Source organism: Equus przewalskii, chromosome 23 (genome assembly GCF_037783145.1).
Source record: "Equus przewalskii isolate Varuska chromosome 23, EquPr2, whole genome shotgun sequence".
Lineage (NCBI taxonomy): Eukaryota > Metazoa > Chordata > Mammalia > Perissodactyla > Equidae > Equus > Equus przewalskii.
Genome location: NC_091853.1, coordinates 4965220 through 5109398, shown reverse-complemented (window position 1 = coordinate 5109398; position 144179 = coordinate 4965220). Strand labels below are relative to the sequence as shown.

At 40.3% G+C, this 144179-nt stretch overlaps 2 protein-coding genes and 1 long non-coding RNA gene across 9 annotated transcripts; 2 read left to right on the top strand and 1 right to left on the bottom strand.

Annotated features, from left to right (window-relative positions):
- Positions 1-11868: 11868 nt before the first annotated feature.
- Positions 11869-58467, top strand: SELP (selectin P). 7 transcript variants are annotated; one of them, XM_008525544.2, is made up of 17 exons: positions 11912-12218; positions 28686-28776; positions 30727-31113; positions 34531-34638; positions 35102-35287; positions 35810-35995; positions 36579-36764; positions 38303-38488; positions 40784-40966; positions 44448-44633; positions 50261-50446; positions 51299-51508; positions 52529-52714; positions 53553-53672; positions 56031-56061; positions 57113-57168; positions 57755-58467. In XM_008525544.2, the coding sequence occupies exons 1-16, from the start codon at positions 12216-12218 to the stop codon at positions 57165-57167; spliced, it is 2490 nt and encodes an 829-aa protein (XP_008523766.2). In that variant the 5' UTR covers positions 11912-12215; the 3' UTR covers position 57168; positions 57755-58467. The 7 variants fall into 7 exon arrangements, with proteins under 7 accessions (XP_070447500.1, XP_008523766.2, XP_070447504.1 ...); XM_070591399.1 differs by lacking the exon at positions 52529-52714 and having other exon boundaries at positions 11869-12218; XM_070591398.1 differs by lacking the exon at positions 38303-38488 and having other exon boundaries at positions 11992-12218.
- LOC139078957 (uncharacterized) lies at positions 28594-29432 on the bottom strand. The gene is made up of 2 exons (XR_011532179.1): positions 29286-29432; positions 28594-28901 (listed from the first exon to the last, which is right to left on the bottom strand). It is a non-coding gene; the product is annotated as an uncharacterized lncRNA (long non-coding RNA).
- A 1701-nt stretch (positions 58468-60168) lies between the features above and the next one.
- On the top strand, positions 60169-136037 carry F5 (coagulation factor V). The gene is made up of 25 exons (XM_008525550.2): positions 60169-60586; positions 65138-65229; positions 72103-72225; positions 80272-80484; positions 83530-83673; positions 86317-86538; positions 87826-87991; positions 96685-96862; positions 98362-98461; positions 99850-100061; positions 101167-101317; positions 103209-103421; positions 104865-107742; positions 110528-110693; positions 117677-117913; positions 119052-119262; positions 121803-121982; positions 123833-123949; positions 124821-124892; positions 125843-125946; positions 126405-126560; positions 128828-128972; positions 130969-131120; positions 133850-134032; positions 135743-136037. Exons 1-25 carry the CDS (start codon positions 60429-60431, stop codon positions 135887-135889), a joined length of 6720 nt encoding a protein of 2239 aa, XP_008523772.2. The 5' UTR covers positions 60169-60428; the 3' UTR covers positions 135890-136037.
- The last annotated feature ends 8142 nt before the right edge of the window (positions 136038-144179 follow it).

The window sequence follows — 144179 nt, the reverse complement described above, 5'->3', positions numbered from 1 at the left end:
ATGATAATATTGTAACGTCTACCTCTCCCGGGAAGGTTGGCATTTTAACAGAGAATCCTGAGTGCCTAAATCCAAGAATTAAATGTTATTAATCTTCCTTTTACCCTCATTTTATGAATGAAGCGTAGAGTTCTAGTAAATTTCTCAAGGTCATACAGCTGGTAAGTGGCAGAATGGTAATTCAGTTAGAGCCAAATCCGTCTGACTCAAGAGCCAAGTTCTCAGTTATCACAACACAGAGACTCTCTTTTGTGTGGTGCATTTACTTTTCTACAGTAACAATTCTGCTTTTTACCGCTTACAGTCATCGTTTTCTTTGCTGTATCACATATTTTATCGAGATTGTTGTTTCTCATACCTGTCCCTCATGCCACATCCTCTTTCATCTCACTGAGCATAGCAAACAGCTAGTTGTGTAAAATAGTTTTTGGATTTTTCAGATTCATGAGGTAAAACACTTTCTGGAGAAAGACTTTTCTCAGCTCATGGTTTGGTTCCTCTTTATTATGAGGCTTTTTTTCCCCTTAGTATTTAGTCTTCATGATTTTGACTTTTTGATGCTCATTGTCATTCACAAATCTGAAAAGATGGTTTTAAGCCCCTGAGTTAAATTACTTACTGAAGCTGACAAGGACAAGGTAGCAGGCCATATGGAGTGGCAGCCTGGACTCTCGCCAGGTGGGCCGCCAGGGTTTCATTAGGTAGGACGAAGCATCGAGGTCTCCGGTCCCATTTCTGAGGTATGGATGTGCATAGGTGTTCCCTCCACAGTGCACCTGGTTACCAAGGTTAGGAACTCAGACGAGAAAGCCAGACAAAGTCTTACTCAGTTGTGGATGGGGTAGAGCCTTTTTGTCATTATTATTGTAGTTACTGAAAAAAAAAATAGTAATGGCATTGGAGACATGGAGGTTGCTGACATTTTCGCTTATTCCACAGTCTTCCCAGAAATCCTGCAGCCTGAATCTTCAATTAAGGAATTTTTTGGAAACTGAGACAGCCCAGGGAAGAGAGCTTCTAGAGGAGAAGCATCCCTGAAATCACATCTCAGCTGCTGCCGACTTTGCCTCAACACAGAGCCCAGTGGTGCCGGCATCCATGAACACCCAGCATGCACTTCACTGCTGCTGCAGCTCTCGACTGGTGCAGATTTTTGTCCGTATAGACTTTGTGGGTGTTTCAGAAGCATTTGTGGCTCCACAGAGGTACCCAGAGGAGCCTGTGCACACAGAGGTACACAGGCTAAGCTTTGTTCAAATGGGGCCTTGGAAACCTGCCTGGTGACATGGGAAGAACACAGGCTTTGAAGTCAGACTTTGCAGACTTGGATTTAAGAAGTGGCTCTTGTATTTACTATCTCTGTAGTCCTGGACAAGGCAACTAACTTATTTAAACTTCAGTTTTATCACTTGTAAAATGTCAGTCACACAGCCTATAATCAATGTGTCATACTAGTAGTAACTGATTTTGTCAGTTTCTCTCACAAGAGTAAGGTCCCTAAGGGTTAGAACTTCAGGTCTTGCTCATTGCTCTACCCTATCACGCCTAGTGTGGTGGGTGTCTGGCTAGGACAGGGTGCTCAACAGACACTTATTAAGTTAATAAGAAGGTCTATTATAATCAAAAAAACCTACTGAGATTTTTATTAGAATTGCATTAAATCTACAGAAAATTTTAGTATATACATTTTTATGATTCATAAATATATCTTTATGTTTTCTGCAATGTTTTCTATAAAGTTTCATACTTTTTTGCTGTAAAAGCATTGCACATCTTTTGTTAGATTTTTCCCCCAGTATCTGAAATTTTTATAATATTATAAAAGCCTTTTTATAAAAATATCACATTTTCTAATTTTTTGTGTAGATGCTTAGAATTGCAACTTAACTTTGTATATTTTTTCTTTATTGAGTCACATTTTTAAGTTTTATATCAGTTCTAATAGTTTATCTGTAGATTCACTGAGGTTTTCTACTCTGACAATCATATTGTTTGCAAATAATTTTATTTCTTACTGTCCAATCTTTTTTTTGTTTTATTCCTTACTGCCTTGTCTAAGAAGACCCCTAGTAGAGTGTTGAACAGAAGTAGAAATAGTGAGCCCCTGTCTTGTTATTGATCTTAAAGGGAGTGTTTACAGTATGTCACCATTAAGTATAATGCTTATTATGGATTTTCTTTCTAGACACCATTTACGATGTCATGGAAATTCCCTAACATTCTAATTTTTTTAAATGAATGGATGTTGAATTTATTTGAACATTTTTTTTGTGTATTGAGATTACATTTTTTTCTTCTTTAATCTGTTAATATGGAGAATTATACAACTGATTTTCTAATGTCAAACCAAGTTTGAATTCCTGGGATAAATCCCAATTGGTCATGGTTCATTATGCAACTTTTTCACTGTTTATATAGGTTACACAGGGAAAATTAAACTCAGAGAAGTTGAGCCACTTGCCCAAGGCCACACAGCACAAGCACTTGAAAAAGCAGATTATTGAAACCATGAAGTTCAGACTAGAAAAAATGGATTCAGCCTAAAAAGTGTTTAGAGATTACCAGCAGACCACTTCATTCAGAAAGAACCTTCTGCCCCTTGGGTAACACCTAGAACTAAACTCACCTTGCAACACTGCTCCCTGGGACCCCAAGGTTCCGTTTAGGTCATGCGGGGTCCCCACTGCCTCTGCAGTAAAACCTCGGGGGGCTATTAAACTTCTGGGGAAGACAGTTCCCTCTCATCAAGAGCCAGCATCATGGAATTACCTGAGGATCGAAAAAGTCAGACCCGACTACTTCCGGCTAAATGACTTCATGAAGCTGCTGTTTTTCCATTTCTTTATTATATTATATCCTATTGTTCACTATCACAGTTGGAGTATAAATGTACTTCATTCAATGACCCAATTTGATAACCAAAATATTTGGACGCTGAGTGTTGTTGCAAAGTACAGACGGAGTTTTCTACTACTCAGGCTCATGTGTTTACCAGAATTCCCTTCTTTGAATTTCACGGGTTTTTAGCAATGTGGTCTCAGTGCACAGAGTAATAAACAACCTAACTTTCTAAAAAAAATGCTGACTGACCAACCCTGCTGAAGGCAGGCGAGCAGAAGCCGAATGACTGCAGAGGCAGCAGCCACAAAACAGAGGAGCAGTCCCCGTCCGGGTCTCAGACACCCAGCTTTTCACTGATTTTTCACCTCTGTTGAGCCTGCCACCTTTCATGCCTCACTGCTAGTCACCACACAAAGTCCTCAAGCTCGTGAAGTGGCCGGAGGTGATATCTAAGACATCTTTATGCAGCGTCCTCGTTTTCTGTGTTACCTCTCAAAACATTACACGTTGGGTAAGCTCCATAGTAGTTGACATCATAAAAATGAGAAAAATGAGATTTTTGTTATTGTTGTCTCCCCGTTTGGCCAAGTTTCTTAAAGTTGACAAAGCTGAGTGTTGGAGCAGGAGCTGGGGAATGGCACTCTCATACGCTATAGGTGAGAGTGCAAATTTATAGTTTGATCCGGAGGATAATGAAGGAATATCTGTCTGTATTTTAAGTGCACACACACTTTGGCCTAATAAATCCACTTCTAGTAATTTTCCCAGAGAAATTATAGGACAAATATAGGCATAGATGAACATCCTACAATGTTTTATAGTGTTCTTTGTGATAGCAAGAAATTATGAATAGCAAGGTTGTCACCAATATGGGATATTTGAAGTAGTTAAGAAGCGTTATACATGGAATACCTTACAGCAGTTATAAAGGCTGATGTCACCTGTATTTATTAATACGAAAAAATGTCCTTAATATATGGTTTAGTTTTAAAAACTAAAATACAAAAATAAAACTTGAATCTATTTTTGTTGAAAATTTATTTGTGAATACACGAATTAAAAAATCCTGAAAGCCTACCAGGTTAACAGGGGGCGCCTTTGGGTGGGGTGATACGATGGATGACTTTCACTTCTTCTTTTTGCCTTTCATTCTGTATGGTACGGATCTTTTAAAAGAGAATGTATTTCTCACATTTTCATTTTAGCAAAAGACTACTTTTTTGTGGAAATTTGTTTTTATTAATTACATTGACAGATGAGCTACACAATTTTAGTTTTACTATAATAACAAAGAGCGAAAAAACAAACACTTGCTACAGAAAGAGAAGAACAGTTCAACAGTGTAACGGTCTAAGTACAAACAAGTCACCTGAATTAAAATCTCAAATGACGCGTTTGCCCGTTTCTTCATTGTTAAAAGGAAGGCGAATGCCCAAGAGGCTATTCTATTTGTTGCTAAGACAATTCCCTTTTATCAGGAGCCAGGATCACAGAATTATTTGAGGATTAAAACTTTGGACTTGATTTGATTACTTCCAGCTAAGCGACTTTATGCAGCTCCTACTTTTCCGATTCTTTATTTTATTATAACCTACTGTTTAACGCCACAGCTGGAGTTTATGCGTATTTCAATAAACCACTCATTTTGATAACCAAGATATTTATAAGAAAAGAAAGCAATTTTTAAGCATAAATGTCAATTTGGAAACATAGTTCAAAATGACCTGTCCACTTGTAGGACTCACTCAGGGGCCCTCAGACCAGTGGGAGGTGCGATTAAAGTTGTCCTTGTTCCATTCATGCCCGGGAATCTGCATTCTCTGTGTAAGACCCCACTTGGTCAGACTGCAGGTGAGCTCTTCTTAGTCCCAACTTCAGGCTGAGATACTGCACAGAAAGCCATTTCAAAAATTACCTCTCCAAATCTATCTGAAAAAAATCTAGTATTTCCTCAATTCTGTCATATTTTTGTTCAAATGACAAGTTATGTACTGGGTAAGCGTGTGGTGGGAGAGGACATGGGTTCATGCCTCTGAATGCAAGGAGCTATGGGCTAACAGGACGGTGGAGACGGTGCCAGCCCTGCTAGGGCTGTGGAGAAGCAGTGATTGTTATAGATAGAGAAAACAGCCCTGCTCTGGATGGATGGCTTACTGAGAGAGAAAATGTCTCAGATGCAGGGAATCTGATGTGACTTGAATTGATTTTTAGAGGGTATACCAAGATGCAGAGGATATAAACATGACTAAGACCTGTTCCTGCGTTGGAGAAACTGACAGTCCACTGAGTGAGGTAGGGGCCCAGGCCCAACCAGCAGAGACAATGGTTATGGGCACACAGGGTGCTTGGCGACCAGAGGGAAGGCCACAGCCTTGCTCTCCTAACAGGCCCTGTAACTGCCTACACACGCCTTTGCCCATGTGCCCGTCTCATGGAGGCCATTTTGAGCTGCCCACAAAATACAGTTCCTCTTTCACATAGCAGTCTTTCAAGTACTTGAAGAGCAACTCCCCCCGCCCCCCCGCCACCACCCCAACCCTCAATCCTTGGCTAAGTTTTCCTTTCCGAATGAAGTAGATGATGTTTGCCTTTTCTGGCATTCATCCAGCCCCTCCTGGACTGTAAGCCAGGTTGTCCAAGAAAGATGATGGGCTCCTTTCTCGCATTCCAGCCCATCCACCCACTGTCCCTTGGCCTCCTCTCCCTTTCAAAGCCTCTCCTTTGGCCTTGATGTTATCTGTGGCCTCTGGGTTTTGACTCTCAGACATCCTTAAGGATTTGGGTTTGGACCCGCCCATCTGACTCTTTACTCCCAGGGCCTCCCTCATTCAGTTCCTATGGACTCAACTCTAAGCTTAAACTGGCTCAGCCCCCACCCTTTAATAGGATTCAGACCCTTCCCACCAGTACAAGGCAAGGGTCTCAAAGGAGGTCATACATTTTTGAGTCTGAGTTTAGGAACCTATATTAGGGGCAAATATTAAAGAAAAAGGAAAACTTTCTATATTTACCAGACTCATAAGAGATTCATTACTCTTAAAATAGTACTCTTTTATTTTTATTTTTTTAAAGGTATGTGCAATGTATGTGTGTGTGTGTGTGTGTGTATGGGGAGGAAATGTAGGATGCATTTGTCCCCTGGAATTCCTCTCTGCTTAATCTTAATTGAAGTTGTTCAATTTCTAAAACCCAATAAATATTAGCATTCTAAGAAATAATTGCATTGGCTGTCTGAGAACATTCACAGCTGTATGGGAAGCCAATAGAGGCTGATCTCCCCTAGACCTGTGGTGTTGGAGCAGAAAGCACAAGATGTATGTCCCGCCCTGCATCCTTGGTGCTTGACTAGCTCGATGTCTCCGTGAATGCTGGTCACCCTCACTATCTGTACGAGCACGCACCATCTCCTCTGGTTAGTTCCCCTTTCTTTGCAGCTGGCCTATATCTTCAGCTACATTGAGAGCTCTTAGAGGCAGCTTTCAATGGAGACTCAGTAAACTGAGTTGCATATCTTTGTGAAGTCCCAAGTCCTAGAACATTGGCCTCCCTATAACAGACGCTGGCCTGAGAGGTCTTATTGCATCAATTGCTTAATTCTCAATTAAAAAAGAAGTTTAATTAACTAGAGAAGCACTTTTCTGAACCACAGGAGGTGTCTCTAAATGCTGAGTTAGTATTTTAAATTCTATATCTGGCTGTCTTGCCTCAAGAACACCGTAAGGGAAACAAACCTAGAGAACGTGTCAGGTTTTTATTGGTCTCAAATGATAGTAATAGTTTGGATCATCAAATGAGCTCTACTGGATAAAATATTTTAATGAAAAAAATGTTACGTATGTTTCTATAAGTTCTATATCTATTTGCAAATTGTCCCTAAAGAAATGAGTGGCTGCAGAGAGCAGCCCCAATTGCCATTAGAAGTAACATCCCCTTGCACATATCAAAAGAAAATAAATTGTGTTCTGCCAATATTAGCAGCAGAACAAGTCAACTAGGAAGGTTGCAGGAAAATTTTATAGGAACTCTGAACTACATGATCTTAGTCTGGATGATGGATGAGGACTCAGAAATCAGCCTTTAATACTTCCCACTCAACCTTGTCTTTTTTCCTCTGAATTGGGCATTTTCATATTTGCCTCACATTTCAAGACAAAACATACATTCCCCAGCAAACTGACCAAAACTTCCCTTAGTGAACAAGGCAATTTTAACGCAAACAGACTCAATAAAAGAGCACCTGAGATGTGACAGCCACGTCCTGACATGGATATGAGAAGTAGGTTGAGTTAGTTTCCCTGTTGATTCGACTTTAATTACCAGAGCTTTTGAGCATAGAATACCCACCAGAAAACCAAGAGAACGGGGTCAGAAGGACCTCTTCTTCTCTTTCCAGAAAGGATTTTTTAATGAAAAAACCCAGATTTTAGTGTAACGTTGTTTCAGCTGGACTTGAATTTGAATCCCATTTTTTCCATAATCAGCTCTGTCATCTTAAGCAGGGCGTTTAACCCTCCAAGCCTCAATTTCCTTTTCAATAAAATGTATAATAAACTCTGAGTAGATGGATGAGCCGGGCAGATAGAGTCTACCTCATAAAGCTGCTGCAAGAATTAAATGAGACATAGCTGTTAAAATGCTTAGCATATGGTCTGGCCCAAGAGTAAGTGCTTAGTAACGGTAGCTCATAGACATCGTATCTCTGCTTCACTTCCTCATTGCCTTTGAAAAAGTCTACTCATGGTATTCATTTATAGACAGATCACCCATTTAACTGTGTTTATAGTGTTCCAGTGTAGGTCATAACCCTTCTGTGGTTATCACAGCCTTCTGATAATCAAGAGGCCCCAGACACAATATGCTTTTGGAAGGGTAAAAATACTTATAATGTGAAAAACCACTTCCTAATTCATCTGCTGAGTTTAGACTATTTTCTGTGTGTGCATGTCCAACCGCTGAGCTTGCACAAAAGAATCTGACTTATCCACTGAGCTGAAGGGTTATCTCCTCTCAGCACCCTTTCCGACCACCTCTCCACTGCCACCATCAGACTGAGTTAGCTGTCCTCTTGTGGGGCCCGCACAAGAATGTGTGTATATGCTCCTCCTCCATATTGTTCATAACTATCTGTTTCTCTGCCCATCTCTCCACTAATCTTTGAGCTTCTTCAGGACAGGGACTGTGTTTTATTCATCTCTGTGTCTGCAGAGCATAGCTTAGATCTTAGCACAGAGCAGGCCCTCACAAAAATGTGAAGGATGAATAAATGAACTCCTGGATGGGGCTAAGAGGGCATAAATATGGTGATGTGGAGCTTCTCCTGAGAATCCGATCTCTATTTAAGGTTGTTTGAGTGGATGGTTTTGTGAAAGTTCATGTTTGCTGCTTGAGATCTTTGCCAAGATGATTCATTTCTTTGCCTTTCCTTCCCTTTCAAAAACTGGAGAGCAAAGATAGAGAAAAGAAGTACTGAGCAGAATACCACAGACCATTTAAATAGAATTGCAGCAGAAGTGTTAGAAGTTCATGAACCTTGTGTAAGATATCTTCCTAAAGCTGCATGGGGAGAGCTGACATCTTTGTCCATGATAGTGTCAGCCATCAGGGGAGGGACAGACACTCGGGAGTTTTTTTCATTGTAACTAGAGCAGAAATATATTTTAAAATATCAGAAAGGTTTATGATATATTATCAAATAAAAAGCATTGTACTAAATGTACCTGAATGTACAAATTGATCCCAGTTCTATTGGTGACAGTATTATGGGTGATTCTTTCACTTCTCCGTACTTACCTGAATTTTCTTTTATTTTTGCAATTAACATGTATTATAGTAATGATAAGAGAAAAAAAAGCTATATTTTCTCTTTTTTAAATTCTAACTTGTCAGCCTACAGCTTATTGTGTAGAAAGTTCCCTAATCTTCTCTGAGTAGAGGGACCAGCTGTGCAGGTGGGACTTCCCTGGGGAATTAACTGCCTCCTCTTTGACCCCATGACAGATGGTGTGCATGAAGATACATCCTCAACACGGCCTGTGAGACTTGGCGTGGCCTGGGTGCCCCCTACCTCTTCAGCCTCCTTTACCAGCCTCCAGCCACTGTGGAGGCTCCCATGCTACTCCGAGCCTTGACTGGCCTAGAATGGACTCCCTACCCAGTGTGGTCATGCTTATTCAATTTTTTTTTAATTGAAACATAGTTGACATACATACATATTAATTTCAGGTGTGCAACATAGTAATTCGACATTTATATACATTACAGAATGATCACCACAGCAAGTCTAGTAACAATCTGTCACCATGTGACGTTATTACGTATTATTGACTATATTCTCCTTTCTGTATATTACATCCTCGTGACTCACGTATTTCATAAGTGAAAGTTTGTACTCCTTATTCAAATTAAGACCTCGGCTCTAAAGTCACTCTCTCTGGGGAGCCTTCCTCAGGCCAAGTTCCATCAGACTCTCATTGCACCACATTTTTTTCCCCCTGCATTTATTTGTGTGATTTTTACTTAGTATCTCATGCCCCCCCACCACCCCAAAAGACAACAACCATGCGCTCCACAAGGGTTTTGTTCATCATTGACCCCTAGTGCTAGCGCACTGCCTGGAGCCTGGAAGGGACTTAACCTTTTCTTGTGTATGTGACTGCACCGCTGTAATAAGATAAATAGAATCCAGAGAGGACGATGGGAGGGAGAACTTTCGTTGTGTCTACCCAGAGTCATCAATCTAATTAACGAATCAACAAGTTTTTGTTGAGTGTCTATTTGCCTTCTGCTAGATACTCAAGGAGAAGCAAGACTAATGTAAGAAAGTGACAAATTGAAACGTCAAGCAATAGGATATATTGGAGTATATGAGGAAGCCATTTGGTGTCAACCTAATTCGGCCTGACTTTGTTTTTTCCAAAAGGGCCTGACTGTGGCTGTTGAGCACGCATTGTATATCTGCTTTAAGCATTTCCTATGGCAAGAACAAATGCCCTTAAGATAAAGGTGCAACTCCCCCCCCACATTGGCATTTCCTCAGGGATAGGCATCTTTCCTTAGGCTAGGAACTGATTGCTGCACTCACCTGTGACCACCCAGCTCACCTGTGACCACCCAGCTCGAGACAACAGACCTGCCACCCTGCTGTGTTCACCGAGACAGCAGAGCTACCTGCTGTGTCCATCAATCGCTGTGCCTGCAGAACAGTCTCGCGACTATTGTAAAAGGGACATTTCAATCATATGTGAAACACCCTGTTTGGGGGTATATAACCACTCTGTGCACCCCACTTCTTTGGTGTCCTTTCTTCCTTGGGGAAGAAAGTCCCCAGCCCATGGTCCTCAGATTTTAGCTCAGAATAAACTCACCCAAATTTTCATTTATAGATTGGTTATGGATTATTTTTGTCGACAAAAGGGTCCCTGCCCTCTGAGAATTTAGAGTATAATATGAAGAGATGAGAAAACGTATATGAGACAGATAAATAACACTACTAATTAAATTATACTGGAATTATATAATATTTTTGATGGCCACATAATTAGAAACAACACAAATGTTCTACATAGACTATATTCATGAGAGCAAGTGGTATTCAGCCTGAACAGCTTTGAAACAAAGTCAATTGATATTTTCCTCCCATTCCTATTCCTAGGACTCCTTTTCTCCTTCCCTCATACTCCCTTAAATTTAACATTATCCAGCTTACAACACATTATTAACAAGCACCTATAGTCTACATAGGACCTTCCCTCAGACCCATCCGAGAAATTAAAAAAAAAAAAATGAGGCAATGCCAAAAAGGGGCTGGAGAGTGAAATAAGATCAGAAGGCAGTGGAGGTAATTCTTATAAAAATAATAGCTAGCCTCTCAGCACACTTACAGGGTGCCAGCTATTGTTCTAAGCACTTCACATGTAAACCCGCTTAATGTCCTAACACTTCTATGCAGTGACAATTGGTGACTATCATCCTTACTTACTAATATGGCTGAGGGCACTAAGTCACAAGGAGGGTAGTCACTTGCCCAGGTCACACAGCCAGTAGGTGGTGGAGCCAGGCAGTCTGGCTCCAGGGCTGGGCTGAAACCGTGGCATCATGCTGCCTCCGAGCTCCCCATTCTTTCCTCTTTGTCAACATCTCTTGTTCCCTTCCTATTGTTCCCCTATGACCACCTCCTTCACCAGGCTTTCTATTTCTACTCTGTAATTAGCTGTTCCTCTTGGTCCTAAATCCCTAAGTGCAAATGCAGCCCCAAGCTCCTTAAATCATCTTTACCTTTAGACTTCCTTCCAGATCTTTCCAATTGATTAATTTTTAATCTATCCATGAGATGCCTACTTACAGGCTGTGACAATCATAGAGTGAACGAAGAATAGCACCCAGCACCACACAACGAGAATTCCAAGAGGATAAATTGGAGTTACGGTTTTCTTATGACACTACGTACTTGATTTACTGTCTGAAATCTGAAAAGTAACAACAGTAGCTTACATTTGTTGAGCGCCAGCTGTGCGCCAGATATGGTTCCAAGCACTCTCCACATACTAACTCCTTTGATCATACAACAACCCTGTAAGGTAGGTTCTGTTATTATCATTCTGTTTCACAGTTGAAAAAAACAGAGGCATAGAAAGTTCAAGTAACGTGCCTAATGGAAAGCCACACATGGAGCCAAGATGGGTCTCAGGTAGCTTAATCAGAGCTCGAGTCAGTGCCACACAGCCTTTGACTCCCACACACTAAGCCTTCCATCTTTATGATATGAGAAACAGAAGTTCTTTTCTAATTATGACCCATGTCTATTGTATATTTCATTTCAAAACTGTTTCCAACAATCACTCCCAATCGCCAGAAAACCCTCAGTGGCTTTTCCCTTTCCTACCTTATTATGTTTCATTACTATTTTTGCTCCTTTCCCTTAGAAGCCTGCTGGAATAGTAAATATTCACTGAGATTTTCCAATAACTGGAAAATTTACTATAGGATATTGTGATTAAGACAAAGTATGTTTTCTGAATACATGATGTTACATTGGGACTCACCTCATAATCAACGGAAACCTGACCCCTAGGGGTGTGGGGACTGTTCCTGCACTGCTCAGCCTGGACGTCCAGGAATGACTCATGCTTGCCCCTGCTCCAGCCATCTTCCATGGAAGTGGGTGACCCCTGTGCCCTCGGTGACTGGTGTTTCTAAGCTGCCAGCAGGGCTCCCGTCCTATCAACGTTCTAAGCTCGGGGGAAGGGCTGTGGTGAATTTCTGGAAAGCGAATAGGAAGTTGCTTTTCTAAACAGACTGACACTGAGGGGAGGCAGCAAAACTATAAGAAGTCTGTCTTGGACAGACGGCAGAAAGCCAACCGAGTTGCAAAGGAGATGGTAAGTTCATTTCTCTTTCTTATGGGAAGGGGATGAGCTGAAGTGATTTGGGGCTGAGATAGGCAGGCAAAGGTTCAGAAAGTGAGAAATAGCAGCAGCCATGGAGCTTTACGTTGACTAGCCCTTTGGAGTATACATTTCAAAACCTGCTGTCCACTTTGACCCTCCTCATATCCTTGTGAGTGGAGGTTGTAATTCCCATTTTACAGGTGAAGCTGCTGTGCCTTACAGAGGCTGGGTGCTTTACCGAAGGCCGCATTCAATGTTGTCTGCATCTGGACTCCTGTCCTCTGGCTCCACAGATGCTGTTTTTCCTATCAGGGCTTTTGGAGTAGATCTTGGTAAACCCTCCACACTCTTCTTCAGGACTGCTCTTCTCTCTGGGTTGAATGCAAGGCTGAGCAAATGCCCTGGGTCAAGCCTACGGTTGAATGGTTTCTCATCCCCAGCCCTGCTAACTCTGTCTCTGAGCCCTACAAGTCTGCTGAGACTGATGTGGAGCATCTACACGGTTCCCATTTCTGCCTTAAGTCTCAATCCTGTTAGTGACTCAGTTTCCTCATCTGTAAAATGGAGATAATAATAGTATTCTATTTTGTAGTGTCATTGTGAAGATTAAATAAGATTACACCAAAAGGTATTTAGATCTGAGGCTGGCACATAGTAACTGATTCATAAATGTTAGCTATTCTTGTTATGAGAAAGAGAAAATTCTTGGGCTTTAGTGGAGTTTGGGATCCGGGGAAGATCCAAGGAAAAAGGCATTCTTGAGCTCATTAGCATTATCCTAGATAAGACGTACATGGTTTTACCTCCAACTTACCAAGAGTATCTCACACAGTTCCAGGCTCCAAAATCCTGCAGTCTGTGGCTAGAGAAGAGCCAGACTGTCTCTGGTTTAGAGCCCCTTTCTGTGGGATTCCAGGAGAAAGTAGCACTTAAACTTGATTTATCCCACCTCTTTACTTTACTGTAGTCCACTTTTCAAACGCCATGAAGATGAGGTAAGGCCCAAACCACTTCAGCTCATCCACTATAATGAGGACATTCTGTGTTGGGGAGAAGAGAGCTGAGAGGACGATGAAGAGAAGAGGAAGGAGTCTGCGTCTGTCCTAAGTCTGAACCCCAATGACATAAGAATGTAGATGACTTTGTCTCCTGTTTTGCACATCATATTTCTTCTGAATTGCTCAACTTAAATGAATGAGCAGTTATTCTCCCTTCCTTCTATTCTCTTTGGGATCCTCCCTTATTTCAGAGGTCTGTCAACATATCGGATCATAGAGTTCTTTGAGATTCTGATGAAAGTTACAAGCTCTCTTCCTAGATGAAAACACAAACATCCACATAAACACCAAGCTTTGGGACAACTGCAGGGGTTCCCAGACCTCCACACGGGTCCCAGGTTAAGAACTCCACCCTATCACCTCCTATGCTTTATGCTTAGAAGCTCCTCAGTTGGCATCCTGAAATTAGACTGGAACTCTGCATTGAAGTGCTAAGAACTCCAGCCCTGAAATTGTTTTAAATATTCCAAAGACAAGATCTCCTCTTTTGCTCTTGAACACATTTAACCTTTGGGATTCAGGAATCTCAAACTCTGTATATAATTTGGCTTCAAGTTCAGAGAGTGGCTTCAATTAACCTCTAGGACCTGAGGGAAGAGGTTAAGGGTTATCTGGTGGGGTGTTTTCAATCAGATAGCTCTCAGACAAGGGCTCCAGGTTTGGGACTTAAAGTTAAATTATGCCAATATTCATCAGAGCTTTAGGGGGCTAAGGAGCAGGTCTGGATTCGCTTCCACTTATACCTTTTAACCATCGTAGGTCTGTGGCTTCTAGTTCTTACTCTTTCTTCCATTACCTGATTTTCAAAATGCAACTAAATGATTCCCACTCTCTTGGGCTGGCCACCAGCTCTTAGAATGTGCAGCTTCAGAATTCTGTAAATGGAAGCTTATTATTAATCAAGAACTCAAAAATCAAAATGACTTACCACAGAACAGATGGAACTGAAGAAAGACCCTGGACCTAACCCTAGAGAGTAGAAACGTGGTGGTTTCATAAATGACATTCATTATATTGTCTTCTAGGTGTCTAACTTCTCTGTTTGAAAAGCAAAACAGAAATTTTATAAAGTTAAACACAAAATTAACCCTTGATATTTGTAGGAATATAGCTCTGCCATTGTCCAAAAGACTAAAAATTTTAGGTATGCTACTTTATTTTTAATGCTAATATTTCACTCAAAATAATGGCAATCAGTAGTCTGCTTTACATATATGCTTTGATTCTTAGAGTTGATGTCCTGGGCTCCTACTTGCCTTTAGTTCTAATTTGCTTTTTGGATTAGAGACCTCGTTTTTCACTGTGTTTCACTTTCTACTTTTAAGTTGGAGCTACTAATATTTGTGCTATGCCACCACACAGAAACGTAAGGGAAATTGTCAGTTGTAATGCATTGTAAAATCCGGACTTTGCCACCAACAAGTTGTGTGGTTCGCTTCCTCAACGACCCTCACATCAACCTCCCTCCCTTGCCTTCTCATTGACCCCAGCCCAAGCCAAGCTCTCCTTAATTCCCACTGGGACTATCACAGTAGCCTCCTGCAGCTCAGCCACCCTGCTTCTAATTCATCCAAAAAACATTCTTAGATGCACCTGTTCAGGATGATTCTCTGTTCGGAACCCTGGAAATTGGATCCCTTCTACCGACTGTCGTTTCAGACCCACAAGATCTGGCCCCAACCTATCTTTTCAATTAAGCTCTAGGACCTCCCAATTTTCAACATCAATCAGACCACATCACTACCTCTCTTAAAAATTCCTCTGCCCTGCTCACTTAGAATAAAACCTCCTCCCCTTGTTTTCGCTTCCAAATCCCAGAGTGATCTGTCACCAGATCTTCATTTCATGCTCTTCTTCCCCTTGCTCATTCTATTCCAGCCATGCTGATGTCTTCATGTTCTCTGAACTCTCCACACTTCACTTCCACCTTAAAGACTTTGCATTAGCCTTTTCTTCTCTCTTTAACGCTCTTCCTCCTGCTTCTCATGATACGGTTTCTTCTCGTCATTCTGCTCTTAACTTCAATGTCACCTCTTTGAGAGATCTGCCCTGACCTCTCTGTCTTATATAACCAACCAGTCATTCTATCACATGACCCCATTGAATTCTCTACCTAGCATATATCGTTATCTTATATTTTTCACATTTACTTGTTCAGTGCTCTTGTGCGTTTATTGGTGGTTGTTTCATTGTTTGTCTCCCTCAGTAGAACGTCCATTCCATCAGGATGGGAATTATGTCTGTTTTTACCATTTTAATGTCAATGCATGCCTAGAACAGTGCCTGACACATTGTAGGCAATTAATATATCAATGGTTATGGAAATAATAACGGGAAAGTACACAGGCAATATAGAGGGAGCACATAACGTGGTGTGGGGTGGAGGAGATTGGTGACAGGAAAGGCTTCTCTGAGGGGGAGATTTTTGGACTTATAGAACTAGGCACACAAGAAGGAAAGGGTGCCCTGGGCAGAAGAAGAACATGGGGAACATACAGTACATTAAGGAAACTATAAGATGTCTGTTATAAATGTAGAATTTTGTTTGTGTGGGGGTAATTGAGGGGTAATGGCAAGAGACGAGACCAGACAAATAGGAGGAAGCCACATCTTGAAGGGTCTTGCATGTAGCATCTTGAAGAGATTACATGTCTTGTTCAGGGAGTAGGAACAGCTGATGGACTTTAAGTAGTGAAGCAATATTATCAGATTTTTGTGTTAGGAATATCGTTTGGACTGTATTAGAGGGAAAGAATTGAAGATGGGTAATCTTGAGGAAAAGAGACCAATTAGAAGATGATTGCCCTGGTCCAGGAAAGCAACAATGATATCTGAACTAGTGCTGTAGCAGTAAAGTGGAGATTTGGAGAACAACCAGGTATCTATCTTGTCAGAAGGTAAAGCCAACAGGATTTAGATGATGAGAGATTGATGTGAAGGGTTTGGACAAGGGAGAGATCCTTGGTCTTCCCTCCCTGGTCCCACTTGATGGAAGACTTTGCAGGTGGGTTATAGGGTCTATAGGTTATAGACCCACAGGTCAGTGATATTGTCTGTTAGTAAGAACATACATCCCTTATATGAGCCCCACTTGGTGCTAGAGGCTTTCAGAGAGTCACACCCACCCAGGAGGGTTAGATTGAAATTTGCTTTCTCCTCCCCCACTTCTAAGAGTTGCTGCTATTTGATGCCCTTTCAGGCTTTCCTGAGACAGACCACCTATGGTAACAGTCCTTGATTCCCTTACTTCTCCTCCACTTACCCCTATAGCCCACCTACATGGAGTTAAGAGAGTGAGTCCTGCTCAATTGTTCTCTCACGTGGGGTGTACAAGAGAGTGAGCCATCATGCCCCTTGTTTCTCTCACACTCAAACAGAATGATACAAAGTGCCAAGAGCATATTTTTTTGCACAGCCTTCTTGTGCTCTTCTACCTAATTGTAGTACACCTTTAAATTTGATGCAGTTGCTGCTGCAACCATATGTACTTAGTTATAACTATCACATATTTTCCCAACATTTTCCTATTCAGCACACGTGCATCTTACTTTTTGTCATTTTCCTGCCATTGTTCAATAATTTATTCATTCATCCATAAAATATTTATTAAGCATTAAGCATCCGCTCTCTACTATGGCTGGGATTCAGACCTGATGAGTCAAAGCCCTTGCCCTTGAGAAGCCTCTGCCAGCAGCTCCCTCCGGACACGTGCTCAGATATTTGCTTTGCATTTGGATTGTAGACCTCATGCTCCGGAGGGAAGTCAGGGATGGAGATGCTGACTGGGGGCCATTGGATGATGACCATGAGAAGACCCCAGGAAAGTAGCAGAGTGGAAAGAGAATAGGGTCATGGGGCAGGAACCCAGAGGAATCTCTGGTTCTGCAAGTGAAGGCAGAGGGTTTAGGTAAATTCAGAGGAAGACTCAGAAAAATTGCTCAAAGTGTCAGCAAAGAATCAAGACAATAATCAAGGGAAACATTTTAAGCAAAAGGAAGTGGTCAGTAGTATTTATTACTAAAGAAAGGTCAAGGAAGATGAGTGGAATTCTTCACTGGGTTTGGCAATTAGAATGACGGTGCTAAAGTTGGCAAGAGCAGTTTTGTATGCTGGTGGGGTAAGGAGCTGGAGAGTAAAGGGGAAGAAGTTACAAAAGCTGAACTGTAAGGGAAGGAGAGAAACTGGGCACTGAGAGGAAGACAAGTAGTCCAGGGAAGGATATTTTTCGATTCTGCTTCTAAAGTTGCACAGCTGTGGTCTACAGCATAGGAGGGCAGAATCTCTTTCCGTGGTACCATTCCTGCCAACTTTGTAAGCCACCTGGAACACTGGCAGCCATAGGACTCCCACTTTCATCTAGTACCTCTTTCTGTGCAAAGTGAGTTCAAGGGAAAAACGGTTACTTCCTTCCACTTTCTCTCTGCCCCCTCTTCATCCCTTAATCACTTTTAGTTCTTTGGAAAAATAAAGTTAAAGACAACCAAGGTGTGCAGCAGCCTTAAAGAAGTTTTACACAGGCGCAGGATGTTCTTCTATTGACAAAGTCTCAGACCTTCCCAGCAACTTCCAGTTAGAAGCAGGCTGCCAGAGAACATTAAAGCTTAGCAGAGCGTGGGGCTCCTTCTCCTAGAGAGATATTTCCTCTTGTTTCAATGCTTCACTTGCTTAGTAACACAAGGATAGAATCCTTAGCTCTTCAGCATCCTACATCCAGCACCGTCCTGAAGACCACAATGTAGAGCAGGAGTAGATATGCGAAGGCCTGCCCGCCCCGAAGAAGTCTCAGGAAAATTATTACTTGAAGGAAGATTTTTGTTTGTTTGTTTGGTTTTGGTTTTATTTATTTATTTGTTTGTTTTTTATTGAGGCAACATTTGGTTTATAACATTATATAAATTTCAGGTGTACATCATTATATTTCGATTCTGTGTAGATTACATCGTGTTCACAGGCCAAGGATTAATTACTATCCATCCCCTTACACGTGAGCCTAGTCATCCCTTTTGCCCCCCTGCTCCCTTTATCCCGTCTGGTAACCACCAATCTAATCTCTGTATCTGTGTGTTCGTTGTTGTTGTTGTTGTCTTTATCTTTCATTTACAAGTGAGATCATACAGTATTTGACTTTCTCCCTCTGACTTATTTTGCTTAGGATAATACCCTCAAAGTCCATCAGTGTTGTCACAAATATCAAGATTTCATCTTTTTTATGGCTGAATAGTATTCCATTGTGTAAATATACCACATCTTCTTTATCCATTTATCTGATCATGGGCACTTACCTTGTTTCTAAGTCTTGGCTATTGTGAATAATGCTGCAGTGAACATAGGGGTGCATGTATCTTTATGCATTCGTGTTTTCATGATTTTGGGGTGCATACACAGCAGTAGAATAGCTGGATCATATGGGTAGTTCCATTCTTAGTTTTTTGAGGAGTCTCCATACTGTTTTCCATAGTGGTTGCACCTGTTTGCACTCCCACCAGCAGTGCATGAGAGTTCCCTTTCTCCACAGTCTCTCCAACACTTGTTATTTCTTGTCTTGTTAATTATAGCCATTCTGATGGGTGTGAAGTGGTACCTTATTGTAGTTTTGACTTGCATTTTCCTAATAATTCGTGATGTTGAACAGTTTTTCATGTGCCTGTTGGTCATTTGTATATCTTCTTCAGAAAAATGCCTGTTCAGATCTTTCGCCCATTTTTAATTGGGTTGTTAGTTTTTCTTGTTGTTGAGATGTATGAGTTCTTTTTGTATTTTGGATATTAACCCCATATCAGACATATGGTTGGCAAATATCTTCTCCCAATTGTTAGGTTGTCTTTTCATTTTGCTGATGGTTTCCTTTGCTGTGCAGAAGCTTTTTAGTTTCATGTAGTCCCATTTGTTTATTTTTTTTCTTTTGTTTCCCTTGCTTGGTCAGACATCGTATTTGAAAATATGCTGCTAAGACTGATGTCAAAGAGCATACTGCCTATGTTTTCTTCTAGAAGTTTTATGGCTTCAGGTCTTACATTCAAGCCTTTAATCCATTTTGAGCTAATTTTTGTGTATGGTATAAGATAATAGTCTACTTTCTACTTTCATTCTTTTGCATGTGACTGTCCAGTCTTCCCATTTAATGAAGAAACTTTCCCTTCTCCATGGTATATTCTTGGCTCCCTTGTTGAAAATAGCCATCCATATATGTGTGGGTTTGTTTCTGGGTTCTCAGTTCTGTTCCATTGATTTGTGTGTCTGGTTTTGTGGAGTACTATGCTGTTTTGATTACTGAAGCTTTGTAGAATACTTTGAAATCAGGGAGTATAATACCTCCAGCTTTGTTTTTTTTCCTCAGGATTGCTTTGGCTATTCGGGGTCCTTTGTTGTTCCATATAAAGTTTAGGATTTTTTTGTTCTATTTCTGTGAAAAATGTCATTGGAACTTTGATGGAGATTGCATTGAATCTGTAGATTGCTTTAGGGAGTATGGACATTTTAACTATGCCAATTCTTCCAATCCAAGTGTACAGACTATCTTTCCATTTCTTTGTGTCTTCTTCCATTTCTTTCACAATGTTTTATACTTTTCAGCATACAGGTCTCTCATCTCTCTTGTTGTTTGTTCCTAGGTATTTTATTCTTTTGTTGCAATTGTAAATGGGACTGTATTCTTAATTTCTCTTTCTAGTACTTTGTTGTTAGTGTATAGAAACACAACTGATTTTTGTATGTTGATTTTATATCCTGCAACTTTACCATATTCATTTATTATTTCTAAAAGTTTTTTGGTGGATTCTTTAGGGTTTTCTAAATATAAAATCATATCATCTGCAAAGAGTGACAGTTTCACTTCTTCTTTTCCAATTTGGAACCCTTTTATTTCTTTGTTTTGCTGATTGCTCTGGCTAGGACTTCCAATACTATTTTAAATAAGAGTGGCAAAAGTGAGCATCTTTGTCTGGTTTCTGTTCTTAGAGGGATAGCTTTCAGTTTTTCTCCACTGAGAAGATATTAGCCATGGGTTTGTCATATATGGTCTTTATGATGTTATGTTTCCTTCTATATCCATTTTATTAAGCTTTTTTTATCATAAATGGATGCTGTATCTTGTCAAATGCTGTCTCTGCATCTATTGAGATGATCATGTGATATTTATTCCTTGTTTTGTTAATGTGATGTATCACATTGATTGATTGTGGATGTTGAACCATCCCTGCAACACCTGGAATAAATCTCACTTGTTCATGGTGTATGGTCTCTTTAAAGTATTGCATTCGATTTGCTAGTATTTTGTTGAGGATTCTTACATCAAAGTTCATCAGGATGTTGGCCTGTAATTTTCTTTTTTTCTGTTTTCCTTTTCTGATTTTGGTATCATGGTAATGTCGGCCTCTTAGAATGAGTTAGGAACCACCCTCTCCTCTTCAATTTTTTTGGAAGAGTTTGAGAAGGAAAGGTAATAAGTCTTATTTGAATCTTCAGTAGAATTCACCAGGGAAGCGATCTGGTCCTGGACTTTTATATTTTGGGAGGTTTTTGATTACTATTCAATCTCCTTACTGGTTATTGGTCTATTCAAATTCTCTATTTCTTCTTGATTTAGTTTTGGAAGGTTGTATGATTCTAATAATTTATCCAGTTCTTCTAGATTGTCCAATTTGTTGGCATAGTTTTTCATAGTATTCTCTTATTATATTTTGTATTTCTGAGGTTCCTGTCATAATTTCTCCTCTTTCATTTCTGATTTTATTTATTTGAGCCTTCTCTCTTTTTTCTTGGTGAGTCTAGCTAAGGGTTTGTGAATTTTGTTTATCTTTTCAGAGAACTAGCTCTTAGTTTCATTGATTTTTTCTTTTTTTTTTTAGTCTCTATTTCATTTATTTCTCCTCTGCTTTTTATAATTTCCTTCCTTCTACTGATTTTGGGCTTTGTTTGTTCTTCTTTTTCCAGTTCCTTGAGATGCACTGTTAGATTGTTTATTTGAGATTTTTCTTGTTTGTTGAGGTAGGCTTGTATTGTTATAAATGTCCCTCTTAGAACCACTTTGGCTGTATTCCATAAATTTTGGCATGTTGTATTTTCATTTGTCTCCACATATTTCTTTATTTTTCCTTTGATTTCTTCATTGACCTGATCGTTGTTCAGTAGCATGTTGTTTAAGCCCACATATTTGTGGCTTTTCCAATTTTCTTCCTGTAGTTGACTTCTAGTTTCTTACTGTTGTGGTCAGAAAAGATGCTTCATATTATTTCAGTCTTCTTAAATTTATTGAGACTTGTTTTGTGGACTAGTATGTGATCTATCCTGGAGAATATTCCACGTGACTTCAAAAAGCATCTGTATTCTGTGGTTCTGGGATGGGATGTTCTGTATATATCTACTAAGTCCATCTGATCTAATGTGTCATTTAAAGCCAATGTTCCCTTTTTGGTCTTCTGTTCGGATGATCTATCCATTGGTGTAAGTGGAGTGATAAAGTCCCCTACTATTGTTGTGTTAACTGTCTATTTCTCCTTTTTTTGTCATTAGTAATTGCTTTACATATTTAGATGCTCCTATGTTAGGTGCATAGATATTTACAAGTGTTATATCCTTTTGTTGGATTGTTCATTTTATCATTATGTAGTGCCCTTGTCTCTTGTTAGAATTTTTGTTTTAAAGTCTATTTTGTCTGATATAAGTATTACTATCCCAGCTTTCTTTTCATTGACATTTGCATGGAACATCTTTTTCCGTCCCTTCACTTTCAGTTTGTGAGGGTCTTTAGGACTGAAGTGTGTCTCTTGTATGAAGCATACATACGGGTCTTGTTTTTTTATCCAATCAGCCACCCTATGTCTTTTGATTGGAGCATTTAGTCCATTGAGATTTAAAGTAGCTATTGATAAGTATGTAGTTATTGCCATTTTATTACGTTTTTCTGGATGTTTTAGTAGTTCTTCTCTGTTCCTTTCTTCTCATGCTCTCTTCCTTTGTGCTTTGATGGCTTTGTTTAGTATTACATTTGGGTTCCTTTCTCTTAATTTTTTGTGTATTTATTATAGGTTTCTGGTCTGTGATTACCATGAGGATCATATATAATAACTCATGTAAACAGCAATATAGATTAAGTTGATGGTCTCTTCAGTTTGACCTCTTTCTAAAAGCTCTATTCTTTTACTCCCCTCCTCCCATGTTTTATGTTTTTGACATCATATTTAACCTCTTTCTTGTGCATGTGTATCTGTTACCTTCTTATCATGGAAGTAGATAATTTTAGTACTTTTGTCTTTTGATCTTCATATTAGCATCATAGATGGTTGATCTGCTACCTTTACTGTATATTTACCTTTACCAGGAATTTTTGGGGGGGTTTGGGGGTAATTTTCTTATTCCTATTTGTGGTCTTTTCTTTTCCACTTAAACAAGGCCCTTTAATGTTTCTTGTAAGGCTAGTTTATTGGTGATAAACTCTTTTAGTTTTTGCTTGTCTGGAAATCTCTTTATCTCTCCTTCCATTCTGAATGATAACTTTGCCAGGTAGAGGATTCTTGGCTGTAGGTTTTTTCCCTTTCTGCACTTTAAATATATCATGCCACTCTCTTCTAGCCTGTAAGGTTTCTGCTGAGAAATCAGCTCATAGCCTTATAGTGTTTCCTTTGTATGTAACTTGTTGCCTTTCTCTCGCAGCTTTTAGGATTCTCTCTTTATCTTTAATTCTTGACATTTTAATTTAAATGTGTCTTGGTGTGGGCTTCTTTGGGTTTATCTTGTTTGGTGCTGTCTGTGCTTTCTGTGTCTGGATGTCTGTTTCTTTCCTTAAGTTAAGAAAATTTATAGGTATTATTTCTTCAAATAGATTCTCTGCCCCTTTATCTCTCTCTTCTCCTTCTGGGACACCTATAATACAGATGCTAGTGTGCTTGATGTTGTCACAGGGGTCCCTTAGACTGTCCTCATTCTTTCTAATTCTTTTTTCTTTTATCTGTTCAGCATGGGTGATTTCCTCTAGTCTTTTGTCCAGCTTGCTGATCTGTTCTTCGTCTACTCTGCTGTTAATTCCCTCTAATGATTTTTTCCTTTCCATTATTGTATTCTTCATTTATTTTTTGTATTTTCCAATTCTTTGTTGAAGTTCTCACTAAATTCATTCATTCTTCTCCCAAGACCAGTGAGCATCTGTATAACTATTAGTTTGAACTCTTTATTGGGTAGATTTCTCATCTCTGTTTCATTTTGTTCTGTTTCTGAGGACTTGTCCCATTCCCTTATTTGGAACATATTCCTTTGCCTCTTCATTTTGCCTCTTTCTCTGTGCTTATATCTATGTATTGGGTAAATCAGGTACATCTCCCAGTCTTGTAGAGGTGGCCTTAAGAGGTGCCTTATGAGGCCCAGCAGTGTGCTTCCCTCTTGTCACCAGTTCCAAATGTTGCAGGAGTGACCCTTGTGTGGGCTATGTGTGTCCTTCTGTTGTGGCAGGGTTGCACTTGCTGCAGGTACATGAGGAGGCTAGGCTGTCCCCTGGGCTGCTGGTCGTAATGCTCAGCTGTGTGCAGCTGCCATGGTCCCTTCAGTCACTTTATTGGACATGGGGGGCCCCAGCACAGTTGGCTGCAAGGTCTAATAGTACATTCCTATTGCAATTTTTTGTTAAGTAAGAAGGGCCCTGGCATGGCTGGTTGCTAGGCTAAGGGGCTCACAATTGCTCTAGGCCTTCTGGCCTACAAGACTGTTGTCAGCTTTCAGTAGTGCAGCTGGGTGGGGCCAACCCCAAGCATGGCACTACACAATTGTTTCAGGTGCTGGAAGGTGGGGCCTATTCCCTATGTGGCTGTTTGAGAAGCACATGTCTGCTGCAGCTGAGAAGACCCACCACCCCCAGGTCCACACACCCTGTCAGCACATGCCTCATGCATGCACCCTGACCCCCTGAAGTGGACCCATTTGCCCCCATGCAGAGGCCCCACACACTGTCACGTGTGCCCTACCCAGCAGAGGCAGACCCACTCGCCTGCTGCAGATGTCCCATCCACCCCACCTATGCTGGCCCACAAGTTGCCTGAGGGCTTGCTGTTGGGTGGGGCTAGTCCCTAGGGTGGGCTGCCTGCCCTGGCTGAGCTGGATTAAATCAGTGCCCTAGTGGGTGTGGCAGACCCCTGGACTATCAGGCCAGGGGAAGAACTCCAATGGCATCTGCCAGCATCTGTATCAGCATGCCTGTACAAGGTCACAATAATGGCCACTGCCAATGTGTCAGTCCCTGGGGAGGTGGTCCCAGCCTGGGGAGGTCTCGCCTCTCGCTGAGATGCACCTAAAGCCTATCAAGTGAGTCTTTTTCACCAAAGGACTGTGTACTTTACTTTCTGGTGATTTTAGGTTGCTTTTCAGAACAGGTGGAATTGTGTGTGGGCCCTTTAAGAGCAGGCTTTTTCTTTCCCTTGTGTTCAATGGTGTTTCTGTGGGTATTCCCCATGGTTGTTAGTAGCTAGCAAAGCCACGTATTATGACTCTCATCTCGTACTGGGTCCAAAAGCTGCTTATAGAAGCAAAGGTCTCCTAGTCAGATCCCCTACTCCTCCAGGGAATGCTTCGCAACTTAAGATTGCTCCTGGCCATGAAGTACGGTGGCTAGAATGTGGCTTTTTCCTCTCCAGAAAGAAATTTCTGCCTCTTCCACCTCAGTCGGCACAGTTCGTTGTTGTGGGGGTTCTTTTTATCCAGTTTTCAGTTCTCTCTCAGGGGTAATTGTTCCAAGGATAGATGTTCAGAGTTCTCCTACACTGCCATCTTCCCAGCAATCTCCTCGAGAGAAGATCTTTAAGCATTGTGCATCCTCCATACCCACACACAAAACCCTTGTCAGTTGCCAGAGTCAAAGTGCTGCCTTAGAGTTAACAAAGAGATTTGAACTTTGGGTTCATTAAACGTGGATACACTTAGTGGGTCCATGAACCTTCTGAAATTGTCTAAAAAATTGCAAGTGCGCATTTTTTAAAGAATCTTGACTATGGCCTTTATCAGACTTTCAAAGGAGTTCATAAGCCCTGTGAGCATAACAATCACTGTGTTAACCTAACACACCCTCAGGTGAGCAAGCTTGGTCAAGTCCTCTAAACTCATGGGGTCTCGGTAATGGCAAGTGGTGGTGGCCCCATCTTGAGCATTCATGGGCCAAAAGACCTGCCACAGAATCCTGGAGGAATGCTGAACTGACTTGAATTAATCTTCACAGTCTCCTGCAGTTCTTAAATAATCTATGAGAGGTGATTCTAGGTATTTGGTGATTTAAAAAAAATGGGAAACTATGGTCTGTTGGAGCAGGGATGCACAATGACTTGCATTTTCCTATCTTGGATGTTGTGCCTCCAGCAGTATCACCTACCAGCCCTCTAAAACCTTAAATGTTTAAAACCAGCTCTCCCTCTCTCTCTCTCAGTTTTGTTTAAGCCAAACCATCTTTAAAAGTTTAAACAAATAAACAAGTTAAAATATGAAACAGCTCTGTTGGTATAGTGGGTGGAGTTGGGCATGGTGATAAGGGATCTGGAGCCTGACCCGGTCACCCTCCCCACACACTTCCTGAGCCGGCTCCAAAGCCAGAGAAACCCCTAGAAATACTCCATACAGGGAGAGAACCACTTCCTAAGGGCATAGGAAGAGCACCACTAAACTAAAATCACTGCATTCCTCCTCCAATCTACCTGAGAAGAAACCCAGCACAGGTTCAAAGACAAATATGGGGCTTCCCTTCATGAGGGTTACAACCCCATGCTCTTCAGTAGCAATATTTTTGCTTTTGTACCTCCAAAACAATGCCAGAAAACTATGTAACCTCGTGCACCTTTCTAAGTGGAGAGCTAAAATTTTCATCCTAAGTTTTAAAAGTAATAAAAGATGTGATTTCCAGTACATTGTAAAGATTGCCCTTTTACAATAAATACATTTTACATCATTTCTTAAAGTTTATCTAATGGAATTAAATACTGTAGTGATTTGAAAAAAAAATGCAAACAAGCTCCTAATAATAGGAGATTTTATATTATTCATTTTCTCTTCTTTAATCTCTATTTCTATTCTACATCCTCTACAAAATTTTAACCTAATAGAGTACATTTTTAAGCTTAAAGTATTTTTCTTAATCACTATATCATGCTTCTTCACAAAAATAAAAATATACAAAATTTAAATCGAAGTCTCTACATGATAAAAAAATCTTTCTTTTTGATTGAGTTAGCATGACAATTACTTTTAGTACACAATTAAATAAAGCAGCATAAATATACTACAAATGTTGATAAATAACTAACTTTTATATTTAAAATGCTATTGAAGATGCATCTCCAAATGAGAAGAGGGGCTTTTTCCTTATTTGTTCATGTAACCAACCATGAATACTAGTTATGGATACAACCAGAAAGTTTCAGCATCAATCCTATTCCTATATTTTGTTTTTGAGGATTCGAACATTGAGAAACCTTATTCACATGAATAAGTAAATGAAAATGGAAGTTTTATTATAGCAATCTCTCAATTCTTTGAACTCCTTCCAATTTATATGCCCAAAATTACATAGCGATTTATCATTAAAATCTAGTCGATGGTTTAGCATCTGACAACTTAATTGAGTTCAACCTCAAAGTAGATGAAAGCAGACAAATGAAAACCGCTGTATTTGAAAAGGATTTGTCACACTACCTTTTGAAGCATTCAAGTTCTCAATACCTACCCCAATATTTCGGATTGTCTCTGTCTGGTATATCAATGTTATTTGATGTGCCAAACACCAAGGGCAAGGCCCCATTCTAATTAAGAGTCAGATTAATTAAACACAGGCCCGCGTGATTTTCAGGAAAGGTGTGATTTCTTTTGTAAAGTGGGAGAAAGACATATTCTTAGGCAACTTGGTTTTAGGAAAGTACATGTGGAAGTTGGGAATCTGAACATAGATTTACTTATTCTCCTTGGTGGTGCATCCTTGAGAAGTCAGGCTCATCCTGACTTAAAGATTTCTGCTGTAGCACCTGGCATGGTACATTTTGAGTATTGCATAGAAAGGTGGTACTAATAATAGCTGGTGAGACAACACAATCCAGAAAGAACTCAGTGGGATCAAGTCCCCACTAAATGATTATCACCGTGCTTCCTGCGCAAATAAGCAGCATAACATTAGGATACTCTCAGTGTTTGATCATAGGCTCTGCAGAGGCCAATTGATTAGCTTCTTAGCTCATAAGAACACAAAATATGCCTATTTATCAAAGCCAATATTCAGAAACTCAGGCTGTATTCAATAGTGCATGTGCATGTCCACACACACCACCACCACCACTCCACCACCACTACCGCCACTAGAGTTTGTTCTGTGGCAATTCAGAATTTCTATATGGGGGGGTGGTTTATGCAACATTCTGGCTGGAAGAATGATAAAGCTTCGACTGCAAAGCAAGTGCACAGTTTTTGTGTTGGTGGTTATGCTGGGGTGGCTTTGGAAGGGTGCCGAGGCAGCAGCTAGGCTCTGTCCTGTCATGCACTCTGTCATCTACAACAACAATGCAGTATGGATTTAGAAGCGTGGAGGTTTATGAAGGTAAAATAGTAGAGAGGAAAAAGCTCTTGCTTCAAAGCCAGGCTCTGCTGCTGTCATTTTAAAGATATTATTTTAGACTCTCCAACCTTCAGTACTTTTATGAGCAACATGAGGGAATTGGACAAGATGAGCATTTCCGGGACTTACTTGTCTGAAAACATTTAAAAAATGTTAATAGATTTGATAAAATCCCAGCAGAAGGGAGCTCCTGAGAAATTATACTTGCTAGAGATCCAAGAGGAATAGGTTTGTTATATACATATTAATAAATATTAAATGCATATGTAGACACATATGTATATTAAACATTAAGTAGTACTGTAGATACACGCTGAAATGGTAAAGCAAGAAGACAAAACATAGACCAATAATACAGTATAGATGGCATAGCATAGCACAAGTAGTTGATGCTCTGTGCATCAAAGTATAGGTCAGACATTATCTGTATGCCTCAGGGAGTTTTCATGTGACTTCCTATTATTCTCAGTATGGCATACTAGTTCTTAAAGGCAGATTATTGCCTAATAATGATAGCATTTTTCTTACATGCATGTCTCAAAAGGTATCATAAAAGAAAAATATTAGTGGCACAAAGTAGTTACTCAATAAATATTTGTTGAATGAACGAGGAAATGAATTTTGTCTTCAGCCTTAGTATAGCATCCAAGTCGGGTAGGACTTGGAAGCAGGGCAGCGAGAAGCAAGAAGGGAGGAGAGGGCTTGTGCACCCCACCCCCGACAATGGAAACAGGCAGGATTATAACTCAATATAATGATTATTAACTAGAATTTTTTGGCCACGATGATTGTACATGGATACTAAAATGAAGTTTTCTTTTCTTGTTTCAGGCCAGCTGCCTAAAAGCCATCTGGAGCTGGAGATTTCACAGAGTGGTCTTCAGAAGTGCACAACTTCTTTTCTTCAGTGCCCTGATCTACGGTAACCTTCATACTAACACTTCACCTGGCCCTGAGTAATTAGGTGGAGTCCAGAGGCAAGTGGGAGAAGTTAAAGATGGTAGCCAGTTGTTGTGAGGCATGAGAAAACTGTCCAAGCCCAGATTCCTGGAAGAAAAATGCACCCAACACCATCATATTGGTAGAAAAGTCTTCAGGAAGAACTTAGATAAATCCAGGACAAGTTTATCCAACAGGCACAGGAGGCACAGGCCCGCGTGATTTTCAGGAACTCACAAAAATGTTTTAATTTCTTTAGAAATTATTTTCTTTTAACTCAAAGAAACTGTTTTAGTATATAATATTAATATATTCATCTTTATACCACTGCAACTATAAAATATAGTTTTTAGTATGTTATTATAAAGAAAGGGGCCTACCAAGGCAAAATTACCTCGAGTCCACAAAAGTCATAATGCAGCCCTGGCCATATCAGAATAAAGTCTTAAGGCAAAATATTGCAATAGAAGTGTCAGTGAGGGAGGGACTGACCTTCATGTGGGCAGCATGGTTGAATAGGAACAAGACTTTATAAACAGGAAAGGGAGCCATTTCCAGGCCTGATTGCTTGCAATGTAGACCTCTTCACATGGGCCTGGCCTCTTCTGGCCCAGGGGAGCTCCCACTGGCTAGAAGAACAATATCTGTCATCATAGTGCCCTTTATGCTGTTAAAGGGCACATTCTTCATCACAAACACTTGTAAAGAAGTGAGTAAGTATGAGGCCAGCCCAGTGGCACAGCAAGTTACTATTTTAAAAAATGGTTTCAAGGGGCTGGCCTGGTGGCACAGCGGTTAAGTTTGCACGTTCTGCTTCGGCAGCCCAGGGTTCACCAGTTTAGATCCTGGGCGAGGACCTATGCCCTGCTTGTCAAGCCATGCTGTGGCAGGCATCCCACGTATAAAGTAGAGGAAGATGGGCACGGATGTTAGCTCAGGGCCAGTCTTCCTCAGCAAAAAAGAGGAGGATTGGTGGCAGATGTTAGCTCAGGGCTAATCTTTCTCAAAAAAAAAAAAAAAAAAAGTGAGCAAGCAGAGATGAAGGAAGTAGAAGTAGAGTAATTTATCAAAGAGAAACAGCCAAGAGCAGTAGAATGAGTGTAAGATTGCGAACCAGGAGATCTGATTTCTAACCTGCCTCTGCCACAAACTCCTGTGTTTCACTCAAGTACTTATTGAAGACCTGTTAAGCGCCAAGCTCTACGCTCGATGTTAAGGATCCAGCTAAAAAGAGACCAGCATCAGGATTCACAATGCAGCAGGTGTGGACCATGTCATATAAACAGACATCACAATACATGGCCATGAGGGAGGCAGAGGCAGAGACAAGGTGCAGTGGGAGCCTGGAGGAAGAAACTCTAAGCCTACCTAGGAAGGTCTTGGAAAGTATGGGGAAGAAGTTTACCAGGCACAAGCCGGGTGGGCAGCCAGGACAGCAGGAAGAGCATGTGCAAACACACAGAAATAGTTCTGTTTTGCTAAGAAAGTAAATATGGCAGGTGATAAGGCTGGGCCAGCAAGTAGGCTCCAGATCATAAAGCATCTTATTTGCTATGTGAAACGGTAAAACCTGTAGATACAAGGCAGCCATCAAGACATTTTATGACATTTAATTTGGGCTTGGGCAAATTATCTAATATGCCTCCTTCATTGAGAAAAGGAGAAGATTAGATGACCTCTAATGTCTCTTCCAGCTCTGGTATCTTATGATTAATACCAAGGATCCTCAGAAGAAGACATTTTCCTATTCTGACTTCATGTATATTTTAAGTGAAAGATGGAAACCACTCTTTCCTTAAAACAACTACGTTAGTCATGTTTTGGGTATTCATCTCCTAGTCAGAGACTCATCTGACTTCAAAGAAGTGTACTTATGCTCACAGCCTCCTTCTGATTAGGGATGCTAACCCGGCACTCACTCTCCCTTACCCAGAACTAGTGAACCAGAGAGAAGTGGCAGCGTGGACTTACCATCACAGCAACAAAACATACTCATGGAACGATTCCCGGGAATTCTGCCAGAAGTACTACACAGATCTGGTGGCCATCCAGAATAAAAATGAAATTACTTACCTCAATGACGTCTTACCTCGCCATAGCTCTTACTACTGGATTGGGATCCGAAAGATCAATAATAATTGGACCTGGGTGGGAACCAAAAAGACGCTCACCAAAGAGGCCGAGAACTGGGCTGACAACGAGCCCAACAACAAGGGGAACAACCAGGACTGTGTGGAGATATACATCAAAAGCCCAAGAGCCCCCGGCAAGTGGAATGATGAGCCCTGCTGGAAAAGAAAGCGGGCTCTATGCTACACAGGTAGGGTCTTCTCTACTCTGAGGTCTCTCTGTTTAAAAAACACCCTCCCTGGTTGGTTAACATAATCAGTGAGTCGATAACATTGAAGTCACAAGGTCAGGGACATGAAAACAAAGAGTGAACTGTTAATCAATCAGCATTTTTGAGCACCTTGAAGAATATAAAATCAGGATCAGAGAAAACTGGCCTTTTGAAACTAGAAAGAAATTTTAATATCAACCAGCCCACCCTTCTCATTTTATAACTGATAAAATAGATGCTCAGGAAGTCTTAGTCTCTTAAAATTATTGTCCAGGGCTTTTTGGCAGCACTATGCCATAGTATAAGAGAGAGGATAGTTGAGCGGAGACTTAGCCCTGCCCCAAGGAGACACAGCTGTAACTAACACCTGTTGAACATCAATAGGCTTCGGGTATTGTTATTAGTTCACGTGCATTTAGTCCTCCTGAGAACCTCATCAATCAGATCTTCCTATTACTCTCATTTTGCTGATGAGGAAAAGGCTCAGAGCTGTTAAGGATCTGCCCAAGGTTCTAAGCTGTTTAATGATGGAGCCAGTTTCAAACTCATGTTGACTCTAGAGTTGGTGCTTTTTAGCCACCTATGCTGCCACGTTCTTTGCTCTACACTCTTATGAGACAGTTTCAGAACAGGACCAAGGGTCACAAACGCTTTACAGATTGCCTTCAACAATAACATATCTTCAGGTGTGTTGGACTTTGGTGGGGGGTTGGTGGGTGAGGAGAGGGAAGAGGTAACTGAGGTGAGACCCTGGGAGTGTGTTTGATTCTCCTCTCCCAGTTCCAGAGGAAGCAGACATGCTTGGAAGTTGGGACTTCCTGTAGTCAAGTGCCTAATGCCAGAGCTGACTCCATCTTTCTGACATGGCTTCGCATCTAGAGGAGCCCCTCCTGCCCCGTGTAGCACAGGAACACTGTGTCTAGGGAGAGTATTGACTGCCCTGGGCAAGAGAGTCCTGAGTACTCTGAAGCTTCTTCTTTAATAAATCACCTTACCGATGTCACACTCTGTTGTATATGTTCTAAATCCTTTAGATTACAAACACACCCCCCACCCCCACCAGAAGCCCTCAACAGTACAGAACAAAATACACAGTACGGAGTATTTCCTCTTCTTTCTCCTTCTCCTCATCCAAGCTTCTGGGCTGAGGGAAAATATATCCATAAAGGCATTGTCATGTAGTCAGATACCATTTTATAAACAATTTATTGTGAAATAAATAAATAAAATAACGACTTGTTCTTCCCAGACCAAGAGGGACATTAGCAGAATATTAGCTCATCCTACTGCTCTCCTGGCAGGCTGCCCATCCTTCCTGGGCACTGCATCCTAGAACTGTCCCTATCAGATCGTCTCGGCTGTCATGAGATGTTCCAGCACGCCACTGCTTCCCCTCCCCACCCAACCTTCAACACACGTTTCTGCAAGACGGTCTTCCCCAATAAAGCTTGCAAAACATTACAAGACAGAAACGAGATTGAGAATTGCTGGCGTGAATGATGCCACTCCTCTAACCTGCAACAATGGCAGCAGACATCACTAATTGGTACAATTTCGCCTGAATGCAGTTGGCTCCCATCTCCACTAACACAGCCACTCTCATTGATTTTGCCATCCAAGATGGAAAGGGTAGAGGGAATTATCGATTTTCTGTGGGAGATAGATGAGAAATAGATATGTATACTGCAACAAGACATTAAGTTGGAATAATTCTCTACTTGTCAGGATTTGTTAGACCTCAGAACAGGCTATCAAAAGAATATTTATTCATTAAATCATCATTATGTTCTTTCCTGGAGATCCAAAGGAATAAAAAGTTACTAAACTGCCTGAAGCCCTGAAATGGAGTTGAATACAGAACATTAGCTGTTTTTCCATTTCTAGAGTTCTGAGATCCTGAGGAAGCTACAATCAGAACCAAATTTGTATGCTCCAAGAGCATAGAGCAGGCAGATGTTGATACTATAAGGTACCACTGGGGTCAAGTTTAGAGGGCAAGGTGAATAGGATGGAAGATGAGGACCAAACTTCTATCTACCAGCTACTGCTGCCTCCTGCAACTTCTCTTTCTTGGAACCCCTCCCACTGCCTCAGGGCAGCTTCACCAAACTCAGGGCTGCCATGGAACTTCCTCCTGTAGAACCTTTTGCATGGCTTACAGAATTATAGCATCTCACAGTTGAGGGGGGACATAGAGATCATTAGTACAACTCTCTGTGTGACATATGGATTTCCTTCTGTAATAGATGCCAAAGTGGACCAATGTGTGTCCAGGGCTTAGTACAGAGGAAGCACTGCCAGCAAACAATCTAGCCACTAACCTTGCCCTTAGCTGTGACCTCATCAATAAAAACATTGGGGCTGGCCCTGTAGTGTAGTAGCTAAGTTCACGCACTCCACTTCAGTAGCCCAGGGTTCAGGTGTTCAGGTCCCAGGCACAGACCTACACTCCATTCATCAGGCCATGCTGTGGCAGTGCCCCACATACAAAATAGAGGAAAATTGCCACAGATGTTAGCTCAGGGACAATCTTCCTCAAGCAAAAGTAAAATAAAATAAAAACATCAATACTCAGTGCTTTCAGTGTATTGATTTTAATATTAACCCTCCACAAAGTGCATAGTGGATATACCTTCAAAGAGTATCTTGCAAGAAAGAAACCTTGACCCTTTTCTGTTCCGTCACCAAAGTGGTGCAGCCTGAGTGAGGGTCATGCTCTGCACCCTCTTAGCCTGGCACGTTTAGACCTGTGAAACATCTCCTCACAAGGTTGTTTGTCCTTTACCACATGCATGTCTAAAGCATCTCATTTGCCTCCTCTGTTCCTTTACCGTATGGTATTGGGCATAGATTTGAAATGAATGAAAGGTGGAAGGGTTTTGGCCCTAATGTTGGGTAAGTTGGGCTCAGAGAAGTAACTTGCCTGAGGTCACAAACTAGTAGGCAGCAGAACCAGGATTCTGATCACTTCAGCGTGACCCCCCACATCTGGTTCTTAACCTCCATGCTGTAATACCATCATAGGGGCTTCTGTGATAATACAACTCTATAAATATCTTGGTTAAAAAGCCACAACCTATTTTGTACCACACAGAGTATTTTCTCTGTCTACACATCTACGGTGGCTCCATTTGTCCCTCTGTGTCTACACATAGCAATTCCTCCTTAGGAAACACTAAGTGCAGCCTGATATGGAAGCCTTGCAACGCTCCAGCAGGTTCCTACAATGCCCATCACGGGGAACAGGCTAGCTGTCCAGAGGACACTGTGGTTTTCTGTTGTCTAGTAGCTCAGTCTCACCCAAAAGTGGCTGAGTCTATGGCTTGGAACAAGAATCCAGCTTTTCTTTCCACCTCTGGGAGTGCCCATGATTCTGACCCTTCTGTACCCATGCAGCCTCCTGTCAGGACACATCATGTAGCAAGCAAGGAGAGTGCATTGAGACCATTGGGAGCTACACCTGTTCTTGCTACCCCGGATTCTATGGACCAGAATGTGAATACGGTGAGGCCACTATTTTGTTGATATTATTGTGCTCATTGGTCTTGTGCTAGAGGTGATGCCAGGAAGCAAATCACGCACGGGACTCCCTGGTGAGCAAAGGCTAGTCCTGGGCCCTCTCTATCATCTGTCTCTCTGCCCCACTCAAATTTTCCTTAGACACACACTCTGAGTAAAACATTTTATTCTTAGAAAGAACATTTGCTCATAAAATCTGAAAAGGCAAAAGGGAAATGTAAAAGAAGCAAAACAAAGGCTAATTTTACTCATCTGAAATAAAAATCAGTGAAGGAAGAATTATTTCCCAAGATGGAGCCAATACAAAGGCACCAAGTAAAGATGCTCAGGTTGTATTAGGAGCCTAAAATGATGGGGTTAAGAGGATTATACAAATAGCTGCAGCTTTCAGCAAACCTGACATTGTCTCTAAGCCTGCAGTGAAAAAACCAGTCTTTTGTCCCTGCAGTCACGGAGTGTGGAGAATTTGACCTCCCTCAGCACGTGCTCATGAACTGCAGCCACCCTCTGGGAAACTTCTCTTTCAACTCAGAGTGCAGCTTCCGCTGTCCCGAAGGGTTCAAATTGAATGGACCCAGCAAGCTGGAATGTTTGGCTTCTGGAATGTGGACAAATTACCCTCCGCAGTGTGTAGGTATGTAGACCCTATTCTTTCCATCCTCACTGACGACTAGAATTTTAGAGGGGAAAATGAGCTTTCTCTATTAAAAACATCAGAAATAACAAGGGTCTACAGTAGCTGGGAAATTCTGGTTAATATATTAGCCCTCAACCAAAGTAACACTAATTTTGATTTTCGTGATATTTTGTGTCTGTAGAGTGAGGTAGTCAGTTTAATTCTTGATTCTCAGGCAAAAGCATTACAGAGGGACCCCTCTCCCTTTGTTAATTGTGAAGTGAACAGAGCACAGTAACGAGGACTTAGGGGTTGGGTGTTATAAATTTGATCATTTTACCTTGCTTCTTCAAAAAGTACATGAAAACTAAGAGTGCTTGGATCTTTCTAAACAGCTACTGAAAGGACCATTTAACCCACCAAGTTCATCATCTTGCCAGTCACTTGGGGAAGGTATAGATAGCTGCTGTGGAATCCTAAGGCTTCCAAGCTACTGACGTAATCCAAGGACTCATGCCACTGCTCTCTGGTTGTTTTCAGCTGTCCAGTGCCCACCCTTGAAGACTCCTGAGCGAGGAAACATGACCTGCGTGCATGCTGCAAAAGCATTCCAGCTCCCGTCCAGCTGCAGCTTCAGCTGTGAAGAGGGATTTGCATTAGTCGGGCCAGACGTGGTGCAGTGCACAGCCTCGGGGGTGTGGACAGCCTCAGCCCCAGTGTGTAAAGGTGAGTTTCAGGCAGTGGGTATGTATAATGTCCACTGCACCTAGTCCTTCCTGGGACTAGAGATGAAACTGGCCAGCTTCTCCATAAGAAGAATTGCCACCACTTAATTCTCCTTCTACCTACCCCTCAGCTAGATGGGTACATCTGGGATAGGAGAAGAGTGGCGGGCTCTAGAAAAACAGGAGGTTGATTTTACCACAAACTAAATTTAAAAATTCCCCCTTCCTCAAAACTCGGAGCCCTCAACCAGCTTCAGAATAACCTGATTGATCAGTTTCACACAAGCAGGGAAAGAGTGGCATGTACACCTGAAAGTAGACGCTAGAAAGCCTACCGGGACAGGTTTATAGAGCTAAAGGGAGTAGGGGACCTTAGAAAAACCTTGGAGGAGTCTGTGTTTTTAAGAGCTTTGGGTCACCCTGAAGACTATGCTCCCCGTCTGGACAAACATCACTAGGGTCTCCTGACCCTAGGTGCCTGGATGCCTAGCTCCATAGGCAGTTCCACCATTGCTCTCCAACTGTGGGCATGGCTTTTCTCCTTCCTCAGTACCTTTCTCTGTGTCCCTGGTTGTTCTTTCCAGCTGTGCAGTGTCAGCGCCTGGAAGCCCCCAGCCAAGGAACCATGGACTGTGTTCATCCCCTTGCTGCCTTTGCATATGGTTCCAGCTGCAAATTTGAGTGCGAAGCTGGTTATCGAGTGAGGGGCTGGGACACACTAAACTGTACTGGCCCTGGCCAGTGGACTGGACCCTTGCCAGCCTGTGAGGGTAAGATTTGCCTTTAGCAGCCCCCAGTCCACCCAGGAGAGAGTCCTGGTGGAAAGTCCATGCACGGTGGGAAGATCAAGGGCCGTTAATGTCAGGATGACCTCCTCAAGGCTTGACCTGGAGCAGGTGCTTCACCCTTCAGGAGGCGTGGTTTTCTCATCCATGAAATGAGCTGAGAATTAGAAGGTGCTTCTGTGAGCACCAAGTACATAAAAAGTATACAATTAAATAGCATGTTTAAATATGTAGCATTAGAGCTGGGCACTCAATCAACCTTAGTTTCTGCCTCTTTTTTTTCCCTTCCTGTCTCACTGCCATATACAAGCGGGGGACAATGTCCTATACTTCAGACAGTCAGAACAGTGGCTATTAGGATAAAGAGAGATTCCACATCGTAGCCTTTGGAGATGGCCTTTGATGAAGAAGCAAAGGGACACTGCATTGAAAAAGAGTCCGTGATGCAATCCTAGGCATCATGTTACACAATACCACAAAACTGAATTCTGTGAAATTGCTTCATACCTTCGGCTTATAAAACAGAAAGGCAGAACAGGGTAGCAGGAAATTGAAGGTTGGATTAGTGAATTCCCAGGAGACCTAGATTACAAGCCAAGTTCTGCTACTGTCTAGCTATGAGACCTTGGGGAAGTTACTCAAAATCTCTGAACCTCACTGTTCTCATCTGGAAAGTAAGAGAGAAGCATTAGAGGATCTTTGGTTCTTAAATGCCCCAATTCTATAAAAACCAGAAGTCTAAGGCCAGGGTGTATGTTGGTCTTTGCACTCTGAAAAACTCCAGGAACAGCCTGGAGATGAAATGCTTTGCCAAGAAAGAGCCTGAGGAAACCAGTCTTTATCAGAACTGAGGTTGCTTGACGCTTAATTGTGCTCAGGAACTCACTTTGGGCTGCACTCACTTGGCAACTGAAGTCTGATTAGAATGACATCCTGTGTTCCACCAGCAGAGCCCACTTGGCATTACTTTACAAGCATACTAAATAGAGTGTCAACAGTAAGCTACACTATTCCAGCTTTTTCCTTAAATGTCCAGCCCGTACTGTATCTACTCTTTCCAGATCCAATTCTACAAACAATGGCAATAAATATTTCGAGAGGACCTTCGACATACCAAACACTGCCCGACTCTGAGTACCACTAGGAATGACTGCCCCCCGCCTCCAGGGGACCGTGGTCTAAGGGGAAGAATTACAATAATGCGTGAACACACACTTAGCACAAGAACAGGGGCTGTGGGAGCACATTGGAGGAGTTCCTACCCTCGAGTTGGGGTGGGCAGGGAAAGCTTCTTAAGGAAAGTGAAGTCTAAGCTGAGACTTGAAGGGCAGGTGAGTGAGCCAGGCAAAGAGGGGCATGGGAAGGGGTTCTAGGAAGTTTCACTTTTGAAAACTGGAGGATTAAGGGTTCTGAACATACTGACAATGTGGGTATGAAAGATGTAGTATCTCTCAACAGGCTCTTCTGAGAAAGAACTGAGCCCTTCCATTACCCAGTTTCAGATGATAACTTCTTCCATTTAGCCATTGCGTGTGAGCCACTGGAGAGTCCTGTCCATGGAAGCATGGATTGCTCCCCATCCTTGATGGCATTTCAGTACAACACCACCTGTAGCTTCCATTGTGCTGAGGGTTTCGTGCTGAGAGGAGCTGATGTAGTTCAGTGTGCTGAATTGGGACAGTGGACAGCGCCAGCTCCGGTCTGTCAAGGTACTGTGATGTCATAAATTTCCTTCTGTGTCTCTCAGCTTATTAAAGCCTCAGCATCTACATTTAGCTCTGTCATTCATTTATTATTCAGATACTCACTAAGAACCTACTATGTGCCAGGTCCTTTGTGCTGGGCACTAGGGATGAAATGGTGAGCAAAGCCAGTCTTAAGCACAACACATTTATCACAGCATACTGTAACTAAAGGTGAGGGTTGCAATGATGGACGTGTACAGGGTGGGATATATTGGTATGAAGGAGATGGGGGTTGGGAGGAAGAAATGATGCATCAGGAACAGCATGGGACAGTGGAAGAGTAATGGACATGGCATCAACTCTAGTTCCGTCATTTCCTGGCATCAAGTTTTTGGTCTCTCTGAGGCTCGGTGTCTTCTGTAAAATCGGAGTACTGTTATCTGCCTTACCCCCTGCCTCTCTAGAGGCTGTGAAATAATGTGTGTAAAAGCAAGCTTAAAACTGCTATGAGCTTACAAATGTAGGGAAAATAACAGTAATAACTTTACCTTATTAATCATATGTCTGTCATCTGATTTTATAAAATGATCCTCTTACAGTAGCTCATATTTTTAATATTTTGCTTTTATGGGAGAACTAAGACCTAGGGAGGGCTTTAGGATTATTTTTTTTATAAGGGATACCCCCACAGAAGTCATGTCCCAGGAGTGAAATATTGGTATTTCATGTTGCCATTTACTGAGATCTCTGGGCAATTTATAGGCAATCCCCTGGATACAAAGAGAGATTTGTACACTCGTGTTGATAGCAGCATTATTTACAATAGTTAAAATGTGGAAGCAACTCAAGTGTCCATCAACAAATGAATGGATAAGCAAAATGAGGCATACACATACAATGGAATATTATTCAGCCTTAAATAGGAAGGAAATTCTGACATATGCTACAGCATGGATAAACCTCAAGGACATTAGGCTAAGTGAAAGATGCCGGTCACAAAAAGACAAATACTGTATGATTCCACTTATATGAGGTACATAGAGTAGTCAGAGTCATAGAGATAGAAAGTAAAATGGTGGTTGCCAGGGGCAGAGGAGGAGGAATGAGTAGTTGCCATTTAATGGATATGGAGTTTCAGTTTGAGATGATGAAAAATGTTCTGGAGGTGGATGGTGGTGATGGTTGCACGACAATCTGAATGTACTTAATAACTTCGACCTGTACACTTAAAAATGGTTAAGTGGTAAATGGTAAATTTTATGTGATGTATATTTTACCACAATTAAAAAAAAGAAAAACAAAAAAAAAATGAGGCAGTGGAGGCACAGATGACCAAGCACCATGATGGCATGGCTTAGTGAGATAACGGGATGTGCCGCGGATGCCTGAGAGACAAAGACACAAAGAGCCCCTTGACATGCATAAAAGGGAGGGATCCGAAGAGATCACTGGAGCCATTCTTGTCTCCTGGAGGTAAAGCTCTAATCATCTAAAAGAGGCTTGGATGCTCTCTTTAGCATCCAGAGATGTGGTCTCAATAACTCCCTCGATAGGTCTTCCTAGCATTTTCCCCCCTGACAGGCAGGGTCTGCATCTGATGCGTAGCTTTGATGATATTACTACTGTCTATTACTGCTGCTGCTGCTACAACTAGTAATAAGAGTGACAATATTTACTGAGAACTTTAGCTCCATGAGGTGGTTACAATTACTGTTCCCATTTTAAAGATGAGAAAAGACTTAGATTTCGAATGCATGTATTCTCTCTGTACACGTCCATCTATTTTAGATGATTGAGATCATGGTGTATATATAATTTTTATTCTGCTTTTTCACTTAACATCCTCCACTGAGACACCTCTCACATCTTTTCAAGGTGAAATATATAATTTTTAGTGGCTTCTAATATTCCTTTCATGGATCCATCATAATTTATTTTCAGCCTCTGATTAGTGGCATTTATGTTTGTTTTCAATATTTTGCTCTTATAAATATTGTCTTGATAAAAAAAATCTCTGAATTGATTTTTTGTTATGCATCTCGACTGCATACTTAGCATAGATTCTTGGATCCAAAAGTATATTTTAAAAATTATTGCTACGTATTGCCAAAATGCTTAACAACGGCTCAGCATAATCCTCATAAACTCCTTCATGTGCCCTTGTGATTAAATGACACTTTTCTCATCTTCCGGGTTAAACATGCCCAATTCAGAAATCCCTGTTCTGTGCACTGGAAAGGATAAAGGAGTTGAAATCAATGAGCATGCAAGCATTACTGTTCCCTCAATTCCTTACCTCCTCACCTCCTCTCCCCTCAGCTTTGCAGTGCCAGGATCTAGCTCCAAACAAGGCCCACGTGAACTGCTCCCACCCTTTTGGTGCCTTCAGGTACCAGTCAACCTGCAGCCTCACCTGTGACGAGGGCTTCCTCCTGGTGGGGGAGCACGAGCTGCAATGCTTGGATACTGGGCACTGGAGCGCCCCTCTTCCGGAATGCCGAGGTAAGAATTATTCTCTCCAGCGTTTTGGAAATAGTTGTAAGCTGTATTTTAAAAGGCTGCATTTTAGAGGTGGTAACTGTCTAGGGGCCAGAAACTTGAAATGGACTGGAAAATTAATAACCAGTTTTATTCATAACCCAGGGATCCCAAATGCAGATGCCTTTAGGGCTTAGTGACAGGATATTGGCCATAGAGATGGGGAATGGCCCCTGCCCACTCATCCCCAGGACATTTGCCAGGACCTGGGTATCCTATCATCAACCAGGTGAACTGTTCTCACTTGGCTCAAAATAGTAGCTGGGAAGATGGCCAGAATGAAAGAAAGCTTCAGGATGGTTGTCGCAGGGCTAACCCGGCACTTTCCTCCTAGGAATCATGGAATATGTATAATGGTGGGATGGGGGGCAATCCATAGGTATATGAGTGGAGTGGGAGGGGCAGAATTTACAGGTGCCCGGCTGCAAACATCCTCCAAGATGTGTGTAAGATTGGAGAAATATCCTTAGGATAAAGTGAAGAGTGATGAGAAGAGGAAGAATGGATCTATAAACAGCAGGTTACAGGATTCTCAGAAAAAAGAGACATGCGTAGTCAGCATGAGCATGTATGTCTGCATGGTACTTGATATAAAACAAAGCCCGTGGGCTCGGTCAATATTGTTTGAAATACAACTGGTTATAATCCCCATGTTTGGGAATTGAAGGACAGATGCATGCTTTTTATACTCCCTATTCCTTTTTCTACTCAATGTATCCAATTCTTTAGTTATATTTATGGCAAATACTGCTTTTAAAAAGCAGGATTTTTATTTATAAAATCTCCCTAAAAATAAGAAAATAAACAACAACAAAAAATCCTCTTAAATACCCCCACCCTAAAATAAGCACTTAGCATTCTTCTGTGAAGTCTTCCAATATTTTTCCCCCATCCACTTTTCCCTCCATACAAATAGCATTTTTATGATGCATATACAATTTTTGTTTTTTGAGGAAGATTAGCCCTGAGCTAACATCTGCTGCCAATTCTCCTCTTTTTGTTGAGGAAGACTGGCCCTGAGCTAACCTCCATGCCCATCTTCCTCTACTTTATATGTGGGGTGCTGCCACAGCATGGCTTGCTGAGCGGTGCATAGGTCCACATGTGGGATCCGACCCAGCAAACCCCGGGCCCTAAGCCAAACGTGTGAACTTAACTGCTGCACCACCGGGCCGGCCCCTGTGATGCATATATGATTTTAATAATAAAATTAAAGAAGTAAAATACTAGTTAATTCTGCAGTCTTTGCCTTTGCCTTTCACTTTTTACAAACTTTCAACCTCTGAGTGAAAGCAGGCAGAAGCGTGTTTTTAATGAAGAGGAAACCACTTGTTATTCAGGTCACACAAAAGCACACACACCCCTGTTAAATTATGTCAACAATAAATGAATGAATGAATGAACTCAGCAGAATTGGATGTCCTTCAGCCCCAGCCACCAGAGAGTATGGCAAGCCCCTGGAGCTGGGGTTGGGTACACTTTCTGAGCTGGGTCTGGAGAGACGAGGGTGACACTTGTGACCTTGCCCCCTCAGCAGTCCTCCTGGCTCACTGAAGCTGGGGAGATGACAAAGTGCACACAGCTTTGGGGAAGAGCTAGGAGTCCCTGAGGAAGGCATCACAGTGATCAGGACTCTTCTGGACGATCCTGGGCTGTGCAGGGCACGGATTACAGTTCTTTGCCGTGAACTGTCCTGCCCTTGGGTGTTTCACAGCAAGGAGGATGACACTCACAAGGCTTCCTGTGACCTCCCAGTTCCCTTCTGCTTTTAGTTGTTTACTCTGACTGAACTTTCTCCTCTTGCTCCTGGGTGAGAATCAAGTGAAATACCCACACGTGGGCTGGGTAGGAAGGCACGAGGCGTGCAATCCACTAGCTGTTGTAATACTTCTGAGAAAGTGTTATCAGACGATTTCCCTTCTCACTGCTCCCCCACCCCTGTACGCCCACCCGGCTCTCTGAAGGCAAGGCACAAAAGAGCTGGGAATGGATGCCATGGCATCAAGACCCTCCCAACCTGTCCTTCCAGTTTATAGGCTTCTCCACTTGTCTCCTCTCCCCTCCCCCACCACACACACACACACACACACACACACACACACACACTGAATTCAGAAGGAGTTTTCATGGGGTAGAAAATAATTAGGTCATTGGACAACTTTATCAGATTGGGAGGAAGGTAGCTAGAGAGGGGAAGGGATAAAAGGAAGTGAACAGCATAGAAAATGCTCTCGAAACCTCAAGCAGTTCAAGTCAGTGGCTGAAGAATGGCCCCAGGTTCAGCCATACTGCCGCGGTCTCTGGTCTAAAGCCATACGCTGGTCAATCAGGCCAAACACCCTAAACCGTGCATTCTGTCAGTCTTCAGTTTTTAATGCCAGCATGTTTATTCCAGGCTTTATTGTTTCATTAATTGACAGAGGAACACTTTGACAGTTATTAACATCTGCATACAGAATGTTTTCACTTTTGATCCTTGTAAAACTCCTGGGAGCTAAGTAATGCTGTTCTCCACATTTTAAAGGTGAACGTATCAAAGTTCAGAGAGGTTAAATGACTTGCCAAAAGTCACAGAGCATGATATCCAACCCAAACAAGTCCCCTAGCCCCTCAAACTCTACATGTTTAAGATCTCAAAGAGGCATTCACTTTTTTTGTAAGTGAGCAGCAGAGTCATTTGGGGCTGGCCACTGTAGGATGAGACTGGTAGGAAGAGAATTTGCAGATGGCTAATAACATTATGTGCCTACTTTGTGTCCATGACTTCTTAAATATATTTTTAGATGTAATTTTTATATATGATTTATTTAACTTACTATTTTGTACTATTTTTGAGGATCCCTGCAAGGCAAGGATTATTATTTTTCCCATTTCATAGATGCAGCAACTGAGGTTCAGAAAGCTTATTGTCCAGAGATACATTCCAATGAGTAACAGAGCCAGGATTTGGACCAGATTCTTTCCACCACTTGGTTGGGGAAAGGAAATTTTTGGAGGGAGAGAAAGTATTTTACTCTGTTTTTCTATTTCCAATCATTCGTCATTGTTTTCTGGCAAGGTCATCAGGTCTGTTTCTGAAGAAGGTGTCAAGGAAGCAGCCACTCCTACTCGTGTTCAGGGGCAGCTGAAATGAGCTGCATCACGCTCTTCCCTAACAAAGCACCAGCTCCCTTTAAGACCACATCTACGGCCCTTTGTGGGGAGCGTTTCAGGACGCCAATCAACCGTGCGCTGCTTCTAGTTTACACGTCCATGACCTCTAACCGGTGATAGAGCACCAGGAAATTCGATCTTTTCTAACCAAATGCTGCCCTTGGGTATTGAGGACCACGCTCCCCCGACACACACACACACGTATGCACACGCGTGCACACACACATGCTGATTTCAGGTTGCTGTGTTCTAAAACAGTCTCTTCTCTCCCCCTCTGCCATGCCCCTGACAGCCATTACCTGCACACCTCTGCCAAGCCCTCGGAATGGAACAATGACCTGTGTCCGACCTCTTGGAGATTCCAGTTATAAGTCCACATGCCAATTCACCTGTGATGAGGGATTCTCTTTATCTGGACCAGAAAGATTGGATTGCACTCCATCTGGACACTGGACAGGTTCCCCACCGATGTGTGAAGGTAGGATGCCCTGTCTGTCCTTTCTCTTGGCTTCTCAGGTAACACTACAGCATGGAGAATCGCCAGGGATTCACATAAAGCTGTTCTTAAGCTAAAAGAAACATACTCTCCACAAAGCATGGTAATGGGGACCAAAAGTTTTTCTCTCTCTCTCTGTGAATATTCTTATAAAAGTACCTTTAGTTAAAATTTCACAGTTTTATAGAGTGTTTTTGTGTCACCATGGCATTCGATGTCCACCACAATGCTGAAATAATGAGGAAAGGCGGTATCTTCTCCTTCTTAGAGCTGCGGGACAGAGGCTCAGGGAGATTAAGTAACTCGTCGAAATTCACGCTGTTAGTAAGTGATGAAGCCAGCAATGTCACTGGGACTTTCACTTCTTTATAAAGCATTTTTCTACTACACTCTTCATTCACTCATTTCTATATTGACCTTCATTGAGCACTACTAAGCCCCAGACACTGAGCTTTTGTGATTTCATCGCAGCCCCTCGAGGATCTCCCAGTCTAACTATTTGGGTCCTTCTCTCCTCCCTCCACATCTTTGTGGATTATGAGCTCCCTGAGGAGCTCCTTCATCTTTGTATCCCTTACAGCAACTAGACAGAGTAAAAGTGGGTGTGTGACAAATATCTGTTGAATTGGAGCTTATCATTTACTGGTTAAATTTACTCAAGCACAAGCCCTGTTGATGGCGAACTAGTGGATCCTGCAAGCAGGGGCCAGCTTTCACCTGTCTTTGATTCCCCAAAACATCCGGCTGACACAGTACCAGCATATAGTGTGCTCTAAAACGGAAGTTTACCAGATTAATTAATTCATAGCGCATGTTTACTTTCAAAAGACACATTGATCAAATTTATTGCTCAGTACTCAGTAACAATGAGACCAGTAATAATAGCTAATATTGATTGCTTGTGTAATAAGTACCAGCTATTTCATAGGCATTATCACATTCAATCCACACAGCAATCTTTAACATGATTATTATTATCCCCGTTTTAAAGATGGAGAAACAGAGGCTTGGAGAGGATAAATAGCTGGTAAAGGTTGAATAGCTAGGAAGTGTGGAGGTAGGATTCAAATCCAGGTCTAGCCTGATTACAGGGCTAGTGTGTTTAACCACTACACCACACTGCCTCCCAGTGGCGGGTTTCTAAATCCCGAGTCAGCCAGCAGTCAATTCACGCTTTTCCACCGCCCAGCTTGCAGCTATAACTGCTGAAATAAACTTCAGAAATGACAGTGCCTGGTGATCAGATGAGAGAATATGTTGACAGAAATCTGTTAGTTTATATAAAAAAAACTAAAATCTTATTTATTCCTTTTTGTGGAATGAGCACTGGATTAATAGCCAAAGACCTGTATTGCCCTTCCCCGAAGTCACGTGCCATTTAGAAGGTCATGTCACACCCTTGGGCTTCAGTTTTCTCGATTCCAAAAGAGGAGGAGTGGACAAGATCATCTTTGAGGTCTCTTCCCTGGTCAAGAATTTTCTAGGTTAAAGAACATAAAATGCTGCCATCTGCTGTCAGAAAGATAAAGTACAAGCCACGCAAGGGATCTAGAACACTGATGGTGACAGCATTAGGGCTTGCACTTCATCACTTATTTTTCACCCACTCATTCGTTCTTCCCATGACCTTTATCATGAGCTCTGTTTTCCCACAATGTGTTTTAAGGCTAAAGAATTAAAAAATCCCTAAGAATGGTCTTACTAAAGTTTTAAATCATGTGTGGAACCAACATCGTTGTTAAATCTGTAATCTCTGAAGCCCCTCTTCTTGCCAGCTTCCTTTCCTCCATGAGAGGAGGCGTTTACCCCCCCACCCTGTGGGCCCAGCCCCCCAGCATCTAGAACCAACCCCAACCACGGGGCAGCCCCTTTAGCGAACTGCGGGCCTCAGAATCGTCAACCTTGTCTGAGCCTCATCTTGAGCTCTGGGCTTTGTACCTGTGTTTCTACCTCATTCTCCAAATTTATTCCCTAGATTTAGGCAAATAGTTCCTCTTCTTTCCCATATGCCTGAGTCCATGAATTTTTAACTCTTCAGCAAGAGGGTTAAACCAGAACCCTGAGTTTTGTGTAGTGTTTGGCAGAGTCCGAAGCTCTATCAGAGGGGCGCGGGGCCACCACGTCGGCAGGGGCTGGGTGGCAGATGGAGAGCTCAGTCTCCTGCTTCAGAGTGCAATGGGAGAGTTCATTTTTTGAGGTATTTCCTTTTTAGTTAGAGCACCAGGCCCTGGTCCTCTGGACTTGGGCTCTCCTTTCCCTGAACCTAAGCGGCACTGAATTGCTTGTATCTCGTTGCTGTGTCCCGCATGTCCCCATGCTGGGCTGCTATCCTGACGCAGGCTGCTGCTGTCTCAATCACTTTGTCATTGTCCCTCTGGAGACCAGGCTTGCTGCTGGACCCGAGTCCTAATGACCAGCCTCACCGTGGTGGGGTGGGGAGGGTCCTGGTTCTGTGTCTCTGTGCTGGCTCTGCTCTCCTGTCCTGTTCCTGCTCGCAAGGCCTGAAATAGAGCAGGTTGGTGCCCTCTAAGCTCTGGCCTGGCTCACGCCTCTATTTTTTTGTCTCCACTCCTCCAACATTTCTCTGACTCCACGGGGGTTCCTAGTCTTTATGTTTAAAGTTTGAGTTGGGAACAACCAAGTCAGTTAAATTTATTTATACTGTTTCTAAAAAAATTCTTGACAGAACGATATCCAACTCAAGTAAAAATACACGATACAAAGAAACAGAGAAGAATTTACTAAATCTATTTGAAATAACATAAACCAGTATGTTGTAAGTTGATGATAGAGTGCCAGTGAACCTAATAATCCATGAATTCACATGTAATCATGACTTACTTCATGGATTACAAAAAAATCAGTGAAGACAGCACTGCCTTGGAAGTCCACGAAAACAGAGCATTAAGCCTGTGATAAAAGCAATGCTTATCTGTCTTCTGTCCTTCTTGCAATTACCCAGTCTTAGGTAAGGTTTTATGGTAGGCTCATGGATATGACTCCTTTTTAAAGGAGGCCACAGAGGCCTCTCTTTGGTAAAAATCTCTTCATCTACATCTGCACTAGGCCCCTCCACTCCAACAGCTTCCTTGGTAACTCCACAAATTTAATTCAGCCCATGTTTGCTGAGAGCCTACCACGTGCCAGATCGGGGGTAGGCCTCTGTGTGCCTCATCAAGGCTGCCCCTCAGACAGGAAGACATGCTTCCTTACAGGATTCAAAGGCAACTCCTTAAACTTATTTAGAGGCCTTTGATTGGACAAGGTCAATTTTTACATATGACAGTTCAGAGGCTTCGGTGGATACAAAAGGCTCTATCTATAATCTTGACAGAGTAAGACTGACAAAATTGGGACCAAGGCCACATCTCCCAGGTGGACCTAATGCTGTAGTAATTCTCCTTGTATGTTAGGGGTCACTTGAATCCTTTTTTTTTTTTTTTAAGATTAGCCCTGAGCTAACATCTGCCACCAATCCTCCTCTTTTTTGCTGAGGAAGACTGGCCCTCAGCTAACATCTGTGCCCATCTTCCTCTACTTCATACATGAGATGCCTGCCACAGCATGGCTTGACAAGCAGGGCATAGGTCTGCACCCAGGATCTGAATCGGTGAACCCCAGGATGCCGAAGCAGAATGTGCAAACTTAACCGCTGCACCATCAGGCCAGCCGCTTGAATTCATTTTTTAAAATAGTAACTCCTCTTGTTTCTTTTCAGACCAGGTAAAAACACTTGTTAGAATGCATCCAAATTAAACTGTGCTCACTAACTTATTTGTTCACTTGACAAATATTTTTAGAACCCCTACTATGTGCCAGACCCTATTCCCTGAGATACAGTGCTGAAGAGCTGACAAGGTCCCTGCTCTCATGCAGTTGACATTATGCATTTTGGGGGGCTTAAATACAAAGTCCTGGGAGATATGAAAAAGTTATTCTAGTGAAAATGTTCACAGATTACATAATCTCTATGACTTATACCAATAGATATATTTAATAAATGTTTGATAAATGGAATTGATCTTCCAGACACGGATTTATTCATTACTTGAAAATTTGAGAGTACTAAACTAAAATTCAGTATGTTACTTTGGCTGTTTGAATGGATTCATGCAATAAGGATCCACAATCCTTTGGTGAATAGCCTGTCACTGAAAAAATGTGGGCCAGTGTGTAAAAGCCAATACATGACTCGTCCATGAGGCATTAGGTAGGATTTCAAGAAGTTTTTTAAAAACGCAACATAGCTGAGCAAAATGAGCCTTACCTAACCAAGACATTACTTTCAGATGGCCTTGAATTTAGAGAAAGAATAGTCACTCAGTTTGTCAATAACCCAATATTTGTTGATTAATAATAGTTTTACGTCAGAGAATTTAATGGAGAGACAGACATGAAGCTAAGAGAAATATGTAAGTGCAATGATTTATAAGAACAATTTTTCAGGGAAATGGTTAGTGAATTAAAAATTCATTTACTCATCTACTTGACAAATGCTTGTTGAGTACCCCGTCTCGAGATCCTGCAGTGTGAACTGTGGGACACAAAGATTTATGGTTCTTGGGTCTTCAGAGCTTTCCATCTAGTAAAAGAGGAAAAATATGACATGTGATATGACAGCATGAGTTTAAACAAAAAGCTGATGCATTCAGAGAGGAAGGCTTCAGGCTCCAGTGATCAGCAGAGGCTTTGGAGAAGCTGTGTTCGGTTGGATCCTAGCGGATGGGTGGTATGTTAGTCAGTTAAAATAGAAATTCATGGGGGCTGGCCCCATGGCAGAGTGGTTGGGCCTGTGCGCTCCGCTGCAGGTGGCCCAGTGTTTCGTTGGTTCGAATCCTGGGCACGGACATGGCACTGCTCATCAAGCCACACTGAGGCGGTGTCCCACATGTTACAACTAGAAGGACCCACAACCAAGAATATACAACTATGTACTGGGGGTCTTTGGGGAGAAAAAGGAAAAAATAAAATCTTTAAAAAAAAATAGAAATTCATGGCCGTGGGAGCCAAGAACCAGGACGATCAGTTCAGGAAATGCCCAGGGACTAATCTGGCTTGACCAGGAGGTTTTGAGCTTTCCTGTGCTGTGGAACTGTGGTATAAAAAGGACAGCTTGGGGATCCAAATGGAGGAAATAGTTTAGGACAGAAGATGATTATTGCAGTTTTAGATGTGTTGAATTTGAGGATACAGCAGGATATCTAAGAGGAAGTAGTTTCCAGCAGGAGGAAGGGCAGAAGTGAAGTCCTGGACTGCACCCATATGGATAGGACAGTGAGAGCCAGGGGAGGCAATGAAGTCTCTGAAGAAGAAGGTGTAGAGAGAAGAGGATGAAATCGTGAGTTCTTGGGCATGACTGCTCTACTACTTGATTTCTTCATTTCTGTGACTTCTACCTATACTCCTCTCTGCAAGCCCACCGTCCCTCCCCTGCCCTCTGTAGTAAAGGACCTGCCATAGTTGTTGTGGAATGCCTGCTGCCTAGCAAAACACCTGACATAGTAGGTGCTCAATAAATATTTGTTGAATACGTGAATGAATTAATTTGATCCAGAACACAGCTTCTGAATAAACTTGAAGATTGTGAAATTCTTGATTTGATCCTCTAGCCATCAAGTGCCCAGAATTATTTGCCCCAGAGTGGGGAAGCTTGGATTGTTCTGACACTCATGGAGAATTCAATGTTGGCTCCACCTGCCATTTCTCCTGTAACAAGGGCTTCAGGCTGGAAGGGCCCAACAATGTTGAATGCACAGCTTCTGGAAGATGGACAGCACTTCCACCAACCTGCGAAGGTAAAATAGTATACACTCACTGAGATAGCTCTTCTTCTAGAAATTTCTTCAACAAAAATAACAAACACTTATATAAGTTCCTACTATGTGACAAGTACACATTATACTATTATTATTGTGAAAGCTCTACTTCTTGTTAAGAAATGGGTTATTTCTTGAAGTCTAGGAAACACAGCCTTTGGATTAAAAAATTATAAGGACTGAAAGGATTTCTAAAAATATTTGTGAATAAAAGATATATTGATTCTTAAGCAGACACTTTCTTTCATAATTTTGGATCCTTTTTCTCAAAGAGCTTTATTGAGTTTCTTGAATGGCCTCCATTGTCTCATTGCCAGGAGGAGTACAAGGAACAGAGGTGCAGAGATGTCAACCATCATCTTTCTGCCACATGGCAATTTGGTGACAAAGCCAGTGGCATCATTCATGCCTACATTTCATGCTGACCTTTGGCCAGAGGACAATCCTATCTCCCAATAAAGCAGCAATGGACAGGCAATTGGCCTATGCGTATTTCACTTTCTCCTGAATTTCTTATATTTCTGCACCAACTCCTCAAGGTTTTTTGTTTTGTTGATCCCGTTTGTTTTTTTCTTAATATCGGTAACGTTGAGCCCCCAGTTTCTTCTTCTGGCCAGAAGAATCATCTCTCCAATGACCCTTTTAAATAATTTTTCTCATCTGGTTTTCCACACCTGAGATAAATAGTTTTCCTTAACTTCCTTAAGGAGCTATTGCTAGAGTTACCCTTAGTATGAAAGGAGCAGACGGCAGTTATGCCGTGCTAATCTTAATTCTGTTCTGCTCCTTTTAATTGGGAGCTCTCTAAATTGAAACATTTTCTCACGACAGGTGAGAAATCAGTTCCTACTCCAGAGGTGCGATGCCCAGCTCTCATCACTCCAGAGCAGGGAACAATGTCCTGTAGGCACCATCTGGGAACCTTTGGTTTGAATACCACTTGTTACTTTGGATGCAAAGCTGGATTCACGCTCACAGGAGACAGTGCTGTCAGATGCAGGCCTTCAGGACAATGGACAGCAGTAGCTCCAGCGTGCAGAGGTAATGTGAAAAAGAACAAGTAGATCTGATAGTCTCTTCCAGCCAGCACTCAAGCCAGTCATTGGACCTACCTGTTGAAATCCCATCTAAACCCCACAACCACTTCAAGTGGCAACTTCTCCATGAAATTCACAGCAATCCCAACTAGACATAATGTGCGGCAGGCATATCACTTGTCCCCTGTCACAAGCTAATGCCTTGGCACTCAAAGACCTAAAGGAGGAAACATTTGTAAATGACCAAAATGTGTTAGAACAATAAATAAGCTAAACGTGAAACCACCTATATGAATTGTGAAATACAAGTTGCAATTCTATTGATTACGTGACAGTTTAAACATTGACATTTTCATAATTGGAATAAATAAAAAGATAAGCCATGGCTGATACCTCTTGAAGAGCCATCTTCTTATGCATAAAGCACTACGTCTCTTCCATCTCTATATTCCCCTTGAAGCATAGCACAGTGCTTTGTAAATGTCACTATTGCTCAATAATGCTTGAGTTATATTTAATCTCTTGAGCTTTAGTTTCCTATCCACAAAGTAGGGAGAATAAGCTGAAGTCCTCTGAAAAATAGCTTAAAGAGGGTGGCAGTCTCTAACTTCTTTCCTACTTTCAGAGGCCAACTATGTTGAACAGTTATTATGTATTTTAATAAACACATGCTGACGTGCCAGGTAATTGCCAATGGTGGTAATAACATTCAAAATGATATTTTTGAGAAGCAAGATTTTGTAAGTAGCATTTTTCTGGGTAAGATTGAGCAATCCATTAGCAGGTATTTATTGAATGCTGTTATGTGCCCATCCTAGTTCTTTGCTATCATTCTCTGAGTGCATATCTTAGTATGTGTGATGTGGGAAGAGCTAGTGCGAGTGTCAGAAGTGGCTCGTCTCCTTTCTGATCTATTATACTCTACCTCATCTACTGGCAATGCTAACCAGGTTACAAATGAAACCAGAATTTCTTTTATCTTCATTCTCTATGCCTGTTTTTCCTGCCTTCTTTTTTTCTGCAGCTGTCAAATGCTCTAAGCTGCACGCTATTGAGCCAGTAGCAATGAACTGCTCCAACCCCTGGGGAAATTTCAGCTATGAATCAACTTGCAGCTTCCATTGTCCAGATGGTCAGTTACTCAATGGCTCAGCAAGTACAGCATGCCAAGAGAGTGGCCAGTGGTCAGCTACCATGCCAAACTGCCAAGGTATGTTTTTCATATAGATGAGGAAATCACTTTGATACGGAAAATAATAAAACCAGAGTTTCTTCTCTGTAGATTACTAGCAGTGGTCTCACTTTCCATCACTGGGTTTCCCCTGCATTTAGTAGATGTTTCACAATGAATCAAGCAGTCTCCTTGCCTTCTACAGAGCAGCGGGAATTAAACTCAGCGACTCTGTGTAGACTCACCACTCCTTTTTCAGAGCTCAGATTTGTGAAATGAATCCTTTCAATTCTTTATGAACTGCACGTAATACACATCGAAGTTTCAAAATACTTCAAACTGGAGATTCTTTCACTTGGATTCCGAATTTGTTATCTCAGAAGACCTTTGTTTACATTCACCTCCAAAAATACCATAAGTCTTCCTTAAGTTCCATCTGTTTGTAAGGTTTATTTCATCCCCCTCCCATTTTTATTTTTTTCTCTAGCAGCTTGTCATAACTACTTTTTGATACCTAACTGAATCTTTGATTGCCCCCCCCCAAGAAAATTACCCACAGTTTATATTATTTACCCAAACTTCCATTTCTCGTGTTTACCATTTAATTGTTTAATTCCTTTTATTGGGCCCTTACCCTGACTCCTTGGAAATTGCATTTGATATTTAAGCAGTGGAATAAAAACTCAGGCCCTGCTTCCCAGTCTGCTGCAGTGGTTTTATGGATTCCAGATCTCGCACGCCGTGTTGTGAGCACCACCAGGACCTTTTATGATCCTACTTGATCGCACATCTTAGAGCTCTTGGCCCCTTCTGGGAGAATGAGGGTCTTCTGTACAATACACTTCTCATGTCTTGCATATGTGTGTTTGTTTTGCAGCAGGGCCGCTGACAATCCAGGAAGCCCTGACTTACATGGGTGGAGCAGTGGCTTCTGCAATAGGTTTGGTGATGGGTGGGACACTCCTGGTTCTGCTAAGAAAGCGTTTCAAACAAAAAGGTAAATAGGAAAGAGCGTTCTCTTTATTTTCTTCTTTCATGTGATTTGAGATGGGGCAGTGAAACCACAGTTTCCATGCTTGAGAACATTTGCGTTAAAAGAAAACAAGGCCAAGATAAGTGATCTTGATAACTGACAGCCCGTCGGAATTACCTTTATAAAAATACAGATCCTCACATAGGGAGATCTGGAGATGGGCCTGGAAATCTAAATTTTTCGAAAGCCTCTCCCCAAAATTCCGATGAGGCCAGTTTGCACACTGGCATTTGGGGGCCTCTGGTCTAGGTAACCTTAGTGTCACCAAAACCAATTGGAAAAATGTTTTGCTTCCCTCCTTCACTCATTCTTTCTTGCAACAGTCATTTACTGATGAACGGGTGTTAGGTAGGACCCAGCATGATGGTCCCTGATATTAAAGAATGTATAATCCAGTGGGCGAGATAGATAGGTGAAGTCAGTGCTAATACTGAAGTGTAGTAAGTGTTTTAGGACAAAAATACAACCCAAGTGTTACTGGAACAAAAAATAGAGGTGCCCCAACCAGACTGACAGGTCAGAAAAGTCTCTTTTAAGCTTGGAAGAATAAGAGGGATTTTTCTAAGGCAAAAAGATAGAAATAGAGTTCCAGCAGAAAGAATGGCCTGCGAAGAGCCCTGAAAGGGTGAAACAGCTGGAAAAGTGCTATGCTGAGCATCTTAGTGCATCTAAACCAAGAAAGGCTTGTGAAGGAAATGAAAAAGGAAGCTAGAGGTGTAAGGAGCTACTGCTTTGTTAATGACTTGGTATGATAAGCTAAGAGATACACACGTTCCTATGAAAACTTGTGGCACTAATGCAGGATTTAAGCAGGGAAATGAGCAAAATGGAAGACCCTCTATGAGGGAAACTGTATTTATCAAACTGTTCATCCAAAAAGAACTCTGGTCTAGGAATAAAAGAAGGGAACCATCCTTTAAGGGTTAAAACATCCTCTTTCTATCTGCCCCAGACACTTAGCCTGTCTATAAGTTTGGAAAACTTTTTTTATAAGCTAATGGAGTTCTGCTTCATCATTCCTCAGGGAAAGTAACTGGGGGCATCAGAGGGGTCAGGAATGTTCAAATCCAGGTAACTGAATGTGACTATGTTAAAAGTCCCTAACAGAGTGCTCATGGAACTCAGGAGTTTCAACACCTATTCTTGACGGCTCAGGGGCAGACCTTGCTCCCTACTCTTAGGCTTTCTTGATTCACAAAGCCACCATTGCATTGAGGCTGTTTTTCTAAAGTGTCTTCATATACTCTCCTGTGAGTGGATGACTAGGACAATAGACAAAGAGTAGCACTCTGCCTAAAGACCAGAACTACAACCAGTCCCTCCACGCAATATTTGTGCTCACTTAGCCAAATCCAGAAGGCAGAGGCAAGGGCTCCTAAGACCTGGATCCTCATCTCCAGAATTATGTAAGAATCACTATTCCTGCATTTTCTTTAGTTTTGAGACCTATCTAGGACACCCTTTGAACCATGGAGAGAGACCAGCAGCCATTAATCCTCCAATATCTTTAATAATAAATAAATTCACTTGCTGGGGATGGGGAGTTTTCCCTTGACCTGTCCTGATATGATTTCAAACTTCCTAGGATTTGATGACGAAATAATAGGAAAATTCTGCATACTATGTCTCCCTCTCCCGCAGAATCAAAATGCACGTTCATTATCACCTTGAAAGTTCAGTAATACCCTCTAATAAATATACTTGTTCATTGCCATTTGACCTAATGTTTTCTAAACTTATTTAGCCATAAGATGTTTTTCCCCTTTTATCTACCTATGGGATAGGTATGTTTTAAAGTTTCCACTATCAGAGTCCATTGTTTGGATTAAGACTGGAGGCCCCTGATTGCATATTACCAGGAGGGAAGACATCCACTGTTATGTTGCTATGGATTTGTTTGTGCTATCAGCTTGCCCAGCTGATGGCTGGGAGAGTGTGACACACGATGCCATGATAGGAGCCTCAAGTGCCAAAGAAATGGGTTTTGAGAACCGATGATCTCAACAACAACAACAACAACCAAAAATAGTCAAGAGGCTGAAGTCAGGGACCAGACATGAGGGGAAGTTTTTACTGAAAGAGAAGAGGAGGAAGGTGAGAGGACTCTGGAGTTAAGTATTGTCAACTGTTTATTTTAGCCTAAAACAGGTCCTCCGTCTCAGGGGCAGACTGTTCCCAATACACCCCTTATAATGAGCCATCTGAAAAATGAGTCACCGACTTTCCCCAATAATTGCTGTCACAGAAATGATGACCTTTATCCTTCATCTCATTTTTTTTTTTCTTTTAAACCAATCATTTGTGTCTTCTTGCTTATTTCAGATGATGGGAAAAGTCCCTTGACTGCTCAAAGGTAAGATGGAAATGTTTTATGATTGAGTACATTTTTCTAGTTTGACTTTTTAATTTACAACAATATGTCAGAATGATTACACACAACACCCCCTTTTTGCAACAAATCTTTTGCAATGCCCCCTTTACTATTGTGAGGTAAAATATACAGACAATATATCCTAACTGCACATGTTTTTAAAAAATCAATGAATGCCTCAATTATAACATAAGGGAGAAATAAAAGAGAAAGTGATTTCCAACAGAAATGACATGCTAAGCCTGGGATGCAACATCAGCAGAGCTGGCAGAGGCTTCACCTTTGGAGGGAATCTGAAGGCAACGGCCATAAAGGCCTACGGCTAGAATATGGCATTAGCGACTCAAACGGCATCAGAGGTGGTGCCAACACCAACCTGGTCTTTCATAATAAATGACTCTGGTGAAGAGTTGTAAAATTGGTTCTAATCTTCCCTCAATTCATATGGCAATTGCATTTTTAAAGATGCAAACAAATATTTAATATTTATATCTAAGCAGTTAAGTGCCAAGCTCAGAGATTTTTCACCTGCATGAATATTGAGTAGATATTCTAGAGTTGTGTGGGGTGTAGGACAATCCCTTGGTGTCCATGCCTCTCAGGATGTCCAGCACCCCTGGCTCCTACCCACTCAATGCGGTTAGAACTCTTGATCATTATGAAAAATTTTAAAAGCCTCTAGGGGGCAGTACTACCATTTTCTGAAAACTATTGCCAGATGACCAAATATCAAGGCTGGGAACTCTGTAAGGATTTCCTCTCATCAGGAAGAAGCTGCAGCCCCTGAGCGGGCGGAGCGGGTATTCAGTACCTAAAGTAGTAACAATAACAACATGGTGTAAAATGCACTGCAAATTACCCAGAGCTGTTAAGTGGGATCTCATCACTTTGGCATTTATTTTTCTCTTCCTTTTAAAGCAGAATTCCAGGGGTGGGATGTGGTAATCCATGGTCTCTGGAGAATACTCTGTGCTGGACTGTGGTCAAGAATTAAGCATCATGTGACAGATCATCCTTGTGTTTCTTTTTTTAGCGACCTAGGAACATATGGAGTTTTCACAAATGCTGCATTTGACCCAAGCTCTTAAAGTAAGTTACCTATGAAGATATTTTTGAAAGAAATACAACAGTAAAAGAAAGAGGAAGAATATAAACCTTCACTTGTCTTTATACAATTATAGGTTAAATTTTAAGCATGTATTAAATTTTCAGGCCATGAAGGGAATCGTGTTGGCAGTAAGGGACAGGTATGGCAGTGGAGTGACAATAGAATGTGAGTTCATATAAGGATGTCCATTTCCTCTAGGATAGAAATGTTCTAGTAAGACATAACTTATTTCAGGTTGTATGACATTCCCATCAATGGCTGCTAGGTGGTATTGACACTGTAGCCTGGCTTGATAACTGGAAGTCACGGCTGCTGGAAAAATTTTACAGTCTTTTATGGAGCCAATCTCTTATGTGATCTGCTGGGAAAACAAAAATAATCTGACACCTCCTCTCTCCCAAAAAGCTCAGTGAATAGTTGAGTTTCCTAAGAAGAATAGTGTAGATGGCAGAACATCTGGATTCTAGAAAGAGATTATGTTGAGCCTCAGGAGATAGATATGATGGGAGCTTTCTTTTTTTCTTTAAGGAAAAAATAATTATTTTAATTTTTTTGTCTCATTTTCAGAAACTGTCCTTTGAGTGGTCACCTCAATCAACTTCCACAGGATTCTATTTTTGAGTACCAGCTTTCCTACTAGACTTGATTTTAACTGCAGTGTAATTGCTGCAGTTTTCTGTAAATACTTGTGAATAAAAGACATGGAATTTCCTTTCGATTAGCTCTGAACCAGAGCAGAAGGATTGTACCACAAGCCCAAACTCTCCACCCACCATCCCTTCCTGTTCCACCTCTCCTCTTCCTCCAACATAAGGCTCAGACGCCAGGACTGGATGTTTCTGCAGTGGTCTGTGGGCTTTGCCCTGGCTGTCACTGGAAATACCAATTAGCCAGAGACTGGAGCGTCTGACTTACCAGAAGACCAGACTGGGGGGGAATAAAATGCCTCTACTTTGTTGGGAGGCAGGCAGTGTCTTTGACTTGAAGGAATTCCCGCAAGGACTTCTGGGGTCTTCAGTGGTTGCTGCTTATGAAGCTTGTTAGGCCTCTGCTACAAGCCTTCCAGAGAAGCCTCTGGATGGTACCAGAGGCTGCAGACGATCGGGAATCAAGACAGGAAGGCACACATCACCACAGACCCTCCCTCTACCAGTCACTCTCTCCTAAGGACTCAAAGACCAGTATTCAAATGTGTAATTTGTGTAATTAAAAGGATTCTCCCCAAATGCCATGTTCTTCTATTTGATATTTTGTTTAATAAAGTCTTTGTTTGCCATCAATGTAATGCACAATTATGGTTGTCCCAATTACAGCTTGACCCTTCAGTCAGCAAATTTATATCATCCTACCCCCCACAAAGAGAAAATCAGAGAAGCAGAAAAACTCCTCATCACCTGAATGTTCTACAGGGAAGCACAGAGGTGTTGTGCATGTTCTTTTAATCACGTATTAATAAATAGGTCGTTGAAAGTTATAAGCGGTCATCTGGAACTGATGCAAAAAATAAAGTTGTCTTGTCTCCATGAAATGAGAGGCAATGAACACATCATGCAGACTGAATGACACGTAAGTTAACAGCAAAATGAAATGGCAAAACAGTCTAACTAAAGGTTACAAGAATTTCGGTAGTAACCCTGGGATTTAGGGACACAGTGCTTTAAAAAAGTTTCTCTGATACACTGTCATAGAATCTCTGACTGCTTATTTTCTGCCAGTCCCTAGGCTTGGTATTATAGGACAATGGTTATCAGCCCTGTCTTCTGAGTCAGAATCTGCATTTTGTTAAAAGTTCCCCTAGAAATTCTGATGGTTTACCAGCTTTGGGAACCACTGATATTGTAGATACAGAAGTGTAAGGCATTATTCCTGCTCTTGAATGGTTTATAATCTAGTTGGGGAGACAATAGACACCCACACAAAGTGATAGAAGGTAATCAAGATGAGCATATTTTTTTAGTGTTATAGGAGTTCATAAAATGGAAAAGTCAATCTGAGCCCAGAATCAAGGAAAACCTGGAACCCTGGTCGGACTTTAAAGAGTGAATAGCAAAGAGAAAGAGAATAAGCATTCTAAGTTGATAGAATAATATCAACAAAGGAGCAAAGACAGAAAATTGTGAATTTATTCCCACGAATTACAAGACAGAAGCTTGTAGGCATGCAGTTTCAGGGAACCCAGGACAAGTCATCATGATGCTTCAAACAAGATAATTCTCAGATTCTCTATCAACAGCAAAATAAGATCTTAAGGAAGTGTGAAACAGCCAGATCCTCTGAGAAATACAAGGGGCCCTGGAGGCAGGAAAAATGCAGTCATTGTAATAAACATGTGCTATGTGCTTTCCACCTGCTAGGAATTACACACTTGACAGTATCCTTTCATTCTCCCAACAACCCTATCAAGGAAAACTATTATTGTCATCCCTATTTTGCAGATGTCAAAACTGAGCTCCAGAGAGGTTGAGTAATTTATCCAAGATAATGCAGCTAGTAGGTGGGATTGGAATCTGGTGTACTGATCCTTTCAGCCAAGCTCTTCAAGCCCTCTGCTCTGCTGCTGCCTTAGCTGACCACAGGCCCTTATCAAGACAGAGCCGTGCAGAGGTAGAAGTCAGTAAAGTGGTCCAGGCCAGCCGCCTGGTTCATGTGCTCATCCCCTTGCTTCTTCACCACCTGAAAATACAATACTTCTGTGCCCAGTAACAGGGCATAGTACCCTTTCCTGAGATTGGAAGCAGAGTGAGCTGGGAGGGTACTGGGTCCCACTGCACTGGGAATTGCAGAGGGTCTAGCAAGTGTGAACTTCGCTGCAGGCAGGTTTTACGGTGGGTGGTGAGCAGCTACCGGCGTTCCAAGGGCAGAAATGCAGGAAAACACGCCCTTGGCTCCTGAATCCCTGGGCATTGTCCCACCTGCTAGAGCCTCTGATCTCTGCCCTTTCTTCACCTGTAATAAAACAGTCACTTCTCTGGCTGCTCTCCCTAATACCTCTGGTCACTTGGGGCAGTGACCTAGCCAACCCCTGCCTGGAAAGGCCCCAGGAGGTGGGGACAGCCCGAGGCTGCTGCTGCCACTGCAGCGACTGGGGGAGCCGAAGGGAAGGAGGACACTGCCACCCGCAGCCTCCGGGGCTCACTGCAGCAGGGACAGCAGACTCGCCGGCGGCGCGGGCACAACGTGTGGCTGAGGCGGCTGCCCGGGTCCTGGGGTGGCGGCGGCGGGCAGGAGCAGGAACGGAACCATGTTCCCAGGCTGCGCGCGCCTCTGGGTCCTGGTGGTTCTGGGCACCAGCTGTGCAGGCTGGGGGAGCCCAGGGGCCGAAGCAGCGCGGCTAAGGCAGTTCTACGTGGCTGCTCAGGGCATCAGCTGGAACTACCACCCAGAGCCCACAGGCCGGAGGTGAGGCAGGTGTGGCGTCCGGGTGGGCTTCTCTAGGGAGGATAATCTGTTTCCTTTAGGGAGTGTTCCCTTTGCAATTCCATGGTGTTTTTGTTTTTTACTTAAGGTAAGTAAACATAATTAATAGGAGAGTATAATGACTGAAATAAACTTGGTGGATGATAATTTTACCTCCAATAATACAGATTATCATTCTGAGGATATAGACCATATTCAGTTTGATTGGCTAGATGAGGCTTTCAACAGTTTGTTGTTAATACAGTTTTGTTAGCATGATTGATTGTCGGTTTAAAAATTGATTAGTTCAAAAGCACTAGGCACTAACCCCCTTATTAGCCCTTCCTGCAAACTCCTGTTTTGGATTTTTCCAGTATTTTTGTGGAACTTCTAGTTACGTATTATTTATTTCATTCTCTACATAGTTTCATCTTCTAAAACTAAAAATATCCCCTTATACTTTATTATAAGCAGATTGTTTAATAACAATTGCCGTAATTTTGTTGTTTTCATATAAATGACTTTAAAACATCATCAGTCCAAAAAAATGCAACATTTTTGTTCTTTCACCTTTTTCCTGCTCCATGTGACTCTTCATTTTTCTCCCATTCTGAATCATTCCCGGGGCTATGGTCTACTCTGTCTATTTTGGTAGGGTCACTATTAAAAGGCATATGCAACTAAGAAGAGGTTTAAATAATAAAACTTTATCTTTGAGTTGCAAACTATTTTTCCTAATTGAAAGGTTGAAAAATAAGACTTCCCAGAAATTAAACAAATCATAGAATCTACTCAGTATTTCCAGTTAGTTATAATTTTATTTGTTTTAATGGTAAACTTCTTAGTGTGACTCAATTTTATTTAATTTTTTACTTAACATCACAGTTTAAATGATTGTGAAAGATGTGTTCCTCTTTTACAATTACAAAACCAAAGTGGTCAGCCAAGAAATAATATAATATTTTAAGAGTCTTTTGGTCTTGTAATCATAAGAAATCCCTCTTTTTAAAAAAAATCATTTTAAATATTGCATTTCAAGGTGATCATTTGGTCACACTCATACCCTTAGAGAACTGCCATTAACTAAAAGCTCAAAGAAAACAGCAGTCTTTCCAATATTAATCTTTCCTACTCAAGGGTAGAACACTAACTTGGTTGCTGTTTTTCCTGTGGCATGTTTTGCTTGTGTTGGGAGTTTGTTTTTCCTTCTGTAGTTAATGCTGAAAATAATAAGCAGAATACTGGAGGTAGAACCACGTGGGGCAAAAGCCTGATTCCCATGGTGAGTCCATAGGGAGCCACGATTGGTCATCCCATCCTCTCATTCTGGCTGAGTTTCCAGGATTCTGGGAAGACTCATTCCTCTGGTATCAATTATTGAGTCAAAAGTGTAAAATGATAATCCAGACCAACTGTCAATATTTTTGAACCTCAAATCATATCATTTCTCTCTAGTCCTTTCATATGAAAAGCCTAACGTGTATCTGGCTGTTTAAACTAAGAACTTGTTCTAAATTGAACCACACCTAGAGCTAAATGACACTCACTTTAAGGAAATCAACATTACAAGTCCATCCTTGGCCAAAGTGTACTTTAGCACAAAGAAGAGATCTTTCCACTTATTTCATCAATATTAGCAGGACATACCTTTTAGAGGTAAAATATATCTATTGTTCTTGCTCCAGGTCTGAGGTGAATGCTTTTGAAAATTTCCCTAAGGAAACTTAATCACTTATATGTATGTAGTAACAGATATCGAAAAAAGTGCATATATATTTTCCCACCAGGGTTCTAGTTTTATGTGATTTTTATTATGAATAAGTCATCTTTAAACAGTCCTCATAAATGGAAAATTCATCACGTATATTGTTTGAATTCATGGTATCTTTAACTTTCTCTTCTGACAGCTTGTTGCCCAATAACCAATCAATTGTTCAATTCAAAATAGAGATGCTCAGTATGTGCAAACAGTATACACTAGCGAAAGATGTCAGGTAACACACCTCTCTTGAAATTATTCCACATAACAGATTGACTTTTCTTAGTAAATATTTTATACCATCATCCATATTCCGTCTATATTTAAAAATCTGGGGTGAACCGTTAGATTGGTAAAAACATCCAAAACCAAGAGCGACAAATGTTGGAGAGGTTGTGGAGAAAAAGGAACCCTCATACACTGTTGGTGGGAAGGCAAACTGGTACAGCCACTATGGAAAACAGTATGGAGATTTCTCAAAAAGTTAAAAATAGAAATACCCTATGACCCAGCCATCCCATTACTGGGTATCTATCCTAAGAACCTGAAATCAGAAATCCCAAGAGTCCCTTGCACCCCTATGTTCATCGCAGCATTATTTACAATAGCCAAGACGTGGAACCAACCTACATGCCCAGAAACTGATGATTGGATAAAGAAGATATGGTATATATACACAATGGAATACTACTCAGCCATAAAAAAGACAAAATTGGCCCATTCGCAGCAACGTGGATGGACCTCGAGGGTATTATGTTAAGCGAAATAAGCCAGTCAGAGAAAGACGAACTCTATATGACTCCACTCATAGGTGGAAGTTAGTATATTGACAAGGAGATCTGATCGGTGGTTACCAGGGAAAAGGGGGGGTGGGGGGAGGGCACAAAGGGGGAAGTGGTGTACCCACAACATGACTAACAAAAATGTACAACTGAAATCTCACAAGGTTGTAATCTATCATAACATTAATAAAAAAAAAAATCTGGGGTGAAGAAAGGGGGTTACTTTTCAATTATACTGAAAAAAATAAATAAAAATGGACTTTCACATTAGGGACAAAAACTAGCATATAGGATTCTTGGCCTCTAACAACTCTAAGTCATTTAATTCCTTTTCAACTTCCATGTTTTATCCTCCTACTTTCCCCACACCCTAAGCACCAGTTCCCCTACCAAGTGGTTGTGTACTTTCTACTTGAATGCTTCCAGTGACTGAGAACTCAATACCTTCAATAGCTAGCCATTCCAAAAATTACTTCCTCCTGTCTCATTTAATTCTGCCCATAAATAGTAACACAGTTCTTGTGGCCCACATTTTAAAAATTACGAGGGTTACTACAGTGACAGATTTTTCCACTTTCTGGGAAAACCTGATGGCTCAAACCCAACTCTTACTACAGTTATAAAATATTACTAGCTAACAGGCATTGAATGTTTACAGTGTGCCAGCTCTAAGCCCCTTCAGGTTTCAACATTTAGTACTCGTTACAATTCTCTGAGGGAGATTCAGCTGTCATTCCCGTCTCACAATTGAGAAAACTGAGGCACAAATGGGTTAAGTAAACTTTTCAGAGCTACTGTGTATAGTTAATAAGGGGCAGACACAGGATTCAGACTCAGACCCTCGGAATCCACACCCAGTTCTCTCTGCCACCGTGCAATACGGAAATCACAGCAAATGTGGCTCGACTGCCACTCCGTTATGCCCTGATTGTGGTTGGGCCACTCTCTCTGGATTAGGACACATAACAAAGCCAATCCGGTCAACTGGTTTAGAATCTGTAAGAAATTTTCTCCAGTTCTCTTCTCTTTACCTCTATCTTTGAGCGTAAGATGAAGATAGGAACGATGTGCCCATCTTTAGAGACAGAAGAAAAAGGCAGGAAATTATCCCAGTATTTATTCTCCCTGCCTCCCTCCCTCTGAATTCTTTACTATGAAAACAGTAGTTTCACCTTCATGAGTCTTGGCTCTGACATTGCTCCTCAGACAAGTTACTTAAACTTTCCGAGACACAGTTTTTCAGTTGTTCGTTTGTTTCCAATACGAATCCCAGGGCTTTTTACTCTATTAGCCATCCCTAATTTTTCAACTAGAAATAGGGTCCACCAAATCAACAGTTCTTTACAATGTTCCCCAGTAGCGTAAAACTGTATTTCTTTGATGAGTTGAAAAACAGCTCACATATTTATTCATAAAGGACTTGGTCATATCTTTATCATTTAAAATCTAAGCCTAAAATTTGGGATCACACTACGATCTTGGGTTCTTTTTTATGAAATTGATTCTGAGTCATAGGATTAAGGCAGCCAAAATTTGTGAAAGAATGGTTATCACAATAGAATATTCTCCTTTTTTGTGAGGAAGATTGGCCCTGAGCTAACACCTGTTGCCAATCTTCCTCTTTTTGCTTGAGGAAGATTGTCATCGAGCTAACACCTGTGCCAATCTTCCTCTATTTTATGTGCAATGCTGCCACAGTGTGGCTTAATGAGCGGTGCTAGGTCTGTGCCCAGGATCCAAACCCATGAACCCGAGGCCACCAAAGCAGAGTGTGCGAACTTAACCGCTACAGCACGGGGCCGACCCCACAATAGAATATTCTTGAAGAGACCAATAGTTATTTTATTAACTTCACCTAATGTCTATATTTATAAAACCTACAGTTTCTGAAATGCAATTAAAAATACTGTTATTCCTACTACAACTCTGAGCACATGAGAGAGCTATCCTTGTTTTGCAATGTGAGAAGTGGACGTCACATATGTCTAATTAGTTTTGGTGTTTTATTTCCAGTTTGAATCCTTTTGCAACTTCCTTTAAGAAAATTGTCTATAGAGAGTATGAAGCATATTTTAAGAAAGAAAAGCCACGATCTAGAACTTCAGGTAAGCCTAAAATATGTTTATTAATTTTAAAGATAACTGTCTATAAATATTTGACATTCATATGTATCTAAAATATCCATTTAGTGATATTTTATAGAAATGCATGTTTTTGTTGTTTTTAACCAGTACAGGCTAAATAATTTGTAAGGCCCCTTTTTCATATTATTGAGCGTTTCAAAACAGTGGCACCAAAGCATTAAGCCAAGTAGGGGACACTGCTGAGCACTGGGCCCTGTGCAATTGCCCCGGTCACGTACCCATGATGCCAGCTGTTTTTAACCTTGATCAAAGAGCTCAAAAAAACTTTTAAGTGTTTGAATTTTTATTCATTCATCTAACAAACTATGATTGAGCACCTGCTATGGGCTGGGCATTGAACTAGGCACTGTGGATGCCACGGTGGACAAGACAGGCTCATACCCCATCTCCCTGAAGCTTATGGTCTAGTTTAATGAGTGCAGATGAGCCTTAGCACATGATCTTCTGCTTCCGACTGCCTCCCTAGACTCATTCAAAGGAACTATATATGGCTGATTCTTTTGCTTCTATCTTTCCTATCTCTTCTCCTGTTTTATTTAGTGTGATGTACACAATAGCCATCATTTTTAAAGAAAATCTCTTTTCTTCCTCATCTCTTCTTTAGTCCAGGAAAGTAGGTTGGATGGACTTCTGAGATCTTAAATGCCAGACCGTATTTCACAAGAAGGATAGAGGCCATTAAGAGAGAATTTCCTTTAATTGGGTCCGCTGGTCAATAATTCACTCATCCTTCCCCCAGACCGGGTGTAGACCCGTCGTCTTTCTTGGACTCATCCTTCTGCCTGTTATTCATCAGTTCTCCTCCCTCCTCTGATCTCCCTTTAGCTTTAACCTTCCCTTGACTACAGCCTTTCCTTCAGTCAAAAATCAACATAAAACAAAACAAAACTATGTTCAGGTTAACCCCCTTCTAAATAAAAATCTCCCCTTGACTCTGTCTGCCTTTCCCTTTTTTCTCTTTTCCGTCACTGCCAATTTCCTATATGAGTAGTCCATTTCATTCTTACTATATTGTTTCCTCTCCATACAGTCCCTCCCTAATCCACTCTGATGCGAGTCCACTAAAATCACTCTCAGAAAAGGGTACCCAGGACCTCTAAGCTGCCAGAGCCCATGGTTTCTTTCCAGTTCTTTCCCCACTTGATATTATAGACATCTAATGCTCCCCCTTCTTGAAACTCTCTCTTTAGCTGGTTTCCCTTGCGTCACTTCCCCTGGTGAATGGAAGTGAAATGAAAGTAAATGGAAGATGAGGACATGGAAGCAGGAGGAACTTAGAGATAACTCTTTCCTGAAACTTGGCTCCAAATGGGAGGAGAGACAGGCTAGTCCTGGAAGAGATGAGAGGTTTAAGGATGTTTTGAAGTTTTATAAAAAAGGAATACACTGACTTAAAAATATCTAAGTGCTCAAGAGAAGAATCCAATAGAAAAGGAGAGGATGAAGACATCTGAGAGAGAATAACTGATGGAGCCAGACTTAGAAAAAACAGGAAGTGATGGGAGTCAAAGCTTGGCATGGATCAGCCTGTTAGAAGAGATAGTACCTTCACTGAGGGTCGGGCAGTCAGGTTACTAATAAAACTAAGTTTGTAGTTGTAGGCAGGAAGTTAAAGGATCTCCTGTCCTCTGTCACAGTGTCTAGTCATTTTCATAACTCCAGCTCCAAGCTTAGTGTATACTATAGATACTTAAGAACTATTTAATTAAATTAACTTGTAGGTGGGTCAAGGGAAAATGACCTGGGAAACATATTTATTAGGCTTAGGAAAAGAGGAATTGGGCAGGTAATTAGAGCCCTGCCTTTTGTGGCTTTTGCAAACTGAATTAACTGAATTTGAACATCTGTGCTGTGTAAGCCATTGTGCTGAGCACCAAAAGTGATGGAAAGGACCAGTGCTAGGCTGGAGACTGTCTTTTAAGCAATAAGGAGGCATTGCTAATTTTTGAAGAGGAGAGTACTAAGATCTAAATCCTTTGAGACAATTAACTTTTGGAGTGGTTTCCTGATTCAGCCTCATTAATTAAAACTAAGGTTGATAGTGGATTTATGTTTAAGCCCTATGCACTTAAAACATCACCTTTCTGTTAACCCCAGTGTATCTCATAACATGTCTGTTTTATGTGAACTCTGAGGCACGTTAGCATCCATTTTGATGAAGCCTCTTCCTAAAATCCCAAAGTTGCTTAACTGTGATATCTGGAGGCCCAGGGTGGTATCTTATTCATCTTTGTACCCCCTATAGTAGTTGATACAAGGAGGCAAACCTGGTGTAAAGGAGAAGCCTCTGATTTTGAATGAGATCTGGATTTGAGCACTGCCCTTGACTTTGTGACCCTCTCCATTGCTGGGTTAGTTCTGTGTCATTTGTACCTTTCCTCTACTTCCTGCTCCATCCATCTGGTGGGTATGATTCTAGCTGAGCCCTGAACAAGTCATGTGCCCCACTTCTGCAGCATGAGCCCAGAGGCTGGGCTGCAGGACTGGAGGTCTGAAGACAACTGTCCATTGAGGTCTGTGGACATGTGGACAGGCAGAGGGGCCGGGCTCATTTTCAGGAAGCCTGTCTTGCACTTTAAAATGGCTGGTTTTGAGTCCCTGCATCTCTTCAAGGAAGATTATGAAATGTTTGTCCCTGAAGGGGTTTTAAACTAGCTGCCACAATGGGCTTCTTTGTGATCTGTAATGCCTTATTCACCTGCGAGCAGGGATTGGATTAACTGCCTCCTGCAGTCCTTTTCAACTCCCAAACTGCATGAAATTGGGTACTTGCTGTGCTGCTACCTTCCTGGGACCGCAAGATAGGCCACTCCTTCCCCCAGTTCGGCTTTGGGCACTGAGGAGAGGGTGGGAAAGGTCAAGGCCATCTGGCTGCTGGAGGAACTAAACAGCAGCTCCAACAGCATTCAACCGTGCCTTTGTCTACATGCATGAAGGTATTTGGTTTGCATTTATGGAACCATCCTTTTGTTTTGCTTTAATTCTGGAGAAGTAAAAAGGGAGGCTAAAGAAACACTCCAAACCATTCATTGCAGTAAGAGATCTTATTAGGTTAAATAACTTAGACTTATTCTGGGCATCTGGCATTTGCAGCCATGTGATGCCAACAAACAAATCAACCAAGCAAGGCAACCATGGCAACAAAGTACAGTGCACAACATGACAGCACAGTCAGGTCCCTGTTGGGCTCATGGGCATCCCAGGCAGGTGGGAGCAGCCAGTTGGGGCTTCTGTCCGGGAGCTGGGACCTCAGGCAGCAGCGAAAAGAAAGGGGTCAGCCAGTGGAGTCAGATGTGGTCAGGAGTCAAAAATGGTGTAGACATTGGGACTATTCCAGGAAAGTGGGGGGTCTGAACATGCCCTGCAGGAGGTGGTAGTGAAAGCTTTGGTTCAGGACTCCATAGACCTGAGTTCTAGTCCCAGCAATGCCACCCAATCACTGACTGATCTTGGGCAAGCCACCCTCCCCACTCCACTTCCCAGGCTTTGTAACCATCTCTAAAATGAGGAGTGAACTCTGTGACTTCCATGGTCCTGTGCAGAGCTAACATAAAAACAAACAAACAAAAACCTGGAGGCACAGATCAGTATCAGCTCTAGGCCTGGGAGTTCAGTGAAAGAAATAGGACAACAGTGGATGGAAAGATAGGAGTTGGGGAAGATAGGATCTCTGTCTCAGCGATCTATTTCCCATTGCTCATAGGAAAATAGTTTCCTATCGCTGCTGCAACAAATTGCCACAGACTTAGCAGCTTAAAACAACACAAATTTATTACCTTATAGCTCTTGAAGACAGAAGTCCAAAATGAATTTCTCTGGGTTAAAATCAAGGTGTTGACAGAGCTCTGTTCCTCCTGGAAGCTCTAGGGGAGAATAATTTTCTTACCTTTTCAGTTACTAGAAGCCACCTGCATTCATGGCCTCATGGCCCCTTCCTCCATCTTCAATGCCAGCAGGGTAGCATCTTCCAATAGCTAACTCAGATTCTCCTGCATCCCTGTAATAAGGACCCTTGTGATTACATTGGGCCCACCTGGATAATCCAGGAAACTCAATCTCCTTAATCACACCTGCAGAGTCCCTTTTGCCATATAAGGTAGCATATTCACAGATCCCGAGAATTGGGGACATAGACACCTTGGGTGTCTACCACACCCATCAAACAAAACCCTCCCACGGTGTCCTCCGTTTCAGAGAATGGTACTCTCATCCACCCAGCCTCCCCACCAGACCCTTACCTGCCATCCATGGCAACTTGACCTCCCTCACCCTCCACCTCATATCCAATCCATCAAGTCCTGACAATTTGATCTCTTAAATAACTCCCTAATATGTTCTCTCCGCAACATCTCCACTGCCACGACCTTAAACTAAGTCACCAACATCTCTCTCCTGGAGCCTTCTATCTGTTCTCTCAGCAGCCACTCTGGTTTCTCCCCATATCATCCTCCACAAACGCAGCCAGAGATTTAAAAACCAAAATCTGGTCCATGTTGCACCACTGCTAAAATTCTTTAATGGTTTCTAGATACTCTTAGGTTAAAGGCAAACTCTAAGAGGTCTACAAGGCCCTGCATGACTGGGCCTCTGATCATGCCTTCAGTTTCACAACCCTGTGGCCATTTGTCAGATCTCTGAATAGGCCAAGTTTTCTGGCACCCCAGGACCTTTGCGCATGCTATTTCCACTCCCTGGAATGCCCTTGCCCATCCCTTTGCCTCTTTGCCTTTGGACGTCAGTTAAAGCATCCCTTCCTCAGGGAAGCATTTCCCAACCCTGATCCCCTCCCTGCCTCCAAGATTAGACTAATCAAATGCTCTTCACTTACAACAGTTTGTAATTAAATATTTGTGGGAGCATTTGTTAAAACCTGGTTTTCCTACTATTTTATAGGCAGGGACTGCATCTATTATACTCATTATTGCAATTCTGATATGTAGGATAATGTGGGCACACAATATTTGGTGAATGAATGAATGAATATGAGGTGGGGGTGCAATACAAAGAGGTGGTTAAAAGCGCAGTATCTAGAGTCAGATAGATTTAAGTTTAAATCATGGCTCTGCCTCTAATTAGCTGTAAAATATTGGGCAAGACATTTAAACTCTCTGAGGCTCAGTTTCCTCATCTGTAAAATGAGGCTCTTAATGTCTAGCTTAACGATTTGTTGGGAGGATTAACGTAAGGACTTACAGTGGTCGGATCTACTCAGGGGGACAATGAGTGGAGGTCCTATTTTAATTATCATCGCCGCTGCAAACGAATGCTGGTTGAACTCTGTGACTGCTGTAGCTTCCTTCTCCTGCTCCTGTGGTTCCTAATGGGCAGAAGCCAACCCCACAAGAGTTTACGGATGGCTTGGAAGTGAGAGCAGTCAATTCCTTTCACTTGTCTGAGAAAGAGCTATTGGTGACAGGTTCTCAAGCTTTAAAGGACATCAGAATCACTCAGGAGCACATATTAAAAATGCAGATTCCCACCTCCACCTCCAGAGACTTGGAAGTGTTGGGGTTGAGACGGTACTTGGAAATCTGCCTTCTAGTTGGAACCCGGGTGATTCTGATGCAGAGAATCCAAGGGCTACACTTTGTGAAATTCTAGTATACGATTCTTCAAAACCCTCACTCAGATAGCAACTCTTTCCCTAGCTGCCCAGACGGAACTGCTCCTTCACCCTCTCTGCCCATGTAGCACTTTGCCCATGTCTCGGCAGCAGCTCCTACCGTATGTCTATCTCCACATTAGCTTGTGAGCTCCTTGAGGACAGGCACGGTGTCTTATCTAGCCATATGGCCCCAGGACCTCGCACAGGGCCTGTAGTAAGTGAAACCTTGCTCTTGATTTCTGCATCCCTAAACTGCTGTCCTTGCTGTGTTCCCCACTGAAGTAACTGAGAACATTATTTACCCAGATCAAAAACCTCGGGGTCATCCTTGACTTCTCTCTCTCAAGTGCCACATCCAAGCTGTCAGTAAATCCTGCTGGCTCTACCTTCAAAATGTCCAGAATCCAACTTCTCCTCACTACTTCACTCCTACACACACTGGCCCAATATACTGTTGTCTCATGTCTATACCACCTGGTCCCCTGCTTCCACTCTTGTCTCTATACAGACCATTCTCTGCACAGCAGCTGGGATGAAATTTTTCATTTTTTTTTAAGGTTGAACTTGTGAAACATATCAGACCATGTCTCTGTTGCACAGAGCTCCAGCGATTTCCCATTTCACTCGGTAGAAAATCCAAAGTCCTTACCGTGGCCCATAGAGCCTGACGTGACCTGCCCTCACCCTCATCTGTCTCACTCTGCCCACACTGTTTTCCTTACCATTCTTTGGATCCATCAGGCTCACTCCTGCCTCAGGGCCTCTGAACTTGCCTCAGGGCCAGAGAACGGTGCGATTTGCTTCCTTGCTTCATTTAGGTCTCTGAGGTGTCCCACCCAGAGAGATCTAGCCAGCCAGTCACCCCCCACCCCCACATCACCCTGTGTAACTGAAAATGAACATCTTTCTTTTCTTGACCAAAGACAGCAGTCTCTAAGGAATGACAGTGGGTCAGAATGGCATGGACATGGTCAGAACTATTTCTCCTACTCTCTTGACTTGCTTTGGGCCCAAGCCAAGTGTTTCTACCTTCCTGTCCTTATCTGACTGTGCATAATGTAGAGTTGATGAGCTGGCAAAGCCTTCCAGATTGAAGACCAGCAGGTCGACCTCAGGACCAGGAGGAACGACGGCAGTCTCTTGTGTGGTTTTCTGTGTGTTTTTCTTGCTTAGCAGCTCTGTCTTTGGTAATGCTGAACACAGACATATTTTAAATCCTTGTTCCACAGGACTTCTTGGGCCTACTTTATATGCTGAAGTTGGAGACATCATGAAAGTTCACTTTAAGAATAAGGCAGACAAGCCCTTAAGCATCCATCCTCAAGGAATTAAGTACAGTAAATTCTCAGAAGGTAAGAGGAAATTACTATCCCTCTGACAAGGGAAAATGTACAACTCTTTAATACCAGTGTCAAACGTTTAAAACCATACTGTTAACCACATGTCAGAGAACTCTCCCTTCCTGCAACTGATGATTGTAAAAATTATTGCCTTTGTAAGTTTTAGAGAGGAAAATGTAAAAGCTCTGGAGGCATCTAGGCCTCAGTCTTTCACTATGTTCTTGTTCCTTAACAGTTGAATGAACAAGTAACCTAATCTTTCTGAATTCCAATTTGTTTATATGTAAAATGAGAACAATAATACATAGATTGTAAGATGGCAGGGGTCAGCAAATTTTTCTGTGAAGGGCTGGATCGTAAATATTTTTGACTTTTTGGACCATGGCATCTCTGTTCAACAGCTCAACTCTACCTTTTAGCACAAAAGCAGCCATAGACAATATGTAAATGAACGAGCATGGCTGTGTCTCGATAAAACTTTATTTACAAAAACAGGCACTAGCTGGATTTGGCCCACAAGGCATAGTTTGACATAGTGACGTAGGACTAGCCTGACATAGGGCTAGCCTGGCACATAGATAAGATTCAATAAGTGGTATTTTGTGGTGGTGGTGGTAGTAGAAGTAGTATTAAAATGTTGGACATAGTGAAGTGAAGAACATAAGCTTTGAAGACACACTTAGGTTCAAATTCCAGCAGTATCATTTCTGGTTTTATGACCTTAGCATTTCTGAGCCTCAGTTTTCTCATCTATAAAATGGCAATGGTTGTACCGACTCTGTAAGATTGCTTTGAGGATTAAATGAGATCATTTAGGGAGTGTGCTAAACGTGGGTCCTGGAACCTGGTAAGCCCTCAATAAATGATGACAACAGTGATGATGATAATGATGACAATGATGGTGCAGATCATGAAGATGGTGGTGATAAAACTGACCACATCAGCCACAGGATAGTAAGTACCTGCTGTTGATATTGTTTTGGTTATTTCCATTATGCTGTTGTTCAGCCCACCATAAGCAGAGTAGAGTTCTGTTAGGAACTTATATAGGAAAATTGTGTCCATATTGTAATAGATGTTGGTATAACAACATTTTAAAATAACTTTAGAACTTTCATGATTCCAAATCTTCTTTCTTCCATGTGTTCCAGCCATCATAGCTTTGAAGAGAGGAATCGCATAGGAGAGTGGTTTACAGGGCAGGTTCTGGAACTAGACTTCCTGGTACAAATCCTGGCTCAGACACTAACTAGCTGTGTGACTTTTGGAAAGTTACTTAATCTCTGTGCCTCATCTTTCTTATCTATAAAATAAGGATAATAATCATACCTACCTCATATAGTTTGTTGTCATGAAATCTTAGAGCAATGTCTAGCATATAATAAGCACTTGATAAATTTGAGATGATGGTGCAGGCGATTCTTCAATCAAACGTGTTCAAATTATAGTGTTATATGTCAACTATATCTCAATTAAATTTTTTTAAAATGTGTTCAAGTAATTCAATATTTATCTGGCAATTTATAGATTAGAAAGTGACTTCTACATTTATTATTTCATGTGTAAATTGCTGTGAAACTCATTCCAGTTAAGGTATAAGTGAGTAATAGGTCAATGAACTGCCCTCCCCAGGAGTATTTGCATTAGCACTTAATCTTTGGCTTGAGGAAAAACAATGAAGCATTAACTGTGAAATTTCAGGCATCTTAAAGAGCCAATTTGGCAAGACTCTGGGTGAGGTGGCACACACAGGACTCTTTCCTCTGTTTCTAAAATCATATAGTGACATAGTGACCAACCACTTAACCTGCTTCTGAGGCTTCCAGACAACTGCATCAGAATTCAGCAGCGTCATGCAGGAGTGGGGAGCCCTCTGAATGTCACAGGCAGATTCCATTTCAAATGTGGGAGGTGGTAAGTGTTGTGGACTTTATCCTTCAGTTGGGCTGTTTGCACAGGGAATGAACCTTGCAACATTATCCCCCTTCCTTCACTGTTTATTTGTCCCTACACTCCCCCACAGCCAGCAGCCTTTTATGAGCAATTGTTTAAAATGCTCCCACTACTTCCATTAGTCTCCTGATTATTGCCCCTGGTCCCATGAATCTGAGAAAGGTAAATATGGATTGGTCATGAAAGTCAAATTTTATCTTGGAAATAAGATTCAAATCTATTAAGTAGATAAAGAGTGTCCTTCACGGTAAAAGACATGCCTTCTGTTCATTTACTGTGCCCTCTGTGTCAAAATAAAACCTTTCCTTCTCCGCGTCTGACACTCACCCTAGCTCATAGCCTCCCTCTTTCGTTAGTGGTATTTTTTCAGGAGTGGAGATAAACTAACGTCATGTCATGCTGAGTCAGCTACGTGAGAATCCACTTTCCTTTATCTCAGAGAGATGGACGGTGGGAAGTTGAGACAATACAATAAGCTTGAGAGAGGACTCAATCCTCGCTTGTGTGGCTGCTTGATCTAACTAGTGAATGATCCAACCCAGACAGCAGTCCTTATCTGGAAATTAATCCTTGAGCCCCACCAAGGATTTGGAGACCTACTCTCATCAGCTAGAAGGAAAAGATAGCTATGGGAAGAATGCTGGCTTTAGAGCCAGAATGACCTGGGTTTGAACCCTAAGTAAACTCGGGCAATTTTCTTTACCACTAACCCTCGCTTTTACAGCTATAAAATGGGGATAGTAATTCCTCCCATCTAAGGTTATCGCAAGGATTAGTCATAACACATGTGAACTGCCTGGCATATAATTGGAACTCAATAATGATAACTATTGTTGCTTTGGTTATTTCACAGCTATTTATAGTGCAGGTATTAAGTTTTATTTCCAGAAGCTTAGATTGAATGAAGGCCTTGGCCCTGGATGGTGCTGATCATTTTATTTCTACTCGAATGAAATGAAACTCTCCTGTAGGATTTAAATACCAAAATGAACGAAAATTGTGTGGAAAAGCTCAGTTATCTACAGACATAAGGAATGAGTCATTTTGAATAATTACATTTTCCAGTGTGAGGTTTACTTAAGTGTCTAAAATATTTTCTTTTAATCACTTTGGATATAAATCTTTCTAAATGTTATACTTCCCCAGACTCTTTTAAAACAGAGGATGAGAAGTAAAATGCTAATCCCTTTCTAAATCATTACTTCCAATCTACTGTGAGATTTGACAGATACCCACAAATGTTAGAATTGTGTGCAGTCTAAGGGTAAATGACTGTAAATGAAGGCCTATGTTAGCATCTATGGTATTGCCTAAGGTAAAGACCCCGAGCTTCCATTCATGGATTTTGTAACATCTCTTTTGTTTGCCCAAGAGCCTTGTTGCTTTTAAAATTCTTAACTATGCTATACTTAGGAGATAGTTGGAAATCTGAGTTCTGGCCAGGAAAGATGTTATTGTCCTCACTGTGGAAGTCTCATGCTGGCCTTTCATCCATAAATTGGCAGCATCTGACATAAATGCCAAGTTGTAGCTCAGTGTTTCCAAACTACTCCCAGTTGCACCCCCTTCCCAGGTGTGCCTGAGAGACACCTCAGTTATGTATAGGACAAGGGTGAGTAACGCTTCGACAGGAAGGACAAATCGTGATTTGTAAAAACCCTCACAAGAACATTTCCTTTATAAACGTATTTAATAGGAATATGTTTTTAACCAGGAATAAAATATCTGCAACTGTATCTAGTCATTTTAAAACTTTCTATCACTAAGAGTTTCACTTTGAGGCTAAATTTCAGAAGTCCTGTAGCTGGCGTGCACTCAACTTTTGGTTGTAATACTGCATCTTTCAGTAGATTTTGCTGTTCAGTCAGATCTTGAAACTGTTTGGGTCAATTACCTTTTTTTTTTTTTGAGGAAGATTAGGCTGAGTTTACTACTGCCAATTCTCCTCTTTTTGCTGAGGAAGACTGGCCCTGAGCTAACATCCGTGCCCATCTTCCTCTATTTTATATGTGGGATGCCTACCACAACATGGCTTTTGCCAAGCGGTGCCATGTCCGCACCTGGGATCCAAACTGGCGAAGCCTGGGCTGCCGAAGCGGAACGTGCGACCTTAACCACTGCGCCACGGGGCCAGCCCTGGTCAATTACCTTTAAAAGTTTGTTTCAGAGTAAATCTCTATCTTATTCTTTTATTTGATTTATATTCTCACATTTTAAGTGTGTGAGTTGCATTATGAATACTATACCAAAAAATTAATAATATTACCAGCTGTTGGCTGGTAAGCCAACTCTCTGAATAAAAAATAAAAAAATAAAATTTCCACCAAAGATTGTTCTTTGTATCTAAGTGTCACCAAATTCTTTCTATGAAAACTTAGTCTTCTAGGTTTTTCCAAAACATTCCATGCTTGACATAATGTGGGTGATTACATTTTTCACATTTTATCTGAATATTTTGGCCTTATATAGACACTTCTTTAAGTATATGATAAATACCTGAAACAAACTGTAATGGCTAATATAATAATTCTCACAAATCTAAAAAATGTGAACTCCCCTTCGAAAGAGACTGACATGCCCTGTGCAATGGAGCCAGGCTCTTTATAAAACATCAGCATTCTAATTTGCCCGTTGCCTCAAGTATAACTTCTAAAAGAATGTTCTGAACCTTTGAAGGTACACTGAAGCATTCTCTAAGTTTATTAAATGGAGAGGAAAAGGGCTCTTCAAAAACAAAAGAAACAAAGGAGGGTTTCATGAACAAGCACCCTAATGGGTGACCGAAGCAGCTCTTTATGTAACTTCACTGCCCCAAAGCTTGTACGCACCATTCTACATTTGAAAAATAAACACTGAGAGCCTTTTGGCAAATAACTGGTACCTCATGACAAGAGTAAACAAATTACAAAGCTGACTATGGACTGAGCAGGAAGTGAACAGAAGGGAGTGAATATAAAATAAAGCGCTACCCTTGTGGAAAGAATATTCTAGCAAGAAGTTCAACAAGGACTTTTTGTGCTTTAGCACAATAGTCTTTCCTGTTCATTTCTCCTCTTTTCAGTTAAGAATTTTAACTTTTTATTTTGATTACAAAGTCAAAATCTGATTCACCAAAATTGCATTTCATAAATGCTTCCTCTAAATAGTTGTTTATATTTCACACCTCGTGTTATGTAGGTTACAAAACCCAAGGGACAACATGCCTATTTTATTCTAGACTATAGGTAAAATAAAATACTTTGAAGTGAAAAGAATAAAAGCATTGATAAAATTATCCCCAAACAATCTCATTAATAATCCTCACTCAGTCTAATTAGAGTATCTATTCCCATGTACAAATCTATATTGTTCACTATTTGTTTCGAGATGCCCATAATTCACTTTTCAGTAGCATAGTAAACTTAATTAAAATCATTCATTCAATTATTTGAAATTTATCTTATATTTAACTAACAAATGAGTATGAAACGCTCAGTAAATTACTTTGGTTAACTAGATGGATATTTAAAAACTACCATGTGTTCAAATAAACCTGGATTTGAAACCCTGAACATTTAAAAATAAGTTTGATATCATCAGAAAATCAGTCACACTGCTATGTCTAGCAAGTGTTCCAGCCTCTTAGGTGATTCTCAGATATTTATATTGGTGGGTTCTCATTCCAGATGAACAATGTGTTCTAACGGTGGCTTCTCCACTGAAATGGCCTTAGAAGAAATTCAGAGGTGAAATCCATCACAACCAGGGCAGCAGCATGTATGCCACTGTTAACCAGGCTGTGAGCCCCTCAAGGTCTCAGGATGCCTTCTTTACATGTGTGCCCTGGCAGCCAGCACAGAGCCTGGAACGTAGATGATGGTGATGATGACGATGATGACAAGTGAACTAAACTGAGGGACCCAGAACTGGATTAGAAAGTAGAGAATATGCATTATTTTCCCCTTGCTCTGAAATTTATTAATTTTGCTGGTAATTGTGAGTTACCTAATCTTATTACGAGTTTTTACCACCTTTAGAATAAATACATCACCACCTTCAATCCTTCTCATATGTGTTAAGAGAACTCAAGAACACTTAAGATACATCTTACTAGGAGTAAGACATAACAGAAAGAGGCCATATCAATTGTAAAATGGCTTGGAAAGGAAATAACCAAATTACTAAAGTATATTACCACAGGCTGCCATAGCATTGGTTAGGAGCCAGACATTCTACATATATTTTCCATAACCCATCAAAAATGATAATATTATCACTGGAAAAATGATTATATTATCTTAATTTATGAATGAGAAAATTGAGGCTAAAAGGAAAGTTAAGAAACTTTCCTGAATTCACAGTTAGCAAGTAGTACAAACAAGAAATTTCAATTCTGGCCCCCAAACTCATGTACTTTCTCCTCCAATCTGGCAGAAGAATATATCATTAATCACATAATCTCACAAATATTTAATTATAAATTGTGATTAATGCTGTAATATATATGAATATAATGCTGTTACATATTGTGATATATATATATAATATCTGATATGATATATGTATATATATTACAATTAGAGATTAGAGAATAAGTAAGCTGACATTTATGCTGATATCTGAAGGATGAGCACATATTTATCCAAAAAAAAAAAGAGGCAGAATTTCAAACAGTATCTCTTACCCTATAAAGAATATCATGCTTTGCCCTTTTGAGAGCTTGTGAAGGCAATGGAAAGAGTGTCTCTTCTACTGTAGGAATCACCTGTGATATTTTAACAGTTGGAACAGAAGCATCACATCCAGAAACATCACAGGACCATAGGATCATAGTTAGAAAACTTCATGAGGCTACGAAGCATGAGGCATTGAATAAGTGCCAGCATGCTTGATTCAAGGTAGCTCTAGTCATCAACTTGCCATGTAAGTTCCAGTTAATAGACAAGGTTTGACCTGAGAGGGCAACTCTCCTTATCAGTCCTGTTTGTGCTTTGCTACCAAAGCTATTTTGTAACTTTCCAGAGATAATCCTTTCTACTTATTTGCAGAGACTCTTCCTCATAAACTCTTTTTTTCTTTTTGATTTAGAATGGAATAATATTATTTCTCACAGGAAGTTATTTAAGATTTTAACATTTCTCAGCTCCTGATCATTTTAACACTCAAATCCTTTTTATCAACAGAGTGCAAGTTCAGCCTGTAGTAAATATTGTTTTCAGTGTCAAACTATCTTTTGGGTACAAGAAAAGATGCAACAGAGTTCAGTGTTAAGCTTTTCACTAGCACAAGGGTCACAGAGTCAGATGTCTACAGCAGCCAGAAGGGTCACAGTGAAAAAATGAATCCAATAGGGACAGTGATCAGAGAACTAGTGTCCTATCTGAATGGGGCAGCCAGGACTCAGGTCCAGCCAAATTTTATGCAGGAATTTGGTCCAGCATCACCAGATCTCCAGGTTTTATTTATTTACTTACTTGTTTATTTATTTATTATTTTTTGACTGAGGAAGATCCGCCCTGAGCTAACGTGTCTACCCTTTGAAGTTCAGATGTCTTACTTTGGTCCTTTGTGTACCAAAAGACCCACCATTAACACTTTTACGTATACTCAATTTCCCACATACAACATAGAGGAAGCTTGGCATGGATGTTAGCTCAGGGCTAATCTTCCTCAAGCTAAAAAAAGAGGAAGCTTGGCAATAGATGTTAGCTCTGAGTGTACTTACATCCCATGCTAACGGGCGGTTAAGTATGTGTGGCTTGTGAACTACCGTAGAGAAAATATAACCCATTCTCTTATTCTGAGATGATTTTCTGATGAAAGGTGAATCAGTTCTCTGATCATATTTAAATAATAATTATTTAGATACCATGGGAAATTAACTTGCTAAACCTTAATTAGTGTACTAGTAACATTTCTTGTTCACTTCAGATTTCAATGGACTCAAAGCCTTTATAATAACATAGACATAGAAATGGATATATGTGAATCTTTCCAAATAATGAAGGTTCCCTATAGAAAAGCATTTATATCTCTATGGATATCTTATGTTCCCCAGATTTAAGAGTGATGAAAAAGCAGCCCTCAGAAACTGTCCAGATGTTTTCACAGCTTTTACTTCTCCAGGTGCTTCTTACTCTGACCACACATTCCCTGCAGAGAAGATGGATGATGCTGTAGCTCCAGGCCAAGAATATACCTATGAGTGGCATATCGCTGAGGACAGTGGGCCCACCCATGATGACCCTCCATGCCTCACACACATCTATTACTCCTATGAAAATCTGACACAGGACTTCAACTCTGGGCTGATAGGACCTCTGCTTATTTGTAAGAAAGGTAAAAAAAAATCAACAACAACAAAGATGTTGGAGTGGTAAGGACTTCTATAATGGAATGGGGCTTGGGAGAATCTTGGTACCTCTTTGCAAATCAAGCAGAGGGAGAAGGATGCACAAACCAGTAGTTGTTTGACATTGATATTTGAGGGTTTGGAATCCTCCTCTGTTTCTTTCAATCCCTCCTCTTCTCAATCCTGGGAGCCTCTCCCAAGTAAATCCTGTCTGATAGTATGTTCTGATGCCATGCCCGTATGATCCGTAACATTTTCCTCAAGGCCAAGTCTTCTTGGAAGTGTACAGCAGCCTATATTCTGCTGAGAGTACTTGGAAAGAACTTTGATGAACATATCTGAGGTGTGGGTTGGTACTTTGGTCTACAAGCACGCAAAATTCCTGCTTCGGGTAGTAGGTTTCAAACACACTTAACTGACTTTAGAAGAAATTTCATTGGCCGAGTTTCTTTTTTTTTTTTTCTCTTCCCCAGAGGAAACCTAGGGTCCTACTTTCCTTTATTCATGTAAAACAGTAGTATATATAGCTCTACACCTTGTCTTTTTCCCTTAAAAACAATAAATATTGGAAGTTGTCCCTTGCTACTACATACAGTGCCATTTTTTGTAACAGCTACGTGATATTTCATTTTTTGGATGTTCTATGATTATTTAACCAGGCCACTATTTATGGACATCTAACTCTTTTGTTATCAAACGTTGTTACACAAAACCAAGCTGTGACACAACCGTGTTGTATGGGAATAGACTTGTGCATGTGGCCCTGTGCAAGAAAGTGCATTTGTAATTTTGATAATGTGGCAAATTGCCCTTCAGGAAAAATTGTATGAACATGCTTATTCCCCCGTATCCTCTCCAGTGTGTTTTCTCAGACTTTTCCATCTTGGGTGATCTGATGGGTAAAAATGTAAGTGAGGTTGAGCATCTTTTCATATGTTGAAGAGCCATTTCTATCTCCCTTTCAGAGCTATTATTTTGCCCAGTTTTCTACTGTATTGTTGACCCTTTTATTGATTTGTAGGAGGTCTTTATTTTATTAAGGAAACTAGCCTTTGTATGTGATAGGAATTGCAACTATTTTTTATTAGTTTCCTATTTTTCTTTTGACTTTCTCTATTCCTTGAATGATCTTTTAAAAACGTAATTTGGATCACATCACTCCTCTGCCTGACACCAGACTCCAGTGGTCTTTGGATAAAGACCAAAATCCTCACCATGGCCCACATAACTCTGCTGACTTCTAGAGTTTATCTTCTCCAGTTCTCCCCACTTTTCAATTTTTAAAATTATAAAATGTCTGATATATATAAAGAACGTATATATGTAAATTACACATCAAAATAATAATATAAACACCCATGAACCGGTCTCCCAAATAAGAACTAGAACATTCCCAATGCTCCTGTAGCATGTCGCTGTGCAACTTCCTTGATCCCACTGCCTTCCTCTCCTACTCCAAACCCAACCAGTCTCTCAAATTTTGTGTTTACCATTCCTTTGCCATTTTAAAAAATAGTTTCCTCTGGGATGTCTCTGCCCCTAGAGAATTCGTTGTTCAGTTTTGCAGTGTGTGGTCCACAGCTCATGCTTTTCTCTCTGATACTGTTTCCAAAACTGGGCTGTGTTGGCCCGGGGCCTTTGGTTCATCTCTCGTCACAGATGTATGATGTTCTCATCCTTACTTGTCCATTCTCCTGTTGATGGCCGTTTAGCTTTCTCAATGCTACAGGGAACACTCTCGTATGCGTTTGCTCATACATGAGTGCAGGTGTTTCTTTCGGGCACAGGACTTGGGGACCATGGGATCATGTTCACCTTTATAAGATGGTGCCTCAGCTTTTTTCAGAGCAGTTCTCCCAGCCTGGCCACCAGCCGTGTGGCCTGGGGTCCAGAGTGTGGACGCTGGGCTCAGGCTGCCCACTGATTCCTGGCCGTGCTGAGGGTGAGCTTGGGTGGCCGCACAACCACTCCCTGACTTGGCCTCCCTGCTTGTGAAGTTGGGTGTTGATGGTGCCAACCTGCAGGGCAATAAGGTTCAATGGAGTCAAAATCTGTGGAAGATGCTTGGTTTTTGCCCATCTAGCTGTGTAAAACACGGCCTCTGTGGTCTTAACATGCATTTCTCTGGTTGCCTGGGAGGCTGAGCATGTTTTCCTGTTATGAACAGGATTCGTGTTTCTTCTTCTGTGAAAAGTCGGTTCCTATTGTTGCCTATTTTTCTTTCGGCTGTATGTCTTTTTTTATTTTAATTTTAATTTATTTCTCACATAACATAACATTTACCATCTTAGGCTGAGTTTCTTAACGGCAAGCTTAGATTTCCATTTTACCCCAAAAGAATTCAACCCATCTTTCATTAGAACAAACAACCGCAATGAACTACGCTGTGGGAAATAATGTGATGACCATCTGTCTATACATACACACACACCATACCTACATACATTCCTAATTCATTTATTCACTACACAAATAAATGTTTTCATTGCCTGGTATATAAAAGATACTGTGACGGTACTGAAAAAAAATTAAAACTTATAAAAAGCTCTTTTTTCATTTTACTATCAGCTGCATTTTTTCCTCATATGAGAGTGGATTGATCTTGACCCTCTCGACCAATTATCTAGTGCCCCATTACATGTATAAGCAAGATGACTGTATTAAAGTTGGAGTGTGTGCTTTTACCAACCAGCTATGGTAGCTCAGTATATGCCTGTTGACACTGGAGGAAATGAATACTTTTACTGAAGTCTTGACAGTCACCAAATGTTTTTTCTTTGTGCCAGATCAAATTTACCTTTAAAGCCCCACTCCTGTAGGCTATGAGGTGTGAGAAAACACTTTATTTGGCACCAGGATTTTAATAAGTAATCATTGTTGCTTGATAAAGATGCTATTTTTTAAAACAAGAACTTTTTAAAGTCGATATTATTATGATTGGTTACTTGCCTTAAACTCTTTACTATCTAGGAACAGCTAATGAGAGTCTTCCATCTGGGATGCTATTGAAAACCATGTCTTTTTTTTCACAGGCACCCTAACTGATGATGGGATTCAGAAGATGTTTGACAAGCAACACGTGCTGATGTTTGCTGTGTTTGATGAAAGCAAGAGCTGGAGCCAGTCATCATCCCTAATGTACACAGTAAATGGCTATGTGAATGGGACGATGCCAGGTAACATGTAGGCTGCATGCTGTCCAACAACAGTAGAATCATTAGTACCTTTGGTTCCTTTGTTTTCCTCAAGGCACTAGCAAGTTGACCATACTCACTATTTTGCAACTCCTAATCAGAAAGGTAATGTAATCTAGATAAGTGGTTCTTGAGATTTTATCATCTTTTGTTGTTGTTGTTAAACCAGCAAGTACAACAGGCAAACTGGGGGCTACCTAAGAGAAGGCGTGTGCAGCCTTATTAGATGTAGTGCTCTGGGCAGGTTTCACCTTGGCCTGCCTCTCCAGGGAGACCTCCAGGATATAAGCTCAGTACTCTTCAGTGAGTTCTGTGGTCCCTGCTGCATGGTGACTATGCCTTCTTCCACAGAGGAAGCCCTATGGGGCAGAAGTTCAAGGTCAATCCCTAGCAGGAAGGGTCAGCAGGAAGCATGCAATGAAGACACTTACAGTGAAGATGAACAAAAGATTAGGAGAGATACCTCACTACTAGCATTTCCAAAGGTGATGGAGGAGTCATATTCAATGGCGTGTGGGATGTTTTCTCTTTCCATTTGCATGTAGACTTTTGTGAAAAAGCAAAGTCATGGCAACTGTTAAGAGAAAAAAAAAAACCAACTTACTCCCACCTAGACCATTTCTACTTCTTTCTGATGGAAGTGACTTAGAACCAAAGATCCTGAGGAAAAAAATGGAAAAATTAAAATATCACTTTATTAAATAAACCATACTTCAAAACACAAAGCTTCTCAGAGGCCATTCTCTATATCTGAAAATCACAAATGGCTTCACTTACTAAAAACAAAACTTGTCAGGAGTTGAGGTCTGGACATTGCCTTTAAATTTTATTCTATTTCATTTAACTCCACCTTCCTTTACCACGTGGGTTATTACAAACAGATGCAGCTGACTCTGGGTTTTGATTCAGAGTTCCAAAATTTACTTAACTGATGTCTACCTTGGGAGCTCTGAGTTCAAACCTTGCTCACTTCTCTACCTTAGTGTGGTCCTGAGCATTAATCATCTCAACATGCTTACTTACAAAAATGGATTAACCATCTATCCTGGTGCAGAGGGTGTTTAAGAATGTTTTTACATGTAAAATGGCATGTCCAGAACTATGGACCTTAGAGGAGAGCGGTCAAAAGAGAAATTGTGTCTGTGTCCTGGCAGAGTGAATCATCTGTGTAAAGAGATATAAGCCCCCAAAAGCAAACCATACGCACAAAAATAAAATTAATAACTTAATCAGGGCATAGAGTTTATGAATTTATAGTTGAAAAAGACAGGGTAGGGAAATGTCATCAGCAGAGACTGAGAGAAGTTAATGCATGTAAAACTGCCCTGTGCAGCAGTATAAATTGAATAAAGAGGATAAATGCTATGAGCATTCCTTTGGGGCGATAAATGCTTCCAAAGCCTTTTAGCTTCTTGTTTTCAGGTTCTATCTCCTTGTTCTCACCTGAGATACCAGGAATCCCTGTCTTGTTACAATAGTCTCCTAAAAGAGATAAACCCCTCAGCCGCTCTGTAGGTAAGGGATGGATGCTCAGCCCTGTGATCTACTGACTATGGATCTGAAATTTAAAACTCAAGCCAAGGATAGAAGCCAGGGTTGGAATCTCCTACAGAACAAATTGGCATTTTCCCAGTCACTATGGGAGCAAAGAAGGAGCAAAATTCAGCTTTTGTACTCAGTTCTTATTACTCCATCCATGAAATGCTCCTAGTGGCCCAGCATAATGAGGACTTGTCCATTGCATTTTAAAGAGAGCCTGTAACTCATAAAGTAATTCATTGCCTCATCATTAAAATAATCAACAAGTGGGTAAAGAAGCAATATAAAATCCTTAAATCATCTTCACAGGGTCTTCCCCTCAGGCAGAGCTTTGACGTCTATGCAGCTGAGAGGGTTAGCCCCTTGAGCTCAGCCCTATTGGAGGCTCTGGCAACTCCCTCCAGCTAAGCCCAGATTGGTTCTAGAGTGACCTACTGCCTAGGCTTGCCCAGGACTTTCCCAGTTCTATCATTAAAAGTCCTGCATCCTGGGAAACCCCTCAGTCTTAGCAAACCAGAATGGTTGGTCATGTACTTGGTTCCCTCCTTTACCTAATGTCTTAGCAATCCCTGTGTTTTTGAAGTAACATCCCCCATCTCTGGGCTCTATTCTTTTTTTTTTTTTTGCAGGGAAAGATTCACCCTGAGCTAACATCTGTTGCCAGTCTTCCTCTTTCTTTTCCCCTCCCCAAAGCCCCAGTACATGGTTGTATATCCTAGTTGTGAGTCATTCTAGTTCTTCTTTGTGAGCCACCACCACAGCATGGTAACTGACAGATAGGTGGTGTGGTTCTACAACCAGAAAGTGAACCCACCACTGAAGTGGTGGGCACTGAACTTTAACCACTAGGCCATCAGGGCTGGCTCAATCTTGGCTCTATTCTTACCTCTCTGGTACCACTTACTGCAATGAGCTATGACTGATTGTTTGCCCGTCACTCAGGAACCATAATTGGAGTGTCTATACTCCCAGAACCTTGCACAATGCCTGATGCATGGCAGGTACTCAATATGTATCTGGTGAGTGAATTTTTTATCACAGAGTGCTGACTGCTTATTTTAGGCCCCATCTCTCCCTCTCTCTCAGATATAACAGTTTGTGCCAATGACCACATCAGCTGGCATCTGATTGGAATGAGCTCTGGGCCAGAACTGTTCTCCATTCATTTCAGTGGGCAAGTCCTGGAACACAACCGTCATAAGATCTCAGCCATCAGCCTCGTCAGTGCCACAGCCACTACTGCAAACATGACTATAAGCCCAGAGGGAAAGTGGATCGTATCTTCTCTCATCCCAAAACATTTTCAAGGCAAGAAACTCTTCCAACAGCCTTGCTTATGAATGTAGGATCCTTTCTCCCCAGGCACTAACTCCCTCCTTCTCCTTTGTCCTTTCAAGCCACCCACACTCCAGAATACATGCCTTGGTCCCTGAGAACAGAATTTAGATACTCTGCTCTTAGACTTATAACCCATTAGTTGGGGATGGAGGAAGTGGAGGAATTGACAAAGATTTTAAAAAGTGAAGCAAAAGCTGAAGAGATCTCTACTTCCTCCAAAGAAGAAAGGAGGAAGGAAACAAAAATGCATACATATTCTTTCTGAGGTATTTAATATGTAGCTAAAGGAAAAGACCCAGATGCTAGAATAAGACAAACATCTGCAAATTTATAGAAGCATCAAGTTACAGAAAGTGTAAAAGTTGTAATTATCTTTTATAACAAGATGAGCACAAAGCCTGGCACAAAGAGGAACCCAATGGATGTGTGTTGAATGGATCAAACATAATGTTTAAATAGATGAGGAGTGGGCTTTAAAGAACATCAGTTAATTCTGGTGGGAAACAAAACTTGGCCCAGGTTGCTATGTGGTATCAAGTAAATAAAATAGCTAATTGTTCTAATATACATTGTTGCTTTAAAACTGTTGGGAGGAAGGTTTGTGTAAACAGAGAGTAAATTGTAAGCAAATGATATCACTACAGGAAATCATTTGTTACCCAAATAATGTGTATAAAAGCAAGATAGGTAGGAAGAGACGCTTCAGGGGATCATTTCGTTTTCTTTTTGCCCTGAGCGGTCAAAATTATACTTGAAGTGATGAAACTGTCACAATATCCCTGGGAGACAGAGTCCCAAATAGTGATGAAATAACAACAACAATAACATTACTGAGGTTGAACTTTTTGTGTATTAGCTTATTTAATTTTTAACAACAATTTCATACAGTATGTACTAATATTATCTTCATTTTACTAATAAAGGAACAGATGACAGGCAAAATGAGACATCAGTAAGACCTAAGTCATGAGGTTTTAAGGATCTGGAAATTACAAAGAATTTTCTTTCTCTAGAAGAAACAAAAGCTATCTTTTCAAATTTTTTCCCTAATCCATCCTTTCTTTGCCTTGCTTTTTATTCTTGCCCCTTTCCCTATTGTATTGAAAAAGCTCCAAACCAAAATGTCCAAAAGTTGCCTGAGCATTACTTTCGCTGCTATTATTTAAACCTTCCACAAATTTATTTAAAAGATATGCATTTTGATCAGCCTTAATTTCTTCTCTCAAATTCTGTCACTGTCTTTATGTCCTCACTCAGCTGGGATGAAGGCTTACTTAGACATTAAAAACTGCGCAAAGAAAACCCGGAATCCTAAGAAACTAACTCGTGACCAGAGGCGGCATATTAAGAGGTGGGAATACTTCATTGCTGCAGAGGAAGTCATTTGGGATTATGCACCTGTAATACCAGCGAACATGGACAAGTAAGTTTTGGAGATTCTTATGACTGTGCAAAGATTCAAGATATGTTCCATAGGATCCTAGATGTGTGGGGTGAAATGTCATGAGTTGACAGCTCTCAAGGAGTAAATGTATTGGATTCCATTCAGGTCTTGATATTCAAATCAGTATAGAGTTACCCCAAACTCACCAAGGGAATTCAGCATAATTATAATAACAGTAGTAGTAGCAGCAGCAGCAGCAGTAGTCATAGCAGCTACCACTTGTTGAATGCTTGCTATTCCAAACACTATGTTAAACCCTTTATAAAACCTCCACTGTAACTCTACAAGTTAGAAACAGCTCTTATTTATTTTGTAGATTAGGAAATTGCTCAGAGAGATTGAGAAATCTGGAAATTCAAATAGCTCTTAAACACTTTTAAAAATACTCAAGCTCACTCACCATAAGAAAATGCAAATTAAACTTCTATAAATACTATTTTTCACCTATCAGACCTACAAGTCCAGGTAACATAATCTGTTGGCAAGGTTGTGGGAAACAAACACTATCGTATATTGCTGGTGGAAGAGTAAATTGGAAAAGCTACTCAAGAGGATAATTTGGCAATATGTATCAAAATTATAAACACATATACCCTTTGACCCAACAATCTCACCCTGGGAATTTATTATATAGATATACTTGTTCACAGGTGAAATAATGTATGTACCGGATTTTCAATGCTGCACTGTTAGTACCATCAAAAAATTGGAAACAAGACCTGGTGGGAGCCCTCCCAAGGGCCAGAAGGGAGCCACACCCATCTACATACCTGGGAAAAATGTCCATCAATAGGAAAGTAGTTTAATAAGTATGGTACATTGATACAATGAAATACTATACATCTGTTTAAAAAAGGATGCAAACACTCTAAGTACTAATATAAAAAGTTCTCCAATATATATCGTCAAATTAAAAAGTCAAGGGAGCAAGATAGCAGAATAGGAGGTGCCCCATTCATGTCCCCCCACAGCAACAGTAATTTGACAGCCATCTACAAAAAAAAGTGCTTTTGTGAGAGCTTTGGAATCTAGGCAGGAACTTACAAAATCCTGGTGGAAGCTCCTCTGAGGGCTGTTTTGAGATGGCAAGTCCATGCTCAGGTGGTAAGTTTGCTGACTGCTGCCCTAGCTACAAATCTGGACACACGTTCATCCACTTCGGGACTTGGCCTTGGTCCTGCCATGAGCACCATTTGACAAGGGACTCAGGAGGAATCTCACCTGTCCATGATGCTGGAGGCTAGCCTGCAGAACTCAGTCTGACTATGGATCTTGAAGCAGCCCCAAAGCCAGCTCCAGCCTCTCCCAGCCATGGTCTAGGAGTAGTCCTGCCTGCTCAAGGACTCACTGGGAGTCACACCAATCCATGCTCTGGAGGCTGGCCTACAGACCTTGGTCCCAGTGCAGATCTTAAAGCAGCCCTGTAACCCAGGTCCAGCCCTCCCAACTGCAGTCTAGGAGCAGTCCTGCCCACCCAGGGACCCACCCAGTGACCTGGTGGGAGCCCTTCCAAGGTCCAGATGATAGCCACACCCATGCACACACCTAGTAAAAGTCCCGTCATTTGTGAACTCCAACTGCAGCCCTTGAAGTGAACCATTATCCCAGTGTACCAGCTTTACTGATGAAGGTCCTGGAGGCAGTCCCATCTTCCCAGGGACCAGAGAGAATCCATGCCAACCTGAGCCCCTGGGAAAAGGCCTTCCAATCACAGACACTGCTGCAGGCCCAGTAGCAGCCACATGACCTGGTTCCAACCTCATTCAATTGGGATCCCAGAGGCAAGCCCATCAGCCCAGAGACCTGACAGGAGAAGGTCTTTACCTACCAAAATCAGTCTTTAAAGACTGGAAGAGGGTGTTTGCTCCTTCACATGCATAGACATCAACACAAGGCTATACGAATCACAAAGAATCAGGCAAATATGACACCACATAAGGAAACTAATAAATCTCTAGTAACTGATGTGAAATAAGGAGGTCTACAAATTGTCTGGCAAGGAATTCAAAATAATCATCTTAAAGAAGCTCAATGAAGTGCAAGAGAACATAGATGGGCAACTAAACAAAATCAGGAAAACAATGCATGAACATAATGAGAAGTTTAATAAAGAAATAAAAACTGTAAAAAATAATCAAACAGAAATCCTGGAGCTGAAGAATACAATGACAGAAGTGAAAAATTCAATAGAGAACTTTAGTAACAGACTCAATCATGCAGAAAAAAGACTTAGCAAACTCAAAGACAGATAATTTGAAATTATCCAGTTACAGGAACAAAAAGGAAAAGAATGAAAAAGAGTGAAGAAAGTTCACAGGACCTATGGGATACCATCAAAAGGACTAATCTATGCATCATGAGAGTCCCAGAAGGATAAGAAAGACAGAAAGGGGCAGAAAGCTTATTTAACGATAATGGCTGAAAACTTCCTAAATCTTGGGAGGTATATGGATATACAGATTCATGAAGCTCAAACGACTCCAAGCAAGATCTACCCAAAGAAGATTACCCTGAGACATGTTATAATCAAATTGTCAAAAGTCATAGACAAAGAATTCTGCAAGCAACAAGAGATAAGCAATTGCCATATACAAGGGAACCCCCATAAGGCTATCAGCAGATTTCTCAGCAGAAACCTTTTGGGCTAGGAGAGTGTGGGATGATATATTCAAGGTGCTGAAGAAAAAAAACCCTGCCAGCCAAGAATGCTATACTTAGCAAAGCTGTCCTTCAGAAATGGAGAGATAGAGACATTCCAGACAAAGAAAAGCTGAGGGAGTTTGACATCACTAGACCTGCCTTACAAGAAATGCTAAAGGGAGTTCTTCAAGGTGAAATGAAAGGATTCTAAGTAACAACATGAAAGTATAAAATTCTCCAGTAAAGGTAAATATACAGTCAAATTCAGAATATTTTAATACTATAATGGTGGGGCACAAATCACTTTTAACTCTAGTGTAAAAGTTAAATGCTAAAGTATTAAAATCACTAAAGCTACAACACTTTGTTAAGGAATACACAATATAAGAAAGATGTAAAGTTTGACTTCAATAACATAAAATGTGGGGAGGTATAATAGTGTACAGTTTTTTACATGATTGAATTTAAGTTGTTATAAGCTTAAAATAAACTGTTAGAACTACAAGATTTTTTTTGTAAGCCTCATGGTAAACACAAAGCAAAAACCTCTACTTCAAGTAGATATGCAAAACTGAAAGAGAAAGGAATAAAAGCATGCCATGCAAAAAAAATCAACAAATCACAAAGGAAAACAGCAAGAGAGGAAGAGAGGAACAAAAGAATTACCAAAAAGTCAGAAAACAATTAACAAAATGGCACTAGTAAGTCCTCCTCTATCAGTAATTGCTCTAAATGTAAGTGGACTAAGTTCTCCAATCAAAAGACACAAGGTGGCTGAATGGATTTTAAAAAAACGAGTTCCAATAATATGCTACCTACAAGAGATTCACTTTAGCTCTAAGGACACACATAGGTTAAGAGTGAAGGGATAAAATGATAGTCCATGCAAATAGTAACCAAAGGAGAGCAGGGCTGTACTTATATAAGACAAAATAGACTTTAAGTCAAACTGTCATAAGAAACATGGTCACTATGTAACAATAAAGGAGTCAGTTCATCAAGAGGTTATAACAATTGTAAATACATATGCACCCAACATTGAACCATTTAAATATATGAAGCAAATATTAACAGAACCTAAGGAAGAAATACACAGCAATACAGTAATAGTGGGGGACCTTAATACCTCACTTTAAACAATGGATAGATCATCCAGACTTAAAATCAATTAGGAAACAGTGGAATTGAATAACACTATAGACCAAGTGGACCTAAGAGACATATAAAAAACATTCCATCTAACAGCAGCATTTCCAAGTGCACATGGAACATTCTCTAGGATACATCATATGTTAGGCCACTGAGAAGACTGAAATCATACCAAGTATCTTTTCTGACTACAATGGAATGAAACTAGAAATCAATAACAGAAGGAAAATTGGAATATCCACAAGTATGTGCAAATTACACAACAGTCTCCTGAACAACCAATGGGTCAAAAAAAGAAATCAAATGGGAAATCAAAAAATATATTGAGACAAATGAAAATGGAAACACAACATACCAAATCTTATGGGATACAGCAAAACTTATGGGATGCAGCAGAACAGTTGTAAGATGCCTACATTTAAAAAAATAATAAAGATCTCAAATAAAAAACCCAATTTTATACCACAAGGAACTAGAAAATAAGAGCAAAAGCCCAAAGTTAGCAGAGGAAGGTAACAAAGATTAGGGAAGAAATAAATAACTAGAAAGACAATAGAAAAGATCAACATAACTAAGATTTGGCTTTTTGAAAAGATAAACAAAGTTGACAGACTTTTAGCTAGAATAACCAAGGACTAAAATAAATAAAATTATAATTTTGAACAATTATATACCAACAAATTGGATAACCTAGAAGAAATGAATAAATTCCTAGAAATATACACCCTGCCAAGACTGAATCATGAAGAAATAGAAAGTCTGAACAGACCAAAAACAAGTAAGAAGACCGAATCAGTAATCAAAAACTTCCAGACAAAGAGAAGCCTAGGACCAGATGCTTCTTGGGTGAATTATACCAAACATTTAAAGAAGAATTAACACTAATCCTCAAACTCTTCCAAAATGTTAAAGAGGAAGGAACACTTCCAAACTTATTGTACATGGCTGGCATTACCCTCATACTGAAAACAGATGAGGACACTACAAGAAAAGAAAATTATAGGCCAATATTCCTGATGAACATAGATGCAAAAATCCCCCATAAAATATTAGCAAAGCAAATCCAAGAGCACATTGAAATGATCATATGACATGACCAAGTGAGATTTATTCCTAGAATGCATGGATGGTTCACCATTCACAAATAAATAAATGTAATACATCACATTAAAAGAATGAAGAATAAAGATCATATGATCATCTCAGTAGAAGTACAAAAAGCATTTGACAGAATTCAACGCCGTTTAATGATAAAAACTCTCAACAAGTTAGGTGTAGAAGGAATGTACCTCAACATAATAAAGGCCATTTATGACAAACCCAAAGCTAACATATACTCAATGGTGAAAAGCTGAAAGCTTTTCCTCTAAGGTCAGGAACAAGACAAGGGTGCTTACTTGCACCACTTTTATTCAGCATAGTACTAGAAAGCCTAGCCAAAGCAATCAAGCAAGAAAAAGAAATAAAAGGCATCCAAATCAGAAAGAAAGAAGTAAAATTGTCTCTATTTGCAGATAATGTAATTTTATATATAGAAAACCATTAAGACTCCATTAAAAACCTATTAGAACTAATAAAGAATTCAGTAAGTTCCAGGATACAAAGTCAGCATACAAAAATCAGTTGCATTTAAGTACACTAACAATGAACTATCCAGAACAGAAGTTGAGAAGACAAACACTTTTACAATAGAATGAAAGAAGAATAAAATACTTAGGAATAAATTTAACGCTGGAGGTGAAAGATCTACACACTGAAAACTATAATACACTGACAAGAGAAATTGAAGAATCCACAGTCAAATAGAAAGATGTCCCATGTTCATGGATTGGAAGAATTCATTTTGTTAAAGTATCCATACTACCCAAAGCAGTCCACAGATTCAATGAAATCCCTATCAAAATTCCAATGGTATTTTTCACAGAAATAGAAAAAACAATCCTGAAATTCATATGGAACCGCAAAAGACCCTGAATTGTCAAAGCAATCTTGAGCGAGAAGAACAAGCCTAGAAGCATCATACTTCCTAATTTCAAACTATATTACAAAGCTATAGTAATCAAGTTATAATGATGGCATAAAAACAGATGCTTAGACCAATGGAACAGAATCAATTGCCCAGAAATAAACTCATGCATATATGGTAAACTAACAAAGTGACTCTGACAAGGACACTAAGAATACACAATGGGGAAAAGATAGTCTCTTCAATAAATGATGTTGGTAAAACTGGATATCCACATGCAAAAGAATGAAATTGGGCCCTTAGCTTACAGTATACACAAAAATGAACTCAAAATGAACTAAAGACTTATATGTAAAACCTTAATCCATAAAACTCCTAGGAGAAAAACATAAGAAAAAAGCTCTCTGACACTGGTCTTTGCAATGATTCTTTTGGATATGACACCAAAAGCACCAGCAACAAAAGCAAAAATAAACAAATGAGACTACGTCAAACTAAAAGGCTTCTGCACTGCAAAAGAAACAGTTAACAAAATGAAAAGGCAATCTATGGAATGGGAGAAAATATTTGCAAGCCATATATCTGATGATGTATTAATATCCAAAATATATAAGGAACTTATATAAATCAATGGCAAAAAAAAAAAAAAAACCCACAAAACAACCTGATTTAAAAATGGGCAAATGACTTAAATTGACATTTTTCCAAAGAAGACATACAAATGACAAATATGTGTATAAAAAAGTGTTCAACATCACTAATCATCAGTGAAATGCAAATCATATCCATGGTGAGATACCACCTCATACCTGTGAGGATGGCTATTATGAAAAAGAAAAGAGAGATCAAGTGTTAGTAAGGGTGTGGAGAAAATGGAATTATTGTACACTGTTGGTGAGAATGTAAATTGGCACAGCTACTATAGAAAACAATATGGAAGTTCCTCAAAACATTAAAAACAGAATTACCATATGATCCAGCAACCCCACTTCTGGGCATATATCCAAAGGAAATGGAATCAGTATCTCAAAGAGATATCTACACTCCCATGCTCACTGCAGTGTTATTCATGATAGCCAAGATATGGAAACAACCTGAATGTCTGTGGATGGATGAATGTATAAAGAAATAATGGAATATTATTCAGCCTTTAAAAAGAAGGAAATCCTGCCATTGGCAATAACATAGATGAATCTGAAGACATTATGTTAAATGAAATATTCCACACAGAATGACAAATACTGCATGATCTCACTTATATGTGTAATCTAAAAAAGTCAAACTCACAGAAGCACAGAGTATAATGGTGGTTGCCAGGGCCTGGGGGGGTGGAGGGGTGGGGGTGAGGGGAATGGGGAGATGTTGATCAAAGTGTACAAACCTTCGGTTATAAGATGAGTAAGTTCTGGAGACCTAATATACAGCATGGTGGTTATAGTCATTAATACTGTATGTATACCTGAAATTTGTTAAGATAGTAGATCTTAAGTGTTCTCTGCACAAAAAAGAACTAGTAACTAGGTGAGGTGATGGAAGTTTTAATTAGCTTGAGTGTGGTAATCACATATATACGTATATAAATCATCATGTTGTACACCTTAAATATATACCATTTTTATTTGTCAATTATACTTTAAAAATGCAGAAAATGCCAAAAAAAGTCAGAGTGTAGCACAGAGTATATTAATGGCTGCCTTTTGTTAAAGGCAGTGAGAGAATAAGAATATTTATATTTGCCAGTCATATTTGCATAAAGATGTTCTGGAATTATAGGAAATTAATGCAAGTGAATATTTAGAAAATGCAGGAAGGGTTAGGGGGATGGCATTAAGGGGTATAGCATGTGAGTGAGAGTTTTTACTGTAATCAAAATCATTTAAATGTATTCAAGAAACTCAGCTGAGAAAAAGATCATAAAAGGAACTTGCTCAAGATTATGTAATAATAACTGACAGAATTGAGATAGGAATCCAGGACTCTCTGGAAACAATTTTTTTTCGAGGAAGATTAGCCCTGAGCTAACTACTGCCAGCCTCCACTTTTTTGCTGAGGAAGCCTGACCCTGAGTTAACATCCGTGCCCATCTTCCTCTACTTTGTATGTGGGACACCTACCACAGCATGGCTTGCCAAGTGGTGCCATGTCTGCACCCGGGATCCGAACTGGCGAACCCCGGTCCACCGAGAAGTGGAACTTGTGAACTTAACTGCTGCACCACTGGGCTGGCCCCACAATTAGTGCTTCTTATTGTACAAAATAAATGCATAAAACGGATAAACTCTATCATGGAGCTTCTACTTTTGCAAACTAAGGCAATAAAGAGGACCAAGGGGAAAAGTGGTTCATGTTGCTGCTCCCAAATCATGTATTGCAGTAGCTACGGAGGATGGGCGAAGGTGGTTGCTTTTCAGTTGGCACTGGGATTGGATGGATGGTAGAAGGGATAGCCCAACAGTACAGAACTATGTTTAGTAAAGATAGTAAAAGCTTTCTGAAGTGGGAAAGTGCTTTTAGAAATTGAGAAATACCTAGAAAGCCAATAAGGATACCATAAATTAAATGATACGGAAGACTTAAGAAAAGTTCATAGTGTATGCTATCCTTCCATCCAGGTAGATGTCTTCCAAGATATATTTGCGGTCTACTCTAGCAACCAGAGGGACAGGCAAATCTAAGTGGCTGCTTCTAACCTTGACTATGACTTTATCAATGGTGGAGGAAACAGATCAGAGGTTTCCAGTTTTCCAGCTAGGGAGAAGATATCAGGACTTTGCAAACCACATTTAGAATTTTTTAAGAAAACCACCATTTTAGCTAATCCAAGAGCAGAATTTATAAGCACAATGATTTCCCCATCCTACTGGGGTCTCTACTTGAGAAAATGGTTTAATTTTTTTTTATTTCATTTCACTTTAAGAAAATACAGATCTCTGCATTTGGATAATTTCTCAAACCGAATTGGGAAACACTACAAGAAGGTTGTCTACAAACAGTACCAAGATGAGTCCTTCACCAAATATCTGGAGAATTCCCACAGCAAAGAAGACGGGATCTTGGGCCCTGTTATCAGAGCCCAGGTCAGGGACACACTCAAAGTAAGTAACAGAAATATAGAACCATGGAAGAAATAGTGAAAGGCAGATTATAAGTACTGGTTACTTGTTTATTTTAAGAAGAAAAATAAGTCCGTATAATTTTTAATTCAAATGCAGCTTTTAGTTTTTAGTCAGTATTTGCACTTATGTATAGCCTACTTGATAATACAAAGGATCTGAAACAGTTTATCAGATTATAAAGGAATAAAACAAAGAGTCGATGTAATTGGGGTGGAGGATAATATGGGACAAAGAAAGTAAAGCCAAAAATAAGTATAATGAAACACATACCATATGCTCCTATAAGGTTGTCTGCAAATTTTGTCTTAAGTTTTCTAGTAACCAAAGTAAGAGGGGAAACACGTCAGAGCAAGCTTCACAGTAATCATAAAAGAAGCACAGTTTCTGCTGCTACTGAGACCTAAGAGGACTTTCTCCCATGGATCCTTAAAAAGAGGATGCTGTGTAATGCAGTGGATGGAATCCTTAATAAAATCCCTCAACTGGTACAATAAATTTAAAAGTTGCATAGCTTTTAAAAATAATGTTTCTCATTATAGTTGAGAAGATAATAGTAAATGCAACTGAGTCAAAACAATTCTTCAATGTGATCTAGGTATGTGCTCTGAGGACTGGTCTCTGATGAAGATACATTTAGAAACGTATCAAGAGTGCTGAGTCTTCAGACAGTTTTCCTTAAATGTTAGGCTCACATCATCAAGCTTTTGATAAGAACTGGGCAGCAGAGAACTGAAGGTTGCAATCTTTGGCAAAATTCTAGAATGCAGATAATCTACAGATTAGGGATGATTTAGATGCTTTGGCAATCACCCATGTGGAAGATAAGATTAAGGTTCTCTTTTGAAGATTAAGGAACCTAACTAAGACTCCTGTGTGAATAATGCTCCTCCGGTCACCTCTTCATGGGGGTGAACTCAGAGAATACCTACAGACAAGGCCAATTCTGTTCACTTAAAAATAACAAAAGGACAGAAAGCAGCCTTTCTCTGTTCCTCTTTCCCTTTCCCTATTTCTGATCCCTTTTAGGTGCTCTTAGCAAGTGTAAATTACCTCATTGGAAATTTACGATCTGGCTATTTGTCATGCCTCTCAAGAAGATGGCTTCAAGGACAGTGGTTCTAGGAGATCTGGCAGTCTAGATCATGATCTAGAAAGAAGGAGCAGATTCAAAGGTAGATGTGGTTCAAGCTGAAAAGAGAGGGGAAGAGAGATGGGGACCAGCGTGGAAAAGGTGATATACTGTAAAGAAAATGTCACTTCTAAGGTCAAACTACTCTTTCCATTTTCTACCTTACTGAGTGAGTGAAACTCAAATGCTTCTGTCTGGTAATGGGGACAGGTTGCTGTCAGATAAACAGAACTAGTTTGCATACACACACACATACCATCCAACAAGTGAATATGCAAAGCTAGCATCCTATGTTAATTCTCATAATCGACCTTAAATCCTGAAGTAATGAATTTGAGTTACTTTGTAGATCGTGTTCAAAAATATGGCCAGCCGCACCTACAGCATTTACCCTCATGGAGTGACCTTCTCTCCTTATGAAGATGAAGTCAACTCTTCCTTGACCTCAGGTTTGAACCTTTCACTTCTATGGAATGAAACTATTGGCTGCTATATTTTTCTACTGTCCTCCTTGCCCAGCAGTATAACTTGTACGGTAGGTAGTATACATGTAGGGGTATCCTAAAAGTCACAACCAAACCCTGCTCATTTCAGGGATTTTGTTTACCCTAGTGGTTACAAAATATGGTGTCCTCTGTTAGTGCCATAGCGGCCTCTAGTGGAGCAACATCTAATGGCTACATGCTGTCAAGGATTCTATCAAGTGGAGCTTAATATAAAAATAATATTCCTGACATTTCCCTTAGCATAATACCCTCAAGTTCCATCCGTGTTGTCACAAATGGCACAATTTCGTCTTTTTTATGCCTGAGTAGTATTCCATTGTGTGTATATACCACATCTTCTTTATCCATTCATCCAGTCAAAAAATGGGCAGAGGATATGAACAGACATTTTTCCAAAGAGGATATACAGATGGCCAAGGGGCACACGAAAAAATGTTCGACATCACTAATTATTAGGGAAATTCAAATCAAAACTACAATTGAGATATCACCTCACACTCATCAGAATGGCTGTTATTAAAAAGATGAAAAATAACCAGTGTTGGAGAGGATGTGGAGAAAAAGGAACCCTCATACACTGCGGGTGGGATTGTAAATTGGTGCAGCCACTATGGAAAACAGTATGGAGATTTCTCAAAAAGTTAAAAATAGAACTATCATATGATCCAGCTATTCCACGTCTGAGTATTTATCCAAAGAAAAGGAAAACACTAATTTGAAAAGACATATGCACCCCTACATTCATTGCAGCATTATTCACAATAGCCAAGACTTGGAAGCAAACTAAGTGCCCATCAATGGATGAATGGGTAAAGAAGATGTGGTATATATATACAATGGAATACTATTCAGCCATAGAAAAAGATGAAATTGTGCCATTTGCTACAGCATAGAGGGACCTTCAGGGTGTTATGCTAAGTGAAATAAGTCAGATGGAGAAAAACAATTACCATAAGGCTTCACTTATATGTGGAAGATAAACAAACAAGCAAACACATAGATACAGAGAATAGATTGGTGATTATCAGAGGTGAAGGGGGCAAGGAGAGGATGAAAGAGGTAAAGGGCACATGTGTATGGTGGCACAGAGAAACTAGACTTTGGTGGTGAACATGACATAGTCTATACAGAAGTCAAAATATAATGATGTACACCCGAAATGTATATAATGTTATGAGCCAGTGTGGCCTCAATAAAGTAAATTTAAAAAAAGAATATTCCTTTCCCAATATTAATTGGTTCTAATGAGAGTTCAGCTGTTTATTTATTTACTTATTTTCATTAAATAATTTCGAAAATGAGAACAATTTTTTGACTACATTTTCTTTCAGGCAATAACACCATGATCAGAGCAGTGAAACCAGGGGAAACCTATACTTATAAGTGGAACATCCTAGAGTCTGATGAACCCACAGAAAATGATGCCCAGTGCTTAACAAGACCATACTACAGTAATGTGGACATCACGAGGGACATTGCCTCTGGGCTGATAGGACTACTTCTAATTTGTAAGAGCAGATCCCTGGATAAGCGAGGCATACAGGTATTTTGTCATTGAAGTAACTTTTCAGAAGTTCCAGGAATTTCTTCTGGCTGGAACAGATTGGGTCTTCTTGCTAAATAATGAGGCTTTTCCTTCTAGAGAATGGAAAAGATTAAGTAGTCCTCTTTAGCACAAATGTGAGGATGTTTATTCCTTTGGTTAGATTTTTGTTTTGCCTCTTTTCACCTAGACTCTCACTGCAGAAAGTTAGCCTACTGTGTGATACTGTATTTTGTTCTAGTCTCAAATTCCAGGTCTGTTGGTATTGGCTATGTGATGAGCAAGTCACTTAGCCTCTCTTAATTTCTTCCTGTTATCAAATAGGTAATCCCCCTCCTAAAAATTTTATAGGGTTGTTTTGGGGCTCAGTGAGATACTACCTGGTAAAAGTGTAAAGCTCTGTACCAATCCTTGCTATTTTAAGAGCACCACACTAGGGAGAGAGAAGAGAGATCCACTCAGAGACAAATCTTCTAGTAAAGTTGGACCTAGACGATGGTCCATCTCTAGTGAGTTACCCAGAAGAATGAGAACAAACATATGGATCTTCTGACTTTATCTTCATTGAAGAATAATAGTCTCATATTATTAACATAAAATTCCCAGACAATTAGGCTAAGCTATAATCAAAGAAATCTCATCCTAATGCATGCAAAATACATAAATACCTAGAAAAATCAGAGATGGGCACTTGGAAGACCTTAATTTATTGAGCTGGGAAAAGAAAGATGTAGGGGGAGGTATAAAGCTTTCCTATTGCAACCTCCTGTTTTATCCTTTGCAACTATTTGGACCACATCCAGTCAGTCATTTAGGTTGAAAGGTGTTCAGTTACAGAGATAAACAGGATTATAGTTGCCTTGATGAAATGGGATTTTTCTATTAAGATATTTTAGTTTCTGAATTTTCTGATCTGCTCTGTTTGCTTTGGCACATTATCTTTGGCCCTAACAAGGGCTGTGTACACAATAGGCTCTCATAAATGCCTGCATTTGTGGCTTCAGTGGCCCCAAGGGCTGTGCCCCGTTGGTTTCTGAGAAGATATCAGGGTTGTAGGTAATCGGCTGGAACACTAATCACTGAACACAGCACTTTTACCCTCCAGAGGACAGCAGACATTGAGCAGCAGGCTGTGTTTGCTGTGTTTGATGAGAACAAGAGCTGGTACATTGAGGACAACATCAACAAGTTTTGTGAAAATCCTGATAAGGTGAAACGTGATGACCCTAAGTTTTATGAATCAAACATCATGAGCAGTAAGTTGGAGTACTGTTTCTGTCCATCAGTTTTTCACTCCTGTGGTTGAAGTACGACTATGCCTAGAGGCAAAGACATGGATTAGAATCCACTCACCCCTTATCTTCACTTCCAGTCCAGGGATTTGGTGATGAAATTACTGGGTGATATTATAGCAATCTTTTTGAGATCAAAAGCTTGTTATCCTTAGAAGTCTTGTTGGTCTCTTGCTCCAAATGTGTGTGGATGTGTGTGTGCATGTGCACATTCTCTGGGCAGAGAAAAACAGGGGGAGGGGCAGGGGTGGCAAAGGAAGAGGCTACAGGCCTTGGTCAGTGGTACCTAGGTGCAAGGGGAGTACTCTTCATGGCCAGGGCAGAAACAAGGAAAGTAATCCAAAGCTGGATTATCCAATCAAACTAAGGCAAAATGCATATGAAGAGCTAAGAGTCTTGAAAGTCAGTCCATGAAGAGGTTTGAAGTGAGTAGTAAGAAGTTCAGAACAGAAGAAATTCCCTGAGCCAAGGTTCAGGCATTTGCTGCAGTTTTGAAGTTTGGGTGTCCAAAGCCACTGCTGTGGGAAGTCTGAGAGAAATTTCACTGAGCCAGCTAGGAGCAAACTTCTCCACAATGGTCAGGATCCCCGCTGCTGCTCCTCAGAGTTGAGAGTCACTATGATCACCTCCTCTGATAGGTAATCAGAGGTATGAGGATGATTTCTCCATGGTCTATTCGTATAGCTGCAGATGACTGACAACTGGCAACTATCAGAACTGGCAAGTGCCATGAGAATAATTCCAAGCAGGGAGTTATTCTCAGCTTTCTTTGCATAATTTTATTTTGGCAGTGAATCTGTGCTGTCCATTAGAAATTATGTATGAGCCACAAATGTAATTTAAAATTTTCTAGTATCCATGTGAAAAATGAAAGAGAAGTAGGTGAAATTAATTTTAATAATGGGTTTTATTTAATATAATATATCCTAAATATCATTTCAACATATAATCAATGTAAAACATTAATAAGATTTACTTTATTTCTTACTAAATCTTTGAAATCTGGTGTGTAATGTACATTTACAGCACTCTCAATCCAGATTACCCACATTTCAAGTGCTCAATAGTCACTTGTAGCAAGTGGCTACCGTATTGCACAGTGCAGCTATAGATCATTTAGAAAAGGGTCCTGAGGGACATACAGACTAAAAACGTATTTATCAGTTATTCAGTAAATGTGTAAGTGCTCACCACTTCCAGCCCAGGCATTATACTGGGGTTAGGGCTATAGTGGTAACCCAGGCCAACATGGATCCCATCCTCAGAAATCATACCTGTGATTTCATTACCATGCTTAGTACATAAGTAAAGATACTGCCTAAAGCTGTGTCCCTTTGAAAGATAATGAAAATATATGAACTCGATACTTGAATGAAAACTATAGATTACATAAATGCTAAGAGGGAGCAATAAAAATTGCAAAATATGTTAAATATACTTCATTTTTAGGGACATCACTTCTTATTCAATAACTAATGTGTCAAGAAGATGAGTTCCTTATATTATCGCTTTTCCTCCAGGTAGAATTATTTTAGATAATATTCAAAGTTGATCTTCAGAATATCAAACGTGGAGCACAATCTATTTTATATACACTTGACGAATGAGTAAATCAACGTGAATGAAGGGCCTTGTCTTTATTCTGACATTTCTCCCTTGGCTAACTTACGAAAATAAGCTCTCATTTGGGAAGTCTGAGTTTGATCCTCTAGTCACATGTCAGACCTGGTAAAGCTTATCTCAGATAATCACAGCTTTGACGCAACCAAATTAACATCGGGACATTTAAGTCTAATTAGACACATGGCCTTTTGTTGGCTTAAGCCTGGTGTTCTAATAGATTTTACTTTCTCAGCTATCAATGGCTATGTGCCTGAGAGCATATCCACACTAGGATTCTGCTTTGATGACACTGTCCAGTGGCACTTCTGCAGCGTGGGAACCCAGGATGACATTTTGACCATTCACTTCACTGGGCACTCGTTCACCTACGGAAAGAGGCATGAGGACACCTTGACGCTCTTCCCCATGCGTGGTGAATCTGTAACCGTCACAATGGATAATGTTGGTAAGAGCCGGGGTCACTCAGAGGAATCTCTGGTCTATAAAGGTCCACTGCAGCTTTCCACATTACGAGACCTCCTGGGTTTATCTTTCTGATGCCTTGCAGGATTCCCTTTCAATACTTTTCATGATTTCTTTTTGGGAAATTAATGACTTAAATAGACCCAGTCCTTTAATGTGAGTTCCATTTATTCTTCTCTGGGCTAAGTGAGAAGTAAAGCACATAACAGCAGAAAGATAAGGCATAACTTTGATGTAGGAAGCATGAGCATTCAGCCACAAAAGAGCATTTCTTTGATCAAAATGTCCCTTTCAGTTTTTTTTTTTAAAGATTTTTTTTTCCCTTTTTCTCCCCAAAGCCCCCCAGTACATAGTTGTACATTCTTCGTTGTGGGTCCTTCTAGTTGTGCCATGTGGGACGCTGCCTCAGCGTGGTTTGATGAGCAGTGCCATGTCCGCGCCCAGGATTCGAACCAACGAAACACTGGGCCGCCTGCAGCAGAGCGCGCGGACTTAACCACTCGGCCACGGGGCCAGCCCCGTCCCTTTCAGTTTTTTAAGACAGCCATCCCACCCAAGGGTTGGTCATCATCAGATACAGTGCCTTAGAGGCTGGCCTCAGAGACGGCACATGTCATGGAAACCAGGCAGGCTTTGGAGTTCATCACATCTGGGCTCAGATCCTGCTCTGCCACTCATTATTTGTGTAACTTTGGACAACTTACTCCACCTCACTGAACCTCAGTTTATTCATCTGAAAAGCAGAATAACAACCACTTACAGAGTTGCTTTGATCATAAATTGCAGTATGGGTCAAGTTCCTTGTGCTCAGTAGACACTCCACAAGTGGTGACTACTGGAGACTTCCCAGGAAATCGTCAGTGTACCAGAAAACCATACCATTTCAAAGAGATTCAAAACTTCCCTGGGCCCACCTGAATTATTTATTACTTGGAAATATCTAAATGTCGCTTATTTGTGGGGGTAAACCTCATAATCTTCTCCCTAACTCCAATTCTCAAACAAGATGTGCAGCTAACAAGATGTTTATGATATTTAAAGTCAATTTGATTCATCCCTTTTTGAACACATTCTAAAATAGTTACTCTCAAACTCTCTGTGCTTAAAGTTTTTTTCTCCCTAATCTCCACTGACCAATCCTTTGGGTCTGTATTCTGTTAAATGAGATAAGTGCACTGATCGCATGCTTGGAGGTCACAGCAAGATCAGATTGCTTAAAAGTTCCCTGAACACTTTACCCTCAGTTTCTCTCCTGTATCACTGTGGAACAGTAATCAGCAGTTCACAGATCAGCAGTGGTTCACAGACCACACTTGAGTATCCCTGGCTAAAGTTCCTTGGAAATGATCTGCCACAATGGATCCTGGAGTTTTTATATCTTTTTCTGGACTTAGAGCGTTGTGTTCTCTCTGTGTCTCTTCTGCAGGAACTTGGATGTTAACTACCATGAATTCCAATCCAAGAAGCAAAAACCTAAGGCTGAGATTTAGGGATGTTAAGTGTATCCTGGATGATGGTGAAGGCTCATATGAGTTTATATTTCAACCTCCAGAATCTACAGCCATCACTACAAGGAAAATGCATGATTCTTCAGAAAACAGCAATGAAGAGTTTGATGCTGACTACGACTACCAGAACAGACTGGCTTCATTATTTGGAATTAGGTCATTCAGAAATTCATCATTGAATCAGGAGGAAGATGAGTTCAATCTTACTGCCCTAGCTCTGGAGAACAACTCGGAATTCATTCCTCCAAGTACTGATACAGCTGGTGGTTCAAATTCTTCTTCCCCAAGTAACATTAGCAGGCTCATTGCCAATAACTTTGCAGACCATCAGAAAAATATTTCTCACCCAGAAGCCACCACAGCTGGTACCCTCCTGGGACACATTGGCTTAGATAAGAACTTAGTTCTCAACCCTTCCACAGCAGAGAATTCCAGCTCTTATTCTGAAGACCCTATAGAGGATCCTCTACAGTCAGATGTCACAGGGATAAGCCTACTCCCACTTGATGCAGAAGGATTCAGAAGTCAAGAACATGATAAACATAAGGGATTCAGGGCAGGAAGAGACCAAGTAGTAAAGCACAGGTTCTCCCGGATGGAATTTCCAGCACATAAAACTGGGAGACATTTAAGCCAAGGCAACACTTCTCCTTCCAGAATGGGGCCCAGGAAGGACCTTCCCAGTGATCTATTACTTTTAAAACAAAAGAATCCGTCTAAGATTTTGAATGGGAAATGGCATTTGGTTTCTGAGAAAGGTAGTTATGAAATAATCCAAGATGCTGATAAAGACCTGGCTGTTAATAAGCTGCTGAACAGCCCCCAGAATGCCTTAGGAACTTGGGGAGAAAGCATCCCTCTTACAAACAAGCAGGGTGACCACCCAAAGTTTTCTGGAATTAGACATAAATCTCCACAAGTAAGACAGGATGGAGGAAACAGGGGATTGAAGAAAAGCCCTTTTTTAATTAAAACACGAAAGAAGAAAAAGGAAGAGAAGCTTGCACACCATGTTCCTCAGTCTCCAAGGAGCTTTCACCCTCTAAGAGGAGAGGCTAACACCACATTTTCAGACAAGAGACTTGATCATCCATTGTTAGTCCATAAGTCCAATGAAACATCTCTTCCCACAGACCTCAATCAGACATTCTCCTCTATGAATCTTAGCCTGATAGCCTTACTTCTTGACCATAATCAGAATCCTTCAAATGACACCAGTCAGACAAGCCCCCCTCCAGATCTTTATCAGACAGTGCCCCAAGAGGAACACTATCAAATGTTTTCAATTCGAGACTCTGATCAGATGCACTCCACTACAGACCCCAGTCACAGGTCTTCTCCAGAGCCTGGCCAGATGCTCAACTATGACCTAAGAAACAAGTCCTTTCCTATGGACATTGGAAAAATATTCCCTTCCTTGGAACTTGAAGTCTGGCAGACAACCATCTCTCCAGATCTCAGTGAACCATCCTTCTCTTCAGAACTTAGTCAGACAAGCCTTTCCCCAGACCTTGGTCAGATGGCCCTTTCCCCAGAACTCAGCCAGGAGACCCTTTCTCCAGACCCTGGTCAGATGCCCCTTTCTCCAGAACTCAGCCAGGAGACCCTTTCTCCAGACCCTGGTCAGATGCCCCTTTCTCCAGAACTCAGCCAGGAGACCCTTTCTCCAGACCCTGGTCAGATGCCCCTTTCTCCAGAACTCAGCCAGGAGACCCTTTCTCCAGACCCTGGTCAGATGCCCCTTTCTCCAGACCTCAGCCAGGAGACCCTTTCTCCAGACCCTGGTCAGATGCCCCTTTCTCCAGACCTCAGCCAGGAGACCCTTTCTCCAGACCCTGGTCAGATGCCCCTTTCTCCAGACCTCAGCCAGGAGACCCTTTCTCCAGACCCTGGTCAGATGCCCCTTTCTCCAGAACTCAGCCAGGAGACCCTTTCTCCAGACCCTGGTCAGATGCCCCTTTCTCCAGACCTCAGCCAGGAGACCCTTTCTCCAGACCCTGGTCAGATGCCCCTTTCTCCAGAACTCAGCCAGGAGACCCTTTCTCCAGACCCTGGTCAGATGCCCCTTTCTCCAGACCTCAGCCAGGAGACCCTTTCTCCAGACCCTGGTCAGATGCCCCTTTCTCCAGAACTCAGCCAGGAGACCCTTTCTCCAGACCCTGGTCAGATGCCCCTTTCTCCAGAACTCAGCCAGGAGACCCTTTCTCCAGACCCTGGTCAGATGCCCCTTTCTCCAGAACTCAGCCAGATGACCCGTTCCCCAGACCTCCATCAGATGCCCCTTTCTTCAGACCTCAGCCAGGCAACTCTCTCTCCAGATATCAGTCAAACAACCCTTCCTCCTGATCTCAGGCAGATATCACCTCCTCCAGATCTTGATCAGACATCCTCCACTTCTGAATCCAGTCAGTTATTGCCTCTTCCAGAATTTGATCAGATTTTCCCTTATCCAGACCTCGGTCAGATGCCGTCTCCTCCACCATCTTCTACATTAAATAACACTTTTATGCCAAGGGAATTTAATGCACCAGTTGTAGTAGGCCTCAGTGGAGATGATGGAGATTACATTGAGATCATTCCAAGGCAGAAGGAAGAGAGCAGTGAGGAAGATTATGTTGAAGTTAATTACGTGGCCTATAATGACCCTTACCAAACTGATATTAGGACAGACATCAACTCCTTCAGAAATCCTGACAATATTGCAGCATGGTACCTCCGCAGCAACAATGGAAACAGAAAATATTATTACATTGCTGCTGAAGAACTATCCTGGGATTATGCAAAATTTGCACAAAGGTTTGGCCAGCGTTCTCCTTTTATATTCTCATTTTCCCACTACTGCTACAAAAAATAATTACAACAGTCCAAGGAGTTAATTCTGGGTAAATCATACTAGGTATAGTTTAGTTCCCCTATTGCAACTTGGCCTGTACCATTTCCCTTTGTCAATTCCAAGATCGTCTTCTCTACTTTAGGTGACATCTGGACAATATAAGAACCATTACTATAAGAAGTCTATGATTTTCTATAGTTAAATAAGCTCCCTTCCCTCTCTTCTCTCACCACACATGTTCCTACCCAGTCTTCTTGCTCCAATGCAGAGCCCAACCAATTGCTAATCAATATGATTTCACTGAAGTTGGCTTCAAATCCAAATTCGTGATGTAGAAATCTCCTTTTGCATTTGCTTGTTTACCAAAACGTTTTTAAATTGTTTACTGTTCAATGTAGAATATATAACATCTTGGTGAGGTTTAATTCAAATCCCATGAGATTCTAGTAGCAGAGACCAAGGATATAAACTAGCTTAGAAACAAAATAAGTTTATGCCCTCAATTGAGGCAGTCATTAGATAATGATTTATTTCAACTTAAACTTGAGTTTTAACTCAGTTTATAGAAGCTACTAGTGCTCATTCTCTCCTAGGCATTGAGCTAAGTGCTGAGACTATAAAAGGACTATAAATAAGTCCCTTATGGAACTTATGTCTAGTTGGACAGGTAGATATGAATCAAATACTGACATAAATAAGCGTAAAATATAACCATGATAAAGACCAAGAAGGAAAGGTAGACATATAGTGATATGAGAATTGGGAAATCTGACTCTGAAGAAGTGGCATCAGAACTGAGATCCAAAGATGAATAGGAGTGACTTAGGCAGGAGGTGGAGAGGGGAGAGCATTCTTGACAGAGAGAACAGCATGATCAAGGCCCTGCAGAAGGAGGAAGCCCTGAAGCTGATGGCCTGGAGCTCAGGAAGAGGGCGGGTGATCAGAAAGTATTTGGCAGCTCTGCAGAGACCAGATGCCACTAGGCTTTGTAGTCCATGGGAAGAATTCTGAGAAACCCTTCAAAAGCTTCTAGTTTACTGGAATACGTCAGTTGCTTTCCTGGGCCTTGTTACTTTCATTCTTTAAATGAAAGAGTTATGCCAAATGGCCCCCCAAAATCCTCTTCATCTATAACATTTTAGGGTTTCAGCCACTCTTCAACCATAGAGTTGAAGGAGTTGATGTAATTTTGTAAGTGGCCTGACTTACAACAGAGAGCTTCTAAGGGATCCATATACATTTTTTAAAGATAATATTCAGTTCAATTTTGTTTAAGGATGGAAAGCCATATTAGGCTGGACTCTGTATTCTGTGATGACAATATGGAGAAAGAAGAAAGAGAGGGACAAGCAGCAAGGCTTAGTCAACTACAAATTCTCAGGGACATAGCATGGTGACCATGCTTAACTGTCTAAATATAGTCTATGGCTTTTAGAAAAGCTAACTGTTACACTAATAAATTAAAAACCAAAGTGTAATTAGAGTAAGGAAACACAATGCATAATGTAACTTATAGAAATTATTTCATTAATCTGATGCCTGACATTTCCATATTAGAACTTTGTTAGATTAAAACACTTTCTCCCATGACTTCCTGTTTAAACGTAGTACCCGTTACTATCCGAGAATAACTAGTTTATCTGGGGATTGCTAAGCAAGGCCCTGAGGGTATAAGATTTAGGGCCTTTCCAGAGTGAAAAGGGATAAACCACCTCCTTCGAAATCTTGTATCCCATTCCAGATATGCAGCACACTTTTATGGCAGCTAAATTTGTTTTCCTCATCCTATGTGTTCTGTGAGACTGTATGCTATGCTTAGAGTCTGGAAGGATAAAGTTAGTAGCATGGAAAGACTAGAAAGAGGCAGGATGGGATTCTATGTTGATGGCTCATGGTGTATAACAAATATTATGAGATTAATGGATGAGCTTTTGTCCTGTTTCCGTAGGCTTGGGAAATTTAAGAGTCAGTAAGAAAATTTGATGTGCTCTGGCCCCAGACTGAGCTAGTGAACTACATGATGAATAATGGGATTTAGCAAAAGCAAATGTGAGAAGAGTGGCTACTTTCAGAGTATGAAACACCCATCCATCCAGTGGCCTTCACAGGTGTGGCCTTCTAAGTCAGCTGACCATTCTCACCTGACAGCCCCAAGTCCTGACACTGCCCCATTGCATGGCTTTGTCTGCTTTTGATATTAAAATCTGCCACATTAGTATATGATTATATTTGTTTACTCATTAGTGAATTAAGCCAATATTTCTTGAGTGCCTAGTATGTGCCAGATAACTTGCAAGGCACTGGAAATAAAATTATGAGCAAACTAGTCCCTGACGTCATGGGCTTTCATTCTAGTGGCAGAGTCAGATAGTAATAGATAATCTCACAAATAAATGATATATAGTTTACTATATATGCTACAGAAATACTATAAGAATGCTATAGGAATTTACTATATATACTATGGTAATACTACAGGAATATAAGGGATGATATAGAAAGATTTGATCTAGTCTAAAGGATCATAGGAGAACTTACCTAAGAAATGGTATGTGAGCTGGGAGCTGGGAGCTGAAGGATATGGCTTATGTTTTTAGACATTTATATTTTCATTCATTTGCTCATCAAATATTTATTAAATATCTTTTCTATGCTAGATACTATATTCAGAAACAGAGATAATTTCCTAAGTTCTTTGAATGATCTTTAATTTATTCTTTTAAACAAATACTATTATTATAATTTCAGTGAAATGGATGATGATGATGTTCCAGAGGACACTATATACAAGAAAGTAGTTTTTCGAAAGTACCTTGATAGCACTTTTAGCAAACGTGATCCTCAAGGAGAGTATGAAGAGCATCTTGGCATTCTTGGTCCTGTTATTAGAGCTGAAGTGGATGATGTTATCCAGGTAAGTCATCTTTTGAGTATTGCTAAGATCATCAGAGGAATTTCCACAAGCCCTGGAGGGTTGTAAAGGTGAAGGTGGCAAGAAAGCTATAGGTGATTGATCTTCCAAAATTAACAAATAATTACATTTGTTTTCAAAGACTGCTTGCCAAGTAATTTGAAAATCTTCAGAAGAATGATCTCATAATTTTATTTCTCCCTCTGTTGAGCTCCTGTTCATTCTATAAGGGCCAATTCCATTTCCCGTGAGAAACTTTCTTTAATTCCCCCAATCTCTCCTTAACATTCAACCGAATTGCTCCTCCCAGGCATTCCCATCTAACCCAATTCACACTTTGTTTACATACTTTTTGTCTCCAGACTTTTATTTTTTACGTTGCATTGTTTTTTAAAAAAATTATTTTTATTGTGGTCTAAACAATTTATAACGTGAAATTTCAGTTGTACATTAATATTTGTCAAACACCAAATAAATGTGCCCCTGCACCCCTCGTGTCCTCCTTCCCCCTTCCATTCCCCCTGGTAACCACTAAATTGTTCTCTTTGTCCATAAGTTTGTTTATATTCCACATATAAGTGAAATCATATGGTGTTTGTCTTTCTCTGTCTGGCTTATTTCACTTAACACGATGCCCTCGAGGTCCATCCACGCGGCTGCGAATGGGATGATTATGTCTTTCTTTATGGCTGAGCCATATATATATATACCACATCTTCTTTATCCCAGTCATCAGTCAATGGGCACTTGGGTTGCTTCCACATCTTGGTCTATTGTGAATAATGCTGCAATGAACATAAGGGTGCATAAATCTCTTTGTATTGTTGATTTCAAGTTCTTTGGATAAATACTCGGTAGTGGCATAGCTGGGTCATGTGGTAATTCTATTTTTAATTTTTTGAGAAATCTCCATACTGTTTTCCAAGTGGCTGCACCAGTTTGCATTCCCACCAGCAGTGGATGAGGGTTCCCTTTTCTCCACAACCTCTCTAATATTTATTATTTTTTGTCTTGGTGATTATAGCCATTCTAACAGGTGTAAGATGATATCTAAGCGTAGTTTTGATTTGCATCTCCCTGATGATTAGTGATATTGAGCATCTTTTCATGTGCCTAATTGGCCATCTGTATATCTTCTTTGGAAAAATGTCTATTCTTCTGCCCGCTTTTTGATTGTGTTGGGTTTTTTTGTAGTTCAGTTGAGTGAGCTCTTTATATATTAGGGAGATTAACCCCTTATCGGCTATATGATTTGCAAATATTTTCTCCCAGTTGGTAGGTTGTTTTTTCATTTTGATCTTGGTTTCCTTTGCCTTCCAGAAGCTTTTTAGTCTGATGAACTCCCACTTGTTTATTTTTTCTTTTGTTTCCCTTGTCTGAGTGGACATCGTTATTTGTAAAGACCCTTTTAAGGTTGATGTCAAAGAATGCACTGCCTATATTTTCTTCCAGAAGTTTTATGGTTTCAGGTCTTACCTTCAAGTCTTTGATCCATTTGAGTCTACTTTTATGTATGGTGTAAGATAATGATCTGCTTTCATTCTTTTCCATGTGGCTGTCCCGTTTTCACAGCACCATTGAGAGGCTTTCCTTTCTCCACTGTATGTTCTTGGCTCCTGTGTCGAAAATTAGCTGTATGTATATGTGTGGTTTTGTTTCTGGGCTTTCAATTCTGTTCCATTGATCTGTGTGCCTGTTTTTGTACCAGTACCATGCTGTTTTGATTACTATAGCTTTGTAATATGTTTTCAAGTCAGGGACTGTGATGCCACCAGTTTTTTTCCTGTTTCTCAGGATTGCTTTGGCTATTCAGGGTCTTTTGTTGCCCCATATGAATTTTAAGGTTCTTTGTTCTATTTCTGTGAAGAATGTCATTGGGATTCTGATTGGGATTAGATTGAAGCTGTAGATTCCTTTAACATTTTAACTATGTTTATTCTTCCAATCCATGTACATGGAATATCTTTCCATTTCTTTATGTCACTATCGATTTCTTTCAGTAATGTCTTATAGTTTTCCTTGTATAGGTCTTTCACCTCCTTGGTTCAACTTACTCCTAGATATTTTATTCTTTTTGTTGCAATTGTAAATCGGGTTGTATCCTTGAGTTCTTGTTCTGTTAGTTTGTTATCAGAGTATAGAAGTGCCACTGATTTTTGTACATTGATTTGTATCCCACAACTTTGCTGTAGTTTTTGATTATTTCTAATAGTTTTCCAGTGGATTATTTAGGGTTTTCTGTATATAAAATCATGTCATCTGCAAAGAGCAAGAGTTTCACTTCTTCAGTACCTATTTGGATTCCTTTTATTTCTTTTTCCTGCCTAATTTCTCTGGCCAAAACCTCTAGTACTATGTTGAATGAGAGTGGTGAGAGTGGGCACCCTTGTCTTGTTCCTATTCTCAGCAGGATGCCTTTCAGTTTTTCCCCATTAAATATGATGTTGACAGTAGGTTTGTCATATATGGCCTTTATTATGTTGAGGTATTTTCCTTCCACACCCATTTTATTGAGAATTTTTATCGTGAATGGTTGTTGGATCTTGTCAAATGCTTTCTCTGCATCTATGGAGATGATCATGTGGTTTTTGTTCCTCCTTTTGTTAAAATGGCATATTATATTGACTGATTTGCAGATGTTGAACCATCCCATGTCCCTGGTATGAATCCCACTTGATCATGGTATATGATCTTTTTAATGTATTGCTGTATTCTGTTTGCCAAAATTTTATTGAGGATTTTTGCATCTATGTTCGTCAGCAACATTGGCCTGTAATTTTCCTTCTTTGTGTTGTCCTTGTCTGGTTTGGGGATCAGAGTGATGCTGGCCTCATAAAATGTGTTAGGAATATTTCCATCATCCTCAATTTTTTGGAATAGTTTGAGAATAATAGGTAATAAATTGTCTTTGAATGTTTGGTAGAATTCTCCCGAGAAGCCATCTGGTACTGGACTTTTATTTTGGGAGAGGTTTCTGATTACTGTTTAAATCTCTTTACTTATGATTGGTCTATTCAGATACTGTATTTCTTTTTGATTCGGTTTTGGGAGGTTGTAAGAGTCTAAAAATTTATCTGTTTCTTCTAGATTGTCCAGTTTGTTGGTGTGTAGTTTTTCATAATATTCTCTTGTAATCTTTTGCATTTCTGTGGTATCTGTTGTAATTTCTCCTCTTTCATTTCTAATTTAATTTACTTGAGTCTTCTCTCTTTTTTTCTTAGTGAGTCTGGCTACGGGTTTGTCAATTTTGTTTATCCTCTCAAAGAACTAGCTCCTTCTTTCATTGATCCTTTCTATACTCTTTTTTGTTTCAATTTCACTTATTTATGCTCTAATTTTTATTATTTCCCACCTGCTGGGTTTGGGCTTTGTTTGCTCTTCTTTTTCTAATTCTGTTAGGTGTAGTTTAAGATTGTTTGAGTTTTTTCTTGTTTGTTAATGTGGGCTTGTATTGCTATAAATTTCTCTTTTAGGACTGCTTTTGCTGCATCCCGTAAGAGTTGGTATGGTGTGTTTTTGTTCTCGTTTGTCTCCAAATATACTTTTTATTTCTCTCTTTATTTCTTCAATGACCCACTGGTTGTTCAGTAGCATATTGTTTAGTCTCCACATTTTTGTTCCTTTTTCAGTTTTTTGCTTGTAGTTGATTTCTAGTTTCATGGCATTATGGTCAGAAAAGATAGTAGATATGATTTTAATCTTCTTAAATTTATTGAGGTTAGCCTTGTTTACCAATTTATGGTCTATCCTTGAGAATGTTCCATGTGCATTTGAGAAGAATGTATATTCTGCTGTTTTTGGATGGAGTGTTCTATATCTATCTAACTATCTATCTATTAAGTTCATCTGGTCTAGTTTTTTATTTAAATACACTATCTCCTTGTTGACTTTTTGCCTGGATGGTCTATCCACTGATGTAAGTGGGGTGTTGAGGTTCCCTACTATTACCGTGTTGTCGTTGATATCTCCTTTTAGGTTTGTTAATAGTTGCTTTATGTACTTTGGTGCTCCTTTGTTGGGTGCATACATGTTTATAAGTGTTGTCTTCTTAGTGGAGAGTCCTTTTTTTCATTATACACTGTCCCTCTATGTCTCTCTTTACCAGTTTTATCTTGAAGTCTACTTTGTGTGATATAAGTATGGCAACATTTGCTTTCTTTTGTTTGACATTAGCTTGGAGTATTGTCTTCCATCCCTTTACTCTGAGCCTATGTTTGTCTCTAGAGCTGAAATGTGTTTCCTGGAGGCAGCATATTGTTGGGTCTTGTTCTTTAATCCATCCTGCCACTCTCTGCCTTTTGATTGGGAAATTCGATCCATTTACATTTAGAGTGATTATTGATATATGAGGGCTTAATACTGCCATCTTATCACACGTTTCCTAGTTCTTCTGCATTTCCTTTGTTTCTCATCCCATGTATTTCGGACTACCAATTTGATTAGGTAGTTTTCTCTGTTGGTTTTCTTCATTTTCTACTTGTTTATCATAAATGTCTCTGTTCTAATTATTTGTTTAGTGGTTACCCTTAGGTTCATATACAAAATCTTGTAACTGAGATAGTCCATTGTCCAATAGCCTCTTATTTCCTTAGACTATACTGATTCCATCCCTGTCCTCTTTCCCTTCTAAGCTATTTTTGTCATATCTTTTTCCATCTTATATTGTCAGTTTGTGGTTAAAATTATGAGATCATTTTTGTTTTGGTGTTTTCTTTTTATTTATCCTTGATGTTAAAGTTAAGTGTTTACTAATCTAATCTGATAGAGAGCTGCCATTTTCTGATTATTTCCTACCTATTCATCTCCTTGCTCAGGACTTTGTAGCCCCTTTCCTATTTTTTTTTTTTTCAGGTACGAGGGCCTTCTTGAGGATTTCTTGTGTGTGTGTGTAGGGGGAGGAGGTCTTGTGGCAATCAACTCCCTCAGCTTTTGTTTATCTGGGAAAGTTTTTATTTCTCCGTCATATCTGAAGGAGATTTTCACTGGATAGAGTATTCTTGGCTGAAAGTTTTTGTCTTTCAGGATTTTGAATATACCATTCCACTCTCTCCTAGCCTGTAAGTTTTCTGCTGAGAAATCTGCTGAAAGCCTCATTGGGATTCCTTTGTAAGTTATTTTTTTCTACCTTGCTGCCCTTAGTATATTTTCTTTGTCCTTCACTTTTGCAAGTTTCACTACTATATGCCTTGGAGTGGCTCTTTTTACATTGACAAAGTTAGGAGATCTGGAGGCCTCTTTCACATGGATTTCCAGCTCCCTCCCAAGGTTTGGGAAGTTCTCAGCTATTATTTCTTTGAAAAGCTTTCTGCTCCATTCTTCTCTTCCCCGTCTTGAATATCTATAATCCTTATGTTGCATTTCCTGATTGAGTCAGATATTCCTTTGAGAGATTCTTCATTTCTTTTTAGTCTTAGTTCTCTCTTCTCCTCTCTCTGAAGGATTTCTGTAGTACTATCCTCTAACTGGCTGATTTTGTCCACCGTATTGTCAGCTCTGTTGTTTAGGGAATCCAGAATTTTCTTTATTTCATCCATTGTGGTTTTCATCTCCAACAATTCTAATTGGTTCTTCTTTATGGTTTCAACTTCCTTTGTGACAAAGCTCCTGAAGTTGTTAATTTGTCTTTCTGTGTTTTCTTGTAACTCATTGAGTTTTTTTATGATGGTTGTTTTGAATTCTTTGTCATTTAGGTTATGGATTTCTGTGCCTTCAGGGTTGGTTTCTGGGTACTTGTCATTTTCCTTCTGGTCTGGAGGTTTAATATACCTACTCATACTGCTTTATGGAGTGGATTTTTGCTTCCTCATGGTGCTCTTATCTGGTCGCAGCTGCCATGTACCACCACTGGGTGGGGATCAGGCACTGTGTTTCTGGGCCTGGCACAAGCAGGGGCTCCTCAGCTCCAGCCACTGACTGCTTTTTCTCTGAGTGACTGATCAATGGCAGATCTGGAGCACTGGGCAGGGGGAGGGATACTTTCCTTTCCCAGTGCCTCCTCCAGCCCCTGCTTGTCTCTCTGGATGCAACTCTGGGCGATTGCAGGACTGTGCACTTTCCCTTTCCCTGCTGCCACTGCCAAGCTCATCACACCATGCTCCAGATGATTCTGGGGCTGGAGTACTGGGCGGGGATAGGGCACCTCTCCTCACCTGTGCACTTTCCTGGCTGCTGCCACCAAGCTCTCTGGGCCATGGTCCAGGCGATCCTGGGGCTGGAGTGCTGGGTGGAAATGGGGCACCTCCCTCACCTGCACACTTTCCCTGCCACCACTACCATGTTCGCCACACCATGCTCTGGATGATTCTGGGGCTGGAGTCCCAGGCAGGGGCAGGGTGCCCTTTTCACCTGCACACTTCCTGCCACTGCGGCCTGTCTCTCTCCGTGGAGCTCCTGTGGATCAGCTTTCACTTCCTCTGGAGGATCCAGCCCCACTACCACCTTCTGGCGTATGGCTGCGTGGGTCTCTCAAACGTCTTTTGTGATGTGTACATGTCCTCTGTTGGTGTATGAATGTCCTTTTGGTTGTATCTTAAAGGGGAGAGCCCAAGGGAAGGGCTTACTCCACCATGATGCTGATACCACTCCGTTCTGTCTCCAGATTTTTAACTTGAATTCACATGTGCGGGTCTCTCTTTATCAGTAGGTTGAAAGCTTATTGTGAGCTTGGTTCAGGAACCAGGCTTCCTTCATCTGCAAATGTGCAGCACCTCTCATTATCATTTCATTGGTAGAAAATGTCAATACTTTTGCTTCAACTCTAAAAAGAAACATGATTTGGTGTTTCTGGGGTAAGCTACTTAGGTCCTGTTTCACAGGATGGCTGTAAAAATTAGATGAAATAATATACATGTTACTTTGCAATTGTAAGCATTCAATATATCTTAGGTCTAATTTGATAACCATTCATTTTGGCATGTAATGCTGACATTTTTTGGTTTGGATTTTCATTAAGCTTAAGTATATTTGTGGATCATTCTTTTTTCTAGGTTCGTTTTAAAAATTTAGCATCCAGACCATATTCTCTTCATGCCCATGGGCTTTCCTATGAAAAATCATCAGAGGGAAAGACTTATGACGATGACTCTCCTGAATGGTTTAAGGAAGATAATGCTATTCAGCCAAACAGCAGTTATACATATGTGTGGCATGCCACTGAGCGATCAGGGCCAGAAAGTCCTGGCTCTGCCTGTCGCGCTTGGGCCTACTACTCAGCAGTGAACCCGGTAGGTACATCCATCAAAAGATTTTGTCATTCCCCTAACCTTATAACCTGAGTCTACAAAATGGCAAGGTCAAGATTATTTCTTGTCAAATGTCTGTCTTGCTTTCCGTGAGGAATGTGTGAAGATCGTGGGCAAGGATCCACAGCTCCCGTGACCAGGGGCTCTGGAGCGGATCTTCAGGTGACTGCGAGAGAGGAACGTTTCTTCAGCGTAGAGCAGTGAAAATTATTTAAATGGCCAGCCCCAGTTAGAGAGACTGCCTTTATAGAGGAAGATGTTTATTTGCAATTTCCTTGAACAAGTATTAGCTTTCTTCTGCTCTTTTTATATGAAAAAACTGCAAAGTCGTGACTCCTTCATTTTGGGCGTAGTAGAGAGAGCACAGCCTTAGATTTCAATTCTTATCCTATAATTTACTGCATGGCCCTAGGAAAGTTACTTGACCTGTCTCAGCCTTGGTTTCCAAAGTTAAAAATGAGACAACAGGAGCCGGCTCAGTGGCACAGAGATTAAGTTCTCATGTTCCGCTTCAGCGGCCCAGGGTTTACCAGTTTGGATCCCAGGTGCAGACATGGCACCATTTGTCAAGCCGTGCTGTGACAGGTGTCCCACATATAAAGTAGAGGAAGATGTGCACAGATGGTAGTTCAGGGCCAGCCTCCCTCAGCAAAAAGAAGAGGATTGGTGGCAGATGTTAGCTGAGGGCTAATCTACCTCAAAAAAAAATAAAATAAATGAGACAACAGTACATAGCCGTAGCAGGCACTTGGTAATATTTGCTCAATAAATGAATTTATTTTTACCATATAGGAGTGTTGTCAAAATTAAATAAGATACTATAGGAAAAATATTAAATATAATAGTAGATGCTCAATAAATAGTATTTATTATAGTATCAATATTATTCTCATCATCCTCATTACTACCATGCTGAGATAAAGGATTAATCAGAGGAAGGGTATATGAATACCATAGAATTAGATGATAAATATCCAGGCTTATTAAACTATTCATTTATAATCTTCAATTTCAAATCCCCTAAGAAGATTTCCTCTTCTATGTGATCAGTGATTGTCAGAAAAGCAAAGACAATACCGAGAAGAGAGAATATGTGCAGTTTGCTCTTACTGTCTTCCAGGAGAAAGATATCCATTCGGGCTTGATAGGCCCCCTTCTGATCTGCCAAAAAGGAACACTTCATAAGGAGAGCAACATTCCTGTGGACATGAGAGAATTTGTCTTACTTTTTATGGTCTTTGATGAAAAGAAGAGCTGGTACTATGAAAAGAAGCCCAAAAGGTCTCGGAGTCTCACATCCTCAGGAGCAAAAAACTCCCATGAGTTTCATGGTATATTCCTCTGACTTTGCTCTAATCTCTGAACTAAATCACACTGGGTGACAGTGAACCCTGCCTTTAGGTCTTCACAAGATTAGACTCAAGATGTTTCTGAGGAACCAGGAGCTACAACTAAAACTATGTCCTTAAGTGTCTCAGAGGGCTGATGTAGCTTGGCAGGTGACACTGCAGGCAACAGAGAGCAGAGAAGGCCTGAAAGACAGCACATGGAGGCTGCTGCAAAACAAACCCTGACAAGCTAACCAACAAAAAAGCCAGGGTGCCGCAGTCAGTAACATAAATTGGAAAGGAAGTCACATTATTCTGCAATTTAAACAGTTAGTAAACCTGTTTCTTGATCTCTAAGGGAACACGTATTTATATAAAAGCGATCACCCATGTGTACTTTCTGAAATAGGAATGTTTGTAACAGTTCTGGCACTCAGTAGTTCACAGGTGGCCTCTGAAGCACACGAGAACAAAGTAAGATAGGAAACAGGGTAGGTAGGTAATGGGAGAAGAGTGGCAGGAGAGCACTTGGGTGGAAAAGTGGGAAAAGCATACCTACTCTGAAATCCATTCAGGGATTTTGTCTGTAAATTGTTAACTGAATTACAGTTTTAGAGAAAGGCACAATTTAGGGTTTGGTGAACAACATAGAGAATGACTTAGGGATTAGGGAAAAAAAATGAAGACTAATAAGCTCTGTTTTCAGAGTTTGATGAATGGAGGTGAATTATGATCAGGAAGGACCTGTGCTTTGGGTAATGGGTCAGTCATTCAGTGTAATAGGAAAGGAGAAAGTTGCTCTTGCTTAAGGAATAAAAAAAAAACATTATATACAACATCCAATTCACTGCCGCGTCCCCGCCCAGCCACTCATCAAGGCTAAGTAGGTCTGTTCTCCCTCCTGCAGCCCATTTACACACTCAGGCTACCCTTTTTTACTTTATTTTCCTCTTTAAACTTCTATTCTTGTGGAACACAATCTGATCTCACCTATAAAAACACTTCTGGATAGAAGAAGGCAAACGATATGATTTATGATCTGCTCTAAAACCCCACCATCTGGATTCTGCTTATCACACAAGGTTAAAAAGATTCTATCAAGCAGTCTAGAATAGAGTTAACTGAGAGCTGACCAATAGACTCCAAGCAGAGCTTTCTCTTCTCTTCTCCCACCATCTCTAGGCCTTTCCACTCACGGAGCTTGGTCTCAGGAGTGGGAAGCATACCTTTCTGACAACCTCTCCATCTAGAGGGAAAGCACAGGCTGCCGAATCAAACAGACCTGTCTCTTGGCTATCCCCTTTGCCTGCTGAGCACCCTTGATACACTGCTTCCTGATTCCTCAAAGAGTAAAATGCATCCAGTACGGTTTTAGTTTTAAATGTATTGTAGTCTAAGTGTCTATAATTTGGTAATCCCCATGGCATAATATTTATCAGGGTATTTGATAAGCAGACCACCTGAGTCCCCAGCCTCTAGCTCAGTGCCTGGCCTCTTCAGTCTGTGCTCAGTAAATGTGCTGAACTAGTGAATAAATGAATGAATCCCATCACTCAGCTCAATTTATCAAATGTTTACTGAGCACCCGCTATGTTGGGAGTCTTCACTTCCATATCCTGATGTAACAGTTTAGCAATTCTGATTTAATAATCACTTGAGACCTTTTCATTCTTAGGAGATCTATTTCTTACACAGAAACTAGGATGAGGGGGTTAAGGGCTGGTGTTATGAGTGTATAGATAGGTACTCCCATACCTGATAGAATTTTAAGGGTACCAAAATGTACCCAACTCCTCTCCCTCCAAAAATTCACTTGCCTGGTTCCCTCACTTCAGTCTCAGTTAAATGCATGGTGGCACAAAAGTTTATCCTTAAAATTTTGTATTATTTTTTTAAGGTGATCAAATCTATCAGGTGCTTTAAAAAACACACATGTATTTCACTGAGGGGAGAGTGGATCAAGCCTGAGAACTGTAGACATTTAAGCTGGGAAGGGGGCAGAGGAGCTATAGTGCAAATGAGAGACTAAACATGAATCTCTGTGGTAGCTGGTGACACCAAAGAGAAAGTCCAACTTCCTAATTTTGCTTGGAACTCTGTATGAATTAAGGAAGCCATAGGGTGACATGTTCATATCCCCTTACTTACTCTCTTTCCTCTAACCACTGGAGATCACTTATCTGGCTCATATTAGTCTTTGTCTTTTTCTAGAAAAGGAAAATTCATACTATAAATGTAAAAGATAAATGGGTAAAGCACAGAGCAGAAGAGTTAAGTCTAGGGGAAGAGTGATACACTGCTTGGAAAGGGAGCTCACCCGCACTTCTGCTATAGGCTGGTGTGAGAAGGAGCTGGTGGTTCTCTTTGATATTACGCTTCTCACTATAGTATGACATATGGTGGGCCCTTACTATGCCTGGTGGGCCTGGGCATGCAGAGTAATAAGGAAGATAGGTGGTGAGTGGGATGCCTCATAGTTCCTTACCAGCTTCTCTCCTGGTGTACACAGATTTTTAATTGATTGCAACTCTCTGTTCTTTCAGCCATTAATGGGATGATCTACAACTTGCCTGGCCTGAAAATGTACGAGCAAGAGCGGGTGAGGTTGCACCTGCTGAACATGGGCGGCTCCCGAGACATTCATGTCGTTCACTTTCATGGCCAGACCTTGCTGGAAAATGGCACTCAACAGCACCAGTTAGGAGTCTGGCCCCTTCTGCCTGGTAAAGATCTGGGCAATGAAAAGAGGTTCCTGTTGAAAAATGGCAAGAGAAGGCAATCTTCGCATCTGTAACTCTCCTTCATTCTCTCCTTGTGCATTTACTTCCTAAGGGGTGAAGCATGGATTCTGGCTTAGATCCTGGGCAAAGCCTATTCCAAAACTGCACATAGAGCACAAAAAAGTCAGCTAATGCATACACTGTTTGCAGCACCACACAGGCTCAATGCGTGGCCTAACTTGGTTCTACAGAGATGCCACGTCTAACACAGGTTCTTCCAAGCCATTGTGTGTCACAGGCCAAGCCTTAAGCAGATTATAAAATGAATCCCACAGGGCTGAGACAGCTAAAGCTTTCTGTTGGGAGGGAAGTCAGAAAATTACCAGGGTTTTGTGATTCTTGAGTTCTTGAATTCTACTCCTCCCTGATACTTTGGGCAAGTGACTATAGGAAACTTAATCTTAAACTGACTCATGGGACTGTTTAGGGAAAAAAAAAAATTTTAGTGATTGTAAAAGCTAAAGAATAATAAAAGTATTTAGAGCTTTTCTTGTACAAAATAATGATAAGGTTTAAAAAACTACAGTCATCAAAAAGGGTTTTTACGTACCAATGAGTTGCTTGTAGGTGTATCCAGGTGTGTTGTAGGTGTGTGAGTAGGGATGTCAGTGCTAGATGCCATTGATTCTCCAACTGTAATGGGCATAAGAAAAACCTAGGAAGCCAGTGAAAATGTAGTTGCTAAGGCAGAGATTTTGCTCTCAGAGACTTTGATCTGGTAGATCTAGGGCAGGGGCCCAGGAGCCTGCATTTTTACCAAGTAGCCTAGCTTCCACAAACGCCACCTGAGAAGCTAGTGAAGGCAGTCCCTTGACAAGACTTTGGATGGGGAAGTTGCTTTGGCGCAGAAATCCAAATGGGCCTGTTTTGGTTAAGGGTAGGGGAAAAGAGGGTTCTTGTTCATTTTAAACACGCCAGTGACTCACTAAGCTATAAAAACCCACTCCACTAAAATCAGGGACAGAAGGGATTAGGTCTAACTCACTCACTTTTCACCAAGTGTTACCAGATCAGTCATCCTTGCCATGAGTCTGCGAGAAGCACTGAGAAACTGGGATCTGTTGGCCCATCCAAATCTTCAAACCTAAATATCCGCATTGGAGAGTAGAAGGCTGGAGATCTTTTTTAGCGTGTTTGAGGAGGATGACCATCAGCTATTAATTTTTACTCACAATCTGAGAAATGGTCACAAGTTATAGTCAGCAGAATTTAAGTATTAACTGGCAGTGGGTAACATTAAATACCAGAATGGATAACCAGAGGTTTCAGAAATCTCACTCTTTCAGTGATTCTCTGAAACAATTTATGTACATCCCTACCCAAACATGTAAACGTCGTAGAAAATTCGAAACATGGGAGGAGGATGTTTTATTTTAATTTTCTTATATCAAAAAGAAAAACTAGTGAAATAAAGAAAGGAAATATTTACAATATTTTTGAGGCCCAGTGATGGATCATTCAAGGTTGCTTTGATACTTAGGACTGTAAAACTGTATTATTTATGGGTTAACTTGCAACATTATATTTAAATAAATGAAAGTTCCTTTCTAGTGAGGAGTGTTGGAGATTTTTTTAAGTCCTGGGGCAATTTATTTTTAGTAATGTGTGTGTGGTTTTCTTTGTTTTGTTTTGATCTGTTTGTTACACCTCTAGTCCTGCCTGCCTCAATAAAAATGGATAGCTCTTAGGTTCTATTCTAAAGCCTCTTATTTCAGGATTCTTTGATAGCTGTCAACCAATATTAACTTGTTAATCTTTGGGTGTGTAATGTTACCCTTCACTCTCTACTTTAGGTTCATTTAAAACTCTTGAAATGAAGGCATCAAAAGCTGGCTGGTGGCTCCTATGCACAGAGGTTGGAGAAAACCAGAGAACAGGGATGCAAACTCCATTTCTCATCATAGACAAAGGTATCATCCAAGAGCCACATGATATTTTTAGCAGGAGAGTGCCTGCTACTAGAATACTACCAACTTTTAGACTAGAAATATTCAATTCTGAGAACTCTGACATGACCAAGGCATAGTCTGTAGCACTAATTGCTTTCATTCTGACCCATGGTCTGATTATACTGCAAACATCAATCATCTAAGAAACTTAAACCAAATGGTTCAACCCACAGGCATTCCTCTCAGTTGGGGAACCAAAACAAAGCATCCTCTTTCATGATTTGTGATCCATGAGAAAATGCATGTAATAAATTCTCCAGACTCCTGGAGTAGAGGAGAGAAAAGATACTAGGAATTCAACAATGACTGAGAAAGTCATTGAACTTGGCATTTCAGTATTCTAGAAATACAGTTTCCATCTGTTCATCCATCCATCCATCCATCCATCCAGCATTTATTAAGCATTTGTTGAGTACCAAGCACTGTGTCAACATCCAGATACCTCCATGGCTGGTATTCCCTTTTGTGATCAGGACATAAATAACCCTATAACTTTCAGGCCAACTTGAGAACATAGTGTTATGTGGGACAGTACTTAATGTTGTAAAATGTCTTATTTTAAGATACAAGCAGATGGGAATCAGTTTAAAAACTAATTGCATCTCAGAATTTCAGTTGTTTTCCTTTAGGGTGGCACTATTTCTATTAAAGCACCATTCTTGCTAGCGCATTTACCATTTTATGATCAGACATATTTAAGTCAGTTCCACACAAGGTAGGTGAAAATATCTAATTACTGACCCACCAGAGGTATAATCTCTAGCCATGGAGCTTTTGCTTTCTTATATGTATTTTTTAAGCAAAAATTATTCATTGTTCTGGTTTTTTTTAGAATGTAAGATGCCAATGGGATTAAGCACTGGTATCATAGCTGATTCTCAGATCAAGGCTTCTGACTATATGAGTAAGTAGTAGCATTATAGGCTGTGAAAGGTAACCTCCTACTATTGTACAGTATATAGCCTGCAAAACCATACATGACTATGCTGCCTGTTGAATCTGTGGGTCATTGATCTTCTTTAGATTTTTCTCTATTGCAATACAGTAAGCAACCGCATTTGGGGCTCATCTGGTAGAGGAAGAAGTATGGCAGGAACTAAAAGCCTGTTGGCACCCCCTTATCACTGCCACCCCTTCTCGTGTATGATGTTCCCAAAGAGTCTCTCCCAGGGAAGACCAAGGGCTAGGGATGCTTGGTTTCTCTACATAGGCAGTCCACCCTCTCAGCAGAGATTGGGCAAGGAATGAATAGCTTATTTTTATGACCATGAGTCCCTTTCCAAAACTCTCCCCATTCAGCCCCATTCTAAGTTTGATCACACATGTAATATTCCAGCCAGATTCACAAAGTCTTATTGGCCGGGTATTATAGTCCCCATTAACAGAGCCCTTTGCTGTGCCAAACATTCGTTTATTCAAGAAACTTTGTTGATCGCCCACTATGTGTCAGGAAATCCTCCTAAATTTCCTCATTCTGCCTCAAAGCCCTTCCCAAGATCTAGATGTCAATTGTAAGTGATCTTGAGGCTCCCATAAATCCCTCCCATGTCTTCCTGTTGGGCTGGCACACTCAGCAGCAACCACAGCAAAATACCCAAGAAAAAGATAAACACGACTGGTATGCAAGAAGGGGTGGGGGTGGTGGTTAGCTCACCAAGCACAGAACTGAAGCTGAGTTGCATTGTCGTGGACTGATTTAGTAGCTGAGACCTGTGTCAACCGCCTGGTCTCCTAACTGCAACAGAAGGTCCTCCAGGGATCTTGTTTTCCTCTGGGACTAAACTCCCTTGTGAAACTATTTATTGTATGTTTTTTAAAAATTCAGAATAAATTTTTTCCTTCCTTTGAATTTAGGTTATTGGGAGCCCAAATTAGCAAGATTAAACAATGGCGGATCATATAATGCTTGGATCACAGAAAAACTTTCAAGGGAATCTGACTCTAAACCTTGGATCCAGGTATGCCTTATTAACCTGATATTTACTGCTATTGTAATAATAAAAATGACAGTGATGTAATAATTTCTTCTTGTTATTATTCTTGCAATGTTGTTAGGGAAATAGCAATTACTATTTTAATAATACAATGCTAATCCTAGGAACTATTCTAAGCACATACTCAAAATGACCCCTATGAGGTTAGTTCTAGTAATATCCCACTTTATAGATGAGAAAACTAAAGCACAGAGGGATTAACTAACTTCCCAAAGTCACACACAGCTAGCTAGTGATTGAGCTTGGATTCATGTCCAGGTACTCTGTGCTCAAATATGGATTGCATCTAGCCATTTTATTAGTTTGTTAAGATCTTAGGTGTTGGCTCTTCAGTTCTAAAGAAAGCTGGTTGTACAATGAATTAAGGCAGTGTATAGCTTGTTGACAAGGACAGTTCTGTTTATGGCTTTGCTATATTGCAGGTGGACATGCAAAGGGAAGTCCTATTAACAGGGATCCAGACCCAAGGAGCCAAACACTACCTGAAGTCTTACTACACCACCGAGTTCTATGTGGCCTACAGCTCTGACCAGACAAACTGGCAGATCTTCAAAGGAAACAGCGCAAAGAATGTGATGGTCTGTGTGCATGTTTCTTTCTGAGTCTCAAGAATCAGCCTAAAGTTACCATGACCATGTCCATGACAATATCTTTTTTAAAAATACCTTTTAAAATTATTCAAAGGGTGTTAGAAATATGAATGGCTTTCTTAGGGTCTTATGGAGGAAGGTGGTAATATGATAGCTCTATATATTACAAATTAAAGCGATAAGCCTGACTTCTGAAATTTGAAAACTCCACAAAACTTGAAAAAAGTCACTTTATCATCAAAATAAATGCCTAGACTTCTCAGATTGGCAGATGGTGCACAGCGAAGTAGAATACTTAGTCTTGTGCCTTAAGGAGCTCAAGCTAAAAATCGGCCACTAAGAGTTTTTATTTTACTAACTTTTACATTTTATTTTGTTCTTTATTCCACTGTACCTGAAGGGAATAGTAATGTTAATGCCAATAACGTTCTGAGGCAATGTGATTTCAGGCTTCCTTTGCTGCCATGCCTGAGGAGTAACATTCCTCTGCTGGATCTTCCAGGGGTTCAGCCAGGCTTATTCCCAAGGACCCAACTGTACCAGCCACAACTGTTCCCCTTCTCCCCTCTCCCATTTTCCAAAGAAAGCTATCTGAATGCAAGGGGTCAGTCTGCCATTATCATACTGATAACCTTGAATCTGTTTCATTTTTTCTGTAAGTAGTTTGTTATTTTGCTATTTTCTATATTATCAGTTAGCTATTGCTAGTAACAAATTATTTGCCCTAGACCTTAGAACAGATCACAAAATCTTAAATTATGGTTCTTACTAATCAGTATTGGAGGGGGAATTCAGATGACAATTAGAGTCCATAGTTTAAAGATTCTTGCATCTATATTCATGAGGGATGTTGGTGTGTCTTTTTTTTCTTGTACTGTCTTTTTCTGGTTTCGATATTAGAGTAATACTAGCTTCAAAAATTGGGAAGCATGCTTTTCTATTTCCTGGAAGAGACTGTCTAGAATTGACATTAATTCTTTAAACATTTGGCAGAAATCACCAGTGAAACCATGTGGACTAGGAGATTTCTTTTCTTGGAATTTTAAAATTACAAATTCAATTTCCTCAATAGTTACAGGCTATTCAAATTATCTATTTCATATTGGGTGAGTTGGGACAATCTGTGTTTTTCAGTAAATCGATCCTTTTCCTCCAAGTTGTTAAATTTATGTGCATAGGATTGTTTGTAGTATTCTTTTATTATCCTTTTGATGTCTGCAGGGTCTGTAGTGATCTTGCCTATTTCATTTCTGATATTGGTAATTTGCATCTCTTCTCTTCTTGCTTTGACAGTCTTGCTAGAGATTTGCCAGTTTTTTTGATCTTTTTAAAGAACTGGTTCTTTGTTTCATTGCTTTTATCTATTGCTTTTCTGTTTTCAATCTTGCTGATTCTGTTCTTATCTTCTGTTTTAGCTGGCTCTTTTGACACTATTCTGGCAGGGAAAGGGGATGGGGCACAGCCTTGTTACTGCCACGTGGAGGTTGAAGTCCAGGTTTCCCACTCAGCTTCTTCCATTGACACCTAAGAGCGGACTGCTCCTTTTTGCAGCTGGATGGGGATGGGATGGTCTCCACGGACACTGAAGGAGTAGAAGCCTTATTAGGGGCTGGAGGGGATGAAAGTCTTGGGACCCTGTTGGGCCTTCTCTGACACAACCCCAGTGATGGTGTTGTGGTGACTTGTTAGAGTCTCAAGTGCATGGAAAACTAGGCTCCCCACGTAACCTTTGCTGCTGTGGGTGCAGAAGGGGCCACAGTATTTTCTATGGTGTTTGGCTTGAAGTAGAGCAATTTATTGTCTAGAAGTTTTCTGTCTTGCTAGGCTGCACTTTCCTGGTCTTGAGGCTAGAGAAATCAGGCTTTTGCTGGGGCTTCTTTTGTCTGTACCCGTTGGTGTATCCTGGTGGCTGGCTTCTTCACGTCCAAGTCTGTGATATATGAGGTAAAAAGAAAACCCAGGAACCCACCACCATGTTGCTCCTTGGGCCCCAAGAACCTTAGGAAGCCTGCCTCCTTCTCTCCACCTTTCAGAGTCTTCTTATGCTTTTGGATGTACTTAGCAAGAGGAATAGGGCAAAGTACATCTATTCCATCTTCCTGAAGTGCAAGTAGCCCCAATTATTTTTTAAGACCAAACTGATTTGGTTCAGACCATGTGAAAACTTATTATAATATTAAATTAGATCAAAATTTTAGTATAAAATCACTTTATAAAGAATTGTTATATAACTAAGCTTTCCTCTTTTCCTCTAGTATTTTGATGGCAATTCAGATGCCTCTACAATAAAAGAGAATCAGTTTGACCCACCTATTGTGGCTAGATATATAAGGATCTCTCCAACTAGATGCAATAACAAACCTGCCCTTCGATTGGAGCTGCAAGGTTGTGAGGTTAACGGTAAGGAACAAATAGACACTATTTCCTCGCTGCAGCTCAGAGAATCAGGATTTGGGAGGTATGGGAGAATGGGTGGAATCTTTAGTTCTCTTCAATGACTTAGGCTCCTAGAAAAACCTTTGTGAAAAGGAGTTCCACTCAGGTAAACTCTCGCTGTGACCTAGACTGAGACTGGTTCTACCAGCCAGAGAACAGGCACCATCTCTCTGAACAGAGCCTGGATGATATGGACACTGCCCTGATCCTCCAAGGAAGAGCCCCAGTTCAGAATGACCTCCATCAGCCCTTTTCAATAAGAACTGAGAGTCAAACTAAATATGACTTTCCAAAGTCCTCCAGGTCACTCAGACTTTAATGTAATGAAAGTAGATAGCAACATTATTGGCATATATGTGTTGTTCAATGAATGTTTTTGAAATATAAATCTGCTTCCCAACTTCCTGAAACCTTGATTGTACTGTATATTCTGTTTCACACCCTCTGTAGATACGCAAGTCTTTTCTGTGTAAGCCGCTATTTTTCAGGGGATGTAATGTGACTTGTGGTATAAATAAATCCAGGTAACCATAAATGGCCATCATAAAATTCTACCATATATAACAAGGATGTTTAAGAGTCTTATCAACTATTCTCCTTCTCTGACTCTTAAAGCAGTACTTTCCAAAATTTTTCTCTCAAAACACATATATAGAAGACAACACCTGTCTAGCAGTCTAGGGTAAAAGAATGAAGCAATTGAATCCAGCATGTGGCTCTTCCAGGCCCCACCTGTCTGCTCAAGGACTGAGGTGGGAGAGGGAACAATACATAGGCACACCTGAAAGTTGTTGTGGCACACCTGTTGGGGAGCCTTCTCTCAGGGTGGAGGGAAGAAGTCATGCTTCACAGTGGAGAAAGTAGCTGAACTTTGGAATCAGTTTCTTATCAAAGTAAATAATGGGAAAGTATACTCCTGATATTCATGACAGATATGGATATGGGCACTTTGCCAATGCCAGATAGCAGTGGTATTTAATATCTCCCATATAAAATGCAAATTTTATACAGGCGGGAGCACTCCTTGAAACAGCTCCAAAAATCATTGTTTTTTACTTTCCTATGATGTAAATGGCAGTTAATTCAGATCATAGAGGCAAGGTACCCTAAAATGTGATATTCTACTCTGTTAATCTATTTAAAACAGCTATTTTCTATACAAGAAGCATTCCTTTTTTTAAATCGCCTCACTTTCTTGATATTTGTATAATTAAAATTAGCAGTAGGCTTTCTTCTTTTTAAGGTTGTTTTTTTTTCATGGATAAAGTAAGGTAACACTTCAAGAAAATGTTTGCATGATTTCCTAGCAAGAACAAAGTGTCACAGAGATGATGGGCAGCCAGTTGGGCTCACTCACTAGCTGTGTTTCTTACACTCACAGATCAGCCTTGATGCCTATGACATTCAAATTCATGCCTTGACAAAATTCTAAAGGGTGCATAATATGGATCACCCTCAAAGGGTTGAAAATAAATATTAAATGTGACTACCAAGGGTCCACTGTATCTTCTTCTTTGTAGTTTTTGTTAGAAGAAGAAATAGAGTATGCTTTTATATACCTATATAGTTTAGGAGTTATTATCTATCTCAAAGCAAAAACAGAAGTTTCCATGACACTCAAGGAGAGAAATGGGTTAGATATTTAGAACACGGTATTCTGTGTCAGACTGCCTGGGCTCAAATTTAGTTGCTGATTCTTCTAGTCATGTTATTTTAGGCCAGTTACTTTTTCTTGCTGTCTTTTGTTTCCTTGTTTGTAAAATGGAGATAATTAGGAACATTTGATAATACATGTAAAGCCTGAAAAAGAGGTTGGCACTTGGTTGATAACTGTTCATGTTGTGATAGCTGTTTTTGTTGTTACTTAGTAGTAATTATTTCCTGTCTCCTCTGCAGTACAAACCGTCACATGGGGAATATCAGTGGTGCTTAATTAATCACATTACTTTTCTCTTGACAGGATGCTCCACGCCACTGGGTATGGAAAGTGGAAAGATAGGAAACAAGCAAATCACAGCATCGTCATTTAAAAAATCTTGGTGGGGCGATTACTGGGAACCCTTCTATGCCCGCCTTAATGCCCAGGGCCGTGTGAATGCCTGGCAAGCCAAGGTGAAACATCCCCTACTATGAATGGAGTTCCCTCAGCCTTCTAGTAGAAAACAAAGGTCCTTACTACAGGGGATACGGGGGCTTGGGAAGCAAGAGTATCACCTCCTGTTTCTGCAGATTAAGATCCTAGGTCTGAGAACCTAGGATGTCTATTGACTTGATAGCTTTAGCTCTAACTTTGGCTCAGAGAGAAGTTATTTATCATCTCTGTGGTTCTTGGTCTAGCCTTGATTTAGACCAGGGGTGGGCAAACGTTTTTCTGCAAGGGCCAGATCATAAATATTTTAGGCTTTGGGCGATACATTCTCTGTCAGAACTACTTAACTCAGCTATTGTAGCAGGAAAGCAGCCATAAACAACAGGGAAATGAATGAGCATGGCTATGTTCCAATAAAACTTTATTTACAAAAACAGGCAGTGAGACAAATTTGGCCCTTGGTCTGTAGTTTGCTGACTCCTGATTGAGACAACTTCTATTAGTGATAAATGATTTAGATTTGCAACATCTTGTGTTCTTCTCCCCTCACCTTCCAGAATTTAGTAACATTTTTCATTTTCTTAAGGCCATTTAAATTTTTTTGATCTCATTTTTTGAGAACTGTGTGACATTCCCTTAGACAACCGGAGGCATGGTAAAATTCTGCAAAACCAGGGTTAAAAATCAGTGATCTAAGTTTAATAAACATCTTCCAGAGAGTTATATTGCCCCTGATATTAGCCCACTGAGTAATTCAGGTAACTTATTTTAGAATAACTGTTAATTATTGACTCATTTTTCTTCCTTCAACTGACTTGAGAAGTCAGAATGGCATCAGATGTGAGAATGATCCTGTCAACCAACTTAACCCAAGTTCCCTATTTTCTATCCTCCCAACTTCCTCCCTTAACATGCCTACATTCCAATTCCCTGGAATCTCTAGAATTCCATGTCCTGTTCTCAAATTATGCCACCAGAAAGGAAAAGGGAAGTATGGCGCTAGTGGAGTAAATAGAAGAGCTTGGACCCGATACAGATAGTCTTGGGAAGCAATGTTGGTGCCTCATTTCTGGCCCATCATAGAATCACAGAACATTGGAATGGCAAGGGATTTTACCAAGTATCTGGTGCATGCTTTTCCCTTGAAGTCTAAACACAAAGGAGCTTAAATAATTTTAGGTTAGTCTGGTGGCAGAATCGGGAATCCCATTCTCCCAATAAACAGGTCAGTGTTACTTTCATCATTTGAAACAACCCAAACACCTCATTTTGCAATTTTGCAGAGGGGGAGACTGAGTTAAAATAATAAAAGTAATAATTTTATATTACATTATATTTATATAATATAAATAAAATAAGAAAAGGTTAAAGAGAGAAGATGTCATCTAACTCTTTCCCAAATGACCCTTTAGACTTGTTCATGGAATAACTTTGTCACCCTACCCTCTGTTTTACAGCCTTTAAAAACAATTTGCTCTGTATATAATTTGCTCTTAGTCCTTGTGATATAATAAAGACTCCAAATATTAAATGCTAATTTTAAGTTTTAATGCTATCATTTTAAATCTGGAATTTTAGGTCAAAACTATTTGTTTCACTTAAACTTCTATAAGTATGAAATGGCTTTATAGGGTCTCTTTGGAGAGGCTGAAAATCTAAGCCAGTATGCTGGCCTTCATGCAGACTGAGGGTCTCTACCTCTTTTATGCCTACAAAACTCCTCTAGTTATCTATACTCTGTATCACTAGTACAACCTTGATTTGAAGACACACTAAGATACCACCAGATATCACTAGAGGATGTTACTCAATTAACAAAAAGTCTCCTAATGCAATCATTTTAATTTGATTAATTTGCTTTAAAAATACATATAGCACGTGACTATATGCATATATATACATATGTGTATACATATATACACATACACGAGTGATGTTGAGGAAATATATCAATATTCATTATTTCACACAGAATTGACTGTGGGGCATGATAAATCTCCCAAAGGTGAAAATTTATCTCAGATTACTCCAAAACTCAATTAGTCCTTCTGATCCTCTTTCTCCAAGTGCATATCACCAAACATGTGATTAGGCGTTTTGTTAGGCCAGAGACAGGATAATCACTATGCCGTATCAAGCCCTAGGTATAGCTTTATTCAGTCTCTCAAGTATTATATTTATTTGAAATATCGGAAAAGAAGAAATTGGACTATTTCTCCTATTTGACATTAGCAATGGAAAGGGAAGTAGGACTTTTCTAAAATAAGTTAAATAAAGATAGGATACTATCAAATTCTGTCCCAGATAACCTGTCAGAAATGTCATCATAGTATTTAACAAACTTGTTTAAGAGAATAATATTTCCAGATAATTTAGAAATTTAATGTTTTTTCTTAAGTAAAATTCATTCATTTATTCATTCAGCAATATTTGTTGAACACCAACTGTGTGCAAGCATTGTGGCAAGTACCTGGAAACAAAACTAAGCCAGTCCCTGCCCTCAAAGAATAAGGGATACAAAAAAGTAAACAACTAATTTTTGTATGATGTGTGAAATACTCCAGTAGAAGTTTATATATGTGCTGTGACAACAAACCAGAAGGGACAGGGAAGGCTTCCAGGAGACAGGGAATCCTAAGGGATGAGATGGAAAAGAAATCCTTGTGAGCTCTGTGCATTTTTGTGTATGTTGGTCTAAAAAAGCAAAGGTTTTAATATCTGTCTTATCCATGTGTTCTTATCATTTTCACAGGCAAACAACAACCAACAGTGGTTACAAATTGATCTGCTCAAAATCAAGAAGATAACTGCAATTGTAACACAGGGTTGCAAGTCTTTGTCCTCTGAAATGTATGTAAAGAGCTACGCCATTCACTACAGTGACCAGGGAGAGGAATGGAAACCTTACAGGCAGAAAGCCTCGATGGTGGACAAGGTACGGGGTGGTATCTTGGCAAAAAGAATGCAATTTGAAAACCGTGCTATGATGAGAATAGTACCCTGCATTTGCAAATAGCTCTTTGCATTTGACAAATATGCACTGGCATGTACCATCTCTTTTAAGTCTTCTAAATCTTGGCTCTGCAGGTCCCTGGTCTTGGGAGGGACTATGCACGTTATCTTTCTGCTTTGACTGAGCCTCCTGTGAAATAGTGAGAACAAAACACCAGTGGATGGTGTGAGGCTTAATTAGTCCTGATTCAGAAAGATGGTGAAGGGGTTTTCTCAGTCTGCTTGGGTTGCTGTATCGAATGGCCATAGAGTGAGTGACTTAAACAACAAACATTTCTCAAAGTTCTGGAGATCATGGTGCCAGCATAGTAGAGTTCTTGGTGAGGACCTGGTTCCTGGTTTTGCCCTCATATGGCCTTCCACTCAGAGAGAGAGATGCCATATCTCCTCCTCTTTTTATAAGTGTATACCCTCATGAGGCCCTCATGAGGCCTTACCCTCATGACCTAATTTAATCCTAATTACCTTCCAAAGCCCCATCTCCTAATACCATCTCATTGGGGGTTAGGGTTTCACCATATGAATTTTGGGAGCACACAAACATGCAGTCCATAACAAGGGTCTAGAAAACCTTCCACTACATTAGCGTTGCCTTGGATATACTTGTTATTCATGATGATCAAATACCCATGGCCATAAAACTTTCAGTGTTATATTGTTATTAAGCAGAAAACAATTGTTATCCTTACTGATGAGGAGAATAATTTCCTGCAAGTTGAACTACTCCATTACACTCCTAAATTCCCAGTTATATGGCTTTAAAATGCTACCAGAGGCAACACTAAGTAGATGAGCCTAATATTCCGGGAATGGGAATAGGAATGAAACCAGTAGGAAGAGCAACACAGGAGAAGGGGATGGACATTTACTGAAGGCTCACTGTGGGCTCAGCACTTATCTCAAATGAATTTGAACCTCCCTTTCTTTTTAAACCCCTGGGTTGGTTGTTTGTTTCTTTGGTTTGGCTTGTTATATTTCTTGCTGTTCCAGATGACCTCATAGCATGGTAAGGATCATTGTTATAAACAAATAGTGATTTAGCTTCTGCTGTGTATAAATCTTGGGGATTTGCTGAGGATGAAAAAAAGGCGTAAAACGTAGTTTAGTTGAGGACATAGGGCATGTGCCAAAAAGGATAAATAAAAGTGCATGGTTGCATTTTATTTTAAATGTTAGTAATAGTTAACCACTTATTGGTGTCCACTATCTGGCATTTACTAAGCACTTGTCATATGTTTACAGACATTTTTTAATCTTTACAACAACTTCCGTGAGGTAAAATTTTATTATCCCTATTTTGCCAATGAGGAAATGGGGAATCAGAGAATATGAGTAACTTGCTCAAAGTCACACAACTACAAAGGGGCAAAGGGCAGAGATGGCTTTGCAGCTGCTCCACAGCACCATGTCAGATTGCTTTATTATTCCCTAATTCAACTCAGATAACTGGTGAGGTGAAATCTCTAAAGAGACTGGAGTGTGATTTCATAATTGATCTAAGATCAACTTTGTAATAATGTTGTATGTGTTCCTTGATGCCCTCGGTTTGAACTAAAAGGATAAAAAAAATTATCTGTAAGATTTTTATACCCATTATACCATCATTAAAGATTTTCTCATATTTTGCTTTCAGATTTTTGAAGGAAATACTAATATCAAAGGACATGTGAAGAACTTTTTCAACCCACCAATCATTTCCAGGTTTATCCGAATCATTCCAAAAACATGGAATCAAAGTATTGCACTTCGCCTGGAACTCTTTGGCTGTGATACTTACTAGAATTGAATATTCAAAAAGATAGAGGGACTCTTAAAGATATCAAACCAATTAGACTAGGCAAGGTATTTTATAGCTATTTTAAATATTAATAATTTTCCACTATTTCCCTTTTTTCTGTTAGAGAATAAAATTTTATATATGAAACTTTTATGATGTAACTTTGCTACTATTAAGTGGGATGATGATTATTATTTCTGCATTAATTTGAATATAAATGGGAAAATATCAAGAACCAACAAGAAAATAGCTTATCTTTCACAATGATTAAAAGTGCTATATAAAGTAATATTTATGTAGTTAACATGCTTCATTATAGTTCTTTTAAGTGCTATGCACATTAATAAGAGATATTACTTTCTTAAACCATTTATAGACCTGGATAGCTTTTACGCCTACATTTTCTTTGAAAGAGATATGATTTAAGAGTAAAGGAAACAAACAAGATTTTTAAATGGTTTGTTTTTTTTGACACTGGAGAAGAAAACAATCTTACCATATGAAAGGACAAGTGCTTAGAATACCCTGTCTTACCTACATGACAATTGTTTTTCTGACCCTCCATGAGTAAAGATACAATTAGCACATTTTCAGTAGTCCTGTTGGACTTGTGAATCTGGCCTGGTCTGCCTTGGAACTGATTGCACATATTGATGTTCAATATTAGTGTCATTAGCCATGGAACAGAACCAGAATAACTATGGCAGAACTCAATGTATAACCCTGGCTTCATTCTAGCTGTTTCAAAACATAGGTTCACCTAAGGGAAAGCTAATACATATAAAACAGAGCACTGGAACGCTTGGCCCAAATGCAGCTGTTCCTGCTAGAACAGGCCCCTGGCCAAACTGGCAAGCAGTTAAAGTTCTCTTTCAGTGCCCTTCTCTCTGTGGCCCCAACCTCCTCTTCTCCCTTCCTCAGCAACTTCCCCTTTCAGCACTCAGTTCCCTGGGAACTTGGCATCCAATGATCCTATAGACATTGTGAGACTAGGTAGCCTTCTGGCATTGTTTAAGTCACAAGGAATAAACAGTCACCGGTGAGGCACTCTATTTTTCTGGAACAAACCACCCCAAAACTTAGTGTTTAAAACAATGACAAATTTATTCTCTCTCATGATTCTGTAGGCCGACTGGGCTCAGCTGGGCGGTTTTACTGCTGGCTTCATTTGGGGCCTCTAGCGATGTTATAGTCAAACAATGTCTGTAGCCAGAGGCATCAAGAGGCTCAACTGAATGTTGGGACACCTGGTCCCCTCTCCCTCTTCAAGTAGTTTCAGATTCTCCCCTCATTACATGGCTTCCATGTGGTCTGTCCATTTGGTGTCTCCAAAAGGACAGCTAAACATCTTGTAGGGTGGTTCAGGCTCCCAGCAGCAAGTATTTAGGAGGTAAGAAGCAGAAGCTACCATTCCTTTTAAGGCTAGGCCCAGAACTGGCACAGTCTCAGTTCTGCTGCTTCCTATTGGTTAACACAAGTCACAGGCCAGCCTAGACTCCATGTAGGATGGAACTACACAAGGGTGTGCCTACCAGGAGGCGTAATTCATTGGGAGCCTCTCTAGAGACTAACTACCAGAGTTACCTATTGCACCTATGGGTAGGGTGAGCCCTGTGAATGCATACAGGAGCTTCAAACATCCACAAAACATTGGCTTTCTTTTTTTATTTTAAAAATTTTTTTCAGCTTTTTTGAGGTATAATTGAAAAATTGAAGTATATTTAAAATGTACAACATGATGATTTGATATACTTATACATTGTGAAATGATTCCCACCATCGTGTTAATTAATTAACACATCCACTACCTCACATAGTTACCTTTTTTGGTGAGAACGCTTAAGATCTACACTCTCAGCAAATTTCACTTATACAATATTATCAGTTTAGTCACTGTGCTATACTAACGATCCTCAGAACTTATTCATCTTATAACCAAAAGTTTGTACCCTTCACCAACCTCTCCGCATTTCCCTACCTGCCAGCCCCTGGCAACCACCATTCTACTTTGTTTCTGAGTTTGACTTTTTTTTTATTTTAAGATTCCATACATAAGTAAGACTATGCAGTACTTGTCTTTCTGTCTAGCTTATTTCACCTAGCATAATACCCTCCAAATTCATCCATGTTGTCACACATGGCACGATTTATTTCTTTTTTAATGATGAATAATATTCCATTGTATATATAGACCACATCTTCTTTATCCATTCATCCATCCACACACACTTACAGTATTTCCGTATCTTGGATATCGTGAATAATGCTGCAGTGAACATGGGAGTGCAGATATCTCTTCCAGCTAGTGATTTCATTTTCTTTGGATACATATCCAGAAGAGGGATTGCTGGATCATATGGTAGTTCTATTTTTATTTTTTGAGGAATTCCGTACTGTTTTCCATAGTGGCTGTGCCAGTTACATTCCAACCAACAGTGTATAAGGGTTCCCTTTTCTCCACATCTCACCCGCATTTGTTGTCTCCTGTCATTTTGATAATAGCCATCCTAAGATGTATAAGGTGATATCTCATTATAGTTTTGATTTGCATTTCCCTGATGATTAGTGATGTTGAGCATCTTTTCATATACCTATTGGCCATTTATATATCTTCTGTGGAAAAATGTCTATTCAGGTCCTTTGCCCATTTTTTAATTGGGTTATTTGGGGGGGGGGGGGTTGTTGTTTGTTTTGCTACTGAGTTTTATGAGTTCCTTATATATTTTGGATATTAATCTCTTGTTGAATAAGTGGTTTGCAAAAATTTTCCCCCATTTCATAGGTTGCCTTTTCATTTTGTTGATGGTTCCTTTGCTGTACAGAAGCTTTTTAGTTTGATATAGTCCCTCTTGTTTGTTTTTGCTTTTGTTGCCTGAGCTTTTGGTGTCATATCCAAAAACTCATTGCCAAGACCAACGTCAGGAGCTATCCCATATGTTTTATTCTAGGGGTTTTATGATTTCAGGTTTTACATTCAAGTCTTTAATACATTTTGAGTTGAATTTTCTGTATGGTGTAAGATAGAGGTCCAATTTCATTCTTCTGCTTGTGGGTACCGAGATTTCCCAACACCATTTATTGAAGAGATTATCTTTTCTCCATTGTGTATTTTTGATGCCTTTGTCAAAAATTAATTGACCATATATGTATGGGTTTATTTCTGAGCTGTTGATTCTGTTCCATCAGTCTATGTGTCTGTTTTTATGCCAATACCATACTGTTTTGATTACCATAGCTTTATAATATAGTTGAAATCAAGAAATGTGATGCCTCCACCTTTGCTCTTCTTGTTCAAGATTGCGTTAGCTATTCAGGGTCTTTTGTGGTTCCATAGGAATTTGAGTATTGCTACTTCTGTGAAAAAGGCTATTGGAATTTTGATAGAGATAGCATTGACTCTGTAGATTACTTTGGGTAGTATGGACATTTTAACAATATAAATTCTTGCAATCCATGATATGGAATATCTTTTCATTTAATTGTGTCATCAATTTCTTTCATTAATGTTTTATAGTTTTCAGTGTACAGACATTTCACTTCCTTGGATGAACTTATTCCTAAGTATTTTATTCATCCTTTTTGAGTCTATTGTACATGGGATTGTTTTCTTAATTTCTCTTTCCAATTGTTCATTGTTAGTGTACAGAAACACAACTGATTTTTGTATATTGATTTTGTATCCTGCAACTTTACTGAATTCATTTATTAGTTCCAACAGTTTTTTGGTTAAGTCTTTAGAATTTTCTACATATAAGATCATATCATCTGCAAATAAAAACAATTTTACTTCTTCCTTTCTTATTTGGTGACTTTTATTTCTTTTTCTTGACTAATTTCCCTGGCTAGAACTTCCAGCACTATGCTGAATAGAAGTGGTGAAAGTGGACATTCTTTTCTTATTGTTGGTCTTAGAGAAAAGCTCTCAGCTTTTCACCATTGAATATGATGTTAGTTGTGGGCTTGTCATATACGGTCTGTGGTATGTTAAGGTACATTCCATCTATACTTACTTGTGAGAGTTTTTATCTCTCACATTGAATGAATTGAATGAAGTGAACATTCACAAGGGAATGTTGAATTTTGTCAAGTGCTTTTTCTGCATCTATTGAGATAATCATATGATTTTTATCATTCATTTTTTATGGTGTATTACATTTATTGATTTGCATATGTTGAACCATCCTTGAATCCCAGGGATAAATCCCACTTGGTTATGGTGTATGATGTTTTTAATGTGCTCTTGAATTTGGTTTGCTAAAATTTTGGTATTTTTGCATCTGTGTTTATCAAAGATATTGGCCTGTAATTGTCTTTTCTTGTAGTGTCCTTATCTGGCTTTGGTATGAAGGCAATGCTGGCCTCCTAAACGAGTTTGAGAATGCTCCCTCTTTATTTTTTGGAAGAGTTTGAGAAGAACTGGTATTAATTCTCCTTTAAATGTTTGGTAGAATTCGACCATGAAGCCATCTGGTCCTGGGCGCTTTTTTTGTTGGAATGTTTTGATTGCTGCCTCAATATCAATACTCATTATTGGTTTGTTCAGATTTTCTATTTCTTCATAATTCAGTCTTGATAGTTTCTAGGAATTTACCAATTTCTTCTAGGTCATCTAATTTGTTGGTGTATAACTGTTCATAGTAGCTTCTTATAATTATTGGTATATCTATGTTATCAGTTGTAATGTCTCCTCTTTCATTTATGATTTTTACTTGAGTCTTCTTTCTGTTGTTTTTTTTTTAGTCCAGTTAAAGTTTTGTCAATTTTGCTTATCTTTTCAAAAAGTTATCCCTTAGTTTTGTTGATCTTTTCAATTGTCTTTCTAGTTTGTATTTCATTTATTTCCACTCTGATCTTTGCTATTTCTTTCCTTCTACTAACTTTGGGCTTAGTCTTCTTTTCCTAGTTCCTTGAGGTATAAAGGAACTGTTGTTTGAGATATTTCTTTTTTCTTAATGTAAGTGTTTACCACCATAAACTCCCCTCTTAAAACTGCTTTTGCTGTATCCCATAAGTTTTTAGTACTCTGTGTTTCCATTTTCATTTTTCTCAAGATATCTTTTGATTTCCAATTTGATTTCTTCTTTGACTCATTGGTCATTCAGGTATGTTGTTTAATTTCCACTATTGTGAATTTTCCAGTTTTCTTCTTGTAACTGATGTCTAGTTTCATTACATTGTGGTTGGAAAAGCTGCTTGATATGATTTCAATCTTCTAAAACTTGTGAAGACTCGTTTTGTGGCCTAACATGATCTCTCCTGGAGAATGTTCCATGTGCACTTTAGAGGAATGTGTATTCTGCTGCTGTTGGATGGAATGTTCTGTTAATATCTGTTAGTTCCATCTGATCTAATGTGTGGTTTAAGTTTGTGTTTCCTATTGATTTTCTGTCTGGATGATCTATTCATTATTGAAAGTGGGGTTTTTCAGTCCCCTACTATTACTGTATTGCTGTGTATTTCTCCCTTCAGATCTGCTAATAATTGCTTTATATATTTAGGTGCTCCAATGTTGGGTGCATATATATTTACAGTTCTTATATCCTCTTGATGAATTGACCCCTTTATCATTATATAATGGTCTTTTCCTCTTTACAGTTTTTAGCTTAATGTATATTTTGTCTGATATAAGTATAGTTACCCTTGCTCTCTTTTAGTTTACATTTGCACGGAGTATTTTTCATCCCTTCACTTTTAGTCTTTATGTGTCTTTAAAGCCAAAGTGCGTCTCTTGTGGGCAGTATATAGTTGGGGCTTATTTTTATATCCATTTAGCCACCCTATGTCTTTTGATTGGAGAATTTAGTCCATTTACATTTAAAGTAATTATTGATAGGTACACACTTACTATTGACATTTTCTTCATTGTTTTATGGCTGTTTTGTAGTTCCTTTGTTCCTTTCTTCCTCTCTTACTCTCTTCCTTTGTTATTTGATGATTTTCTGTAGTGGTGCGCTTTGATTCCTTTATCTTGTGTGTATCCAGTAGAGGTTTTTATTTTGTAGTTACAGCAAGGCTTACAAAAAAATCTTATAGTTTTATCTATTTGAAACTGAAAACAACTTAACTTCAAATGCATTCAAAAGCTCTACACATTTACAGTCCCCCCCATTTTATGTTACTGATGTCACAACTTACATCTTTTTATATTGTGTATCCATTAGCAAATTATTGTAGCTATAGTTATTTTAAATAGTTTTCCTTTTAAGCTTTACACTAGAGTTATAAGTGATTTACACACCACCATTACAATATTAGCATATTCTGAATTTAACTACATACAGTCATGTGATGCATAACAATGTTTTGGTCAGCAATGGACCGCCTACATGACAGTGGTCCCATAAGATTAGTACCATATAGCCTAGGTGTGTAGTAGACTATATCTTTTAGGTTTGTGTAAATACTGTAGGAGAGGAAGAAATTTTCCTCTACCCTTCTAGGTTCTTCTGGCTTGTCTAAGGATTAAATTGACATGAAATATTAACAGGAGAGAAACAAACAAAAATTTAATAACATGTATACATGGAAGAGAGCCAGGAAAACTGAGTGACTTGCCAAAATGGCTGAAGCCCTCACCTTAAATACTATCCTCAACTAAAGACAAAAGAAGATGTTGGGGTTGGGGAAAGTCAAGATCTTTAAATAGAAGGAAGGCAATTGACAGGCAGGTGAAAAGGAGCAAACGTTTGAAAAATAAGTCCTTGTTTGGCCACACAGAAACAAGAATACAGAGGGAAGCCCAACAAACAGGTTTTTCTAGATTCCTCCCTGTCTACTACCTAGTTCATGTTATGTTAAGGTGATAGGTCACTTCCTGAGACAGGTTTTTCTTATCTGAATTCTTTTAGGCAGCTATGGGGGAGATAACAAGAAAAACTTTCTGAATCTTTTGTTTCTTAGAAATAATCAGCCTAAAATAATCTTCATGTTAGATTCATTGCAAATTTTGTTTCCCTTCAATAGACTCTAGAATGTTCACATGACAATGAAATTGATTAATGACCCTTCATCAGAATGTATCCTCATCATTAAGCGATGCATGACTGTATTTACTTTTACCAGTGAGTTTTTTCAGATTTTTTCATGTTACTAATTAGCATCCTTTCATTTTAGCTTAAAGAACTCCCTTTCACATTTCTTATCAGGCTAGTCTAGTGGTGAATAAATCCTTCAGCTTTTGTTTGGGAAAATCTCTTATCTCTCTTCCAATTCTGCAGAACAACTTTACTGGGTAAAGTATCTTGGCTGGCAGTGTTTTTCATTCAGCACTTTGAATACATCATCCCACCCTCTACTGGCCTGCAATGTTTCTGCTAAAAAGTTTGATGATAATCTTAGGAAAGTTCGTTTGTATGTAACAAGTCACTTTTGTCTTGCTCCTTTTAAGATTCTCTCTTTGACTTAACTTTTGAGAATTTAATTTTAATGTGTCTCAGTGTGGATTCTTTGGGTTCATCTTATTTAGGAGTTTTTGGGCTTCCTGGATCTGGATGTCTGTTTCTTTCCCCAGGTTTCGGAAGTTTCCAGCCATTATTTCTTTAAATAAGCTTTCTACCCCTTTCTCTCTTTGTTTTCTTTCTAGGACAGTTATAATGCATATTTTGATCTGCTTGATGATATCCCATAAGTCTCTTAAACTATCTTCATTCTTTTTTATTTTTGCTTCTCTGATTAGATGATTTCCATTGCCCTGTCAAGTTCACTGATCCTTTATTCCACTTGATCTAGTCTGCTGTTAACCCCTCTATTGAATTTTTCAGTTCAGTTTGCATTCTTTAGCTCTCTATAATTCCTGTTTGGTACCTTTTTATATTTTCTGTCTCCTTATTGAAATTCTCATTTCAGTGACGCATTGCCTTCCTAACCTTGGTGAGCATCTTTATGACCATTATTTTAATTTTCTGTTGGGTAAATCACCTATCTCTGTCTGAGATTGATTTCTGGATATTTGTCTTATTCTTTTGTTTGGAATATATTTCCTTGTTTCTTCCTTTTTCTTGATTCTCTGCACTGGTTTCTATGCATTAGCTAAAACAACTACCTCTCCCAGTCTTGAGAGACTGGGCTTGTGTAGGAAATGAACCTCTTCAGTCAGCCCTGCCTAAGCTCAAGGTTGCCTCTCAAACCTTTGTGATTGTCCAAGCCATGTTCTTTGTTCTAGTGGCTTCCAGTAGGTTAGGATATGCCAAGACCTGCCATCGTCCCCAAGGTGTGGGAAATGCCCATATGGCTGTTCAGGCTCCTAGAGGACTACTAATTGCCAGTCCCATCAGCTCCCCAATGCAGGCTAGTT

Excerpts from the sequence above, each read along its gene's own strand:
- F5 (XM_008525550.2), top strand. The coding sequence starts at position 60,429 with ATGTTCCCAGGCTGCGCGCGCCTCTGGGTCCTGGTGGTTCTGGGCACC. Across the intron at positions 72,226-80,271 it reads GTACAGTAAATTCTCAGAAG|GTGCTTCTTACTCTGACCAC; the intron begins GTAAGAGGAAAT and ends TTACTTCTCCAG. Across the intron at positions 83,674-86,316 it reads TGTGAATGGGACGATGCCAG|ATATAACAGTTTGTGCCAAT; the intron begins GTAACATGTAGG and ends CCTCTCTCTCAG.
- SELP (XM_008525544.2), top strand. Across the intron at positions 40,967-44,447 it reads CCCTCTTCCGGAATGCCGAG|CCATTACCTGCACACCTCTG; the intron begins GTAAGAATTATT and ends TGCCCCTGACAG. Across the intron at positions 50,447-51,298 it reads ACTTCCACCAACCTGCGAAG|GTGAGAAATCAGTTCCTACT; the intron begins GTAAAATAGTAT and ends TTCTCACGACAG.